Source organism: Erinaceus europaeus (genome assembly GCF_950295315.1).
Source record: "Erinaceus europaeus chromosome 6 unlocalized genomic scaffold, mEriEur2.1 SUPER_6_unloc_21, whole genome shotgun sequence".
Classification (NCBI taxonomy): Eukaryota; Metazoa; Chordata; class Mammalia; order Eulipotyphla; family Erinaceidae; genus Erinaceus; species Erinaceus europaeus.
Window position 1 is genome coordinate 478,616 of NW_026647127.1, and position 144,179 is coordinate 622,794.

At 45.4% G+C, this 144,179-nt stretch overlaps 1 protein-coding gene, 2 long non-coding RNA genes and 1 pseudogene across 4 annotated transcripts; all 4 read left to right on the forward strand.

The window, feature by feature from the left end:
* Positions 1-24,050: 24,050 nt before the first annotated feature.
* LOC132536148 (uncharacterized) lies at positions 24,051-88,232 on the forward strand. Of its 2 annotated transcripts, none has more exons than XR_009547818.1 (3): positions 24,051-24,154; positions 26,087-26,150; positions 88,203-88,232. It is a non-coding gene; the product is annotated as an uncharacterized LOC132536148 (long non-coding RNA). The 2 variants fall into 2 exon arrangements; XR_009547819.1 differs by lacking the exon at positions 88,203-88,232 and adding an exon at positions 33,146-33,234.
* Positions 59,314-65,293, forward strand: LOC132536149 (apomucin-like). Its single transcript, XM_060183789.1, has 3 exons — positions 59,314-59,651; positions 64,603-64,634; positions 64,722-65,293. Exons 1-3 carry the CDS (start codon positions 59,537-59,539, stop codon positions 64,872-64,874), a joined length of 300 nt encoding a protein of 99 aa, XP_060039772.1. The 5' UTR covers positions 59,314-59,536; the 3' UTR covers positions 64,875-65,293.
* On the forward strand, positions 71,600-76,221 carry LOC132536146 (uncharacterized). Its single transcript, XR_009547816.1, has 2 exons — positions 71,600-71,670; positions 76,064-76,221. It is a non-coding gene; the product is annotated as an uncharacterized LOC132536146 (long non-coding RNA).
* Positions 88,233-142,842: 54,610 nt separating the features above from the next.
* The window catches only part of LOC132536152 (tubulin alpha-1C chain-like), a 14,749-nt pseudogene continuing 13,412 nt past the window's right edge, over positions 142,843-144,179 (forward strand).

Genomic DNA, 144,179 nt, shown 5'->3' on the forward strand with positions numbered 1-144,179 from the left:
GCTGGCACACTGGTAAAGTACAGTCAGGTGGCCGTGATGTCATTCACTTCCCTTGTCTGTCAGAGACTCATTGGCACTTCACCTCTAAAAGGTTCAGGCAGATTGGCTTTAGCTGCAGTTTTGGAATTCAGCCTCTTGAGGGCACTCATCACCTACACAGGGAAGCAAAATGAACAAAACTCACTCAGTTTTTTTCTTCAAGTACTTACTTAGAAAGGAGATTCTTCTAACAGATCCATTCACATAATTTAATTGTGAATGATCAACTTATAACAGTGCATAATGTTGAATAAGAATCAGAAATTCAACATACATGTAGATTGATATTAACTGTCAGATGAAGGCAGTCCACAATATTTTGTAAAATGATTTTTTCTATGGATTATGCTTTTCAGAACTTTGGAATTATCCCATTGCATACTTTAGAAATGCGTGTGGATCTAAATTTACACAGCACTTTTTTGGTTTTTTTAATATTTATTTGTTTTCTCTTGTTTTGCCCTTGTTTTTTATTGTTGTTGTAGTTATTATTATTGTTGTTAATGATGTTGTTAGGACAGAGAGAATGTATAGAGGAGAGGAAGACAAAGAGGGGAGAAGAAAGATAGACACCTGCAGACCTGTTTCACCGCCTGTGAAGTGTCTCCAGCAGTGAGGAGCTGGGGCTTGAACTGGGATCCTTAGCCAGTCTTTGCGCTTTGTGCCACATGAGCTGAACCCACTGTGCTCTCACCTGACTCCCTACACCACACTTTTTATGTGTCCAGCATTAACTACCACAATAATAGTTTGAGTTTCCTTAGGACATTTGGGGTCAGTTCTCTTCCTTGTGTCCAGGGTTATAACCGCTGGGGCTTATTGCAGGCACAGGAATCCACTGCGGCTGGTTGCCATTTTTTTACCTTTTTTTTTTTTTTTTTACTAATTCCCTATTTTTTTTTTTTTTTTGGATAGGACAGAAAGAAATTCAGAAGAGAAAGGAAGGATATGTATATGTATATGTATATGTATATGTATATGTATATGTATATGTATATGTATATGTATATGTATATGTATATGTATATGTATATGTATATGTATATGTATATGTATATGTATATGTATATATAGAGAGAGACCTACAGACATGCTTCTCCACTTGTGAAGCCTCCTTGCTGCATGGATGAGCAGGACCTGGAAGGACCTTGACCATGTACTGTGTGTGCTTATCTGGGTGCACTACCACCAGCCCCATAATGAAGTGATTAAATGCACAGCTTTTTACCCTACAGCCTAGAGAAACACCAGTAAGTGCTCTCTTACATCTTAATATGTCATTCATATAGCCATTGAGTAATAACTTTGTCTCATACATTTGGGGCCAAGATTGGAACATGCATTTTTCTTTACATAGTTGTCTGCAAAGGAGATTCTGCAGATGAGAAAGACGGAAAGGATCCAGCAGGAGGCAGCCTTTTCTGGCCTCAAGTTTCAAGATTGAGCCCCAGGGGCTGGTCAGCTCCTGACAGCCAACTCCAGAGAATCTCCACAGGGGTGCTGGGTGGTGGCTCACCCCGATGAGAGCACATGTTTTCATGCCCAGGAACCTATAACAAGTTAGGACAGTAAATATCCAGGAGTCTGGAGTTGGGCTGTAGCGCAGCAGGTTAAGCACACGTGGCAGGAAGTACAAGGACTGGCATAAGAATTCTGGTTCAAGCCCCCGGCTGCCCATCTTGAAGTGACAGGGGAGTCACTTCACAATTGGTGAAGTAGGTCTGCAGGTGTCTGTCTTTGTCTTTCCCCTCTGTCTTCTTCTCTCTCCATTTCTTTCTGTCCTGTCCAACAACAAGGACATCAACAACAACAACAATAGTAACTACAACAATAAAAGAAGGGCAACAAAAGGGAATAAGTAAATATAAAAAAAATAAGACAGTAAATGTCCAGGAGCAGTGGCTTCCCTGTGGCTCTGGTTTTTACAGTTATGTGTGAGAAATAGTCAGATAGCTTGCTGGAAACAGTCTTTCAGGTACTGCCTTAGATAGCAATCCTAAACTCTTGGACATCTGATGTGATGTTCCCCCAAGTTTGAAGGTAGACAGTCTACAGGGCCTGATAGAAGGTTAAGGATGTGCTGGTGGCCTTCAACTTCTCTAGAACCAGAATGAAACAGCTTATGTCCTCCACCACTATGTTCTCAGGGAAGAAGGGGGTTTTCTGGATAGTAGCTACTGTACAGGAGCAGTTTGGGGCGGCCCTGTCCCCAGAGGCCATCACAGATTCAGGGGTGAGCTCAAGGCACTGAGGAGGAGTAGATTTGGCCAAGTTGGGACCATGGGCGTGTGGTATATGGTGGAGTGCTTGCAGCTAAGTTTCCATATCATTGATGGTGGTGATGATGTCACTGTTCTGGTCCACTGCCACCAAGAAACTGTGATGGATGGTGTCTGATGACAGATTGTACAAGGGCCGGGGATAACCCACCCTCTCCCAGCAAATAGACCTGTGACATAGCAGTGTGTGTAATGATGAGCTCAAGTGGCCACTCTGTGTGCTGAGAGGAGGTGGAGAGCCAGGAGGCCACCAGGCCCACTTTCTAGTTGAGAGCATTATAGAAGGAGAGAAGGAAGAAAGCCCAACCAGTCTTACGTCCAGGAGGCGAATGATGTACCTCACCATGGAAATACCTGTGCATGGGCTGATGTCTGAGTTTTTCCTTTGCTACTTTTAACAGAATTTAAGAATTCGAAGGTGGAATCCAGATATATTGTGTTATTCATCTTTCACAGGCAGAATGCCTGTAGAAAGAACGCCCTGTCCCTTGACATACAGTCCTACCTCCAAGGACACCTCTATGAACAAAGACAGAAAGCAGAGAGGGCACTGAGTCTTGTCTCATACTGTCTGTCAGGCTTCAGCCTTTTGAATGGACAGTATTTGTTGCAAGAATCACCAGGGGCCTAGCAGTGGTGCACCTGGAGCCCAGGCACTACCTGGCTTTAAGTCCCTGGACCCTAATCCTGGGTGGAGGGAGGGAGTGTAGAACACCTCCCTGTTGGGAACATGTGTGAGCCTGATAGAGCTTAGGGAGAACCACCCCCATCTTTGGATGGAGGTCTGAGAAGATAACCTCTTGGTAAATCTCTCTCAACCGAGGTGAGCATAAGGGGGGAAACTCAGACTTGGTTCTTTCCTTCTTGACTCTCAGGCCCACAGATACCCCAGTACTTCCCTCCATTAACTGCAGGCCACATGGCCACAGATTCACTCATTCAAAGTCACCTTCTGATTACAGAAGAACACATCTTATCACACACTTCATCACACACCTCAGACCCCAGACAAGAGAAATGCCAAACTATATGGCCTTTTGATATCCATCTTCTCTCTCTCTCACCCTACGGGTTTAACCCCTATGCTTCTCTCAAATACCTTTGGATAATTAAGTTGCTTGTGTTATGGAAAATAACTGTCTTGTATCTCATCAATTCCTGTCATACCAACCCCCTACCTTAGGGGCATGCTGACTGTTAAGAAACCTGTAATTGCTGTCATATTGCAACAATAATTACCTCCATTGCTTTTCTATTTAACTCATGTCAGTTTTGCTAATAAACGGACTCTAGGATTCTGGGACTCTAAGGACTCAGATTCTAGATTCACGCTAAGAGTCCCCTGGTGTCTTTTACTTCGTGTCACCCCTGTCGTGAGCGAGAAAGAACCAGCCTGTTACCTTTCCCCTGGAGAACACCCTGCCGGAGAAGGAGAGAGACACCCCGAAACCTCCCAAGTGGGTGAGCAGTGCTGCTGATGTCTGCCTTTATCCTTCTCTCCCCATCTCTGTATCTCTCTGGCGCAGCAAATTAGAAAAGGGAAAAATGACTGTGGAGAGCAATGGAGTCATCGTGCAGCCAAGAGCCCCAGCAATAACCCTGGTGGTAAAAAAAAAAAAAAGTCATAATAATAAATTATTTAATTAGACATTTTAGTCTGGTTATACTACAAAGCAAGCCAATACACTTTTTTCAACATATAATTATTGATGGGAGAGTATTAGAATGGTATGGATAAAATGTCTCCTAAGAAATTTAAAAATAATAGTAAAAAACATTCCTGTCTTCCTTAAGGGGAGGGAATGGGATATAGAGATCTGGTGTTGGAAATTGTGTGGAGTTGTACCCCTCCTATCCTATGGTTTTGTTAACATATCCTTTTTTAAATAAATAAATAAATAGAAATTAAAAAAATACTGGTCAAAAACATTCCTATCTTCTTTCAGCATAACCTGGCTCTGAGGCAGGTTGGGATGCTAAGACACTGTGGGATGAAATGGAGTTTCTTTCTAATGGGAATCCCAATTCTACCACCTCCCACTATCATAGTAGACTCCATGCCTAATCCAGACACTGACTGCATCACTTCCTGGATTGTCTGAGACACTAGAGAAATCTAAAAACATCCCCAATCCATCCATCAACACAGATACAGCATCACTGTAAACAATTTGAGTCTTCCTTTTAGGTCAGTCTTCCAGGATCTTCTCTGCTTTTTCTTGCCACTCTTGCCGAAATCAGTTCAGTCCATTTTCTCCTAGTAGGTCAACTGTGACAGCTCATCCTTGTTTCTGGACACAGAGGCCAACAGGCCAACAACTTTTGATCCCACAGACAGTTCTGTCCTAGTTAGTTTCTGGTTCAGAAATGTTCCTGTACAAGGAATGGCGACTGGAGCTTCAGAGGCATGTGGCCATTAGTCCCCCCTGGGCATTGCTGGGCTCCTGCCTCTCCTCCCATGGGTGTTAAGCCTGGATATTTTAGGATCCAGTGGGAGGCTGTCTGGGGCAGAGTTGTCCAGCAGCAGGGAAGTGACCATGTCCAGCAGGGCCTCGGGACAGAAGTGAAGCCTCAGCCAGGCCAGCTCAGCGCTGGTGAGAAGGGAGCCTAGTGTAGATGCTGCAGACAAGGCAGGCAGACAGGCTTCTCCCTGCCCTAGAGAGCCCACCTGGCTGTGTCCAGTTTGCAGATGTTGTGGTGCTCATTCATGCATTTGAAATGCTGTCTCCTAAGTATTTCTGCCTGTGACCATTGAGTTTAGTGAGCCTGCTGGAACCTGCGGGGACTGGCGTTTTTCCAGAGGTGACCCCAGGAATGCAGGACCTCAGTCTGCTAGGGGAAGAAGCTGCTCAGCTGTGTGGCAGATGGGCACTAACTGAGGTGTTGTGAAAAGTAGAAAGCTTAGTTCATGAGGAGAGAAGCTGCTGTCAGCAGGTTTCTTTTTGGCGACAGGAACACTGAGGTGGATGGTTGAGGACTGAGGTGGATTTGGGCAGTTGCGCAAGAACTATCCTTCAGAAGTCACAGGCAGCAGTTGCAGAGGTAGCACAACATGGAACTGGATGGTGTGAGAAGACGTTGAACATAGATATTTTAAGCACCTGAACAGAGGCTGTGGTATAAAAGCCAGCCATAACAGGATTCATTCAGAAATATTCAGAAGGTAATTTCAAAAGAATAGAGAGTGTGTTGGGCTGGGGAGATGGTACTAGCATTAAAGCTCCAAACATTCAGTCCCAAGATACATGAAGCCCTAAGTTTAATTCCCAATAAGCCATGGCTGATCAGTGCTCTGTTTGAAACAAAAACAACAAAAAAGCAAGCAAGCAAACAAAAACTAAATTAAATAATACTCTGTAGAGGTAGCCATGAGGGGGCTTTAAACAAAGTGAAATCAAATCTCCTACAGCTAATGGTTCTCTGTCACTACCAGTGCCGGCACCTGCCACCTCCTTGCAGCTCTTTGCCTGCATGATTTTCTCTCTTTAGATACTGGCCTACAAGTAGAGCTGCACAGAGGATATATAAACAGATCACCAGTGCCTCCTTTCAAAATACCCAGTTAATGTATTTGTTTCTCTAAACTGGTCGGTAGGCCTGCATCCATGAAAGCTAAATCGTAAAATCACGGGTTTCTTGTTTTTTACTCAAAGAGATAGAATAAAAATATTTTTGAGGCCTACAACCCCACAGAGTCTATTCTTCAAAGCTCTTTCTGGACTTTCTCAGATTGATTTACACTGATGGGACCTTGCTTGTGACTACTGGGGACATTCTAACCTTCCCTTCAGTTATCTTTTTGCCTTTCTGTCATCCCATTAACTCAGTCCTCCAAAGTTTTACAGAATACTTTCTCTAGAAGTCAGTTATAGTTGGAAAGGCTTCTTCTAAACCATGGAATCACCTTCTCCTATTCCCATATTTCAATTACCAGAAGCCAGGCTCTAAGGACTGCAGGGTAAGCTCTGCACCTTAGTGCTTATTTTGTTAATTCAATATTTATTTTTCTAGAGAAGGAAATTGAGAAGAAGGAGACAGAGATTCCCATATCCCTGCTTTAGAATCTGTGAAGCTTTCCCCCCTGCAGGCAAGGTCACGGGGCTTACTCCCTGGTATCCTTAGGCACTGTAGTGTATGTATTTGTATGTGGCAGCCGGGCCATGCAATGTATTGTTTAAATTTCATGGTGAAAGGGTGAGCAGCCCCACAGTCCTGGCACAGTAGTTAGTGCTCAGACTACCTCTGGGACTCTTAATCCTTTCTCACCTAGGCACATCCACAGTGTGGATTTGTAGTGCAGGCACTGAGCCCTAGAAGTTACCCTGGAAGCCAAAAAAAAAAATCTCTGCAGGGAGGCAATTTTCAAAATGTTTAATTTTTAAAAATTTCTTCACGTTCTTAATTTATTTAAAAAAGGAAATATTCACAAAATCATAGGATAAGAGGGGTACAACTCCACGCAATTCCTACCACCATGACTCCATATCCCATCCCCTCCCCTGCCAGCTTTCCTATTCCTTATCCCTCTGGGAGTATGGACCAAAGATCACTGTGGGATGCAGAAGGTGGAAGGTCTGTTTTCTGTAATTGCTTCCCTGCTGAACATGGGAGTTGAATGGTCGATCCAGATCCATACTCCCAGCCAGCTTCTCTCTTTCCCTATTAGGGTGGAGCTCTGGGGAAGCAGATATCCAGGACACATTGGTGGGGTTGTCTGTCCAGGGAAGTCTGGTCAGCATCATGCTGACATCTGGAACCTGGTGGCAGAAAAGAGAACTAACATACAAAGCCAAAGAAATTGTTGACAGTCATGGACCTAAAGGCTGGAATAGTGCAGATGAAGTGTTGGGGGGTACTCACTGCAGACTCTTGTGTACTTCTGCTTTCAGGTATATATTTTCCCTAGTTTATGGATACATGTGAAAGGCTGGAATAGTGCAGATGGCGTGTTGGGGAGGCGGGCCCTCCATTTTGGAGATAGCTAATAGGCATATTTTAGTAATATTTCAAAGGTTCTGTAGCTATACTAGTTTGTTTTTAATTTTTCCTCTGAGCCTGAAATCTGATATGCAAGTGGATCCCAGTATTGTCTGGGGAGGTGATGTCATGGCTGGAAAAGGGACAGAAAGCTGGATCAGGGAAGAGAGTAGTTCCCTAATATGGGAAAGGGGTATAAATATTGTTGACTGTAAACCCCATCAATTTGATATGGACTGGGGCCAATATTCAACTTAGGAGCCTATGTGAATTCTGCATCCCTGTAGATCTGAGCTCACATTCTGTGGTCACGAGTAGGAGCATTCCAAGCTGCCCCAATATCAGGACCGATCTTCCTTAGGTGTAGCATAGCTTATGTTGTCCATCCTCCAAAGGGAGGATAGAACATTCTCTACCATTGTTGATCCAAGGTGAGGACAAGGTCCAATGGGAGGCACACATAGGGTTGTTTTTGATAGAGATGACTGGTAACAATGGAGAGAGGGAATTATTTGATGTCTAGGCCCATCATGTCTGTTTGAGAATCTCAGGACTCCCCGAATAGGGCCCCAGCTGATGGGGTGGCCTGATAGTGACTAAAGAGTCATCATTAACGTAAGCCAGTCTCTTGCCCTTATTCAGGTTTGCAGTCCTTGCTTTGTTAAGGTTAGCTTTGGAGTGAGTAAGAGAACTGTAATAGGAAGGAGGTGAGGAGGGTATCTAAGTCTAATTAGATACTATTTCATTAGGAACTTTATACTGACTCACTGAAGACTGTTGTGTACTTATGCTTTCAGGTATATATTTTGCCCTAGTTTAAGGATGGTGTGAACATATGCTCTATCTCATGGGACCTGATCTATATCTAGGTTTTGGGACTTTGTTGGGAGTGAACCTCCTGGGATGGAATTAGAGAATACTATGGAAGGAAAGGTCTCACCCAAGTAATGAAGCTGAAGGTTGTCATTCCACACGTGAAGTCTCTTGACACAGTCTGAAGTGAAGCATGCTGAGGTGGTACTCGTTACATTGATTAGGTTGGGACTGGCAAATGCAATATTATCATTATTGTTGTTAGTAGTATTGTTGTTGGATAGGACAGCCAGAAATGGAGAAATGAGGGGAAGATAGAGGGGGAGAACAAGACAGACACCTGCAGACCTGTTTTACCATCTGTGAAGTGACCCCCTGTAGGGGCGCAAACCCAGATCCTTATGCTGGTCCTTGTACTTCAGGTCATGTACACTTAACTGGCTGTGCTGCTGCTCAGCACCCAGGATCCTTTCTTTATCCTTACTTCTTTTCATTGTAACTACGATGTGTCATGGTGTCTTCAGGTTTGGGTTTATCCTGTTTGGGACTCTCCTGGCCTCTGAAATCTTAATGTCCTTTCTGTTGTTGAGAGCTGGGAAGTTTTTCTCTCTTAATTCCTCTAGGATATTTTCTTCCCCTTCCTCTCTTTTTTCCTCTGGTAGGCCAATTATGAAGTGTTACTCTTTTTGAGATCATCCCATATGTCTCTGTTATTGTTTTCAGTGTCTCTCAATCTCTCTTTTAGCTCTTTTACATCCTTCTTATATTTCTCTAGCTCATCCTCTCTGTCTGGTAATTCTTTCTTCTGCTTCTGTTAATCTTCGTTCCCTTCCTTTACCTTCCTTCTTCAGCTCAGTAACTTGTTCTGCTAGTTGGCCTTTTAGCTCAGCTATGTCAGCTTTCAGTTCTCTAATTACCTTGAGGTAGCTGGTATTTTCCTTGAGGGTCTCCTTTGTTGTTTCCCTATTTCTGATTGTCCTTTCCTCCATAGTTGTCTTCATTTCTGTGATCATCAGGTCTATTAGTGTTTGCATACCTTTCTAATCTAGAATTACTTCTGATTTATCTGGACTCTGTTCTGGGGTCTTGTCCTGATTCATTGTGCTAACAGTTTTATTTGCTCTCAATTTTACCTTCTTTATTTTTTCATTGACGTGGTTTGTAGTTTTCTGTCCTATCATTCTTAAGTTGTTGTGTGTGTGAGTATAAGGGCACACTAGAGTCTTTTCTCAGATGAAGTCACAAACCCCAGAGTGTATAATAGCAGCTGAAGCAGAGATTGATGCAGTTCAATCAAAACCAGTTAGCCAGACAACACCACCACTGTAAAAACAACAACAGACATTATGAAAAGAAGAGAAATGAAAAATGGAAAGGCAAGAATAGACAATTACAAAAATAAGCCATCAACTATAAATTCTGAGATAGTGGGAAGGGAGAGTGAAGGAAGGGGAAAGAGGCACAGGGAGAGAGATAGAATCATAGAGAGAGTCCACTCCGCTACTGCTATAAGCTCACCCATCTCTGACTCGTTTCAGGAGTCAGATCCTGGCATCTGCTTTGAAGGATTCTGAGCAATGAGTCAATCCTATTTCTGAATTATGCCATTTACCAGAATAACCATAATAATTCTTTGTTGTGATAGAGATAGATGATAAATAGGTAGATTGATTGATAGATAGATAGATTGTTAGATAGATAGATAGATAGATAGATAGATAGATAGATAGATAGATAGATTACAGCACTAAAGCTTGCTTCAGTGAAGTGGGGGCAGGGTTCAAACCTGCATTAGACACATGGAAAAGCCAATGCACTATTCAAGTGAGCTATTTCACCTGCCTAGCAAAATCTTTGTTTCTTAGTCTTTTTAAAAGTTTTTTTTTAAATATTTATTTATGGGAGTTGGCAGTACTGCAGTGGGTTAATTGCATGTGGGACAAAGCACTAGGACCAGCATAAAGATATCGGTTTGAGCCCCTGGCTCCTCACCTGTAGGGGAGTCACTTCACAGGTGGTAAAGCAGGTCTGCAGGTGTCTTTCTCTCCCCATCTCTGTCTTCCCATCCTCTTTCCATTTCTCTCTGCCCTATCTAACAATGCTGGCGTCAATAACAACAATAATAAGTACACAAACAATAAAAAACAACAAGGGCAACAGAAGGGGAAATAAATAAAAATCTAAAAAAAAATATGTATTTACTTTCTTCTTTGTAGAGACAGAGAGAAATTGAAAATGAAAGGGGATATAGGGAGAGAAATATACCTGCTACACTGCTTCTCCTCTCATGAAACCTCCCCCCAGAGGTGGGGACCTGGGCCTTGAACCCAGGTCACTGTACATGGTAACCTGTGTGCTCAACTGGCTGCACCACCCACCATGCTCTGCTCCATATAATATTTAAATATCTTTGCTAGGGGCTGAGAGAGGTCGGATGCATACCTAGTAGGGTGCTCCTGGCCCAGATGAACCCTGGTACCACATAGGAGTACCATAGAACCAGGGGCTGGGCAGAGGTACACCCAGTAGAGTGTATGTTACCATGTGCAAGGACCCTAGTTCAAGCCCTCAGCCCCTACCTGCAGGGGTTAAAGCTTTAGGAGTGGTGAAGCAGTGCTATAGGTGTGTTTCTGTCTCTCCCCTCTCTATTTCTCCTTCCTTCTTAATTTCTCTCTGTGCTATTAAATCAAATACATTTATTAAAAAATGAGAGTCACAGCACCAAGGGGGAGTGCCTGTCTCTCTGAGTGAAATTGGGGGGACTACTTAGTAGTTCATGCAGAAGACTTTAGTGCTTGAGGCACCAGAGATTCCAGATTCAGTCTCCAACAGCATAAGCCAGAGTTAAGCAGTGGTCAGCTAAAGAAGGAAAAGTAAGGGAAGGGAAATACAGAAAAGGAGAGGAAGGAGAAGGAGAGATATATGGAGTATAGTGGTGCTTTTGTATGACCATTATGCTATCTCCTCAGTCTTTTTTTTTCAGTTTTTTTTTACCACTTATAGACCAAATTAGAAAAAACCACAAATCCACCCTCCAAATATAAACAATAATCGTACTCTGTCTCTCACAGTTTGTCTGTTCTTTCCTACTCCTATTTTTTTTAAAAAAAAAAAACTATTTTCTCTGTTGTTGTTATTGTTGTTGGATAGGACAGAGAGAAATGCATAGAGGAGGGGATGGCAGAGGGGGGGATAGAAAGATAGACAACTGTTAACCTGCTTCACTGCCTGTGAAGCGACCCCCCCTGCAGGTGGGGAGTTAGGGGATTGGACCAGGATCCTTATGCTGGTACTTGTGCTTTGTGCCATGTGTGCTTAACCCACTGTGCTACCGCTGACTCCCCAGATGTCTTTTCTTAACATAATGGCGTTACCACTATAATCGATTTTACTTTTTTTTCTTCTTAATATTGTGTTCAGGATCTTTGCCAGTTAATAACATCTAAACTTGGAGGCTGGGGAGCTAACTTAAAGTTTACATAGAAAGCTTTCATGCTTCAGGTTCCAAGGCTTCAGGTTTAATCCCCAGCTCTCCAGCATAAGTCTGAGCTGAGCAGTGCTGTGCTTTCACTCTGATACACACACACACACACACACACACACACACACACACACACACACACTTATTTATTAAGTATTTATTTTTTTACCAGAGCCTTGCTCAGCTCTGCATCATGGTGAGGCAGGAACCCTAGAGCTTCCAGTATGAGTCTCTTTCCATCAGCATTATGTTATTTAACCCTGCCCATTCTCACACTTTTTGTATCATTCCATTTCTCTAGCTTTCATTACTAAACATAACAATAAAATAAAATGTGATAAAGTAGTAAATAAATAAGTAGGGCTTGGGCAGAAGTGACTGCCTAGTTATCATCTTTCTGTCTTTATACCTATCTCTCATTAGTAAAGCTATTTAAGAAAGTAATGGAAAATAAAAATATTTTTCAAAGAAGCCCTTCGACTGGGAGAGCATTGACATCTTTCTCTCTCCCCATAACTAAATATAATAATACAATAAAATACAACTATTTAAAATAAAAGAGAGTGGGGGTAGAGAGCATAGTGGTTATGCAAAAATACTTTCATGCCTGAAGTTCCAAGGTCCCATTTTCAATCCCTAAGACTACCATAGTCCAGAGCTGATCAGTGTCCTGGTTAAGAAGAAGAAGAAGAAGAAGAAGAGGAGGAGGAGGAGGAGGAGGAGGAGGAGGAGGAGGAGGAAGAGGAAGGAGGAGGAGGAGGAAGGAGGAAGAGGAGGAGGAGAAGCAACATACCTTGTGTGACCCATATTTGAATGTGGTATAAAACTTTGTGAGTTCTTTAAATAAAATAAAATAAGAAGAACTTGTGCTTAGGAGTTCTGCTGAAGCCTGTCATACCTGTGGCTTTAAGAGCCCAGTTTCAGTTCCCCCGCACCCCTTGAGCTTGAGCTGACAGTGTTCTGGTGTTTCTCTGTATGTTTTTCTCCCTGGATCTGTGTCTGGAAAAGAAAGTGAAGAGAAATTTGGGAGAAATATGGGAGCCCTTTGGTTGGCTGTAAGGTGCATTCTGCTCTGTGACCACAAGGTGGCAACATAACATAGCAGGGCCCCTCCTGGGCTGGCCTTGCTCTCATTGCACTGCCCCTTGGTCTGGAATAGTTGTTACTTTGGGCAGGGTGTTTGCAGTCTGTTCCCAGGATCTGTTCCTGGGAGCTTCCTTCCCAGGAGCTAGAGAGAGGTAAAAGACGGTTCACTGGGCATGGCACCAGGTTTACGAGGCTGAGGCGCCAAGTTCCCTGTCCTGGTGAGGTGGCCACAGAGACAGAAGGGTCCTGGAGCTCTGCCTTTGCTCCCCCTGTGTTTGTGTCATGGGTGTATTCCCTTCCATTTCTTGCACTGCTCCAACCCCTTCCTGGAAAAATGATCTGAACACCTGTGCTGGGCTGCTGGGCTGTGAGGAACCTGCTGGAGTTCCCAGACTTCCCTGCACAAGGACCAGGGTTGGAGGCCTGGTGGTTCCCCACCTGCATGGGGAGGAGAGGTGAGGCAGGTCTGTGGGGGTCTCTTTCTCTCCACATCTCTATCTCTCCCCTTCCTCTCAATTTCTCAGTAGACTTTAAATTCAGAGAGAAAGAACAAATGGGATGTTGTTAGGTGGCAGGAGTGGGGTGAGCCATCAGCATCCCTGGGTTCCTAGTGTTGGAAATGATGTCCAATTAAAAATAGTTGTCAAGGCAAAAAAAAGGAATTGAAGCAAGGCATTTATTTATTCTTTTGCAAAAGGGCGTGCCACCCACAGTGGCCTACAGGCAGCAGCATGTCCCCCTCAGCCTTCTCCCATCTTTTATATCTGAAGCAGAACTGTCTCCCCACCCCTGGGCTGGGCTTCAGAGCTCACAATCTCTCCATTGTCTAAAGGAGGAAAGGAGGAAGGGAGTATGAGGGTCTCTGCTGGAGGATTGGGAGGCACTGCAGGGAGCTGACCTAAAGAATACAAAACTACTGGCCACAGGTGGTCACAGATAACAATTTATAAAAAGAATGTTTGTACTAAACAGTTGTTCTATTCGTGTTCTTTTGAAGAGAAGACCTAACCATCTCTCACAGTCGATTGACTTTTTCTCTGCATGTTCTTTCTTTGATAGCCACAGGAAGGCTCCCTTAACCTCCATGAAAATAAAGAGGGAAAAAATGTAGATGGGAAAGAGCTGCAGTTCAAGTCACAGCAATTCTGCTGATCCTCACATTCCTTAGAATAAAGCAGAAGTGTCTAAACTTCTAGTTCAAAAATGTATCAGAAGTACAAGACATAAAGTTTCTGAAATATGTTTCCCTAGTAGATAAATAACGACATAGTATTGCTTTAACGTTCCCTATTTCTACATGTCTCTATACATACAAATGCAGTTATTTCTCTACCTCTCTGCCCATTTGTGTACTACAAGAGAGAAATTGAGTAATGAACATCAAGGTAGGAAGCAAACTCTCACAAGAATATACTAAAAAGTTACGTGTCACACTGTTTATTTGGAGTTATTCATGAATTTAATCATAAAAGAGGACTGGAAAAAAAAGCAATGGATGGGACTTGGGTGGTATAGTGTAGTGGGTTAAGTACAGGTGGCATGAAGCATGAGGACCTGCGTAAGGATCCTGCTTTGACCACCACTGCCTGCCAGGTTCCCCACCTGCAGGGGAGTCCCTTCACAAGCTTTGAAGCAGGTCTGCAGGTGTGTATCTTTCTCTGCCACTCTCTGTCTTCCACTCATCTCTCATTTCTATCTTATCCAACAATGACAACATCAATAACAACAACAACTAGAACAAGGGCAATAAAAAGGGAAAAATAAATAAAAAGGGAAAATATAAAATAAACATAAATAAATTTTAAAAATTGAAGAAAAAAAAGAAAAAAGCACTTGATACCAGGTCTCACTATTAGATATTTTCACTATTAGGCCAGATTTCACTATTAAACATCCATGATCAATGTTGGTAAGTTTGCTTGATAACCCAGTGGACCAGAAGTCATTCTGCTTGTGTTCCTACATTAATGACTAGAAACAACACTATTCATTGTTTCCAGTAAAAAAAAGATTCATTTAATTCTACAGAACTTTCAAGAATGATTAATACCTATTCCCATAACTTCTTATTCAGTGATCTGTTATTGGCTATTTGCTTTCCTGTTTGGCTACTGTAAGCAGTGCAGCTGAGAACATGGGGCTCAGATACCTTTTTTTTTTAATGTGTTTGCCTCCAGGGTTATCTGTGGGGCTGGGTGCCTGCACTACAAATCCACTGCTCCTGGAGGACATTTTTCCAACTTTGATGCCATTGTTGCATTGCTGTTGTTGGAAAGGACAAAGAGAAATTGAGAGAGGAGGGGGAAGAGAGAGTGGAGAGAGAAAGACAGACACCAGCAGACCAGCTTCACCCCCAGTGAAGCGACCCCTCCCTGCATGTGTGGAGCAGGGGGCTTGGGGCTCAAGCCAGGATCCTTGTGCTGCCATGTGCAGTTAAGCTGCTGCAATACCACCTGGCCCCCAGGCTCAGATATCTTTGAGAACCAGTGCTTCCATGTCTTTGGATAGAAGCCTAGGGATGGTATTGCTGGATCTTAAGGCACTGCCCTTTTTGTTTGTTTGAGGACTCTCCCTGCAGCTTTCCAAAGGGGCTGCACCAGTTTGCATTCCCAACAGCAGTGTCACTTCTCAGGGCTCCCTTTGCCCACACCTTCCCAGACCCCAGATCTTAAAGGTATGTTGATGTATGAGCTGGGAGTCTCACTGTGATCCCAATCTGCATTGCCAATGTCCCTGTAATGGGTTGGCCAGTCAGCAGAATTGTTGTGCAAATGACTTGAAAGCCTGGGGCTCTGAGATCCCAAATCCTGTTTCAGCACCAGAATCAGCCAGAGCTGAGCAGGGAGTGAGCAGCTGAGAAAAAAAAAATCAAAGGCCCCTGTAACCTCTGAGGTCATGACCTTGGTGTCTTCCTGGCCCTTGACTTGGGCCAGTGCTGGTTGGGGACCTGGGTCTCCCCTTCACAGGAGCTCTTGGGGGAGCTGCTGGGCTTTGACACAAGACCTGCCCCTGCTTGCAGCAGCCCCTCAGTCTTCCCTGTGATGGTGGCCAGGAGGACACAGTCCAGGTCACCTGAGTGAAGTGACACTGCTTGGCCTTTATTGGGGATCCAAACACTGACTCACAGCCCCTCCATCCCACACAATTGTTAAAGAGATAATGGGGGGGGGCATCTGCCCCCATTCTGAAAGTGCCTCACGCCAATCTCAAAAATGAATTAAAAAGAGAGCATGATTATCCAAGTAAACTAAACTGTAGAGAAAACGAAACATGTTAGTGTACAAGAGAGGGAGAGGGAGAGGAATGAACTCACTCACTTTCTCCTTGATCACATGGTATTCCCCAGAAAGAGAGCAAGCCCCACAAGGTTCACCACTTTTAAAGCCAAAGGCCCCACCTACAGCTGTAACCACTCCCATTTCTGGGTGGTGCCTTCTCTCCCTCAACACCATGACTCATCCAGGAAAGACTCACCCCTGCTCTCTCTATGCCCTGAGCCTCTGCCTCCTGCTCCTGCTCCCACTCCTGCTCCTGCCTGATTTCATGGTTCCACATGGGTCTGCACTTCTGCTCTGAGAGGAGGCACCGGGACCCGGGTTGGAGACCACACCCCAAGTCCACCAGGAGTCACAGTGCACAGGGGGATCCCGTCCTGCTGGATGGTAAGAAGGGGTGCACTCAGTGATGTGGGTCTGAGACCTCAGCCACATGCCTATGACCGTGACGTCACTGCTTCCCACCTGGAGCTTCCAGAAGCTTCTTCAAAGGCGCTTCTGCTTACTGAGGGCAGGAGACCGGGTGTCTCCATAGGTTACAGAGACAGTGATTGGGATTGTGCCCTTATGTCAACTCTCCCATAAACCTGGAGGCCCCCATTAAGATGATGGCAAAAGGAAAACAGACAAACAGCAAAAGCTAGAAGGAAGGCAACAGTGAGGTGAACACTGAACATTTGAAAGTTCACGGAAATGTTTAGTGTGAGACGGCCTTTACTCTGTGCTTCATTTTGTCCCTCCAGGGCTGGGACTCCACACCTGCCCAACTCCACCATTCCTAGAGGCCGTTCTTTATCTTCTTCTTTTCCCATTTTTCATTCGATGGAGCACCCAGATGGATGGGGGAAACAGTGTCACACACTATAGAGCTCAGCTAAGATAATGTACAAGGACCCAGGTTTAAGCCTCCGGTCCTCACCCGGGGGGAAAGGAGGCTTCACAGAGCAGTTAAGCAGAGCATCAGGTGTCTCTCCCTTTCTATAATCTCTCTTTCCACTTTCAGTTTCTCTCTCTATTCAAAATAAAGAGAGAAGATGATCGCATGCAACACTGGTCACCTGCTCCTGAGTTCTTACCCCTTCAAGAGGGAACCAGGGACTTGAACCCAGGTCCTCTACTATGGTATCATGTGCTCTCTACCAGATGAGCTAGCACCTGAGCCATGGCTTTTGCCCTGAGCCCTCTCATCACACATGCCAGGGGTAGTGATGTGTGGATGAAGACACACACATACGCACACACAGAGCCCAAACCTTTTGATTCCTACTGAGTTAGCTTCTGATGTTGGAGTCCTACATGCCTTACCTATGAACATGACACAGCATAGCCAGGACTGAACACGTTAGGGAAATAACTGAACAGTCTGGGGCCTGGGATTCAGCATCCAAGATACACGCAGATGCACTTGCATTTTCCCAGCAGCTGTTAGAAGTTCTCTTCCGTCAGAATGAACTGCATATTAGAATTTAAACATACTTCTGAAGGAAGCTCAGAGTTACTATTATTGAGGTGAGGGAGCAGAGATTAGTGCAGAGCACAGCGTTCTTAGCACATCAGTGTGCAGAGATGAAGCCTGGCTGCAGGTGGGCACCATCTGAGGAGTTTTTAGACCATAGAGATTCTGTTCTGTCACAGGATGGACTTCCTCTGGGGGGCCGAGATCAGTGTTGAATAGCTCCAGGTGAAACTCCCTGTACTGCACATTTATTTGGAGGGACAGCCTCGGGGCTTCAGGGACATTGACATCAACTTAGAGAAGTAGGGTCAGTTAGTCCTGTGAGTGCCCACACACATCTGGTTTGGTAAGAGCATGCTCAGTGAATATGAAGATAAGATTAAGACAGAGCATTGCCTGTGGTGGTGGCCAGGCTGGTGAGGAAGCTGAGATGTGGAGATCGGCACCACAGTAACAGTGTGTGGATTGTTGTTCTGGGGTCCCTTCTGAGAAGCTCATGTTCTTTGGAAGCACATGTCAGGCTGTTCTGTAACTTAGAGTCTTTCCATTTTTCCTTTAAAAACAGAACCTGATGTGACTGACTTGAACCATGTCTAAATGAAGGAGTGGGGCTTGTCTCACTGACACTGTGGACATAAACATGTTCATGTCTGGGTCCAGGACGTAACACCAATTTTAGCTAAAAATATCAATGAGAAGTGTAATTTTCCCCCTCAGTTTTATATCGTTCCTGCAGTTATTCACAGTGGCATTTTAGATTAATTCAAAGTGTGTTTACATTTTGGTGACTGGAGATAGCTCATCTCTTAAGAGTGCATGCCTCCCATGTTTGAATCCCTGCATTTGAGCATCAGCACCATACATGGCCTCAGTCTCGTCATGGGTGGTGACAGGTGCTGTGATGATTCTGTCTCTCTTTCTCCAACTGCTCTCTCTCTCTCTCTCTAAAAAATTATTTTAAATATTATACAGTTGGGCATTAGGGCCATTCAATGGCACTGTGCAGGTGGCAGGGCCAGGATTATTCCCTGCAGTGATTAAAATAAATCAAGAGCCAGGGAGAGAGCATAATGGCTATGCAAATGACATTTATGTCAGAAGCTTCAGGGTCCCAGGTTCAAACCCTGCTACCACCATAAGCCAGATCTGAGCAGAGCTCTGAACAAAAAAAAGATATTAAATTCAAATAAGTCTCCTTTCAAATGAGCTCTTCCAAGGAGCCTTCCTTGTTTGTCCTCTCCACAGTGTCAGTCAGGTTTCATCTTTCACCTTTACTCCCTCACTTCCCTCTTTGTTTTTTTCTGGGTAATATTTCCAGGAGTCTAGAATCACATTGTGATTGGTAGTCTCTTCTGTTGAATTTCTGTCTTCCCCATTCAAAAGTTGGTTGCATGAGAATTGGGCCTTTTTTCTTTCTTTTCTTTTTTTTTTTAGTTCTTACTATAGGACACTATTTCATTTCCTCAGGAAAATAACTTAAATATGTAGGCCAATCTGAAGATGCAGATAAGAATTCATTAGTAGCCACTTGTGGTGGACGGTCATTAGCACCTAGGGGTCCGGGACCTGGAGAGTGTTGGAAACTTCCCCTGGAAGCTGCATGGACATGTCTGAAACATATAGTCTTGCAAACCAAGGTCTCATCCAAAACTGTGAATGATGCCTGGCAGAGGCATAATGTTGAGGTGGTTGTGTGTCTAGTGGTAAATAAAAGACAGGCGTCCATCAAGCTTCCTGAACAACTAGAAAAACCACAGCCCACATTTCTCCAGTTTAGGACCTATATAGACCCCATTTGGAAGCAACCCAAATGCCCTTTGACAGATGACTGGATAAAAAAGTTATGGGACGGGGGTCGGGCGGTGGCGCAGTGGGTTAAGCGCGGGTGGCGCAAAGCGCAGGAACCGGCGCAAGGATCCGAGTTCGAGCCCCCGGCTCCCCACCTGCAGGGGAGTCGCTTCACAGGCGGTGAAGCAGGTCTGCAGGTGTCTTTCTCTCCCCTTCTCTGTCTTCCCCTCCTCTCTCCATTTCTCTCTGTCCTATCCAACAACGAATTGCGTCAACAAGGGCAATAATAATAACCACAACGAAGCTACAACAAGGGCAACAAAAGGGGGAAAAAATGGCCTCCAGGAGCGGTGGATTCATGGTGCAGGCACCGAGCCCAGCAATAACCCTGGAGGAGGGGAAAAAAAAGTTATGGGACATATACTCAATGAAGTATCCCCTAGGAAAGTAAAGATGATGTTGTATCCTTTGGGATAAATAGGATTATGCTTGGTGGATAAGTAAAGAGGTAAGTGACAGCTACAGAATGGTTTTTGCCACTGGGTAGAAACAACTCAGCAACATAAATCTCAGGTCTGGTCTGTGGCACTGCATACACTTGTGTCATGTGTCATTCTATCTCTTGTCTCTCTCATCAATCAACAAATGGAGCTTTGAAGTAGGCTACCTGGTGATCTATTCCTCTCATCCTAAATAAATACTTGAAAGAAACTCTAAATAAATTTATTTATTTCATTCTTTTATGAAAAACCTATTGAAATCTTTTTTTCAATCATGTGTTCTTTTCTGTGAAGGCCTGAAATAATTTAGAAGGCCCAAATTAAAAAGTTCATCATTTCTACTAATGTATGAGGTTTAGTAATGTAGTATATACATTAAGTGTAACAAAGTATAAATATCAGAAATTCAGCAACAGAAAGGAACGCTCAGCATTCTCTGAATGGCATTTGTAAACCCAGAAGTGAAGAGTGCAGCCACACTTGAGCCTCAGCTCTGAGGGCAGGACCTTCCTGCCTGTGGTGTGGTGTTTCCAGGGTCAGTCAGCACACACAGTGCTCAGGCCCCTCTCCCCACCCTTGCTGAGCTGCCAGATGAGGACAGAGCTGCAGAAGCTCATGGGTTGGGCTAAGAGCAGAGGGGAGAATGACAGAGTGCTTCTCTCTGTCTCTCCGAGTTTGAAAGGAGCTTCAGGATCAAGCACTCAGTGCCTCTGCTTAGCCTGTGGGTGTCTGCCTACTTGCAAAGATCCAGGAGAGCCACCAGCAGAGACAAGAAGTCACTGGTTCTAGGCTGGCCCAGGAACAGCTTCGTGGTTACTTTCTCCTAAGACCTCCATCTTGGTTTTCCATGTGGTCGTGACTTTTACATTTAAAACATTTTCATCTACTTGTCTGTAAAGCCAATGGCTCAAGCATGAAGCTTTAGTCTTTGTTATTCTCTCTCGTTCTCTTCTGAACATTAAAAGGGAAAAACAAAAGAAAACACGGGTCATCTGGCACAGTGTAATCATGCACAGGAGGCCCACAGATAAAAAAAGGAAATATGGACATCAGTATTTTGTGGAGTTGAACTTATTTCTTCCCAGTTTCTTGCACTGCAGGTCTGTGCAGCAAAAACAAGAGTGGCATTCCTGTCTGGAGAGGGTGGAGAGAAAGAGAGTCAGACACCTATAGCACCGCGTCATAGCCCATGAAGCTTCTCCAGAGCAGGTGGAAGCAGGGAACGGAACCCAGGTCCTTGCTCTTGATAACATTTGTACTCTAATGGGTATACCACCTGCATGCTGTGCAGTTGGTTTACTAGGGAAACTACAGATATTTATGTTTATGGGAAACTGTAAAGGCATAGGAAGCAAAAGGAATTCTTAGTGGCTCTACAGCCTAAATATAGAAATAATGTTGCTTATTAAATTCCATAATGTTGATCAGGCTCTTCCTGATGTCAGTCATCATACTCCTTGTAAGGAAGTGAGTTTGAGGGCCAGGTGGCCATGTCCTGAAAAAGCACACACATTACAGTGCACAAGCACACAGGTTCAAGCCCCTGTTGAAGCTTCTGGAGTAGTGAAGCAGGCCTGCAAATGTCTCTGGCTCTCTCCTTCTCTGTATCCCCTCCTCTCTCAATTTATCTCTGTCTCTATCCCAATGATACATATTTTTTTAAAAAAAGGGAGTGATGTTTACTAACTGGAAATTCCTACAAGAATCAAAGAAATTTTCTAAAAGCAGGGGAGAGGCCCAAAGCCCTGTGTTCAAGGGAGATAGCACATGGCTCAGGGTGAGAGTTTCTACACGTAGTTTAGGGAGATATGAATGTGAACCCATCAGATGACTACAGTCTTGCAAAACATCATTCCTGGGGGCCAAGAGGTAGCACAGCAGGTTAAGCGCACATGGTAAGAAGTGTAAGGACCAGGTTAAGGATCCAGGTTCTAGTTGCAGGCTCCCCACCTGCAGGGACCACGCTTCACAGGCAGTGAAGCAGGTCTGCAGGTGTCTGTCTTTCTTTCTCTCCCCCTCTGTCTTCCCCTCCTCTCTCGATTTCTCTATGTCCTATCCAACAACAGCAACTATAACAACTACAACAATGGGAAAAATGGCCTCTAGGAACAATGGATTCATAGTGCAGGCACCAAGCCCCAGCAACAGCCCTTGGGGGAAAAATAAAAAGTTCCTCAGCATAAACAAATAACAGTTTCCCTCAGTTAATTGTCATCCTTACAAATGGTGTTTTCACAGGTCCCTGTCCCTTATGATTTACTGAGGTAACCTAGAAAAAAATGGTAAACGTAAAAGGATCATTCAGAATCCCCTCAGGTACTGTATCTGGACTCACCATTTCATGGTCTTTTCCCACCCTTAAGGAACCCTTCCATCTGGAGCAGATGACTTCAGAGACCCCAGGGCAGCAGGTCTGCAAGGCCAGGCAGTAGAGAAGGAGCCATCAGGGGAGAGGTGAGCCCCAGCCTTCCCAAAGTGCCTCCTCTGGGATGTCTCCCTTTCTGAAGCAGGATCATGACACAGGACCATTCGCATGTGGGGGGTGCGGGGGTTCAGGGAAGGTTACAGGCAGGGACCCAATTCTCATCCCAAGTCATTTCTAGAAAGGTATTTTATTTTGGGAATTGTTCTAGGTCAGTGTGGCCAACCCTTTTTCTGCCAGGGGTGACATGGATATTTAAGAGATAATTTACAGGCCCTACAATTATCAGCTTGAACATGAGCATTGGATGCTATGTGCTGACTTTGATTCCCAGATGAAATGACTCCCTGGGTCTCGTGTTGTCCACAGGCTAGAGGTGGCTTTTATTCCAGATGCCCAGATACTGTCCTCCATGGGATTCTCTGTAGGTGCATTGTTCTGTCATTAGAGCAGGACCTTTAGGGCCTGGGAAGAGGCCTTCCTCACCCCAGTGTGTGTCCAGTATCCTGGCCACCCTGGGAGCAGATGCACTGCCAGGCCTGTCAATCCATACTTGTAGTGGGGAACTCCCATGCACAGAGAGTATTGGGGGGGGGGTGAAATGGACTGAGCACAGCCTGGGCTGAAGTGGCCTTGACTCAGCTAGAATGTGGCTCTGACCTCACTCCACTGTCTTACTTCTCACATATTGACTGGATGTTGTCAGGACTATTTGTTTTTAATTCAACAGCTTCATATTCCCCCATGATTCCATGTTATGCTTCTAATATTCCTACTACAGAGAAAAAAAAAAGATTTGATAAGCTTTTGCATCAGTGGAAGGGCAAAAGGCTCTCTTAGATAAAGCACTACCTTGCTTTTGTATGACAAAGCCTCAAGCCTAGACCCTTCATGTTGAAAAAAGCTTTGGCACCATCTCTCTCTCTGTCTCTCTATTTGTCTGTCTCTTCGCCCCTCTGTTTTTCTGTCTCTATCTTGAGAAAAAAGATCTTACACCAAGAATGAAAATCGTGTAACGTACCTTTTATTAAGATGACTCTTACTTTATTAACATATAGTTCAGCTTTTTGTTCTTGTTGTTGTTGTCAATAATATTCTTACTTCACTGAAACCTGAGGAAACTGTACTTGAATCTTGCCTTAACAGATGATGAAGGATGAAGTTGCATTAAATTAACTTGTTTAATCATCTCCATTTGCCCTGCCCCCGCAAAAATAAAATAGACCATCTATTGTCATCAGTCACAGAAAATCAGAGTCTACACCAGGGCATGTCTATCTGTAATTAACAATACAGCTGAGCCTGACAGTCCTTCTCGGGATGAGACTCCTTTTCTGACTGTCTGTGTTCTGGAGTCACTATTGTAAGATTGCACAAAGGCTCTGTTCCATCAAGGAATAGAGCGTTCTTGCCGAAAGCCTTTGTAAGGGACTATATTTGGGTTCCATTTTAGAAGTCTTGGGTCTCAGGTAGGAAAACCAGGATGCGTGTATCAACTCATCTATAAACAAATATTCCCATGATGATGTAGGAGAATCCCCTGATGTATTAAATAGGAGTTTGCTGTCCCCTCCTGTCTGTCCTACTGAGCCTCAGTAGGAAGTGGACCTGCCCCAGGCCCCATATTTAGCTGTCCTCCATTCTCTCCAAGCCTCTACTGAGCAGACAGGAACCTCCTCCTCTGCTCCTCCCAGTGCTCAGTGTCTTGTTCACAGGTGTCCTTGCTGATGGGCGAGTCCCCTGGTTGGGATTCCATGGCATTACCAGGAACTCCCAGGCCCTGGGAACCCTGTTGGATGAGCAGAACTTCTCCCCTTGTATCAGCAAGAAGCCACCTGGCAGCAATCCCTGTTCATGCAGATGCGCGTGGCCCTGGTGATACTGCGGTGCCCGTCCATGCTGGCTTGGGTGCAGCTCAGTGTCCCCCATCCATGCGGGTCTGTAGTAGCCTGGGTGCCGCAGTGCACCACAGTACAGCGGGATGGCCCTGCATCGCCCCAGTTACATCTTCATTGCAGTGACTGGCCTCATAATATGTGTCAGTATCCCCTAGAGATGCCCGTTAGCCATATGCTGCTGAGCATTTCAGTGTATCTTTTCCCATTTGTTTTTATTTTTTTATATATATTTTCCCTTTGGTTGCCCTTTTTTATTGTTGTAGTTATTAGTATTGATGTCGTCATTGTTACACAGGACAGAGAGAAACAGAGGAGGGGAACAGACGGGGAAAGACACCTGGAGATCTGCTTCACCGCCTGTGAAGCGACTCCCCTACAGGCAGGGAGCTGGGGACTCGAACTGGGATCCTTCAGCAGGTCCTTGCATTTTGCGCCACATTGGTATAGATTGCGCTGCATCCTGCATGAATAAAGAGATACTGCATACAGCTCAACCATGAGTCACTTGTCATCTGTTACAAATCCAATGCTCCTGGAAGCTGTTTTTCACATTTCATTGCCCTTGTTGTTGTTGTTGTTGTTATTGTTATAGCTGTTGTTGTTGGATAAGAGAAGAGAATCTTAAAGAGGACAGGAAGCAGAAAGGGGGAGAGAAAGACACCTGCAGACCTGCTTCACTGTTTGTGAAGTGACCTCCCACATACTCAGGTTGTTGCTTTCGACGGGCTGGCTTCATGGGCAGGTAACAGATGACAAGGGACTCATGGTTGAGCTGTATGCAGTATCTCTTTATTCATGCAGGATGCAGCACAATCTATACCAAACTAAGCTAAACTAACACAACTACCAACTCACAACTCACTAAAACGAACAATGTTGTCTTTATATACTTTCCAAGTAGGGTGTAAACAAGATGTGACATACAGAGGGTGGAGAGAAAAGTGACTGGTGAAAATCAGGGTATGACAAGGAGAGGAGGCAGAGCAGGCAAGAATTCTACCACTGAACCACCAATGCCCTGGAGGGAGGGTGGTGCTTGTTAACAGAGGTTATATAAATAGAATGCAGTGTTAAGCAGGTGGTATTTAAACCAAATGAAACAGAAAAGGTTTTTAGAAGTAGAATTAGAAACATACCAACAACAGGTGAGGTTCTGGGGCCTCAAACTGGGATCTTTATGCCAGTCCTTGTGCTTTGAGCCATATGTGTTTTACCTACTGTGTACCACCAGCCCCCAGTATTTGCCTTTAATGACTTTGGTGTACCTTACAAATAATGAGACTATTTCTCATATAGACTCAGATTAATAATTTGATCAGTTTTTTCAGAAATGCATTTCTTTAGATCATGCTCAGAGCTATATTTATCTTTTAAAATATTTTTTATGAGATGCCTGATTTTATATATATGGAGACAGAGGCAAAGGCAAGGACAGAGAAACAGAGACGGCATACCTAGCACCCATCTGGCTGGAATGATTCCCTAAACTCTCTCCCCTCTCTCCAACCAAGGAGATGTCCTCATCCCTACTCCCTGCCTGTCCTGGGACCCTCTGCCTAGTAATTACCACCTCAGTTTTTTTCCTAGTTAACATGAATTCTAGATCATTTGAGACATGGTCTCTACTCTTGAAAGTTGCTCACACTTTCAAGGCATTTACTCCTCACCCCTACAATAAGGAGCACTTTGACTGCTATGTGGATACAATATATTTCCTTGCAAGAAAATATTTTAAACTATGATCCGTATTTAAACTTGATTTGCAAAGAGCTGAATTTGCTAGAATATATATCTCTCATTTACAAGGAAACAGTCACACTGCAAGAAGAAATACAAGTGTTGACATTAGTCTTTTAAACATATATTGTTCTTATGCATTCAGTTAAAGAGTTACTGAAATCAGCAATGTTTACTCTCCAACCATAGTGAAGTCTGTGGAGCTAAAAGAATTTATATTTTTAGTTGATTCATTCTTTGTGAACCTTAGGGAAGCTAAAGACAAGTTTTCTTCAAATAGATCTTGTGAAAGGTGGGTTGTAACTCCAGTTTGTTTGTTTTTTTTTTAATTCAAGGTTCCTGCACAGCATTAGATGTGTCTGACTTCTAAGGAAAATGAGACTCCAGACACATTGATGGGTAAGTGTCAAGATATTCTAAGTTAGGATGGTTAGATTTAAAATAGCAGTTCAAAACTCTCTCAATAGCTGCTGTTTAGTATTAAGCTTAATTGTCTTCACACATTTCATCCATCCTGACCAGCCCTTACTGTGGCACAAAAGTCAAACCTGACTTCCTAAAAGTTTTCTTTAATACACTGAAGAATATACCAATTTGTAAATCTTGGGAACAATATAGTTGTTGGGTCTTTCTATTCATTTTGTCATCACAGTGTAATTTGTTTTAGGTAAAATGCTTTATTAAAATAATGAAAATAGAAAACAGGCATTGTACAATATAAAGGCATCAATACCCCTGTCCCAAATTCACGTGTTCCCAGTGTCTTTTTCATCCCCTTTCCACATTTTCGGCTACATGTTCTCAGGAAAAAAAAAAAAAACCTCAGACCTGCACCTCTGCACCTCTAGCCATGCTTGATGGTTGTTAGCCAGAGAGGTGAAGTCTTCTCTCTATTTTTTTTCACCAAGAAGTGCTGTCTTGAAAAAATGTTTTGAGAGAGAGGCTGGGTGGTGGCACACCCTTTTGAGAGCACATGTTACAATGCTAAAGGACACAGGTTCAAGCCCCTCTTCCCCACCTACAGGGGGATAGCTTCATGAGTGGTGAAGCTGTGCTGCAGGTGTCTTCCTGCATATCACCCCTTTCCCTCTCAATTTTTGGCTGTCTTTATCCCATCAATAAATAAATAAAGATAATAAAAATTTAAAAAACATATATGTTGAGGGGGCTGGCGCTGTACCCTGTTAAGCACACATAGTAGTCAGCACAAGGACCTATGCAAGAATCAAGGTTTATCCCACTCCCCACCTCAGGGGGGTTGCTTCACAATAGTGGAAGCTGGTCTGCAGTTGTGTCCATCTTTCTCCCTCTCTCTCCACTAATTTTCTGTATTATCCAATAAAATTAAAAAATAGGCCGCCAGAAAATGTGGATTCTTATTAAGCCCAAGGAATAAATAACCCTGGAGGCAAAAAAAAAAAAAAAAACAGGAAAAGAAAAAAAATGTTAATCGATTTATTCATTTACTTCACTAATCATGTCTTTCTTTCTTGATGTTTAAAGAAATACAGATTACACTCTCTATTCTTCACAACTTTTTATTTTCAGTATGGGATTCCGCTAGTCTATTTATTTATTTATTCCTTTTGGTTGCCCTTGCTAGTATATTTCTTTACAAAAAAGGCCCTTGTATTTCTGAGACTCCTTTCAAATGAGGTCACACCTATGAGTCTACACAGAAGTATTTCTTGAACCCCGGTTCCATGGCAAAATGTCCTCAGCATTTGAACATAGCGAGAGGCTAGTGTCCAGGCTCAGGTGTACATGTGCTGAACGCCTGCACTTGGTGTTTCTCAGACTGAGTTCCCAGCCCTCTTAGTGATGTGCATTTACAGTCCAAGTTAAATTCTCAAGAAGATCAGAATGGAAAGAGACTTTCCTCTCTATACCTCAGAAATGAGCTCCATTTCCCAGACTGCGAGCTAGAGCACTGTCAGAGGACTGTGAGCTGCTTAGTGCAGCATCCTCAGTGCCCATCTGCCAGGAGCCATTTCTCTGCTTAATAGATGATAAGCTTTGAGACAATGGAATCCCTGGAGACAAGTGTTAATTCCCCCCTGGGCAGGCCATTTTCCCTCAGGTAAACCATTTATCAGTAATCAAGTGAGTCAACACACAGTTTGGTTTCTGCCATTTGTTGCAAGGAACATTCTGCTTTGAAGTTTGCTCCCCCTCCCCCTCCTCCAGCATTCCCTCTCCTTCCCTAAAGCCTTATAATGCCTGTGAACACAATCAAATTTTGCAGCTTGATCAGAAACCTGTCTTGCTGTCGTTCTTCGTGTCTTTTGTCCCTTTCATTGCAGGTTTTTTAGGTTCCTAGCCCCTGTTCACCGCCCTGCTGGTTGGGGCACCCATCCAGAATGATGTTCTGCAACTTTCTTTCCTTCTCCTCCTCCTCCTTTCTCTACTCTCTCTCTTTCTCTCATTAAGAAATGAACCGTCCCACCTACAAAGGAGTCACTTCACAGGTGGTGAAGCAGGTCTGCAGGTGTCTGTCCTTCTCTCCCCCTCTCTGTCTTCCCCTCCTCTCTCCATTTCTCTATCCTATCCAACAATGACAACATCAACAATAATAACTACTACAAGAATAAAAACAACAAGGGCAAGAAAAAGGAAATAAATAAATAAATAATTTAAAATGTCTTTAAGAAAACATTTTAGGAAAAAAAAAGAAAAAGAAATGTACCACATTTTTAAAACTCAAATCCACACCACAGCAAACTGTCTTTCTCTAATTTGGGAAGGGCAAGGGAAAGCAATCCTGAGCATGAAGTACTAGCCACTGTTTTTATGCACAGTTACTCCCTGTGTCAGCTCTGGCTTTGTACTTGGCTTCTGGGTTTTCAGTCCCCTGTGTTCTCTCTTTGGTGACTTCATGGGCTGGGAGGAGCAGTGGGATGGGAGCATAGAGCAAGGTGCCTGCTGTTCTTTTGTAGCCCTGACAAGGAGAAGGACACTCTAGGACTGGCACAGAGCTCCCACAGCAAAGTTCATTTTATTGTGTAGGAAGCCCCAGGTTCACACCCTAGGTGCACATCAGATCAGCTCAAACAGCACAGAGGGGAGACTCCATGATCAGTGGAGGCTTGCAGTGAGCCTGGATCTCTTATCTCAAAACCTCTGTCTCTCTCTCTCTTTCTCTGCCTCCAGGGCTATTGCTGGGGCTCTGTGCTCTGCACTATGAATCCACTGCTCGTAGAGGCTATTTTCCTCTTTTGTTGCCCTTGTTCTTTATTGTTATTATAATAGTTATTGTTATTGCTATCATTGTTGTTAGACAGGACAGAGAGAAATCTAGTGAGGAGAGGAAGAGAGAGAGGGCAGAGAAAGACATACACCTTCAGACCCGCTTCTCCACTTATGGGCCAGGGGCTTGAACCGGGATCCTTAGGCCAGTCCTAGAGCTTCACACCATGTGCACTTAACCTGCTGCACTAGCGCCTGGCCACCTTGTCTCTTTTTAAAGGATTCAAAAGAAAAGATCTTCTGGAATAGTGGGTCACAAGACATAGCAGTTAAGTAAATAATAAAAGAAAAGAAACATTTAAAGTCTCTTAGACTGACCTCATGTGTCAGTATAGTGAGCAGAGCAATTCCACACAATGTGTTGCAGTTATTTAATCACAGCAGCCATCAGTGTTCCTACCTTCATTTGTTTGACTCCTTAACAGATCTCTGTAAAGGAACAGTTTAGAAGGGCAATGCAAGTTTACAGGCAGTGGCATATCTGGTAGAGCGCACAGATTACAGTGCACAAGCATCCAGGTTCAAGTCCCTAGTCCCCACCTGCAACAGGGAACCTTGATGGACAGTGAAACAGAACTACAGGCTCCAGTCTATCTCTCTACCTCCCTATCTCTCCTCTCAATATCTCTTATCTTTATTCACAAGAAATAGTAAATCAAATCTTTTCTAAAGAAGGACACATTTAGTGTCAGAACTGACAAATAATCTGCCATAGATATAAAGCTCTCAATGGTATTGGGCATGGATGAGCAGGAGTGTTCTCAGGCAGGATCCTATCAGAAGTTACTAATGGGCCCAGGAGAAGAGCCCTCATACTGCACACTCGCCTGCTTTTTCTGTGCCAGATCCAAGTTCAAGCTTAATCCTCATCACATGATAGAAATAATTGTCAGTGTTGTGTTGCTGCTTTTCTCTCTCTCCCTCTCCCTCTCCCTATCTTTATCTTTCTCCCTCTCTCTCTGCTATCCTGTAACTCAGTGGAGCTGGTTACTGGCACCATGAATTCACTGGTCCTGTCAGTCATTTTCCTTTTTTTTTTTGTCTATTTTATTGAATAAAGATATATTGGATGGGAAAAAATAGAATAGAGAATGAGAGACACCTGCAGCGTGTTTCATCTCTAAGCATGTTGGGAACTTGGACTCAAACCCAGATCCTTGCACATGGTCATGTGCGTACTCAGCCTGGTGCCCCACCTCCCAGCCTCTTGTTGTTATTTTTGATCTATCTCCCTCCTCTACTGGAAGAAAGACAAACCCAGTGCAATGTCACCCCAGATATCACGTAATATAAAGTTCCTATTGCACCCTGTACCAAGGGATGTCTGCATTCTAAGCAAGGGAACCTGGGAAGCCTGCTCCCATGGATTCAGCAATTTCTATGCCTGGGCACCTGCTTTCTGTAGGGTTTCCCTGGCTGAGTGCAGTGATCCTCCCACAGACACAGTGGCTCCATCCTGAGGCCCAGTGGGAGGACCTAAGGCACCATGTGGGCACTAGCTTAAGGTGAGTTGGCCTGATTGGTACCATTCTTCAGCCTGAGTCTGCATGTTGACTGTTCTCGCTGTAGGGCATCAACAAGACTGTGGATAGGAAATGAGTGAGCTGCCAACTATTGAGCTGCTGAGCCGGAGACCACAATACTCCACTTCTGTCTCCATCATCGCAGAGCCCTGACATCTGGAGCAGACCTCTGAGGAGAACTCAGGTCAGTGTGTCCTCAGGCCCAGACACTGAGTAGGAACCAGCAGGGAGCACTGGTGAACCCCAGCCATTCTGCAAGTGTCCCCTCTGGGCCCATGACTGCCATCCTGATGTGGCTCCTGACATTGAAAGCCACCTGTAGGGGTGAAGGGGTGGTACAGGCAGGGACCAAGACCCACCCACAGTCCAACTTGGGGACATTCCTGTTGTGAAATCAGACCCAGCTCACTGCTAGGGAGGGTGTTTATTTTTCAGTGGCTGTAGGTAGATAGTGGCTCCTCCTCTTTGTCTCTGGAGCCTCTCTCACACAGGACTCTGTCTCTGTGCACTGTGTCTCTTACCAGACCAGAGTGCAAGAAAGTGAAATGTATACATATCATAAATCCTCGCATTTCCCCTTGTAAAGGGCCCAGGGATTTGTACTCAGTCTTCATGCTGGGGAACATGTACTCTCTGTTATCCCAGATTCACCCTGGTCCCTTTTGGAATTTCTGAAAGCAGCAAGGTGTTCATCACCTCCTGTTCGTGAAAGGCTCAGGCTGTAGCTAGAGGACCGACAAGTCCAGGCTCCCACAGTGGATTAAGTTCAGACATCAAAGAATATTAAGGGAGCCATTGTGTTAAAACCTTGGCTGTTCAATTTCAGTTGAGAAGTCACTATAAACAACCTGTCTGCATTGCCTGTCCTGACCAGTCTGAACACTTGCTAGAGTCTGCTGGTGACTGGTAACTTTGCAACAGTTACTCAACTCACACAAGGTAGCAAAGGGTATTGATGAGGTGCTTTCTGGTCATAAATACATGTGGCAGTATACAAATATATATATAGAGAGAGAGGAAGAGAGAGAGGGAGAGGGAGAGAGACATGAAGGAGGGAAGAGAAGGAAAGTATAAAAAAAACAAAAGAAATGAGAACTAAGGAACAATCTGGCCCATTTGATGTCAAAGAGAGGAATCTGACTGATCCCCACTAAAGAGAGACCAGGTGGCAGTGCTGGCCTTGTGATTGCAGACAGATAGACACTGTGTCACAGAGGGACTGTGGGCCCTTTCCCACATTGGAAGCCCAGAGCGGGCCAGTCAGAGTCAATGTTACATTAGAAGCATTTGAATGAAATGTTGGTGTCAGGTAAGTTGAGACAGCAATGCCTTCTAGCTGTGGGAAATACACATACACAGACACACACACACACACACGTGCGCGCGCACGAGCGCGCGCCCAACTTAGGCACACACAGAAAGGAAATAAGCAGAGGAATTAAAAAACTGCCATGCAAAAGGAGACAAATAGGTCTCCAAAGTGATGAGTGCACAGATGGGTCCAAATCCGGGAGCAATCCCGAAGGTTAACAGAGGGGAGTGTTTTAAATGCTTGTGGTCCATATACACAAGGGAAGTCTACTCACCCATTGAAGATGGAGAAATCATCCTCTTGCGTCCTGCTGTATGGAACTTCAGGTGGCCATGAGTAGTTCCATTTGTTGGAAGGAGAAAGATGAGTATTTGGCAATCTCACTTATAGATGGAACTTAAGAAATAAGGAAGAGGTTCAAGGCCCTGGCTCCCCACCTGCAGGGGAGTCTCTTCACAGTCAGTGAAGCAATTCTGCCAGTGTCTATCTTTCTCTCCCCCTCTCTGTCTTCCCCTCCTCTCTCCATTTCTCTCTGTTGTATCCCACAACAACATCAACATTAACTACAACAATAAAACAAAAAGGGCAACAAAAGGGAATAAACCAATAATTATATTTTTTAAATGCCCTTTCCCTTCATTTAAAAAAAATTAGCAAGAAAAAAGCCAGATACATGGCAGAATTTAGACTGGGCTTGGCCTGTTGCAACAAGACCAGGCCTTGTGCTGTAACAGGAAGAGGAAGAGTGGGTGCTGGAGATACCCACTCTGCCCAAGGGTGGCAGAAAGGCTAAGATGGCTGTGGAGTCAGTGTGCAGGTGACTGTCAGAGACGGGGAGAAATTGTGCCCACTTGATAACTACTATTTTTAAATCATTCTTTCCCAAGTAGAAAAAAAAAACTGAAAGGAATTTTGAAGATTAACAATAGGCTGTTTTGAGTTGAGGTAGATTCATAAACCAGTGTTTCAGAAATTGATATCTTCCCTTTTTCAAAATGTGTTGCAACACCTTATCTTCCACCAGAGTCCACTGAACTCCCTGCACCCCATCTGCAGACTCTGGGGACTAAGCACTAAACTCTAGTTTTCCACACAAAGAACTTCTACTGTCCTTAATTTAAACTAGATTTTATGGACAGATGTTACTTTCCTAATTCAGGTGGCTCACTTATGTATTGTTAGGATTAAACTGAAGTTATGTAGAATACAGTTTTTAGATCAGTATATAGTGCATAGTAATAGCCTCTCAGTCATTTATTTTTATTTCCCCAAATGTATTGTTCTTAATTTTACAAATACCTCATGTGTTTTAGATTTTGCCCATTTGGCTTTGGCTGGAATTCAATTACTCTGCCGGTCCTTGTCTCATCATCTAGTGGGTAACAACCTTTTCCAAAATGGGCCAGGGAGTGAGTTACTGTTGTTTCCTTTCTCTTAAAGTTAATAATACTGGGTGGGGGAGAGAGCATAATGGTTATGCAAACAGAATCTCATGCCTGAGGCTCCTAAGTCCCAGGTTCAATCCCCCATGCCACCATAAGCCAGAACTGAGCAGTGCTCAGTTTCTGTGTTTCTCTGTGTGTGTGTGTGTGTGTGTGTCTCTCTCTGCATTGCTCTCAAAAAATAAATAAAATTAATTTAAAAAAAAGATTAGAATACCATTCCAGGCACACATGAGAAAACTCCATTTATTCTGGACTATGAATGCCCTAACATAGTAAGGATTAATACTCTTCTGAAATCGCTTCTAGAAAGGTTTTGCAGTACATCTGGTGTCTCTGCTAGAATTATTTTATCTCCAAGAATTTAAAGTATTAACTTAGTGCTATTAGTCATAGGAAATATTCAAAGGCTGTAGCAATACAAAAACCATCCTTGATTAGGTAGCATCATGAATGAATCTCAGCTTGTAAGGAAGTGTGTATCTGTATATATACACATACACATAGTTGTATAAGAAGTTTTTGCTAAGGAACTCAGTGTTCTAAGAAACATTTAAGATTGTTTTATGTACTGCATAATCCTGAAGTGTGAGGGCTTTATTTACATTTATGGTTTTTCATTCCATCAGTGAATGTCCCTCTCTAGTTAAGTGGAATTGAACTGCATTTATACTTCAAGCATTATTAACCTTGTGGATCTAGGACCTCCTGTATGCTTGATTTCACCACTTCTAGGCTGCTTTTTTCATTCAGACAGAGGGACAAGAGAGGTGAAGAGAGACAGATGGTGTACTGACTACATTCAAACTTCTCCTGGTCCATTCTCTTCCCATGTAGGGCCAGGGCCCAATTCTGGGCAGCCTGCTCTACTTGTTGAACTATGTGTGTTAAAGGGTTCATTTTCCACATTATTTTAAACTGTTTTTCACAGGTAGCATTTGCAAAACAGTGTCTTGGAATGAGGATAGGTTGACTTTAGATGCCAGTTATAGGCATAGCTGCTCTTTACAAATTAGTGAAAATTCAGTTTTCTACATCATGGATATTACTTTTCTTTATTATAAATTCCCTTTTCTTTATTATTCCTCACTCCTTCTCTCTGTCTCTCTGTATTATTTGTTTGTTTGTTTGTTTTACCAGAGCACTGCTCAACTCTGGCTCATTTTATGATGGTATGAGCTGCTGAGCCTGGGACTTTGGAGTGTCAGGTGTGAGAGTATTTTTGCAGAACCAATGTGCTCTCTACACCTGCTGGAACAGTGACTTCTTTGTGTCAAATTATTCTCAAGAGAACATACCAGAGCATCATTCTGGCACATTCAGTGCTGGAACCAAATTCAGGATCCTCTGCTTGCAGGTCCTGCTTTCTGACTTCTGAGCTCCCTCCTGGGTCACAGTAATTCTGCTTTTAAAAACAACCAGAGCACCTCTGAGCTTTGCTTGTGGTCATGCCAGAGGTTCCACTGGGACTCCAGAGCCTCAGGCATGAAAACCTTTTGTATAACCACTATGATGCCTCCCAGTCGCTGCAGTTGTGTTTGCAAAATGGACTTGTAGCACCAAGGTTTGGTGCAGGGACCTGAAGGAGCAAGGAGCAGCCCTGAGTGCTGCCATGTAGCTGTTGTGAGCTGAAGCTGGGTTTGGAGGTTAGTTTACCATGTCAGGAAAGCTTCACGGAACTCATTGTGACACCTGTGCTTTTCCTCCCTTTATTATGCTTTCATCAAAGTCTAAGTGTTCTTTAAAGGAGGCTTGGTACTCTTCTCTTTTCAGACCCACTAGAATTCCTTTCGTCATGGTACTCTCAGCATCATGACTGCCATTGGTTTGAAGCTCATCAGTAACTCTTTAGAATCACTGTTGCTTGAATGTTGCTAACATTATGCTTGTTTACACTTGAATTGTGGCTTCTGGTGGGCAGAAGATGTGTGCTTTCTTTCCTCTCTCAGAGGAAAAAGTCGTGTCTGATACTACGCAGTTGTAAAATCACTAGTAGCCACAAACAACTTTTCATGCTTCTCTTTTCTGTTTTCATATTAGTATAAGTAGAGATTGCTCTGGCTCTGTGCATGTCTTTTTTCCTTCCCAAGGTATTTTCTGATTGAGTATGATATGTAGTTATTTTAACATTTGTATTAGGGATTTAGTAATGCTTTATAAGATTATAAGATGCACAGCCATGATGTGACACCAAACCTATTGCCAAAGTTCTGTACTGCTGTCCACAAGAGGAACAACCATAGTTTTCACAAAATCTTAGAAGTTAGATTGGCTGCTGCTGTTTCTTTCACTTTTTTCCAAGTTCATTTGTTTCAGTTTTCTATATTCCTTGTCCAAAATTACATGGTGCTATCTCTTTTTTTAAAATAGAAAATATTTTTCTATTAACTATATACCTGAAATTATTATTATTATTTATTATCACCAAGTTTATCAGTGGTGTGGTAGAATGAGTAATGGTCATTATTTTTCTGTTTTATGGGTTAGAACAGAGAGAAATTAAGAGGTGATTGGGAAGAAAAAAAGGAAGGGGACAGGTGTAGTGGGTTAAGAGCCCATGGTAGGAAGTTCATGGACCAGTTTAGGAATCTACGTTGGTGCCACCCACTCCCAACCTACAGAAGGGTCACTTTACATGGGGATGAAGCAGGTCTGCATGTGTCTGTGTTTCTCTCCCCCTCTCTGTCTTCTCCTCTCAATTTCTCTTTGTCCTGTCCAAAAACAATGACAGAAATAGCAATAATATTAACTACAACAAAGATAAACAACAAGGGCAACAAAAGGAAAAAATAGCCTCCAGGAACAGTGGATTTGTAGTACAGGCACTGAGCCCCATCAATTATCTTGGGGGGGCAATTAAATAAAAAGAGAAAAAAGAGAGAGATGGACTTTTAAACGTACTTCACCACTCATTAAACATTCTTCTTGCTGGTGGGTAGCAGGGGCTCAAACCCAGGTCCCTGTGTATGGTAAGGGCAGTGTCAGCTGTGTGCATCACCAGCCATGCCCCATTCTAACATAGTTATCTAGTTGTCTGTTTTAGGTTGGTTCCATATTTTGACTTACCGACTATATAGCTATATAAGCATAGCTGTGTGTCTTGAGATTAGCATACAATTTAATATTAGAAATTAAAGTGCATATATATGTTTTTAACAGACTATTTACTTATTATTGGACAGGGCAGAGAGAAATCTAGAGGGGTGGGGGAGATGGAGAAGGCGAGAGACAGAGAGGCACCTGCAGCCCCGCTTCACTGCTCTTGAAGATTTCCCCACCTCAGGCAGAGACCAGAGGCTTGCACCTGGGTCATTGTGCACTGTAACATATGCGCTCAACCAGGTGTGCCACTGCCTGCACCCTAAAAATATAAATATGTAATTTATATTTTTAATGAGAGAGAAAGAAAAAGAAAAAACAGAGTACTGCTCAGCTCCAAGTTATGGTGGAGCTGATAATTGAACCAGGGACTTCAGAGCCTCAGGCATGAAAGCCTGTGACATGCAGAACCATTATGCTGGCTCCCCAGCAGGGACAGTGAAAGATAAGGAAGTCAGATGAGTGACATGCCTGGAGACAATCTGAGTATTCAAGACTATGGGAAGTTCTTAAAAATTGAGAAAAGTGGGCAGTTTGTGTATCACCCAGTAGAGCACTTAACTTGCCATGTTGGTAACTTTGGTTCCAACCCCAGTCTCCACCCACGAGGCGGGGAGGGGGGAAAGTTTTAGAAATAGTAGAACAGTTGTGCACCTCGGTTCTTCATCTTTGTCTCTACATACATTCAAAATGAATAAATAAAGACAGCTGATTATGATGTTAGAGTCCTGTAGCTAATAAAAAAATGACATAAATGATATATAAATTATATATGAATAAAATAAATAAAATTAAATGAAGACAGCTGATAATGATGATAGAGTCCTATAGCTAATGAGCAGAAGCCATAGCATTAACAACAACAATGAAACATCAAGAAGAAAATGACACATTGGCCTCTAGAGGATTTCAAATATTATGAATAGGGTACAGAAAAAGTACAGGTAGTCAATAAATACATAAAAATATTACACTTGTTCATTTACTATCTAGGAGGTGCAAAAGAAACTCTAATGTTGATTGTATTTATAAGTAGCATAAAAATGTGCGTCACTATTGAAAAATATTAAAAAAAAACTCCCATACTCAGTGATTTGGGACCGAAATAATTGTTTCCATCTTTTTTAAAAGAAGATTTTTTAAGGTGCATTTAAAAAATTGTTATTTATTTTCCCTTTTGTTGCCTTTGTTGTGTTTATTTTTGTAGTTATTATTGTTGTTGTCCTTGTTAGATAGGTTAGAGAGAAATGGACAGAGAAGGGGAAGACAGAGAGGGGGACAGAAAGACACCTGCAGACTTGCTTCACCGCCTGTGAAGTGATTCCCCTGCAGGTGGGGAGCTGGGGTCTAGAACCCAGATCATTACGCCACTCCTTGCATTTCAGCCACATGCCCTTAACCCACTGCTCTACTACCCATCTCCCTGTTTCTATCTTTTTTATTGCCTTTCTGAGCTTTTTAACTTTTTATTTATTTATTCTTTTGTGCCCATGTTTAGTTGTAGTTGGTATTCTTGTTGATGTTGGATAGGACAGAGAGAAATGGAGAGAAGAGGGGAAGACAGAGATGAGGAGGGAGAGATAGACATCTGCAGACCTGCTTCACCACTTGTGAATAGACTCCACTGCACGTGGGGAGCTGGGATCCTTACACTCGTCCTTCTGCTTTGTGCCACCTGTGCTTTACCCACTGTGCTACCGCCTGACTCCCGACCTTAAACTTGTATAATTTTCAGGTGTGGTAGTAGTGTACACAGGTTTTCATTTTTTAACTATGATAAAAGCATATTATGACATTTTAGAAATTTTGTACTTTTTATTTTGGAAAATGTGCACTTGCTTGTTTATAAATGTCACTTCTCTTTGAAAGACCATTCATTGAATGTTATATTTTCTGAAGTTCTTAGTAGACAGTGTAGCACTAAATCATCCTAAAAAGAGAAAGGGCAGTCAGGTTGAACAGTGACCTTCATTTCCCCAGGAGGCCAGTTTTGACCTGTGACCTTCTGACGTGCACATGTTGCACAGATACCAGTGTCAGCATAATGAGTGGCTATTCCATGACCATTTGTCCCCACACTTGGCATCTGTCTGGGAAGTGCTGGGCTAAGGAGTAAAAGGCTAGTAGCTGAGGTCCTATGGTAGTAGAGGTGTCACCTTGAATTTTGCAGTGAAATGTGCTGATCACAGTTATAGCCATCCAGAAATCGGAAATGCGCCATCTTTAGTCTCTGCTACTATCTCCTCCTGGGCTGACAGCAGACTCAGCCATGTCCTTGCTCTGGCCCATGGAACATGGACAAATGGGAAGGAGGTAGAGACCTCAGTGGCTGTCTGGCTGTGGGAACTCTTCTTCCAGCATTGAAGAAGCTCAGTGCCACCCTGTAGAGGCTTGGGGAACAGGCAACACACAGAAAGTAGATCCAGTTGAGCTGTTAGCTGCCTGCGTAGACACATGGGACGTCAGCTAATGCAGAGCTGCCCAGAGGAGGCCACCAAGGTTTCATCTGAGCCCTGAGCAAAGAGAGGGGTCATATAAGGCACAGAGTCAGGGATTGATATTTATTATAGCAATACAATCAACAAGAAGATACATTAAAAGATTCTATAACTACATACATACAGTGAAAGGAATAAGAGAGAGATTTCTGTGAAAAGACTCTCAAACTAGGATGTAAGAAGGCATCAGGGAAGATGACTCAAATGAAATGAGCTGGATGTGGAATGTTGACATTTCTCTTTTTTTTTAATTTTTTTTTAAATTTTTTATTTAAGAAAGGATTAGTGAACAAAAGCATAAGGTAGGAGGGGTACAACTTCACACAATTCCCAACACCCAATCCCCATAACCCACACCCTCCCCTGATAGCTTTCCCATTCTCTATCCCTCTGGGAGCATGGACCCAGGGTCGTTGAGGGATGCAGAAGGTAGAAGGTCTGGCTTCTGTAATTGCTTCCCCGCTGAACATGGGCGTTGACTGGTCGGTCCATACCCCCAGTCTGCCTCTCTCTTTCCCTAGTAGGGTGTGACTCTGGGGAAGCTGAGCTCCAGGACACATTGGTGGGGTCTTCAATCCAGGGAAGCCTAGCCAGCATCCTGGTGGCATCTGGAACCTGGTGATTGAAAACAGAGTTAACATATGAAGCCAAACAATTTGTTGAGCAATCATGGATCCCAAGCTTGGAATAGTGGAGAGGAAGTGTTAGGGAGGTACTCACTGCAAACTCTAGTGTAGTCCTGCTTTCAGGTATATATTTTGCAGTAGTTTATGGATACGTGTGCACATAAGCTCTCTCTCACAGAAACTGGTGTATATCTAGGTTATGGGACTTTGTTAGAAAGTGAACTACCTGAGATGTAAATTGGTACAGCCTCTGTGGAGAGCAGTCTGGAAAACTCTCAGAAGGCTAGACATGGACCTTCCATATGACCCAATAATTCCTCTCCTGGGGTTATACCCCAAGGACTCCATAACACCCAACCAAAAAGAGGTGTGTACTCCTATGTTCATAGCAGCACAATTCATAATAGCTAAAACCTGGAAGCAACCCAGGTGCCCAAGAACAGATGAGTGGCTGAGAAAGCTGTGGTATATATACACAATGGAATACTATGCAGCTATCAAGAACAATGAACCCACCTTCTCTGACCCATCTTGGACAGAGCTAGAAGGAATTATGTTAAGTGAACTAAGTCAGAAAGATAAAGATGAGTATGGGATGATCCCACTCATCAATAGAAGCTGACTAAGAAGATCTGAAAGGGAAACTAAAAGCAGGACCTGATCAAATTGTAAGTAGGGCACCAAAGTAAAAACCCAGTGGTGAGGGGTAGGCATGTAGCTTCCTGGGCCAGTGGGGGGTGGGAGTGGGCGGGAGGGATGGGTCACAGTCCTTTGGTGGTGGGAATGGTGTTTATGTACACTCCTAGCAAAATGTAGACATATAAATCAGGAGCTAATTAATATGAGAGGGGGAAATCAATTGTATGTCTCAAAGTTTCTCAAAAGACAAACTGAATCTTTTTAATATATAGGCCATGTATTTGATATGCGGACTCTCTCAAAAGCCTAGACCAAGTAGATTAGAAGCTTCCAATAGCACAGCTATATACAAGATACTGGGTACTGTCCAGCAAACCATAACAAAGGGACTTTTCAAAGTTAACCCAATTAACAAATAATGTGATGATAATATTAACTATTGAGTGTCTTTTGGAACCCTAAGACAGCAGGAACCTCACATCTTCACTATAGAGCCCCTACTTCCCCCAGTCCTGGAACCCTTGGATAGGGCCCACTTTCCCGTATGCATCTCCCAATCCAAACCAAATAACATTGCATCCGCCGATCACAACCTAACCAAAGCAACGATTGCTACCTCAACATGCTTCACCTCAGAATGTATCCAGAGACTTCACGTGTGGAATGACAACCCTTCAGCCTCATTACTCGGGTGAGACATTTTTCATATTGACCCCACTAGACAAAAAGTTTAAAAGAACTGCCTAGTCAGAGGGCTTCATGTCTTCCACCAGGAAGTTTACACATAGATGCCAGGACTGAGAACTAAGTCAAAATCCTGCAAAGGATTAGGAAAATAATTGTTGTCAGTTGGATATCATAAACTGACAGGGAAAAGAAAGGGTCAGTTCTTCAAAGGGGAAGGCTGGCTGTAGGCATTCCAGCAGACACCCAGGTGGCCTCACTGATTGCAGAATTCCCAGGGGAGCCCCCAGCAAGGTGCTGAGAGGAGCCCTGAGCCCTTATCAGCTGAGCAGGGTGTAGACAGGGGGCTGTCTGGATCCTGCTCAGAGAGGCCTGAGATGGTCCATCCGTGAGCCTTTCTGTAGGGGTCACTCTCCTGGCTTGGAATTAGGAGGCTGTCTTCTTTTCATGCCTGAAATGAAACACAGAGAACTGTTTTAGTCAAATCAGAATCTCATATACTAGCTACCTCTTGATTCCTGAAGAAGTAAGCCAAAGAGTGAATTTCTCCAAGGATATAAATACATGAAGGGTCTAAGTGGTGCCCACCTGGTGAGCACACATGCCACAGTGAGCAAGGACATGGGTTCTCGCCCCAGTTCCCACCTTCAGGAGCTGAAAAGCAGAGCTGTAGGTGTCTCTCCCCCTCTGTCTCTCCCTCCTGTCTTAATTTCTGTGTCTAGCAATTAAGTAAATTGAATTATTATGAAAAGAATTAAATATATTAAAGCCTAGTCAGCTTATAGTAGAAACCTTTCCTCTCTATACAGCAAAAATCTGCAGCCTCCACCCAGACTGTGCTGCCACCAGGAGAATGAGTAAAGTCCTGCCATTGTTGGAATGTGATTCTCTTCTCCTGTTTTAATCAGCCAGAAAACCTTGTGTCTCACACAGACTAGTTGCTCGAATTAATCTCACATGGCCTAGGTTCATCCAGACTCATGGTGTAGATGAGGTGTGTCCAGGAGCCTGGTCACCTTTTAACCACTGGCATCAGTCAGGAAGGAGGCACCTACATCTAGCAGGAAGGGGACCAGGATGGAGGGCCTCACTTCTCCGTGTCTTCCTTGTTAAGCTCTTTGTCGTTGCCAGTACAAAGCACGGACATGATGCAGGAGAACTGAGTGCTGGTGGCCTTCTCTTTCTGGTGGAGCAGAGTGGCACAGTCCATGATGTCCTCCACTGCCAGGTTCACAGGGATGATGGGGTGGCTCAGGGCATAGTTGTAGAGTGACAGCTTGTGGGTGGCCCTGTCCCCACAACCCATCAAGTATTCAATTATGAGCTCAGAGGCAGTGAGGTCCAGCAAAGGTGGCCATGAGGGGCCCCCGTGCAGATAATTGAACACGGAGCTCTGCCTGATGCTTTCCACATCATGGAGGGTGGAGACAGTGTCATCCCTTTGGTCCACAGCCACCAAGATGCTCTTGTGGTGGCCTCTGTCAACAGAGATGCCCAGGGTCCTGGTAGAGTCACCCCCAGTGCAGAGACCTGTGAACATAGTAGTGGGATTAGCAATGGACAAAGGAGGGGCCCTAGGGAGCTTAGTCAGTGAGAGGATGAAGGACATAGAGAACCAAGGGGCAGAGGGTCTACTTCCTAACTGAAACCTTTGTAGAGGGACGGATGAAGAAAGCAAATCGAGTCTTTAGTGTAGGAGATGATTCCTGCATATCAGCAGGAAAATCTTTGAGGATTTGAGAAAGGAGACCTGGACTCCCTACTTTTTATTGATTTGAAGGTGTGTTAACTGGCCTTGTCTTTTTTTTTTTTTTTTGAGAAATAAGATGTTTCTAGAAACTTGGAAGTAGAATTTATGCTAGGTCACTATTCTGATGTATATTCTGGTCCCATTTCCCCACTGAGGCTGGTTTTCAGTGTCATGAGCTTGTTTTCAGGAGGGGAGAAATTTCCAGAGAGGTGGCACTTGCAGCAAAGTGTTCAATTTCCCTCTCCTTTGCTGGTCCTGACCTGGTATCTGGGCTTGAGGAGGAACTAACCTGGGGTGTCTTCAAATAGCTGCTCCAACAGGAAGGACTCCTGGCAGCTGGAATCCAAGCCAGAGACTTCCTGTTCCTTTGACTGGTCCTCAGTTACAGGCAGTGGAGCCATTCCATTGTCATGGTGGTATTCACCATCTGTATGGAGAGAAATCCAAGCATATGTTTAGGCTGAGGTGGTTGGGATGAGCCCATCATGACCACAGGATTTAGCTGGAGTATGGCAAGGAAGCAGTGTCTTCCGGGGAGACATGCATGGCTTTCTCTGGGGCTACTGGGTCCTTGCCAATCCTGCCCCCCACTCCCTCCTTGAGATTGATTTTCAGTGTCATGAGCTTGTTTCATGAAGGAGATATGACATGGCAGGAGGCATATGCAGGAACCTAGCAGGTCCCCTCTCCCCTGCTGGTCTCCACATTCGAGGCTGCAGGAGTCATGTGCTTCTAATGGAAGCCCCTCCGTGGCTGGCATTTGGCCCACTTCGTGTTCATTCAGATGTTTGCCACCTACATGGAGAGAAACTGAATCTAGGTCCAGGATGACCATGAAGAGACTCACCTCACTGTAGAAGATGACAGAAGGGCCTTCTTTGGACCATCTGTGCAAAGATACATACATTCCTATGCCTAGAATGCAATGAATTCCTCATGAGGAAGACCTCTATAGAGCAGCCCTGTCTGCCACAGAGAAGTAAAGAAGCAAGGGCTGTCATTAGAGCCTGTTACAGAGCAGTGAGTTGGTCAGTGTCTGCTGAATGCATGGAGGCCTATTGCCTGCACTTTTCCCTGTCAGAAGGTATTGAAGCTAAGCTGGAAACCATTTTCCCTGAGCCTTTGCAGTTAATGTCTCACTCCAGTCAGCCTCTTTGTAGATTGCCCTGACACTCACCTGCAGGTGGCTCTGTGGTTTCTTCCATCCTGGAACTCACAGACCCCTGATCAGGTTCCTCAAACTCCTGGGAGAGAAAGAAGTCAGGGTCACAATAAGCCTATGGAGTGAGCAGTGGAACAACATATTTCCCAGCAGCTCTGTTTCCCTAGAGAGAGATAGAGCCCTGTGTCCAGTAACAAAGCTACTTGACCCCTGGGAGTGACTGTGGTTTTGAGTCAACACTGTAGATTTTAGTGAATCCTTGGATTTTCAGTGCATGTTTAGAAGTGTGTTGACAAGGATATGTGGATTTCTTCCTGCTTGCTTTCTAGACTCGGTATATACACACAGGTAACTCCCAGCTGATTAAATACTTTTTAATTTAAAATGTCAACTATCTAATCAAATGCTTTGAACTGCCCCCTCCACGTGAGAAGCATTGGCTGGTGTATGAAGAAGCAGGAAAATGGCATCAATGCTGCAGAGTGAAGGCCAACCCTGATATGATGCAGTTTTCAAATTATGCAAAAGAAGAAATAAAAAAAAGAGGGTTAGGCAGTTGTGCTGCTAGTTCGGCACACACCTTACCAAGTTCAGAATCCGATTGGGTGCCACTGACCTGCCAGAAAGCCTTATTGACATACTAAGCTGTTAATGAAGATGAGAAATTAAGGAGGAATTGGTTTGTGACAGATCATTAAAAATGATCCCATCCAAATGCAATAAAGAATTGTAAAAAGAGCACACAGTATCCAAGGGACATGCAGACAGAATCCATAGGTGTAGTATATCTGTAAGTGGGATCTCATGAGAATAACATAGTGGGACCTCTTAGCATAATGATTTTGCAAAGAGACTGTCATGCCTGAGGCTCCAAAGTCCCTGGTTCAATCCCCCAGACCACTATAAGCCATAAGTCAAAGCTGATCAGTGTTCTGGAAAAAAGAAAGAGAGAAAGGAAGAAAGAACCCTCCTCAGGGCCAGGCAAGGCAGTATACCTAATTAAGCACACACATTACCATGGACAAGGACCCACATTCAACACTTAGGCCCCACCTGTAAGGGGAATACTTCATGAGTAGTTAAGCAGTGCTCTAGGTGACTCTGTGTCTTTCCTTTTCTATCTCCCCATCCCACTCAATTTCTTTCTGTATTTATCAATAGTAAAACAAACAAAAGAACTCCAAGGGAAGAAGATGGTGTCCATACCTGAAAATGGGGAAAGATTTAAGATGGGAAAGAAAAAATATCCAAGGTCACATGACTGAAAGATTCTAACTTAATGAAAGAAGTACATTTACAAATTGGAGATGATGAGCATGGAACTCTACCCCTATAGTTGTATAAGCTTATTAACCAGTATTCAGTCACTACTGAAATTGTGGGTAAGAGAGTGTCTTAGTTCCCCATAGTAAATATCTTAGCTATTGTACTGCAATTCCAGAAAACAAATGATACTCAATGTACTTTCTTTTGCCACTGGGCTTGGTGGCTGCATCATGACTCCACAGCTCCTGGCTGTCATTGTCTTCTTTTTTCATATTATTTGATAAAGGGGAAGCAGAAGGGGGAGAAAGGGGCATAGACGTAGAGAGACACCTGCAGTACTGCCTCACCACTCATGAACCTCCCCCTGCCACAAGTAGGACTTGAACCCAGTAGAACACAAGTAGACTTGAACCCAGGTCATCTTGCATGGTAACATGTGCACTCTACCAGATACACCACTGCCTGGTCCCTCCTAGCTTTCTTTTGATCCAGTAGCATAAAGAAAACTGAGCTTGTTATTTTCTCTTTAATTAGTAGAGTCACCCATTCCAGGGGGAAATAATCCACAGGGAGCAATGCAAACCACTCTGTATATGCAAGAGAATGTTGCATACAGTTTCGACTCCCTTTTTTTGTGTCTATAGAGATGTCTGTAAGTAGGAAAACACATCTTTCTGGATTATAAGTGTTGGATTCTTCCGTCATCTCTAGAGCACTTTCTATGTAAAGCAGGAACATGGGATGTGAGTTCTAGTGTTAGAAACACTCACACAGTTGCCTTCTGCCTCCTCTAGGATGGTGTCCAGGTAGTCGAGAACGGCAGTGTAAATTTTTCTAATGGATTCCACAGTGACCCAAAAGAGAGAAGGAAAAATGATCTGTTAAACTATTTTCAAATGAACTTGTGTTTGGCTAATCATTTCAGCATTTTTCAATGCTTTTTCAACATAGCAACTTTTTGAAGATATATGCAAGATCTAATGAGAGAAACAGTATGCAAATGTATTTCCAGAGAATGAGACAGATCCAAGAAAACATGTCTATGGTGTCAGGTCTCTGAGACCAGGGCTGCAGATCCCATCCTCCTGGCAGCTTTCCTGCCTGGAGTCCAGGCCAGAACCTCCCTGGGCTGTAGGGCTGGCAGGTATATTTCCTTTGAGAACCAGCCCATGAAGAAATCTGCCCTTAAGTCAGGGCCATTTAATACATGGTGCAGGGTGATGTTAGCTCCCATCACAGCATGGAGAGAAGGGGGAAAAGAGGGAGGGGCATTGACTGCTAGGGCTCTGCATTCTGAGAACTTTAAGATTTGAAATACATGAAATAAGGACATACTCATAAAGCTTGTTGTACCATTGCTCCATCTTCTCAACTGACCTGAAATCAAAGAGAAGGGGAGAAAAAAAGTTAAAATGCACAAAATTCAAACAAACATATTATAATGCCGGCCAATATAAACAGCATCATTGATTGTTATCGGTGGGACTGTGTGATCCAGGAGGCCTGTCCTGGTCACTGGGTGCTGAGGGGCCCTGCTCTTTAACAGTTTGCTGGGATGACGAGGAAATCTAAATGGAGGAGAAATTGGGTTTGGGATCAGTTGGTGGTGCGGATGGTTAACTGCACATGCTACCATGCACAAGGACCTGGTTTCAATCCCTGGGTCCCTACTTGCAGAGATCTTAGCAGCTACATGTGTTTGCCTGAATCAGAGCCATTGGAGGACAGTGGAGAGCACAGAGCTGTCCTTGTGGGGGTCAGAGCACACGTGGCTAATAGAACCCCAGATGGAGCTGTGCTCCCCCTAAGAGTCATGAGGAGACAGGCAGGGCCTGGCTGCAGTCTTACTGAAAAGAGACCACGAAGCTGCGCTCAGCCCAGCCAAGGACCAGTGATGTGTGGGCTCTCGCGGCTTTCTTCATGCTGGTTCCACCCTCATGTCCATCAGGGGCACCAAGTACTTGATTCTGAAGTGACTCTTGTACCTGGAGAGGGAATAGAGCACAGCACTGTAAGCTTCTATCCCAGCGATCTGTGAGCATCTGGGTTTCTCCTAAGGAGATGGTGGGTGTGTTTCTTGCTTTTAGTCATTTTTTATTGGGGGATTAATGCTGTATAGTCAACAGTAACTATAATAGTTTGTACATATATAATATTTCTCAGTTTTCCCTGAGAGTTCCCCATAATAATACAACCCCCACTAGGTCCTCTGCCATCCTTTTCCAGGACCTGTATTCCCCTCCCCACTCCTCCACCCCAGAGTTTTTTACTTTGGTGCATTACACCAACTTCAGGTTGAGCAGGTACATACTTTGTGTTGGAGATGAGCAAAACCTTGGAATATAAGATCAGTTGCCTTTTCTGCCACCTCCGACCCTTCTGGAATTTGCCAGAGCCGAAGAACTGGATATGGCCATGAGGCAACACTAGGTTATTCTCTTCTGGACTACCCTCCTCCACAGAAGAGCTGCAACACAGCAGACCCACAAGGCAGTTTGTCACTGGCAGGTGGAACACAGGGGCTCCTGCTGATGTCAGCACTCACAGAGCATTACAGAGGAGTCTAGTTCCCCAGAAAGGCTCAGCAACCCAATTCAGGAGTCTTGAGCTAGACAGAGCTCCTGTGACAGTTGAGGTCACTCAGGGCTTGGTGGTAATGGAGGGAAGCTTAAAGGACAGGGCACAGGGCCTGTCATTTCAGTGTCGGGACAAGGAAGTAGCAGAGTCTCAGGACCTGGTAGAAAGGAGACACTGAGAGGGAGTGAGGGGGAGTGAGGGTATAGGGGCCCTGGTGCTTGGTGCTGGGAGAGGACCTGAGTGGGGGTGAGAGTATTGTGCAGACACCCCATGTCAACAAATCACACTGTAGTGAATTAACACTGACCCCAAAATATAAGGATAAAAAAATGTAAGGGGACACTAAGAGGTCAAAGGAGAGAGGATGAGAAATGTTTCAAAGAACCAATTCAGGGACACAGGGCCAAGGCCTGAAGGCAGCACAGTGTCTAGAGTGTTGTGGAGCATAATCAACCCCAAGTATCATTTGCAGTTTTTGCCTCAGTGACTCTGCCTCTCTCCCTACCCATTCCTCTCCCCCTTTTCATTTCTCTCTGCTTCTTTTTTCTTATTTTTTGTTCTCTCTCTATTCCTTTCCAATAAAAATAATTTTAAACAGATCTATGTGTGACCTATAGGGGTCAGATTGCATAGATCCAAGAGTGTGAAGAAGTCATTCCATTGTGGTCTCAGGTTAACATACACACTTAGATAACAGGATTCTGGAAAACTGACTCTAATCTTCTTTAAGTCAGTCATCACTTTGGGGTTGAGGGGGGCAGGAATCCCATGATCAGCCGAGAATAAACCAAACATTCAAATGTTTCTCAACTCAAGGAAGTACTAAGCTATTCCTTGGCTGTGCCCATAGTAAGCCCACAGGACTCAGATGCTAACAGTTCAAGCCTGCTCTCTGTCATCAGCAGAAGGGAATCTCATGAGCACAATTAACTGTTGATAACTATGGCTGAAGCTGAGTATTCTGTTCGTGGGCATCACACAGAGCACGTCCTGGGACCACCCTCCTCCTCCTCTGCTGGTCACACAGGCCATGTGAACAGACTATACCTTAAGCAGGGCAGCCAGCCCAGACACCCTGAAAGCCTTGAAGACTTTCTGATAGACACAGACATCCTCTACTCTTCACTCCTTGATGTGAAAGAGAAAGCTGGGCACAGCACTGTGCGCACTGTTCAGCTCAGTCTCCGAGACTGAAGATTCCGCTGTAGCCAAGGAACCTGGGCTGTGATGTCAGTGGTCAAAGGTCAGTGTCATAACTGAGAGTTGACTGAGTTACCCTCTGAAGCCAGTTGCACCTACAGCTTTGAGTCTTTTAATCTTTTTCTTTAGAGATGACTATAGACTTCCAGGCTGTTATTGGAAATAATAGAGATTGCACAAGCCTTGCCCCTATTTCGTGCAGTGGTCATCGTCATCTAATTATATAATTCTAAACAGTAAATATCACTGTAGGATATCCACATGGATGCTGTCACAGACACACTATTTCCAGGAGCATAAGTGTGTGTGTGTGTGTCTGTGTGTACATACACAAAGGCAATGTTATCCTCATAAAACCATTTTTGAAAGAATGAATCCATTGGCAAATGAGTTGTGGACATTCTTTGATGACCTGTGTGCTGAGAGGAGGTGGAGAGCCAGGAGGCCACCTGGCCCACTTTCTAGTTGAGAGCATTATAGAAGGAGAGAAGGAAGAAAGCCCAACCAGTCTTAAGTCCAGGAGGAGAATGATGTATGTCACCATGGAAATGTTTCCTTTACATACAGTCCTACATCAAGGATGCCTCTATGAGCAAAGACAGAAAGCAGAGAGGGCACTGAGTCTTGTCACATACTGTCTGTCAGACTTCTGCCTTTTAATGGACAGTATTTGTTTTAAGAGTCACCAGGGGCCTGGCAGTGGTGCACCTGGTAGCGCACACAAGGAGCCAGGGGCAGGACCTTGTTTTAAGTCCCTGGACCCTATTCCTGGGTGGGGAAGGGAGTGGAGAACACCTCCCAAGTGGTGGAGCAGTGCTGCTGATGTCTGCCTTTATCCTTCTCTCCCCATGTCTATATCTCTCTGGCGTGGCAAATTAGAAAAGGAAAAAGTGACTGCGGAGAGCAATGGAATCATAGTGCAAGCATGAGCCCCAGCAATAACACTGGTGGTTAAAAAATAAAAAAGTCAGAATAATAAAATTATTTAACTAGACATCCTAGTCTGGTCATACTACATAGCAAGCTAATACAGTTTCTCAATATATAATTATTGATGGGAGAGTATTAGAATGGTATGGAGAAAATGCCTACTAAGAAATTAAAAAAAAAAGAAACTGGTCAAAAACATCCCTGTCGGGAGTCGGGCGGTGGCGCAGTGGGTTAAGTGCAGGTGGCGCAAAGCGCAGGGACCGGCGTACGGATCCCGGTTCGAGCCCCCGGCTCCCCACCTGCAGGGGAGTCGCTTCACAGGCGGTGAAGCAGGTCGGCAGGTGTCTATCTTTCTCTCCCCTTCTCTGTCTTCCCCTCCTCTCTCCATTTCTCTCTGTCCTATCCAACAACAAATTGCGTCAACAAGGGCAATAATAATAGCTACAACAAGGGCAACAAAAGGGGGAAAAAATAAATGGCCTCCAGGAGCGGTGGATTCATGCTGCAGGCACCGAGCCCAGCAATAACCCTGGAGGAGGGAAAAAAATCCCTGTCTTCTTTCAAAATAACCTGATTCTGAAGCAGGTATTCATGGTTAGGCACTGTGGGATGAAACAGAGAGTTTCTTTCAAATGAGAATTTGAATCCTACCTCATCCCAGTCTCAGAATAGAGTCCATGCCTAATACATACACTTACTGCATCACTTCCTGGATTGCCTGAGACAATAGAGAAATCTAAAAACATCCCCGATCCATCCAGCAACATATCCAGCATCATTGTACATAGTTTGAGTCTTCTTTTAAGGTCAGTCTTCCAGCATTTTCTCTCCTTTTTCTTACCACTCTCTTTTTCCTTCCCTCAGGCTCTCAGTCTTCCTCAATGTATTCTAAGATAGTAATAATATAAGTGAATGAAAACAGATGTACAAAAATTTACAGATCTACTTATATCCCTCTATATAACACACTTGTGCTTGTACCGCATGAACAATCTCTATACATTTAGAAATAAGTAATATTATAAGTCATTATCAAGACAATATATTAGATTCACTAAAACGGGTTATTTCAGTTTTTCTAGGAAGGAAAGGTATCTCAGGTATGTTATCTTTTTGTTTATCTGGTACTATTATTTAAATTCTAGACACCGCTTTTTTTGTGTGTGCATTAAGTATCTGAGTGTCAAAGGAACTGAAAGGACTAGTTTATACCCCTTTGCCTTCATTATTTCTTTCTTCTCTTTCCTTTCAAAGAAATATTTTCCTTTAAGCAAAATGTACTCTTGGTTATCACAAATATAGTAATGAGAAAATGAATACATAGTATCTGGACAGAAAAGTCAAGATTTTTATGCATGGTGTGTGTGTGTGTGTGTGTGTGTGTGTGTGGTGTAATAGAGAGAGGGAGAGAAACATGGAGAAGGCCTGTGAGTTTCCTGAGTCATAATCAGCTCTAATAATGATGCCTGATGACCCTGTCCCCAGAGAGGTTGCAAACCTGGCTCTAGACTAGCCAACTTGGATTCATGTCTTGCTGTCCTGGTGTCAGACCAGTTCCTCTATAGGCCTCCAGCTTTATAAAGGCAAAGCCCTTCACAGAGATTGAACCCATTCTTCCAGGCCCTGGCAAATATGAAGAGGGCTGCACCCTAGTGTTTGAATTAAAACACCAGCCTTAATCCTGTTTCCCAAATCCAGAGGCCGGAATCTCATAGTAGGTCTTCTGTGGTGGCTCACCCTTGCTTCTGAACACTGAGACCAACAGGCCAACAACTTTCAATCCCACAGACAGTTCTGTCCTAGTTAGTTTCTGGCTCAGATATGTTCCTTGTAGAAGGAATGGTAACTGGAGCTTCAGAGGCATGTGGCCATCAGTCCCCCTGGGCATTGCTGGGCTCCTACCTCTCCTCCCATGGGTGTTATGCCTGGACATTTCAGGACCCAGTGGGAGGCTGTCTGAGAACAGAGTTGTCCAGCAGCAGGGAAGGAGAGGAAAGAGCAGAACATGCTCAGTGTGGCCATGTCTGAGGTTTCTCAAGTGGTCCTTGTTACAGTGCACACAGGCAGAGACATCATGAGCAGTGAGGCTGCAGCTCTGTGGGCTGCATCAAGGGTGCCATCACGGCCACCCATCCCGGAGCCCAGCCCCTCCCTGGGCCATGTCCCCCATGACAGTAGAGTTGTGCTGTAGGTCTGTGGATTGAACTAGAGTGAGGTTGCTGAGGAACACTATTAATAATCAAGATAACTGAAGTTGAGGTGGGTGGAGGAGGAAAGGAGCCTTTTATTTATGCTTGAACCAGGGTCTCAGGTCTTTCTCATAAGTCTGGCACAAGACAAAGGGGCGGTACAGCCTTATATCAGGGCACAGGCTGGAGAACAAAAGGAGTCATCCCAGAAGCAGAGGCTGCAAGGTTAAGGGGTGGGACTTGGACCCACTGCTCAAGGTCTGTTTGCCTTAGTTATTATTATCTTTCAGCAGAGCTGTGCCTGGGAAAGAAAGTTTAGCCTCCACAAGAGAGAACCCACTGGTGGTGGGGGAGGGTGTCTAGTTGGGCAGGAGTTAGTGGGGTTATTGAAGCCTCTTCTTAGCAAACATTCAGTCTGTGTCCCCATCCCCACACCCATAGATAAACCACTAGAGTGCTCACACAGTCTTAGAAATAGGTTTACAGTTTGTTTTTTTCCCCACACATTTAGACTCAATATCCCATGTATGAGTGAAACCATTCTGTAGTTGTCCTTACTCCTAACTTGCTTCACTGAGCATCATCTTCTCCAGTTTCAGCCACTTTATCCCAAGGGACACAAGGATATCCTTTTTGATTACTGCATGATACTCTTTTTTTAATCTAGGCATCTGTCAAAAGGACATTTTGGTTGTTTCCAGGTCTTTGCTATTGTGACTAAAGCAGCTGTGAACATGGGGGTGCACATATCCCTCTGAACCAGTGCTTTTCTGTCTTTGGGGTATATACCTAAGAGTGGAATTGCTGTGTCATGTGGTATTTCCTTTTTTATTTGTTTAAGGATTCTCCATACTTAGTTCACCCGTTTGCATCCCACAGGCAGTGCAGTAGAGTTCCCCTCTCTCCACATCCTCTCTAACACTTACCTTCTGTTGTTTTACTTATGGAGTCCATATCAAAGGTGTGATGGGGTATCTCAAAGTGGTTTTGATTTGCACATTTCTGATGATGAGTGAACTGGAGCATTTCTGCCTATGTCTGTGGGCCAGGGGTATCTCTAGAGAGTCATCTACTTGTACATTCTGACCACATTTTATTGTGTTCTTTTTGTTGAGTTTTCATCTCACCTTTCTCAATTTCTCTCTATATATATCAAAAATAAAACAAAAATGACCACTAGTAGGGCAACAAAATTGAAAATAAATAAGTAAATATAATTTTTTTAAAATAAGACCACTAGCAGCTGTGGATTCGTCATTCATGCAGTTACCAAGTCCTAGTGGTAATCCTGGTGTTAAAATAAATAAATGCCTTTAGAGAAAATCCTGGAGTCCTTGCACTTAAACATCATTATTCCTACTATGCAGGAAGAGCGCACCTAATAAAATTCAGGGCACTGGGTGGAGATGGGCCCTTCTCCATGTGAGGGTAATGGAGAACTGCAGCCCCTGTCCCTGTCCTGCCCCTTGGGCTCAGAGCAGATTCGCCACTGCCCTTGGCGTGGGTCACACTCCCAGCTCATGCTCATCCTCACCCAGAGACAACTTTTCCCTCAATCCACAGCCCGCAGTGACCATGTTCAGCAGGGCCTCGAGACAGAAGTGCATCCTTAGCCAGGCCAGCTCAGCGCTGGGGAGAAGCAAGCCCAGAGAAGATGCTGCAGACAAGGTAGGCAGACAGGCTTCTCCCTGCCTGGTAGAGACAACCTGGCTTTGTCCAGTTTGCAGATGTGGTGGTGCTCATTCATGCACTTGAAATGCTGTCTCCTAAGTATTCGTTCCAGTGACTGGCGAGGTCAGTGAACCTGCCAGAACCCTGCAGGGACTGTTGTTTTCCCAGATTTGACCCCATGAAAGCAGGACCTTAGTCTGCTAGGGGAGGAAACCGCTCAGCCGTGTGGCAGATGTGCACTGAGGTGTTGTGAAAAGTAGAAAGCTTACACCTTGAGGAGAGAAGCTGCTGGCAGTGGGTTCCTTTTTGGCGACAAGAACACTGAGGTGGATGGTTGAGGACTGAGGTGGATTTGGGCATTTGGGCAAGAGCTATCCCTCAGAAGTCATAGGCAGCAAATGCAGAGGCAGCAAGGCATGCTACTGGATGGTGTGAGAAGAGACAACTGACATCCTGAGGACAGTGTGAAGGGGTCAGCTGAAAGGGGGTTAGGGTGGGGTTGTCCTTGTGCCTTGGCAGTAACTCAGCAAGAAGAGCCTCAGGCTTGCCTTTGTGACACTGAACATGGATGTGTGAGGTCTTCTAATCCAGCACTGCTTGTGTGAGAGATGAGTTGCTTTGCCAGAGGATGTCTTTCTCCTTAAGTAAGTGCTTAAAACTGGAAAACAGAGTTTTTTTTAAATGAACTGTAATTCAGGGAGCCTATGGCCATTGGAAGGTGTGTAAGATAAGAAGGATGTTGTAGCTGTGAATCTCAATGTTATGTGTATTTTTCTCCCTTTTAAAATGATTTAATTATGAAGGTCAAGTCCATTGGATAAGAGGGGTACAATTCCACACACAATTCCCAACACCAGATATCTCCAAACTACCCCCTCTCTTGGAAGTTTTCCTATTCTTTATTCCTCTTGGAGTATGGGCCCAGGATCATTTTGGGGTGCAGAAGGTGGAACGTCTGGCTTCTGTAATTGCTTCATGGGCATTGACAGGTGGATCCATACTCCCAGCCTGTCTCTCTCTTTCCCTGGTGGAACAGGGATATGGGGATTTGGGGCTCCAGGACACATTGGTAGAGTTGTCTGCCCAGGGAAGTGAGGTTGGCATCATGGTGTGTGTATTTTTTTTAATGAAATGATACATATAGTAGTGCCTGTGGATAGTAAGTTGTATCTTTACACCTCCATGTGGATGGGTTTAGCACTGTATCAGATCACTCTGAGTGTTGAACCTAGTTATTTTAAGCATCTAAACAGAGGCTGTGGTAGAAAAGCCAACCATAACAGGATTCATTCAGAAATATCCAGAAGATAATTGCAAAAGAATAGAGAGTGTGTCAGGCTGGAGAGAGAGATGGAACTAGAATTAAAGCTCCAGACTTTCAGTCCCAAGATACATAAGGCACTTAATTCCATGGTGAATGGGTGAACAGCCCCACAGCCCTGGCACAGTAGTTAGTGCTCAGACTACCTCTGGGCCTCTTACTCCTTTCTCACCAAGGCACATCCACAGTGGGGATTTGTGGTGCAGGCACTGAATCCCAGCAGTAAACGTGTCATTTATGACAAAGAGATGATACAGACACATGGGAAAGCTCCTTGTCCCTAAACACAGATTCCCTCCCCCATTTTATTTAATAGGAGTGAGAAAAATTGAGAGGTTAGGGGATATAGAAAGGGAGAAAGATTGACACCTGTAGACCTGCCTTGCCACTTGTGAAGCATTCCCCCCTGCAGGTGGAGAGTGGGGGCTAGAAACTGGATTCTTTAATTTAGTTTAATTAATTTATTTATTCCCTTTTGTTGCCCTTGTTGTTTTATTGTTGTAGTTATTATTGTTGTCATTCTTGTTGGATAGGACAGAGAGAAATGGAGAGAGGAGGGGAAGACAGAGGGGGAGAGAGAGAGATACCTGCAGACCTGTTTTACTGCCTTGAAGTGACTCCCCTGAAGGTAGGGAACTGGGGGCTTGAACTGGAATCCTTATGCAGGTCCTTGGGCTTTGCACCACCTGCGTTTAACCCACTGTGCTACAGCCTGACTGCCAGGACATTGATTCTTGCGTGGGCCTTGTGCTTAGTAATATGTGCGCTAAACTAGGTGCATCACCACCAAATCCTGACTTTTTTTTTTATTGTCAACTTAATACTTATTTACAAAATTGTATGATAATAGGGGTATAATTCCATACTGTTTCAACCACCAGAGGTCTGTGTCCCATTCCCTGCATTGAAAACTGCAGTCTCCCAAAGTTACCGATATGGGCTGATTCTACTACTTACCATCTGCCTGTCTGTCTGTCTATCTAAGATCTATCTTTATCTATGTATATATATTTTTCTCCATTATTTTTGTGGTCCTACCTTCACTTCCTTTCTAGGTCAGCCCTACACCTATTACCACTTAGAAGGTCTCTCCTTGTCACACCCTGATCTTCCACCGGTCACTTTTCGCTCCACCCTCTCTATGTCATATCCTGTTTCCACCCTACTTGGAGAGTATATAAACAGCTGCTCTTCTGATTAAAGACACTTGGAAATTGTTTTCCGGCTCTGAGAGTTCCAGAGTGTATCTCCTGCGAAGTTAGTGTGGCAAGAGTTCCTGATCCCTCTCCCACGCAGCAGCCTAGATCGGCTCCAGTTGAGATCTCTCCAAGTCAGAGAGCAATAGCTCCGGAAGAAGTACCCTCAGGCTATCTCGGCAGGTGTTGGTCGGTCAGTCTCTACCCCTGGACTGTTCTAGTAGAGTAGGGCTCTGGAGAGGTGAAGTTCTGGGAAGCATTGGTGAGATCATCTTCCCAGGGAAGTCAGGATGGAATCACAGTAGCACCTGCAATTTGGTGGCTGAAAGGCAGTAAGATGGAAAACAGGACAAAATGTTTAGTTAACAGGAACCATAAAGAAAGTATAATGCAGATGAAAGTACAGAGCTTAGGATAGAAGGGAGCTAGGAAGTCTATTTTAGGAGTGTTCCTAGGAACTTATGTCTTAGTAATCTTTGCTTGAGCTTATTAGCTAACATGGAGGTGGACTAACAATATTGTCTGAAAAGATGGTGTCAGAGTTGAGAGTAGTACTAGAAATCAGGATTAGGGAAGAGAGTTGCTTGCAAATTTAACAAAAAATATATAAATGCAATTAACTGTTTACCTCAGTGAGCTAACCTGGGGCTCATATCTATTCATGTTTAGCACTAGAGCCTCTGCAACCTCCAAGTCCCTGTCAGGCTTAGCTCACAGTTGATTATCACATCTGAGAACATTCTAGGATACACTCACTTCAGAATCAGTCTTCTTTGAGTGGCAGAATAGGATAATCCAGCCTCCCGTTGGAGAGTAGTTCATAGTGAAGGTATGGTCCTTAGAAGCCCACAGAAGGGCTTATGATGTTGTTCCAAATAGATATGACCAGTGATAATAGAGAGAGGTCTAGGGGAGAATCTATGGGGTATTCAAGGATTCCCTGTCTAGGACTCCAGGTGATGATAACATGGCCTAATGGTGGCCAAAAAGGTCATAGATAAGTGAGCTAGTCTCTTGCCCTTAATTGTAGTCCCTTTATCTGATAAGATTAGACTTTCTCCCCATGTTGAGTGTAATTTGTTGTATCCAAACCAGTATTGGATTTATAGAATAGGGCCTCATGTTGGGGAGGAAATAGACCTAGGATTTTAGTGAGGTCTTAGTTAGCCTCAAGTTTTTCTTCAGTTACTTGATTAATGATTTTTTTAATACCAGAGCAGTGCTCAGTTTTGGCTTATGGTGGTATGGGGGGTTGATCTTTGGTCATTAGAGTCTGATTACGTAACCATTATGCTATCTCCCCCTCGTTTTTTAGTGATTCTAATAATGGTTGTCATAGGGACAGTACTTGTCCTTTACTTGATGTGTAATTTTTGCCTGTATATCTCTTGGCCAGTTGTATAGTGTCTCTTCTAAAATTAACCTAAGGGTAACAATAATGCTGATGCTCTGTCAGAAGAGATTTAAAAAGATGGAAGACTATATCGTACTTAAATTCTTTTTGAGTTATTTGATACTCAACTACATAAAGTGATTGAGAGAAGTGAAGTAAGGGGTAGGAGAGGATGGTGTATAAGCCTAAATAATAAATATGTGATTGGAGAATTTATGATGACTTCTTTAGGACATTCTACTAGAATACCAGGCTTATGCTATCTAAGTCTAATCATAAAGGGCTATTTATTAAGCACTTTTACTTTGAGGTATATAATTGTCCCTTGCTTATACTAGGTACATGTAGGCCCTTGCCTGTATTTAATATCTGTAATTTTGTTAGAATATGTGCCATCTGGAAACGAACTAGGTAGTCCCATGCAAACACAGACTTTCAAAGTTTTACTTTGCTTATTAAATGCAAGAAGCAATGGCTACTACTCAGATGGAGAACCTTAGTCATATGCCAGGACCCTGAGTTCCCACCCATACAAATAGCTAGCCTGAGGAAGTCTGGAGGGATGTTCCCAGATACCTCGAGATGGGAGACTATCCAGTGTATCACTGATCAGAACTCCAGCAAAGATTTTATGGATAAAACCACATGTAAAGGAACAAGAAGATCAAAGATGTTTTTAGTTGAACATACATCAGGAACAATTGTCAAGGTACAAATTACTTTCAAGGTAGGAGAGACACCAAGAATGTGTTGGCCTTACTTATGATAGTCATCTCTTACTATGCACTTTTTTGATGCTCCAAGAAATATTTGTTTATTCTTAGGTCATTTTCTGCACAAACCCCAAAGCCCTCATGGAAGGAGTCAAACATCAGAGTTACAGATAGTTAATATTTTTTTAAAAAAATTTAAAAATGCATTTATTTATTAATAGTGAATTTTCCTTCCTTTTATTTTATTTCTTTAATGTAATTTTTACCAGAGCATTATTCAGCTCTTGCTTACAGTGGGGCGGGGGATTGAACTTGGGTCATTGGAGCCTCAGGCATGAGAGTGATTGCATAACCATTATTCTATCTACCCTTTGCCCTTTTAATCTTTATTTATTGGGTAGAGACAACCAGAAGTCAAGAGGGAAGGGGGTGATAGAGAGGGAGAGAGACATAGAGACACCTGCAGCACTGCTTCACCACTCCCAAAGCTCTCCCCCTGCAGGTGGGGACTGGGGGCTCAAACTGGGTCCTTGCACATTGTAATACATGTGCCCAACCAGGTGCACCACCACCTGGCCTCGTGACAAAGAAAAGAAAGCTTCATGGAACTCATTTTGACACCTGTGTCAGTACCCCCAGCCATTGGTACTGACCAGGAGTGGGAATATTACCTGCTCAGAGGATTCCAATGCATTGACATCATTGTTTCTTAACCAGGAGGAACAGGGGCTCCCACAGCACCCATTCCACCAACTGAGAAAGAGACCACAGGCACAGAAGAGGGCACCACAGCAGGACAGTCCAATCAGGGCTCTAGGACCACTTGACCAGGCTCTCCAGGCAGTGCCAGTGGCTCCACTGTGTCTGGATCATCTGTGGCAGGGCAACACACCAAGGCTCCATCATCCCAGGGCTCTGGCACCACTGGACCAGCACCTAATGACTCTGGAAAAACAGGGCCACCTGCAGAAAGCTCTGGGACCTCAGGCAAGCCTCAGTAAGGATGTCAGTCCACAAGCTCATCTGTCCATCGACCTGGCACCTCTCAACCAGCTGCAGTGCAGACTAGAACCACTGGGCTATCTGTCATGGAGGCAGGAACCACAGGGTAATCCGTTCAAGACTCCAGGACCACCCGGCCTGGCTCAGCAGGCAGTAGCAGTGGATCCACTGGGGCTGGAACAGCAGGAGCAGGGCGCCAGACCACGGCTCCATCATCCCAGGGCTCTGGCACCACTGGACCATCTTCTGTTGTCTCTCAGACTTCAAGCCAGTCTAAGGAAGGATCTGAATCCACAGGCTCATCTGTCATAGGATCTGATTCCACTTCAACCTCCTTGGTGTACCCATGGGCACCACTGGATTCTCTTCTACCCTGCTGGGCACTACTGCTTCCTCGGTGGGCATTGTCACAACCACAAGAGTTTTTCCTCAGGGATCCTCTGCTGACACAGCTCCAGCAGGTAAGCCTACACACAGTATATACAAACGTCTTTTTTTCCTTTACATTCTCTCTTAGGTATTTTCAGGCCATTTTGAGCTGTTAATGGCTTCCTGAGTCTTCTTAAAATAATGAAGCTTTCATATTCTAAGTCAGGTCATCATATATTCATCATTTATACATCATGTTCTGTTTAGTCTATTTTTTAATTTCATTATTAGAAACAGAAAGAAATTGAGATGGGAGAGGGCCATAGAGGAGAGAGACAGACACCTGCAGTTCTACTTCACCACTCCTGAAGCTTCCCTACTGCAGGTATGGACTAAAGGTTTGAACCTGGGTCTTGGAGCACTGTAATATGTGTGCTCAACCAGGTGCACCACGACCTGGCTCATCAGGTTCTGGTCTTTTAATTTATCAATGTATTATTTAGAATTGTGCTAGTTGTTCTTATTTAAACCAACATTACAATGAAATTATTTTAAATGCTTGCAGATAATTCATCTACATAACAAGTTTATTTTTACCCTAACCCTTGTGATACATGCTCTTTAGTTTCCCCCCTCTTTCAAGTGGAATTCTCGAGAAATAATATTTTTAGGTTTAATGAGGACTGAAGCTTAGGCTGTCTAGTCTCCAGTCCTGTTCTCAGCCCCTACCCTCCTCACTCCAGTGGCTATAGGAACAATCTGTGTATAGCACATACATCCAACCACACTCTGCCTCTGGAACTTGCAGTGCAAAAGCAATGATTATTAAATGTGACTCAGTTATTCTTCCATAAGTAGAATGTACTATCCACTCTGTTTTATGCTTAATAATAATAAGATGTAGCACAGACCTCACTTAGTAGCTTGGTTCACTGTGTTATCAATACTGCAGGCTTTATTTCCCCTTTTCATTTGTGATTAAATGTGGTTACAATCTATTAAGATTACAGTATGTAGGTCCATGACATACTCCTTATCACTGGTTTTTTTTTTTTTCACCTATTTCAAACAATTAATCACTTCTGGCCTTTCCACTGCTACTCAGTGATGGTGGAGTATAGCCAAGTTTGTTACCTACATGAGTGTAGATTTGTCACACATAAACTCAACCAAGAATTAGAAATTTCAAGCTTTTTAAAAAATATATTTATATTTTTATTCCCTTTTATTGCCCTTGTTGTTTTATTGTTGTATTTTTTATTGATGTAATTATTGTTGGATAGGACAGAGAGAAATGGGGAGAGGAGGGGAAGACAGAGAGGGGGGGAGAGAGACACCTGCAGACCTGCTTCACTGCTTGTGAAGTGACTCCCATGCAGATGGGGAACCGGGACTGGAACTGGGATCCTTACGCTGGACCTTGCACTTGGCGTCACGTGTCCTTAACCCACTGTGCTACTGCCCAACTCCTAAAATTTCAAGCTTTATTCAGGAAAATTGAGAACAGACATTTTAGAGTACATGTGTGGAGAGAAAGAGAGAGAGAGAGAAAGAAAGAGAGAGAGAGATCGAGAAATGAGTGTGGGAGTAAGTTACTGATACATTGAGGGCCCCATGTTAGCAGAGCTAGAAAGGGCCTGTAACAGAGCCTTATCAACTCCCAAGCCCCGCCTCCTCCCTCTTTCTAAGCCATGCCCATACCTGTTGCCACTCCCATTTCCTGTGCATTCTTTACTTTTTTTTAACAATTTTATTTATTCATTTATTTTCCCTTTTGTTGTCCTTGTTTTTTATTGTTGTAGTTACTATTGTTGTTGATATCATCGTTGTTAGGACAGAGAGAAATGGAGAGAGGATGGGAAGACAGAGGGGGAGGGAAAGATAGACTCCTGCAGACCTGCTTCACCACCTGGGAAGGGACTCCCCAGCAGGTGGGGAGCTGGGGGCTGGAACAGGGATCCTGACACTAATCCTTGAGCTTTGTACCACCTGTGCTTAACCTGCTGCACTACTGCCAGACTCCCCCATTCTTTCCTTTCTTCCCCACTGGCTTGGGAAACATGTTCTGGCAGTGGTGCTCCAGGGAGTGTCTATACTCCCCAGGTTCTCCCTATCCATTCTCTGACCTGAGCAGCTCTAAGGGGCAGCACACCTGAAGACACAAAGTCTGTTAATGCCCCTCCCAGAAAGTGAGAGTATCAAGGATGTAACACGGGAAGCCTCTCCTTAAAACAGGGCTGTGGTCCAGGAGTGGGCGTGGTGGGTGGAGCATCTCACCTGTGGACCTGAGGTCCTAGTTTATTCCTGCCATCTCTAGTGCTACAGGGATACTGTGCCCTCTGTGTCTGTCCCTTGAGGTCCCCTTCATTAATACATATGTCACTGTAACCACAGGACTGTCATTTATACTTAAGACTCAGTTACCATTGCTATTAGAGCTACTTCTGACCTCTGTATACTCCAGGAATCTGACCTGTGGATGCTAGGATAGAGAGTCAGTATTCAGGGGCTGGGTGATGGTGCCTGTGGTAGAGTGCATATGTTGCTATGAACAAGGACCCCACCTGCAGGGGAAGCTTCACGAGTGGTGAAGCAGGTCTGCAGGTGACTCTTGGTCTGTCTCACTCTCTATCTCCCTATCTCTCTCAATTTCTCCTTATCTATCTGATAGCAGAGGAAATATATATATATATTATATTTATATAATATATATATATATATATATATGTCCTACAGCAAGGGCAACAAAAGGAAATAAATAATTTTTTTAATTTCGGAAAAAAAGGTGTAAAAAAAGAAAAAGTGGACAGGGGTAGATGGCATAATGGTTATACCAAGAGACTCATGCTTGAGGCTCACAGGTCCCAGGTTCAATCCCCCACAACACCATCAGCCAGAGCTGAGCAGGGTTATCTATAGTCCTATGTTTTCTAGTCAGACAAAAGAAGTGGGTTTCATGACTTGAGTGAAAATACAGCTTAACTACTGCTTCATGAAATCAGATGCTATCGACAAAAATCTTGAAAAAAAATCTCAGTGATATATATATATATATATATATTTTTTTTTTTTTTCCTCCTCCAGGGTTATTTCTGGGCTCGGTGCCTGCACCATGAATCCACCGCTCCTGGAGGCCATTTTTTTTTTCCGCCTTTTGTTGCCCTTGTTGTAGCTTCGTTGTGGTTATTATTATTGCCCTTGTTGATGCAATTTGTTGTTGGATAGGACAGAGAGAAATGGAGAGAGGAGGGGAAGACAGAGAAGGGGAGAGAAAGATAGACACCTGCAGACCTGCTTCACCGCCTGTGAAGCGACTCCCCTGCAGGTGGGGAGCCGGGGGCTCGAACCGGGATCCTTACACCGGTCCCTGCGCATTGCGCCACATGCGCTTAACCTGCTGTGCCACCACCCGACCCCCAGTGATATTTTTAAAACTACGTAACTTATCCCCCCCCCCTTTTTAAGCCCTGAATTGTAGCAAAACACATTTGTATGGTCAGAATTTAGTTAGAAAAGACAGACACCTGCAGCCCTGCTTTACCATTCGCAAAGCTTTTCCCTGCAGGTGGAGACCAGGGCCTTGAACCCAGGTCCTTGCGCACAGTAGTGTGTGTGCTTAACCAGGTGGACCACTGCCTGGCCCCCTAAAGAGGACAGTTTCAACATAAGTGTTTAAAATTCACTGCTTGCCCAGAATTTGAAAACTGAGAAAGCCCTTGGAACTGATCCTTAAGAAGTCTTGGGTGACCTATAGGTTTACAGAGGCAGAATTTGGATTGTAAAACAGTAAAAAGTGGTAGCTAGAAGATCTAGTGACCACTCCCAGAAGCAACCAAGAATTACCCTTTACTTAAAATTATAGAATAAGACATGGGGGCCAGGCAGTGGTGCGCCTGGTTAAACACACATTACAGTGCACAATGATCTGGCTCCAAGCCCCTGGTCCCCACCTGCAGGGGGGAAGCTTCACAAGTGGTGAGGCAGGGCTGCAGGTGTCTCTCTGTCTCTGTCTCTCTCTATCTCCCTCCCTCTCCCTTCTCATTTTTTCTCTGTCCAATAGTAAATAAATAAATAAAGTGGAAAAAAAGGAAGTATAAAAATAAGACATGAGGGGCCAGGTGTTGGTGCACCTGGTTAAGCACACACATTATAATTTACATGGATCTGGTCCCCACCTGCATGGGGAAAGCTTTGCCAGTGCTGCAGGTGCCTCTCTATCTCTCTCTCCCTTTTTATCTCTCCCTCCCCTCAATTTCTCTGTCTCTATTCAATAATAAAAATATTTTTAAAACTGATTTTTAAAAAGATAAAGGAAAATAATAAAGGGGCCTGGGCAGTAGTACACCTGGTTAAATGCACATAGTACTAAGTATAAGAACCCAGTGAAGGATCTGGGATTGAACCCCTGGCTCCCCACTTGCAGGGGGAAGCTTCACAAGCAGTGAGGCAGGTCTGCTGGTCTCTTCCTCTCCTCTCAGTCTCTCTGTTCTTTTTTTTTATTTTTTATTTATTTAAGAAAGGAGACATTAACAAAACCATAGAATAAGAGGGGTACAATTCCCATAACCTAATCTCCACATCCCACCCCCTCCCCTGATAGCCTTCCCACTCTCTATCTCTCTGGGAGTATGGATCCAGGGTCCTTGTGGGTTGCAGAGGGTGGAAGGTCTGGTTTCTGTAATTGCTTCCCCGCTGAACATGGGCCTTGACATGGGTTGATCCATACTCCCAGTCTCTCTGTTCTATCAAATAAAAATGGCCACTAGGAGCAGTGGATTTGTAGTGCAGGCAGAGAGCCCTAGCAATAACCCTGGAGGTAAAAATAAAAAGAAAATTAATTAAAATAAGACATGTGCTCATGCATGCTGACTAGGATGGTTTCTTCCTGGTAGATGGGTGTCATTTATGCACCTGTGGGAGCACATACTCAGGGACTCTGAAAGCCAAGGCCATTGGCCACTATCGCTGCCTGATCATTATCCACAAATAACCTGTTGCATGTTGCCAGATGTAACCTCCATTTTATTAACTTCATATTAACAGTGTGCCGTGGTCCACTGGGAGAAGAAAAAGTGGTGAGTATCCCATTTCTCTTTGCTTGAGTCCACACTTGCTGTCACCCCTCACTTGAATAACATGTGTCCACCTGACATGACCCATAGCCTGGAGACACATGGACGGCCAACTGCCACCAGTGCACCTGCATGGCTGCCAGGTCTGTGGACTGCAGACCCCGGGAGTGCCCCGCCCCACCCACATGTGGAGCCGGAGAGAAGGTGGTCACCTTCTCATCTAGTGATACATACCTGCTGTGACATTGGACACTATGGTGAGTCATACCAGCATGTTTAAAAAAATATTAATAAAAACTTCAGAGGGTCATATAGCATAATGGTTCAGCAAAAAGACTTATTCCTGAGGCTCCTAGATCCCAGGTTCAAAACCCCACACCAACATAAGCCAGAACTGAACAGTTCTCTGGTAAAACAGAAAAAGGAGGGGGCTGGTGGTGACACACTTGGTTGAGCGCACATGTTACAAGGTGCAAGGATGTGGTTCAAGTCCCCATCCCCCACCTGCAGGGGGAAAGCTTTGTGTCTCTGTCTCTTTCCCTCTCTACCTCTCCTTACCCTCTCGACTTCTAGCTGCCTCTATCCAATAAATAAAAGTAATAAAAAATTAGAAATATTAAACCAGCATGTTTGAACTGAAGGGCCTAGTTTACTTTTGCATACCTAGGAGATATTTATTGAGCTACTTGTACGCAGTGCTTATGTGACGTTTACCATCCTAAGAGATGCTAATAGATGCTCTGTTTACTGGGCTCAAGACCCTGTTCCCACCTGCGCAAGTGGTGGAGCTGTGCTGCTGGTGTCTCTTTCTCTCTCCCTCTCTTCTTCTGTGGCTCACCTCAAAGGGCACCAGTAGGGTTGGTCACTAAGTACCGGGCATGGAGGTTCTGAGCCAGTGTCCCAAAAAGACATGCTTTATGACATTCAGATCTGTGAGCTGGAAATCTGTGGTTGTGACTAGAGGAAATAGGTGGCCCAATTCTCAGAGATCAGAGAAGAAAACCCAGAGAGACCAGAACCTCATGTTATGTAAATAACAACACAACATCTTCAGGATTGGATTCTGACAACTGATTTGTCATCTTGGAAATTTGTTTCATGTTTTTTTTTTGCAGTTAAAATCAGATTCCTTTATTGTATCAAAGTATAATCTGAGTTTTACAAAGTATTTTCCATATATATTTTTTTTTCTTTCATCCCATTTTTTTTTTACCAGAGCACTGCTCAGTTCTGGATGATACTGCTGCAGGAGATTTAACCTGGTACTTTAGTGTCTCAGACATGAGAGTCTCTTTACATAACCATTAAGCCATCTACCCCACCTGTATTTTACATTTCTTAGAGGAGAAATACAATTTAACATGTTGTATAAAGGTAATATAATCTTCTAATTAATTAATTAATATTGAAAGCATATAGTTGTGAGGGAAAACATTTAATTTTTTAAGGACCACTATCAAGCAATCCTAAAAAACAGATGATTCTCAAGTTAATACCACTATAGTTTAACTCTTGATACTATCAAAACATCTAAAAGGTATGTGGTGGAGCTGGGAAGACAGTTAAGTGGTTTTGCTAAAAGACTTTCACTCCTGAGGCTCCAAAGTTCCAGGTTCAGTTCCCAGCAGCAATATCAGCCAGAACTAAACAGTATTCTAGTAATCAACAAACAAATTAAATGAAAAATAATAGCATATAAAGAAAAAAAAAGAGTGGGTGTCGGGCGGTAGCGCAGTGGGTTAAGCACACATGGCCTAAAGTGCAAGGACTGGCAGAAGGATTCCTGTTCCAGCCTCCGGCTCCCCACCTATAGGAGAGTCGCTTCACAGGCGGTGAAGCAGGTCTGCAGGTGTCTCTCTTTCTGTCCCCCTCTCTGTCTTCCCTCCTCCATTTCTCTCTGTCCTATCCAACAATGACGAGATCATCAACAACAACAATAATAACTACATCAACAGTAAAACAAGGACAAAAATGGGAAAATCAATAATAAAAAATAAAAATGGAAAATGGAAAAAATAGCCACCAGGAGCAGTGGATATGTAGTGCCAGCACCCAGCCTGGAGGCAAAAAAAAATTTTTTTAACTGTGAAAAAAAAAAACATTAAGAATGGGGAGTCGGGCAGTAGCACAGTGAGTGAAGCAGAAGCGGAGCAAAACCCAAGGACCAGCTTAAGGATCCTGGTTTGTGCCCCCAGCTCCCCACCTGCAGGGGAGTCGCTCCACAGGCAATGAAGCAGATCTGTAGGTGTCTATCTTTCTCTCCCCCTCTCTGTCTTCCCCTCCTCTCTCCCTTTCTCTCTGTCCTATCCAACAACTATGACATCAATAACAACAACAATAATAATAACAACAAAAAACAAGGGCAGCAAAAGAGAATACATAAATAAATATTTTAAAAAATTAAAAATATAACCCCTTGGATTTTAAATTGACAACTTATTTATCACACTGAAATTATCATCTACCCTTCCTAGTTTTTAGTTTCCAAAGGTGATCTGACTGGAGAATAGATGAGTTTGTTTTTTTATAAAATCTTTTATATATATATATTTATTTTCCATTTGTTGCCCTTTTTTGTAGTTATTTGTTGTTATTGATGTCATTGTTGTTGGATAGGACAGAGAGAAATGGAGAGAGGAGGGAAAGACAGAGTGAGGAGAGAAAGAGAGACACCTGCTGAACCTGCTTCACTGCCTGTGAAGCATCCCCACTACAGGTGGGGAACCACGGGCTCCAACTTGGATCCTTATGCCACACTTGTGCTTTGCGCTGCCTGTGTTTAACCCACTGTGTAACAGCTAGACTCTCTGCTTTTTTTTTTTAACATAAACCTATGGTGATGTTTAGAAACTATGGAAACAGTAGGAGGTGGCTTGCAACACTGCATAGAACTTGCTGGCAGGAAACTTGATCCTAGATGCCATGTATGCCATAGTGATGACCTGCTTCTTACTCTCACTAATAAATATAGAAGTGCATCTACTGAAAAAGAAAATGTTTTACCTCAAGTCATTTATATGAAAAAAAAGTTCAGATAAATAAATGTCAGTTTATTAGTCATCTTATGGTTTGAGACCCAGAAATAAATACAACTTTGATTTTCAAACAAAAATGAATAATAGGGGTCAGGTGCTGGTTCACCCAGTGAAGTGCATAGTACTGTGTGCAAGGACCCGGGTTTGAGCCCCTGCTCTGTGGCTCTGCTCCCCACTTGCAGGGGGGAAGCTTCACAAGCAGTGAAGCAGGTCTGCAGGTATCTCTCTGTCTCTCTCCCTCTCTGTCTCTCCCTCCTCTCTCTATTTCTCTCTGTCCTATTAAATAAAAAATAGAAAAGAAAAAGCAAACAAACAAAAAATTATGAAGCACTCTGGGGAGCTTGAAAGGGCACACAAGGAAGAAGATAATTTGTGGATCTTGCCTTTTGTTCTCATCTGATGAGCCAGTTATTCTGTGCCATGTTACCCTTATTATTTGTTATCCTTAAATTTAGACCGTGGTGGCCAGGTGGTGGAGTGCCTGGTTGAGTGCTCACATTATAGTGCATAGGGACCCGGTTCAAGCTCCCAGTCCCCACCTTCAGGGGGAAAGCTTTGTGAGTGGTGAAGCAGTCTGTAGGTGTCTCTGTCTCTCTGCCTCTCTATCTCCCCCTCCCTTCTCAGTTTCTGTGTCTCTATCCAATAATAACAACAACAACAGTTCAGAGTGTGGTGGTGACTGGCTGCCTGCTTACCATAAAATAACTTTCCTTGAAACCCTGGTATAGTAGAGTAACATTGTGATAAAAATAAAGATAATAATAGAAAATTAATTTACATGATAGAAGTCTACATCAAATTGGCATTTGAAATAAGAAAGCTCTTTTTTGAGGTCCCCTGTTACGGAGCACATGAGTGGAAACAAACTGCTTCTGGAAAGCCTTGTTTTCAGTAGCTTAACTTTTTCCTTTCCTTAATTTCCTTTTCTTTTTAAACTATCTCTGTGCATTGTTGTGTGTTTAACCAAGTATACCACTGCCTGACTCCCCCCTTTTTTCTCTTGGCTTTTCTTTCTTTGTTTATTTTTCCTTTCTTTCTTTCTTTCTTTCTTGCTTTTGGGCTTATCACCAGGTTTCAGGGCCAGCACTATGATTCCACTGGTCCTGGCAGCCATATATTTATTGATTCATTTATTTATTTATTTTGGCTAAGACAGAGAAACTGAGAGGGGAGGGGGTATATAGAGAGGGATAGAGACCTGTTTCTCTGCTTGTGAAGTGTCTCTCTGCAGGTGAGGAGCCAGGGCCTCCAACCAAGATCCTTGCATGGGTCTTTGTGCTTTTATACTATGTGCACTAAACCCAGTGCACCCCCACCTACCCCACCCTCCCATTTGCATTCCTTTATAGGTGAGAGGAAATACAAAATAAGAGGCAAAATCTTCACCCAGCACTTTGTATAGGCCAGAAGAAGCTCTGCAAATGTCCCCCCTCAACTTAGAGGGAGAGGGGAGTTTCTCTGCATGTGATGCCTCTTTTTTTTTTTAAATTATCTATGTCTGGATTGACTGATTGATTAGATAGAAACAGAGAAATTGATAAGGGAGCATATAGAAAGGGAAAGAGATGGAGACACCTATAGCTACATTTCACCACTTGTGAAGTTTTCCCTCTGCTGGTGGGGGTCCAGGGGCTTGAACCCAGGTCCTTGTGCACTATGATGTATGCACTTAACCAGGTGAACCACCACCTGCCCCCGTTTTTTTGCTTTTAAAGAAGCTCCCACTGATTTTTTTTTGTATACAACTCTCTATATATGCTATTCTCTTTTAAAGTTTTATTTATAAAAAGGAAACATTGACAAAGCCATAGGATAAGAGGGGTACAGTTCCCACCACCAGAACTCCACATGCCATCCCCTCCCAATGGCTTTCCTATTCTTTATCCCTCTGGGAGTATGGACTCAGGGACATTATGGTGTGCAGAATATAGGTCTGGATTCCGTAACTGCTTACATGCTGAATATGGTTGTTTACAAGTGGATCCATACTCTCAGCCTGTCTTTCTCTTTCTCTAGTGGGGCAGAGCTCTGGGGAAGTGGGCTCCAGGACACATTGGTGGAGTCGTCTGTCCAGGGAAGTCCAGTAGGCATCTTGGTAGCATCTGAAACCTGGTGGCTGAAAGAAGAGCCAAACAAATTGTTGACCAATCATGAACCTAAAGGCTGGAATATTGCAGATGAAGATTTGGGTTCTCCATTTTGAAGATAGCTAGTAGGCCCATTTTAGTTCTATTCCAAAGGGTTATATATTCCAGTGGGGTATTATATTCCTACTGCTTTGTCCTCCTCTCAGGCAGTCTCATCATGCAGGTAGCAAGGGTGGGTCTGGGAAAAGCCTTATTTCTTTTTCTGGCTCTGAGATTTTGAACTTTACATCCTGTCTCTAGATTTTATTCAAACTTAATTCTGTCTCGAAACCCTAACACCATCAACACAAAATGAGTTGAGTTAGATTCTTAAAATTTATTTTGGATTTGAGTCCCCACCACACCTGCAGAGGAAAAGCTTTGTGAATGGTGAAGCAGTGCTGCAGGTCTCTCTCTCTCTCTCTCTTCTCCCTCTTTACTTCCCCTTTCCCTTTTGATTTCTGCTGTTACTATCCAATAAATAAAGATAATAAAATATTTTAAAATTATTTTTTAATTTTTAAAATATTTATTGTCCCTTTTGTTGTCCTTGTTATTTTATTGTTGTAGTTATTATTGTTCTTATTGATGTCCTTGTACTTGGATAGGACAGAGAGAAATGGAGAGAGGAGGAGAAAACAGAGAGGGGGAGAGAAAGACACCTGCAGACCTGCTTCACTGCCTGGGAAGCAAACCCTCTGCAGTTTGAGAGCCAGTGTACTTAACCCACTGTGCTACCTCCTGACTTTGCTTAGATTATTTTTAAGGAATTTGTATTTACAATTAAATTTTGATTTGATAGAACAAGGCAATTCATACAAGGAAGGGAGATAATGGAGAGAGAGAAAGACACGTACAGCTCTGCTTGCTTGTCAAGCTTAACCCCACCCCCTAGCAGGTAGGCACTGGGGCCTTGAACCTGGGTCATTAGTCATGGTTATGTGCATGCTCAACTGAGGTCACCACCACCTGTGCCTATTTTAAAATTATTAAACAATTTTTTAAGAATCCCCTCAACTCATCATCTGCACTATTCCAGCTTAGGTCCATGATTGGTCAATGATTTGTTTGGCTTTGAGTATTAACTCTTTTCAACCACCAGGTTCCAGGTGCTAGCATGATGCTGACCAGACTTCCCAGGACAGACAACACCACCAGTGTGTCCTGGAGCTCTGCTTCCCCAGAGCCCTTCCCCACTAGGGAAAGATAGAGACAAGCTGGTAGTATGGATCAACCAGTCAACGGTCATGTTCAGCGAGGAAGCAATTGCAGAGGCCAGACCTTCCATCTTCTGCATCCCACAATGACCTTGGGTCCATACTCCCAGGGTTAAAGAATAAGAAAGCTATCAGGGGAGGGATGGGATACAGAGTCTGGTGGTGGGAATCGTGTGGAGTTGTACCCCTGTGCTTTACTCAATGTTTCCTTTTTATAAATAAAAAAATTTAAAAAGGGAGTTCAGAGGTAGTGCAGCGGGTTTAGCGCAAGTGGTACAGCATAAGGATCCTGGTTCCAGCCCCCAGCTCCCCACCTGCAGGGGTCTGGCTTCACAGTCAGTGAAGCAGGTCTGCAAGTGTCTTTCTCTCCTGGTCTTCCCTTCTTCTCTTCTTCCCTTGGTCCCAGCTGCGTCCAGCGCAGCGTCATGGAGCCCAGCGGCCTGCGCCCTAATGCCTCCTTGCCCCCACGCTGCATTGCATTGCATCGCACCCATAGGCCCCAGCGCTGGGGCTCGACCCCGTGCCCTGAGCACCTGGCCACGACTGTGCGGAGGCCCCCCGCGTGGAAGTACTGCTGAGGACTAGGGACAGTGCTGTGCCGGACAGCCTCGGCCAGGTCCATCTTGCTGGAGCCCATCTACTGGGATTCCTCCAATGCCAAGTAAGTGGCCCCAGGGGCCCTGTGCCCTCAATGGCTTGGGTATTGTGCCTGCCTGGGAAGGTGCTGGGTGGGGGGAGGGGCGAAGTCAGGGTGCAGCCGCTGAGGGGCCAGAGTCCCCGGGACCCTGTCCCCAGGCAGGGACACCCTAGAAGGGTGGCTGTGCACCCCCAGATCCAGCTGCTTTTGGCTTCTGGGAGCAGGAGCGCAGGGACCCCGCCAGAGAGTCTGGGAGGCTGGCCTTCCCTTTCCTTCCTGCCGGGAGAGGGGTGCTTGGGTCCCTGGGCTTCCCCAGCATGTCCATGCCAGCAGCTCCCAGCACCCCGAGGGTGAGGACCCTCCTGCGCAGGAGGATTCCGGACAGTGTGCCTCCCGCCCACCCCAACCGCCCGGGCAGGAGGGGACCCAGGAACCCACCAGCCTGCTGTGGCTTCAGGAGCGGCCAAGCCCAGAGAACTTTCCGTGCGCCCCCCCACCCGAAATGTGTGCCGGCTGTCCTTCCTCTCAGTGTGGTCCACGATGAGGTCCTCTGGGAAGATGGTTTGGCCTGGGGCAACATGGCGAGCCAAGCTCCCAGACTAGGGTGAAGGCTGGGGCTCGGGGTGTGGGTCCAGGTTGGGGATCTCCTGGCATTTCTAGAAGTGGAGTGTTTTCTCTGCCTCTGTCTCTCTCGGAAGAGACATGCATTTCAGAGAAGTGCCCCAGGCCTGCTGGCTTTAACCTATGTGGAGCTGTGCTGGGCTGTGAATTGAGTCTGGGCTGAGGGTCTGGCACTTTGCAACCTGCTGGTCCAGGGAGGCCACTCTCAGTGCCCCCCCGACCCCCCCCACCCCTTCCGGAAGGTTTGGGCCTGGCTGGGCTCCATGTGCGGTGGGGGTGGACGGGGGGCGCCTGGGGCTCTTGTGTCTGCTGGGACAGTCCTGGGGGGACTGCAGTCCGCCTGTGCACAATGAGATGGCCAGTGCGCTGGCAGGTGGGAGCTGCACTAGGAGCTGGGCAGAGCCAGGCAGGAGCCAATCTTGGAGCTGGGTAGGAACCGGGCAGAAACCGCGGTTTTAAAACAAAGGAAGTTAAAAAGGAATATAAAATGTTACTTATTAATACAAAAAAGAGAAGCAGAGCATGACTATGGCACATGCAATGCTGTGGACTGAATTCAGGACTTAATGCCGACAGATCCATTGCCGTAGCCATTCTGCAATTCTAGAGTATAAATAGGTTATTTTATTTTTTGTTGTTGTTGTTACCAAGGTCTCATTGTCTCCCTTTCTTTTTTTTTATTTTCTATTCTTTTCCACTCTTTCTTTATTTTTATTTATTTTTCCTTTCTGTTGCCCTTGTTGCTTAACATTGTTGTGGTTATTAATGTCATTGTTGTTGGATAGGACAGAGAGAAATGGAGAGAGGAAGGGAAGACATAGAGGGGGAGAGAAAGACAGACACCTGCAGACCTGCTTCACCACCTGTGAAGGGACTCCAGGGCAGGTAGGGAGCCAGGGACTCGAACCAGGATCTTTCCGCTAGTCCTTGAACTTTGCGCCATGTGTGCTTAACCAGCTGTGCCACTGCCCAACTCCAACTGTCTCCATCTCTTAACACTTTTTAAATAAGATGATAATATAGTACTAGCTGCAGATGATATAAAATTTAAGATTATAATATAGTACTGGCTGCAGATTGGCTTTTTTGAAAAAAATCATGGTAATATTGTTCTCTTAACTGTACATCTTTTAAGTAATACAAAGACTTTTTAAAAATTTTTCTCAAATATTGTGCCTGGGGATCAATCCCACCCAGAACCTTGCACCTGCATGGGACAGCTAGAAGCCTCCCCGCCAGTCTCCATTCTGTATCCTTTAAGAGAGGGAGACGGGAGTCGGGCTGTAGCGCAGCGGGTTAAGCGCAGGTGGCGCAAAGCACAAGGACCGGCATAAGGATCCCGGTTCGAACCCCGGCTCCCCACCTGCAGGGGAGTCGCTTCACAGGTGGTGAAGCAGGTCTGCAGGTGTCTATCTTTCTCTCCTCCTCTCTGTCTTCCCCTCCTCTCTCCATTTCTCTTGTCCTATCCAACAACGACAACAACAATAATAACTACAACAATAAAACAACAAGGGCAACAAAAGGGAATAAATAAATAAAATAAATATTAAAAAAAAAGAGAGGGAGACATGCAAAGCACTGCTCCTCTATGCACGGAGTCCCTCCCATTGCCTGCCTGTGCTGTGTACTTGCAGTGTCGAGGATCAGACCCCCAGCCACATGCTATATAAAGCATGTGCTTTACCCCCTGAGCTGCCTTCAGATCCTGAGTTTGATCCCTGGCATTGCATGTACCAGAATGATGCTCTCATTCTCTCTCATGAATAAAAAGTTATGTTATGTTATATTATGTTTTTAAGAAACGTATGTTATGTTGTGTTTTCTGTTTAAGAAACAGACAACCTGCACCTATATTTAGGCTGGTAACTGGACTCAACAGTAGTCCACGCCTACTTAAAATCCAGAATCAACAAATTTAGAACCAAGGCAAAGGAGAGAACAGTTATACAATCTTTTTTTTGAAGACACTGAGTAGCTTCTTTTCATTGGTCTACATGTACTACAGAAGGGGGTAGAGGGGCACAGAAGCAGCACTCTAGCATATGCAGTGCTTGGGATTGGACTCAGGAACTACAATTTAGAAGCTCTGAGTTCTTCCATTGTGCAACTTACCCATCTTCAGAGATAGTTTTCCTTTGTTTTGTTCTAAAGACCTTATTTATTCATTAAGGAGAGAGATACGAGCAGGAAGGATCACTGGGGATTGAACTTGGGACCTCATGTCTGAGAATCCTGTACTTTATCCACTCTACCTCCTCCTCCCAGAACACTGATAATTTGGCTTTTATTGGAATTTGAACTACTGAAGAAACACTCTTGGGGTCCAGTTGGTAGCACAGCAGGTTAGAAGCACATGGCATGAAGCGCACGGATGGGTATTGGGATCCCGGTTTGAGCTCCCCACCTGCAGGAATGTCACTTCAGAAGAGGTGAAGCAGGCCTACAAGTGTGTATATCTTTCTCTCCCTGTCTCTGTCTTCCCCTCCTCTCTCCATTTCTCTGAACTATCCAACAACAATAACAACAATGATAAACAACAAGGGCAACAAAAGGGAAAAAATAGCCTTCAGGAGAAGTGGATTCATAGTGTAGGCACTGCGCTCAGCAATAACCCTGGAGACAAAAAAAATAGATTCTGCCCTGTGTGTGTCCTGCACTGGCAGCTCTTTTCTTGACATATTGGTTGTGTATGCATGTAGCTATGTCAAGTATAAACATCTTAAGGGCATACACAATAGAATGATCTCACTCTTAGTCTGTAAACTGCTCTATATCAGACTTGTTATCTCCATTTTAGTGATTATATCAGATTCTCTGTTTACTTTTCAAATTCTGACCTTATGCCAATGATGTAGGCATAATTCAGGGCTATCAAATAAGACAGGCTTACTTTTAGCTGAAAGGGCCCTGTTGACCACTATCTGAGTTTACCCTGATGTGGCCAAAACACTGAGGAAGCTGGAAACAGAACTACAAAGATGACAAAGAATTTCTAACATAACTGCTTTTAGTACATAGCTGCCAGTAAGAAAGAAATGGATCGCATAAGTGATCAGGCATTATAAGTTTCAGCCCCAACAAGCTGGCTCTTCCCTGAGACAGGTGCATTCTTATGAAGAATATTGTTTGCATTATCTATTTATTTATTGTGCTGAGCTGAGGAATTAACCAAGGGCCTTACACATGTACAATACTACAGTGCACTCCACCCACCTTATTATTTTCCACTCTGTATCCTGATTGAATAAATACAGAGATAAATAGAGAAGGAAAAACAATGGGAAAACACGAGGATATCACTCCTCCAGCCCGAGAGCCCCTTGGTGCTCCTAGAAGTTTAGATCTTCCCACCAACTGCCTACTAGCCTATTCTTTATACTCACTTACCTATCTACATACTTCTGTGTGGCTTAGGGGGTCTCACACCTGTATGATCTCACCACTCAGCAACCCTCTCCTAGTCAATTTTCTTATTCTGTTGATTCTTGGGGGGCACAGAGGGAAAAGCCGAAAGATTAAAGAGACCACAGTACCACTCTACCATCCATGGAGCTCCTCCCTTGTCCCCAGTGCTCCTCATAGCACTGTGGGATCACTCTATTTATATTAAAAGCCAGTACACTGAGAGTCCCACTTTAGTGACTCTGCTATATTGGGTAACCACATTAATAGCAATCCTTTTTTGATATGAACTCATGTCTTTAAAGAAGCAAAATAAGTATACACTTAACTCTCTTCTTGATTTCTCCTTTACTCCCAGCAATTGTATTTGTGTCATAATTCTCTTTTATTCTAGGATTTTTTATGTGGGGAGAAGTGCCTGGATCAACCAATTCAGAAGCTGCTCCAATCAGCAGATGAAGAAGCCATTACTGCATTTTTGGAAGAAAACTTTAAATCTCCCAAATGAATGATGACTCATTATTGACATTATGGTAACGTTTATGTTATCTATCCAATATGTGAAATGGATCTTTTTTAAGAAGCAGACCGAGGGATCAGGGAAATGGCTCGGCACCTCATATTCAGGAACAATCCTCTGGAACCTTGTTCTGGTTTCTCTCTTAAAGCAAAATAAATCTAAAAAGTAAAAAAGAATAGATTGGCACATGGAAATACTCTGCTATTTATTTTGCTTTTTTTTTTAGAGGGAGGGAGTTTGTTTGTTTGTTTTGGAGGTAGTTTTGGTCAAAGCATGCTCTCTATACTGAGCTCTGTTCCAGGACCAGAATTGTCTTGTGATGTTATGGAAATCTTTGAAAGCTTTTGAAACATAACTTAAAATACACAGCCATCAGGGTTATCACTTGGATCTCAGTGTCTATATGACTCCACTGCTCCCAGCACTTTTTGTTGTTGTTTGTTTTCTTTCTTTCTGATAGAGGGTGAGAGAGAGAGTGAAATAGAAAGTAAGAGAGTAGTAGCACTGCTCTAGAAGCTTCCACCCTGCAGGCACTCATATGGTGGCTGAAGTTTCAAACCTGGCTCCTTACTTTTGGTAACCTGGATGCTCACTGGATGAGTCACCTACCAGCTCAGAGTTCTTCACCACAAGAAGCTGGAATACGCATTATTTTCAAATCCACACGGCACATCCTCCAGGATAGACCACATGTTAGGCTACAAAGACAGTATCAACAAATTAAAGAGCACTAAAATCATCCCAAGCATCTTCTCAGACCACAGTGGAGTAAAGCTAACACTCAACAACAAACATAAAATTACTAAAAGTCACAAAATTTATAAACTCAACAACATACTGCTGAATAACCACCCAGTCAAAGAGGAACTCAAGCAAGAAATTCAAATGTTTCTAGAAACAAATGAAAATGAAGACACAGGCTACCAAGATATTTGGTATACAACTAAAGCAGTACTTAGAGGGAAACTCATAACTATACTAGTACTCATTACAGAACAAGAAAAAGCTCAAGTAAAGGACTACACTGCACGCCTTAAAGACTTAGAAGAAGAACAAAGGAACCCTAAGGCATCCAGAGGGACCGAAATGGCAAAAATTAGAGCTGAACTAAACAACATGGAAAATAAGAGAACCATACAAAAGATCAATGAAGCCAAATGTTGGTTCTTTGAAAAATTAAACAAAATTGTCAAACCCTTAGACTCACTAGAAAAAGGGAGATGGGCTTGAAGACAGAAAAGATATAGAATTGTAAATGATAGAGGAGATAGCACAACAGACACCACAGAAATCAAAAAAATTAAGCGAACCTTCTACAAACTACATGCCACTAGCTTAAGAATTTGGAAGCTTCTGTACAGCCAAAGAAACTATCACCCCTCACAGAATCGGAGATCTTCACATGCCATACATCAGGCAAGAGACTAATCAGTAAAATATACAAAGAGCTCAGCAAACTTAGCACCAAAAAAGCAAGTGACCCCATCCAAAAATGGGCAGAGGATATGAACAAAACATTCACATCAGAGGAGATCCAAAAGGCTAACAAACATGAAAAACTTCTCCAGGTCGCTGATTGTCAGAGAAATGCAAATCAAGACAACACTGAGATACCACCTCACTCCTGTGAGAATGGCATACATCAAAAAGGACAGCAGCTACAAATGCTGGAGAGGCTGTGGAGACAGAGGAACCATTCTGCACTGCTGGTGGGAATGTAAATTGGTCCAGCCTCTGTGTAGACCAGTCTGGAGAACTCTCACAAGCTAGACATGGACCTTCCATAAGACCCAGTAATTCCTCTTCTGGGGATATACTCCAAGGACTCCATAACACCCAACCAAAAATATATGTGTAAACCTATGTTAATAGCAGCACAATTCGTAATAGCTAAAACCTGGAAGCAACCCAGGTGCCCAGCACCTGAGAAAGCTGTGGTATATATACACAATGGAATACTATGCAGCTACTAAGAACAATGTATTTATACACAATGGAATACTATGCAGCTACTAAGAACAATGAACCCAACTTCTCTGACCCATCTTGGATGGAGCTAGAAGGACTTAAGTGAACTAAGTCAGAAAGATAAAGATGAGTAGGGGATGATCCCACTCATCAACAGAAGTTGAGAAAGAAGAACAGAAAGGGAAACTAAAAGCAGGATCTGACTAAATCTAGGGTAGGGCACCAAAGTAAAAACCCTGTAGTGAGAGGGAGGGTGGACATTCGGCTTCCTGGGGGGTCTGGGGTGGATGGGGGTGGGAGGGAACACAGTCTTTTGGTGGTGAGAATGGTGTCTATGTACATCCCTATTAAATGGTAGTCATATAAATCATTAACTAATATGAGAGGGGAAAAATTGATTGTATGTCTTAAACTTTTTAAAACACAGACTGAGTCTTTATAATACATAGGCTGAGTGTTTGATATGTTGACTCTCTCAAAAGCTAGATGAGGGAGAACAGAAGCAACCTGTGGCACAGCTTTATACAAGATGTTGGTTATTGTACAGCAAATCCTAACAAAGGGACTTTTCAAAGTTAACCCAATGACCAAACAATGTGATGATAACAATAACTATCCATTGTCTTCTTGAACCCTAAGACAGCAGGAACCTCACATTTCCACTATAGAGCCTATATTCCCCCAGTTTTGGAACCCTAGGGTGGGGCGCACTTTCCTGCATGCTTTTCTCAATTCATATCAAATAATATTGCATCCACCGATCACAACCTAACCAACGCAGCGAGTGCCACCTCAGCATGCTTCACTTCATACTGTGTTCAGAGACTTCAGGTGTGAAATGAAAACCCTTCAGCTTCATTACTTGGGTGTGACCGTTCCTTTCATAGTATTCTCTAATTCCTTTCCAGGTGGTTCACTTCCTAACAAAGTCCCAAAACCTAGATATAGACCAGGTCCTCTGAGATAGAGAATATGTTCACACGTATCTATAAACCAGTGCAAAATATATACCTGAAAGCAAAAGTACACAATAGTCTGCAGTGAGTACCCCCCAACTATTCATCTGCACTGTTCCAGCCTTTAGGTCCATGATTGTTCAACAATTTGTTTGGCTTTATATGTTAACTCTCTTTTCAGCCACCAGGTTCCAGATGCCAGCAGGATGCCTACCAGACTTCCCTGGACAGACGAGCCCACTAGTGTGTCCTGGATCTCTGCTTCCCCAGAGACCCACCCCACTAGGGAAAGAGAGAGGCAGGCTGGGAGTATGGATCGACCAGTCAATGCCCATGTTCTGCAGGGAGCAAATCCAGAAGCCAGATCTTCCACCCTCTACAACCCACTATTACCTTGGGTCCATACTCCCAGAGGGAAAAAGAATAGAAAGGGTATCAGGGGAGGGGATGAGATATAGAGATCTGGTGGTGGGAGTTGTGTGGAGTTGTACCCCTTCTATCCTACAGTTTTGTTAATGTCTCCTTTTTAAGATAAATAAATCTGGAAGAAGGGCAGAGGGTAGATAGCATAATGGTTATACAGCCTCTCATACCTGAGGCTTTGAAGTCCCAGGTTCAATCCCCCACATCACCATAAGCCAGAGCTGAACAGTGCTCTGGTGAAAAAATGAATAAATAAAAATAAAAAGAGAATCTGTAAGAAATGGAAAATTCCTAGAAACATACACACTTCCAAAACTGAACTAGGAAGCACTATAAACCTACATGCACCAATCACAGACAAAGAAATGAAAACAGTTATTAAGATCTTCCCAACAACAAAAGTCCAGGACCAGATGGCTTTATAAATGAATTCTACAAAACCTTCAGGAAATAGTTAATACCTATACTTTTTATTTATTTATTTTTCCTTTTTTGTTGCCCTTGTTGTTTAACGTTGTGGTTATTAATATCGTTGTTGTTGGATAGGACAGAGAGAAATGGAGAGAGGAGAGGAAGACAGAGAGGAGGAGAGAAAGACAGACACCTGCAGACCTGCTTCACCGCTTGTGAAGCGACTCCCCTGCAGGTGGAGAGCCGGGGGCTCAAACTGGGATCCTTATGCAGGTCCTGGCAATTTGCGCCATGTGCGCTTAACCCGCTGCGCCACCACCTGACTCCCATATCTATACTTTTAAAGCTCTTCCAAAAGATTGAAGAAACAGGAACACATCCTTCCACCTTCTGTGAATACAACATCACCCTGCTCCAAAAGTAGACACGGACACAACCAAAAAAGGAAAGCTCAAGACCAATATCTCTGATGAACATAGATGCTAAATCATTGAACAAGATCCTAGTCAACCTGATACAGCAGTATAACAAAATGATTGTTCATCACAACCAAGTGGGATTTACTCCTGGAATGCAAGCCTAGTTCAATATGTATAAGTCAATCAACAGCATTCACCACATCAATGAAAGCAAAAACAAAAATCACATGATTATCAGTAGATGGAGAGAAAGCCTTTGACAAAATCCAACACCCATTCATGCTCAAAACTCTACAAAAAATGGGAATAGACGGGATATTTGTCAAGATAGTGGAATTCATATATAGCAAACCTACAGCCAACATCATACTCAATGGACAGAAACTGAAAACATTCCCCTTCAGGTCAGGGACTAGACAGGGCTGCCCATTATCACCATAACTGTTCAACATAGTATTGGAAGTTCTCTCCACAGCAATAAGGCATGAGAAAGGAATCAAAGAAAGGGAAGAAATGCCAAAGGTTCACCACTTTTATAGCCAAAGGCCCCACCTACAGCTATAAACACTGCCATTTCTGGGTGGTGCCTTCTCTCCCTCAACACCATGACTCATCCAGGAAAGACTCACCCCTGCTCTCTCTATGCCCTGAGCCTCTGCCTCCTGCTCCTGCTCCCACTCCAGCTCCTGCCTGATTTCCTGGGTCCACATGGGTCTGCACTTCTGCTCTCAGAGGAGGCAACAGGACCCAGGGTTTGGAGACCACACCCCGAGTCCACCAGGAGTCACAGTGCACAGGGGGATCTCAGTCCTGCTGGAGAGACATAGGGAACGCTCAGTGGGTCTTAGACTTCAGCCACATGGCCATGTCCTTGACGTCACTGCTTCCCACCTGGAGCTTCCAGAAGCTTCTTCAAAGGCGCTTCTGCTGTCTGACGGCAGAAGACCCGAGTGTCTCCAGAGGTTAAGAGACAGCGGTTGGGATTGTGCCCATATATCGACTCTGTCCCATAAACCCAGAGGCCCCCCTTAAGATGATGGCAAAAGGAAAACAGACAAACAGCAAAAGACGGAAGGCAACAGTGAGGGGAACACTGAACCTTTGAAAGTTCACTGAAATGTTTCGCGTGAGAAGGCCTTTACTCTGTGCTTCATTTTGTCCCACCAGATCTGGGACTCCACACCTGCCCAACTCCACCATTCCTAGAGGTCGTTCTTTATCTTCTTTTTCCAATTTTTCTTTTGATGGAGCACCCAGATGGGTGGGGGAGACAGTGGCACACACTATAGAGCACAGCTGCTATAATGTACAAGGACCCAGGTTCAAGTCCTGTGCCCTCAACCCTGGGGAGAGGAGGCTTCACAGAGCAGTTAAGCAGAGCAGCAGGTGTCTCTCTCCCTTTCTGTATATCTATCTTTCCTCTTTCATTTTCCCTATTAAAAATAAACACAATCACATGCAGCACTGTTCATCTGCTCCTGAGGTCTTGCCCCTTGAGGAGGGGACCACCAGGGACTTGAACCCAGGTCCCCTACCAAGTGAGCCAGCACCTAAGCCCTGGCCTTTGCCCTGAGCCCTCTCATCGCACATGCCAGGGGCAGTGATGTGGACATGGACACAAACACAGAGCCCAAACCATTTAATTCTTAATTGTTATTTAATTCTTACTTAATTCTTATTTAATTGTTAACTTATGACTTTGGAGTCCTACAGGCCTTGCACAACTATGAACATGACACAGCATAGCCAGGACTGAACATGTTAAGAAAATAACTCAACAGTCTGGGTCTTGGGATTCAGCATGCAGATAAATGTAGATGCACTTGCATTTTCCCACCAGTTGTTAGAAGTTCTCTTCCATTGGAATGAACTGCATATTGGAATTTAAACATACTTCTGAAGGAAGCTCAGTGAGTTACTATTATTGAAGTGAGGAAGCACAGTTTCATTCAGAGCATAGCGTTCTTAGCACATCAGTGTGCAGACATGAAGCCTGGCTGCAGGTGGGCACCTACTGAGGAGTTTTTAGACCCCAGAGATTCTGTTCTGTCACAGGATGATGGTCCTCCTCTGGGGGCCTGATCTCAGTGCTGAATAGCTCCAGGTGAAACTCCCTGTGCTGCACATTTGGAGGGACAGCCTCGGGGCTCCAGGGACATTGACATCAACTTTGAGAAGCAGCCTTGGTTAGTCCTGTGAGTGACCACACACGTCTGGATTGGCAAGAGCATGCTCAGAGAATATGAAGATAAGATTAAGACAGAGTGTTGCCAGTGGTGGTGGCCAGGCTGGTGAGGAAGCCTAGGTGCAGAGATCGGCACCACAGTAACAGTGTGTGGAGTGTTGTTCTGGGGACCCTTCTGAGCAGCTCATGTTCTTTGGAAGCACATGTCAGGCTGTTCTGTAACTTAGAGTCTTTCCATTTTTCCTTTAAAAACAGAAACTGATGTGACTTACTGTGACCCATATCTAAATGAAGGAATGGAGGCTTGTCTCACTGACACTGTGGACATAAACATGTTGATGTCAGGGAGTCTGTTGGTAGCACAGGTGGTCATGTGCTGGTGGTGCAAAGCACAAGGACCGGAGTGTAGGGATCCCGGTTCAAACCCGACTCCCCTCTTGCAGTGGAGTCCCTTCACAAGCAGTGAAGCCCGTCTGCAGGTTTCTATGTTTCTCTCCCACTCTCTGTCTTCCCCTCCTCTCTCCATTTCTCTTGTCCTATCCAACAACGGCCACATCAGTAAGAACAATAGTAATAGCTGAAACAAAGAAACAAACAAAACAAGGGCAACAAAAGCGAATAAATAAATAAAATATTTTAGCAATGTTGATGTCTGGGAACAGGTCTTATAATAATTTTAGCTAAAAATGCCAGTGAGAATTGTAGACCCTCCCCCAAGTTTATATTGCTCCTGCAGTTATTCACAGTGGCATTTTATATGAATTCAAAGTGTGTTTACTACATTTTGGTGACTGGAGACAGCTCATATGTTAGAGTGCATGCCTCCCATGTTTGAGTCCCTGCATTGGAGAATCAGCACCATACATGGCCTCAGTCCCTTCATGGGTGGTGACAGGTGCTGTGATGACTCTGTCTCTATTTCTCCAACTGCACTCTCTCTCTCTCTGAAAATTTATTTTAAATATTATACAGTTGGGCATTAGGGCCACTCAGTAGCACTGTACAGATGGCAGGGCCAGGATTAGTCCCTGCAGTGATTAAAATAAATCAAGAGCCAGGGAGAGAGTGTTGTTGAGGTGGTCTGGTGTCGGGCTGCACCGCAAAGAAGAGAGTGGACGCCCAGAGCAAAGGGGTACACAAATCTTTATTATAGGATGGGGGGGTTTGGTTCAGACCACGTGGAGCCAGCCGGCAATGGCCGACCACGGGGGCGGGGGGGAGAGCAGGGAGCAAGACCTCAGACAGGGAGAGCTGAGAGCCCAGAGAGAGAGGGGGGGTGAGGGGGCTTTTTATTGGGCGACAACCAGAGGTGATGTGTAGGGCCAGGATTGGTTGAAGGGGGCAATGCTAGGGTTTTGCGCTGCGTGACGTGTAGGGCCAGGATTGGTTGAAGGGGGCAATGCTAGGGTTTTGCATGGCGTAGTAAAACCTGGGGGTGGAGACTGCATCAGAATAACTCCTCAGCAACAAGAGAGCATAATGGTTTTGCAAATGACATTTATGTCAGAGGCTCCAGGGTCCCAGGTTCAAACCCTGCTACCACCATAAGCCAGATCTGAGCAGAGCTCTGAAAAAAAAAAGAAATTAAATTCAAATAAGTCTCCTTTCAAATGAGCTCTTCCAAGGAGCCTTCCTTGTTTTTCCTCTCCACAGTGTCAGTCAGGTTTCATGTTCCACCTTTACTCCCTCACTTCCCTCTTTGTTTTTTTCTGGGTGATATTTCCAGGAGTCTAGAATCACACTGTGATTGGTGGTCTCTTCTGTTGAATTTCTGTCTTCCCCATTCAAAAGTTGGTTGCATGAGAATTGGGCCTTTTTTTTCCCCTCACTATAGGACACTATTTCATTTCTTCAGGAAAATAACTTAAATATGTAGGCCAATCTGTAGATGCAGATAAGAATTCACTAGTAGCCACTTGTGGTGGAAGGTCATTAGCACCTTGGGGTCCAGAACCTGGACAGGGTTGGAAACTTCCCCTGGAAGCTGCATGGACATGTCTGAAACATACAGTCTTGCAAACCAAGGTCTCATCCAAAACTGTTAATGATGCCTGACAGAGGCAGAATGTTGAGGTGGTTGTGTGTCTAGTGGTAAATAAAAGACAGTTGTCTATCTAGCTTCCTGAACAACTAGGAAAACCACAGCCCACAGTTCTCAAGTTTAGGAACTATATAGCCCCCATTTAGAAACAGCCCAAATGCCCTTTGACAGATGACTGGATAAAAAAGTTATGGGACATATACTCAATGAAGTATCACTTGGAAAATAAAAAAGATGATATTGTGTCCATTGGGATAAAATGGATTATACTTAGTGGATGAGTAAGGAGGTAAGGGACAGCTACAGAATGGTTTCACTCACATTCAGAATGTAGAGAATTAAACACACAAATGTGAAAAAAAAGATGTGCAGCTTTATCTAAGAATGTGGGAGAACTATAATGGTTACCAGGGGGTGAGGTGGGGACACAGATGTTTGGTAATGGGAGCAGTGAGAAACTGTACTCCTAAATGAGGGGGGAAAAAAGAAAGGAGGAAAGAGGAAGACAGAGACAGAAGGATACAGAAAAATGAGGAATGTTATACAGGTACTAACAACTGAATTTATTGCCATTAATCCCCCAATTAAAAAAAGAGATGAAGGAGGAATTCAGTAAAACATTTTTGAAATTTGAAAGTAGTGATAGAGGTGGAAAAAAAAGCTTAGGTGAGTTTAAAGGTATCATGAGCAGATAAATATATATGTCTGACTCTGTCCTTGTGAACATCCTGACCATGATACTATAATCTAGGCAAGTACTACCACTGGGTCAGTAGAACTAAAAGTCCTTTCTTACACCTGCATGTGAGGCTGCTGTCATCTCACAAGCGAAGTACTGGTTTTTAAAGATCAACAGCGGGGGGCACTGCTGGCCCCAGGAGGCTGTTCTGCAGTGTGTCAGTGATGTCAAGAGCCTTAGACTGTGACATCACAGCACAGCTCCAGTGGCCAAGGCTACTGCAGAATCTTCAGACTTGAGGAGGAAGTTGGCAGTACTCGGGGTATTGTACTCTTACTTTACTTCAAAGTCAAGGAGTAAGAGTGAAGGATGTCTGCTTCCACCCAAAAGCCCTCCAGGCTTTCAGGGTGTCTTGGCTGGCTCTCCTGCTTGAGGTAGACTCTCCCTGTGCTGGGTGTGGTTGTCAGAGGAGCAGGGCAGTGATGGGAAGTGCTCTGGTTCATTCCCTCTGAAACATGGGAACGGACTCTGCTGGTCTTCAGCTCTGGTTTCATGAAGAGAGAGTCCTGTTCCTGGCACTCAGTCCTGCGGAATATGAGAAAGCAGGTTAGACCTTCTTAGGCAGACACTTCTCAGGGCCCATGGGAGGGTTTTCTGTATAAATAATGAAATGAGTAAAATAATCTGCTGTGTTTGTCAAGAACTTTCATGTTCTATTGAATTGAGTTGTCATAGCTGTTAAGACTGGACAGTCCTATTGAAGTCCACCCATAGTTCAGTATTATTTAGCTACTTCCTTGCAGTTAACAGATATTTGGATCTTTTAGTGTTATTTTCTGATTCTGATAATTTTCCCCAAAGTGTAATAATTGCTTTAGACAAGATTGGAGTCAGTTTTCCAGATTCCTATTACCTAAATTTTTAGACTCATCTGCAGCCACATTGCCCTCACCTCTCCACAGCTCTACATGCCATTTAATGTAACCTCTGCTAGTTCCAAGAGAACCTTCTTATTGTGTTGAAGATTTTTTTATTTCTCTCTCCCTTTGTCTATTTGCTTGTTTTCTTCCTCGCAGCTCTGAGCGGCCTAGCTGCTTCCTCTAGCCCTCCCGTCTGGATTGTCTGGCGAGGCCCAGTGTCCTGACTTCAAACTGCTCCCTTATCCATCAGTCCCTGAGCGACCTCATCTCTCACAGGGGCTCTCTATAACCCAGGGACTCCTGACTGGAAGTCTGGGTTTCTGTTTGGCAGATTAAAATAAATGACTAGCCTGTCATGTCACTGAGGATGTTAAGCATACAAACCTGCTATTTGAGCCCTTAGTGGCTGTGGTTGATGTGTTCCAGGCGGTCTTCTGAGGACTCAGCCACTTCTGAAGGAGAGGATGCTTGGGAGAGGCCCTGTGGCAGGCTGCTGCTGGCCACCACAGCCAAGGTCAAAAGGGGCCGCAGGAGGCAGGCGAGACAGCTGCACCTATACTCCAACGTCTTGCTCATCTCTAGCTCAAAGTCTGTAGATGCTCCATTTCCACGTATGACCTGGGGGTGGGACAGTGCAGGCCATTTGAGCCAAAGCAGCACTGAATGCTGCCTCATGGTGCCACCTCCTGGGCTGGTTGGCTATAGTGGTTATGTTTTGCATGTGCAAGGCCCCAGCAGTGCAAAAAAAATGTACATACATGGGGGGGAGGGAGAAGGAGAGTGACTCTGTGACTGGAGAAGTTTCTGGCACTGGGTAGAAACAACTCAGCATAAATATCAGATCTGGTCTGTGGCACTGCATATGCTTGTGTCATGTATTGTTCTCTCTGTCTCGCTCATCAGTCACCAAATGGATTTTTAAATTAGGCTACCTGGTGATCTTTTCCTCTCATCCTAAATCAATACTTGAAAAAAACTGGAAATGAATTTTTTTCATTCCTTTATGAAAAGGAATTGATTTTTTTTCCAATTGTGTTCTTTTGTATGAAGTCCTAAAATAAACTAGTAGGTCTGAAGTAAAAAGTGCATCACTTCTATTAATTTATGAGTTTTAATTATATACTATATACAATTAAATGTAACAAAATATAAGTTTCAGAATTTCAGCAACAGGAAAGGACACTTATTGTTCACTGAGTGGCATCTGTAAACACTGAAGTACAGAGTGCGGCCACACTGGAGCCTCAGCTCTGAGGGCTGGCTGCTTCCTGCCTTTGGTGAGATGTCTCCAGGATCAGTCAGCACACACAGTGCTCAGGCCCTTCTCCCCACTCTTGCTGAGCTGCCAGATGAGGACAGAGCTGCAGGAGCAGGTCTTCATGGGCTCGGCTGAGAGTACAGGGCAGAGTGAGGTCTTGCTGTCTCTCCAGGTTTGAAAGTGTTAGAGGCAGTAACTCTAAAATAGTTATAGTTGCTTTTTAAGTTTGAGTTTTAAGAATAGTTTAAATATAGTTGCTTTTTGCCTTCCTGACCAGTGAGGTGGAAAATTCCTTGCCCTTTTCCCCTCGACAGAACCTGAGAGGCCATCAATTATTTTGACAGACCCTGCAGCAAGCAGGACTCCTCATGACCTCTGCAACAGAATACTGTTACCAGACAGTTAAAAATGGCCTGACAAATGATGGCCCTATAGATTGCAAACAGATGGTCGGTGGTCCCAACAAAGAACTAAAGAATGTGGTGACCCCCACTTTGGCAATGACCTATTGGTCTGGTGTGATGTTTAGAAATAGCCCATGCTTTGCTCTGAATGGATCAGGCTTTTTGTTAAGTTTGAAATCATTGGATATAGGCAGATAAGGTGATGTGTTCACCCTCCCTGAGTGTAGTCTGAATTCCTATAAATTGTATGGTTTGAGCTTTGTTCAGGGTCGAGCTTGGTAGACTAACACCAGTCACCATCTCGGCCCGGATTGCAATTCATGAATAAACATCTTTTGCTTCCTTGCAGTGGATGGTGGTTTGATTTCACTCGCTAACAGAAAGCAACTTCACGATCAAGCACTCGGTACCCCTGCGTAGCCTGTGGGTGTCTGCCTACCTGGAGAGGTCCAGGAGAGCCACCAGCAGAGACCGGAGGTCACTCATTGTAGGCTGGTCCAGGAAAAGCTTCGTGGTCACTTTCTCTTAAGACCTCCATCTTGGTTTTCCATGTGGTCATGACTTTTACATCTAAAACATTTTCATCTGGTTGTTTGTAAAGCCAATTGCTCAAGCATGAAGTCTTTATTTTTCTCTCTCATTCTCTTCTGAACATTAAAAGGGAAAAACAAAAGAAAGCATGGGTCATCTGGGACAGTGTAATCATGCCTGAGAGGGCCAGCAGACAAAGAAAGAAAATATGGACATCAGTATTTTGTGGAGTTGGATTTATTTCTTCCCAATTTCTTGCACTGCAGGTCTGTTCAGCAAAAGCAAGAGTGGCATTCCTGTCTGGAGAGGTATTTTTGCCAGTACTTATTTTCTATCTTTCAAGTGTAATGAAATAATGCAGATATCTGTACAGCAGTGTGGCCCTCTCTCCTGCCCTGCCCCATGGTGGTGAGTTCTGGTTTAGAGCCACCTGCCACTCAGGCAGGTGTTGGTCCCTCCTTCACATATGTATCATACTCCATTATTGATTTCTGAGGGACTTGTGGTCAGCACTCTTTATTTTCCCTTCCATACAACTTGTGATTGGAGACAACAGCTATTTTCAAAGGTGAATTGAAATTCCATAAACTGCAGACACTTATCATGGTGAGATGGGAAATTTTACCCATGTGAGATCAACTAGACCATAAACCATCACCCTTAATCCTGCACCCACACACACACTGTTGTTGAGTGAATCAATAGGCCCAGGTTTCCCCTTTGCATGATTCTCAAAACAAGTTTCCTTCCCTCCTTCCCCAGAGCCCTGGGCCATGGGTTCTCAGTCAGAAGTTGAGAGAAGTTGCAGATCTGGAGCTCCAGCCTCACAGACCATGTCATACTTTCCAGGGCTGCTCTCACTTGCCTGAACTAAAACTCCTTACTTTCCTGAGATTTAGACTTGACTTCATAAGAATGTTCATCCACTTTGAAAAGTAGCACAGGATATTAAACATAGTAGCAACAAATACTGACTTGGGGGAAAAACAGACTAATAGCTCATCCTTTCTCCTTTCTTTTGGGTCCCTGTTGGATTTGATTAGCTGCATCTTTCTTGCTGACAGGGACCAGCCTGGAATGACTCCCCAGGACACCCTCCCTGCCCTGTACAGAGGGAGGATGGGGCATGCGGAAGATTTTTTTTTAAATTTCTTTATTGGGGAATTAATGTTCTACATTCAATAGTAAATACAATAGTTTGTACATGCATAACATTTCCCAGTGTTCCATATAACAATTCAACCCCCACTAGGTCCTCTGTCATCCTTCTTGGATTCTCTCCACCCACCCAACCCAGAGTCTTTTATTTTGGTGCAATATGCCAATCCCAGTTCAGGTGCTACCTGTGTTTTCCTTTCTGATCTTGTTCAACTTCTGCCTGACAGTGAGATCATACCATATTCATCCTTTTGTTTCTGACTTATTTCACTTAACATGAATTTTTCAAGGTCCATCCAAGATCGCAAGATTGGCTGAAAATGGTAAAGTCACCATTTTTTATAACTGATATATATATATACATATATATATATATATATATATATATATATATATATATATATATATATATATAATAATTTCTCAGCCACTCATCTGTTGTTGGAAACCTGGGTTGCTTCCAGGTTTTGGCTATTACAAATTGTGCTGCCAAGAACATATGTGTACACAGAGCTTGTTGGATGGGTGTATTGGGTTCCTTAGGATATAACCCCATGAGAGGAATTATAGGATCATAGGGTAGGTCCATTTCTAGCTTTCTGAGAATTCTCCAGACTGTTCTCCACAGTTGGACCAATTGACATTCCCACCAGCAGTTTAGGAGGGTTCCTTTGACCCCACAGTCTCTCCAGCATTTGCTGCTGTTGCCTTTTCAGATGTATGACATTCTTAGAGGAGTGAAGTGATATCTCATTGTTGTCTTTACTTGCATTTCTCTGACAATCAGAGACTTGGAACATTTTTTTTTTCATGTGTTTATAGACCTTTTGGATCTCTTCTTTGGTGAATATTCTGTCCATGTCCTCCCCCCATTTTTGTAAGGGGTTATTTTTTTCTTGTTGAGATTTGGAAGTTCTTTATATATTTTGGTTATTAGCCTCTTGTCTGAGGTATGGCATGTAAAGATCTTCTCCCATTCTGTCAGGGGTCTCTTGGTTTGGGTAGTGGTTTCTTTAGCTGTGCAGAAGCTTTTTAATTTGATGTAGTCCCATAAGTTTATACTTGCCTTAGTCTTCTTTTTAATTGGATTCGTTTCATTGAAGATGTCTTTAAAATTTATGTAGAAAGGGGTTCTGCCAATATTTTCCTCTAAGTATCTGATAGTTTCTGATCTAACATCCAAGTCCTTTATCCACTTGGAATTCACTTTTGTATTTGGTGAAATATAGTGATTCCGTTTCATTCTTCTGCATGTTTCAACCCATTTTTTTCCAACACCATTTGTTGAAGAGACTTTGCTTTCCCCATTTAATAGTCTGGGCACCTTTGTCAAACATTAATTGTCCATAGGTGAGGGGGCTTACTTCTGGGCTCTCAATTCTATTCCACTGGTCAGTGTGTCTGTTCATGTTCCAGTACCTAGCAGTTTTTATGACAAGGGCCCTATAATACAATTTGAGATCAGGGAGTGTGATGCCTCCGGTTCTGTTCTTTTTTCTCAAGATTGTTTTGGCAATTATAGGTCTTTTCTGGCTCCAGATAAACATTTGTAGCATTTGTTCTATTCTCCTAAAAATGTGTTTGGGATCTTGATAGGAATAGCATTAAGGTTGTATATGGCTGTGGGTAGTATATTCATTTTAATGGTATTAATTCTTCCAACCCATGAGCATGGAATATCTTTCTACTTCTTTGTGTCTTTTTCAATTTCCTTGAGTAGTGACTCATAATTTTCAGTACACAAGTCTTTTACTTTTTTCTTTTTTATTTCAGAAAGGATTAATTAACAAAACCATAGGGTAGGAGAGGTACAACTCCACACAATTACCACCACCCAATCTCCATAACCCACCCCCTCCCCTGATAACTTTCCCATTCTCTATCCCTCTGGGAGCATGGACCCAGGGTCATTGTGGGTTGCAGAAGGTAGAAGGTCTGGCTTCTGGAATTGCTTCCCCCGCTGAACATGGGCGTTGACTGGTCGGTCCATACTCCATGTCTGCCTCTCTCTTTCCCTAGTAGGGTGGGTCTCTGGGGAATTGGAGCTCCAGGACACATTGGTGGGGTCTTCAGTCCAGGGAAGCCTGTCTGGCATCCTGATGACATCTGGAACCTGGTGACTGAAATGAGAGTTAACATACAAAGCCAAACAAATTGTTGAGCAATCATGGACCCAAAGCTTGGAATAGTGGAGAGGAAGTGTTAGGGGGATACTCACTGCAAACTCTAGTGTACTTCTGCTTTCAGGTATATATTTTGCAGTAGTTTATGGATACATGTGAACATAGGCTCTCTTTCACAGAAACTGGTGTATATCTAGGTTTTGGGACTTTGTTAGAAAGTGAACCACCTGAGTGGAATTAGAGTATACTATGAAAGGAATTAGAGTATACTACGAAAGGAAAGGTCTCACCCGAGTAATGAAGCTGAAAGGTTGTCATTCCACACGTGAAGTCTCTGGACACAGTCTGAAGTGAAGCATGTTGAGGTGGCAATCGTTGTGTTGGTTAGGTTGAGATTGGCAGATGCAATATTATTTGATATGGATTGGGAGAGGCATACATTAAAGTGGGCCCTATCCAAGGGTTCAAGGACTGGGGGAAGTAGAGGCTCTATAGTGGAGCTGTGAGGTTCTTGCTGTCTTAGGGTTCAAAAAGACAATGGATAGTTAATGTTATCATCACATTATTTGGTAATTGGGTTAACTTTGAAAATTCCTTTTGTTAGGGTTTGCTGTACAGTACCCAGTATCTTGTATATAGCTGTGCTATTGGTTGCTTCTTATCTACTTGGTCTAGGCTTTTGAGAGAGTCCACATATCAAATACACAGCCTATATATCCACCTGACTTTTATGGCTGGAAGGGTGGTTTCAAGCCAGCTGTAGTGGGACCCAGTTTCAATCAAGCATAGAGGGGCCAGGACCCGAGTTCAAGCCTCAAGGAGGTGAGACACGGATTCAAGACTCATGGGAAGAGGGTGCCCCTCAAGCGACCCAAGAGCTGCTATGGGTCCCAAAGGCAAGTCACAGGAGTCAGGGACTGCTGGCTTTACTATACTCCTTTCGCATTAGCAGTAAAACCTATGGCCAGTGTGGGAATTGAGCTAGAGTTAGTAATTAAAAGATAAGTCCCTCAGAGGGACTCACTCAGGGCTGCTGGCTCTGGCTGCTGCAGCTGCTATCCAGTGGGTGGGTGCAGGTATCTGGTCCTGTCAGTCCCTGATTCTTCTGAGGACCTGAGTGCCTCCAGCTCCACCCACTCTCCAGTCCAGCCCTCTCCCCCTCCGCAAGGATGCCCCCTTTTCCCCTTGCCCCCTGTCCCCCAGCTCCCCAACAGTCATCTACTGTGTGCCTCCCTGCGCTCCTTTCCTGCCAGCCTGCTGCTGCCCTCCAGCCCTGGGGACCCTGGGCCAGCCCAGCTGCCATCTCACCATCCAGCAAGGGGACCAGCCCTAACCCCCTGCCACCACACCCACACACACACAACTCTGCACCTATTTAGGGGCTCCCCTGCCTGCAGCCTGCCCCCCAAACAGTCTCCTTCTGCCCCTCAACCCCCTTCAAACCCCTGCCATGGCCCCACACACACACCTGGGCATGAGCAGCCCACACATGCACCTCTCTCCCCTCCCCCTCCACTCCATTTGCACTAAGGATGGGAAGAATCTTTTCCTCTGGGTGTCCCAGAGGGAGTTGGGTCTGGCCAATGTCCTGGGGAGCCGGAACTGTAAACAAAAAATCTACATTGTAACATTTGGGCCTCAGGCCACCCAGTCCCAAGTGCTCTGTGCAAGCCTAGGACTGGCGAAAACACCCCACTCTGAACACAAGGTCTGGCTGGGGCAGTGGCTCCTCCTGTGGACTCAGAGACAGGCAGACAGAGTTTTCAGGTTCAAAACCTGTACTTCCCAGAAGCTGGTCCTTCAGTAAGGGTAAAAAAAAAAAAAAAAATACAACCGCTTTTATTTATTTATTTTTTTTTTTTTAATTAGTGCTGCCTGCCTGATTCTCAGTGAAACAAGGGAAAAAATCTTTTTGGGAGGGAGCAGGACCAAGATGCAGGCAGGTGGACTCCGTGGAGGGTGGATGGGTAGGTGCCCCATGCCCTGGCTCCAGAGCCCCAGCTGCTGTTCCAGGCGCTCTCTGATTCCAGAGATCCCCCTGTGGCTTCTCATGACACTATTTCGAGGACTGATCCTCAGGATAATGAGGATTCAAAAAATAGACAGGTCATATTGCTGTCAAAAGGAAATCCAGGGAGGTTGGGCAGTATCTCAGAGGGTTAAGTGGTGGTGGCAGGAAACAAGGGAGCAGGAGGAAGAATCCAGGGAATGGCCCCCAGACCCCCACCTGCAGGACAGTCTCTTTACAGCAAGTGAAGCAGATCTTTAGGGGGTCTATCTTTCTCTCCCCTTCTGCCTTTCCCCTCCCCTCTCCCTTTCTCTCTGTCGTATGCAAGGACAGTAACAACAACAACAATAAGAAGAAGAACCACAACAATGATCTAGCAACAAGGGCAGCAAAAGGAGAATAAATGGTCTGCAGGAGCAGTTGATTCCTGGTACAGGCACCGAGCACTGGCAATAACCCTGGAAGCAATAAATAAATAAATATATATATATATACATAGAGAAAATATACAGGTAATATACATGTATACATGTGTCCTTGTATCCACTTTGTAAATAAATATACATGCACGTTTTGTTTATCTAGTGAAGCAGACCTGCAGGGGTCTACCTTTCTCTCCCCCCTCTGCCTTTCCACTCCTCTCTCCCTTTCTCTCTGTCCTATGCAAGGATAGTAACAATAACAACAAAAATAATAATAACCACAACAAAGATCAGGCAACAAGGGCAGCCAAAGGGGAAAAAGTGGTCTGCAGGAGCAGTGGATTCCTGGTGCAGGCCCCTAGCCCTGACAATAACCCTGGAGGCAATAAATGGATAAATACATAAATAAATAAATAAACAGATAAAGAATACATAAGTAAAAAATACAGGTAATATACATGTATACATTTCTCTGTGTTTCTCCTGAGTAAAATGTCAGTGTTTTATTTATTTAGTGAAGCAGATCTTCAGGGGGCCTATCTTTCTCTCCCCCATCTCTCTTTCCCCTCCTCTCTACATTTTTCTCTGTCCTCCACAAGGACAGTAACCATCACAACAACAACAACAACAATAATAATGTTAATAACCACAATAATCAAGCAACAAGGACAGCAAAAAGGGGAAAAATGGAACATAGGAGCAGTGGATTCAAGGTGCTGGCACTGAGCTGTGGCAATAACCCCTTGTGGCAATAAATAAATAAATAGTACAGGTAATATACATGAATATGTCGGAGTGTGTGTATCCACTGTGTAAATGTAAAAGCACTTTTATTTATTTATTTATATTTTATTTATTTCTTACCTAGCCAAGAAAATTTCTTTTCATTGCTAAAACAACTGTCACATTATGGGTAGCAGGTGGTGCCTCACCTGGTTAAACACTCATGTTACACTGTAGGAGGACCCGAGTTCAAGACCCTGGTCCCCACCTGCAGGGGGAAATCTTTACAAGTGGTGCAGAAGTGCTGCACGTGTCTCTCTGGTTCTCAAAATCTCTAACCCTCCCTTCCCTCTCGATTCCTGACTGTCCATTCCAAAAAATAAATCAAGATAATAGAAAGCAAAGAAACAAAAGAAGAAGAAGAAGAGAAAATGAAATATCCCAACATTTCAAGGGGCTGCTTTGGACAATGCTTTCCTTATTAAGATCGTCACAGCATACCATATCCAGAAAGCCCAAAGACACCGTGTTTTTTGTTGACCCAGTTTATTTTATTGATTTATTCATTTATTTATTGAGCAGTTAATGTTTTACATTCGACAGCAGACTAGGGCTCTGATGCCAAAGGTCTCAAGTACCCCTAGATGGCTCTCTGCCTCTACCAAACCAATCAATCAATCCGTGCATCGTTTCATCCATCCATCCATCCATCCATCTATCCATCCATCTATCCATCCATCCATCCATCCAACTATCCATCCACCAATCAACCAAGCTAAGTACAAAAGGAGATATAACCTTGAATGATAGACAGTCAAGCCTGCACAGATACATTCCCAAGTGGCCAGTTTGGCTGAATAGGGCAGAGGAGCTGATCCAGGGAATGAGGTGGGGGGTGAGGGTGTGGGTGGGGTGAGCAGGTGAGCCTGTGAGCTGGGTCACATCAGGTGAACGGAGGGGTTGGTGCGGGCAGCGGTTACAGGAGAAATGTCAGAAGCGATCAAGCTGGAGAGCAGGGTACCCAGAAGAGAGGACAGACAAGAGGAGAGGAGACGAGATGAGAGGAGGGGAGAGGAGAGGAGAGGAGAGGAGAGGAACTGAGAAACCCACCTGGACAGAGGTAGCATACAGGCATCCAGCAAGGCAGGCAGGCATCCAGGCAGCTGTGGCCTGGGCACCCTGGCTCCCTGGTGCACTTCCTCCTTTGCTCCCTTGGCTGACAGCCCCGAGGTCTGTCATCGGTCAGCGCTGTCCTCCAGTCCTTCCGTCCCTCTGTGCCAGGGCCCAGGAGTCTGGGCGCTGCCGCCTGAACCTAGTGACAGGGCAGTTGGTCTGCCCAGTGTCAGTGCGCGTGCGCAAGAATCCTGGGGGGGGGCATCAAAGAGGACTGGAGAGGTTGCTAGGTCAGGAGGACCCCGCCCATCCACCAATCAACCAAGCTAAGTACAAAAGGAGATATAACCTTGAATGATAAAGACAGTCAAGCCTGCACAGATACGTTGCCAACTGGGCAGTTTGGCTGAAGAGGGCAGAGGAGCTGATCCAGGGAATGTGGTGGGGTGTGTGGGTGTGGGTGGGGTGAGCAGGTGAGCCTGTGAGCTGGGTCACATCAGGGACGCGCAGGGGGGGTGTGGGCAGCTGTCACAGGTTAAATGTCAAAAGCGCTCAAGCTGGTGATCAGGGCACCCGGAAGTGAGGAGAGAAAAGAGGAGAGGAGCGGACAGGAGAGGAGAGGAGAGGAGAGGACAGGAGAGGACAGGAGAGGAACTGAGAAACCCACCTGGACAGAGGTAGCATACCGGCATCCAGCAAGGCAGGCAGACATGTAGGTAGCTGTAGCCCGGGCTCCCTGGCTCCTGGGCGCACCTCCTCTTTTGCTCTCTTGGCTGCCAGCCCCAAGGTCCGTCGTCGGTCAGCGCTGTCCTCCCGTTCTTCCTTCCCTCTGTGCCAGGGCCCAGGGGTCTGGTTGCTGCCGCCTGACATAGTGGCAGGACAGTTGGGCTGCCCAGTGCCAGTGCACATGCGCACAGAATCCTGGGGGGGGGGGACATCACAGAGGGCTCCAGAGGTTGCTAGGCCACAAGAACCCCGCCCACCCAGTTGACCCCTAGGGAGGCAGTGGTGGTGGCAGCAGCCATGACACCCACCCTGAACTTGATCTAAGGGGTGGTGGCCAGCCACCAGAGCCAGAGCCCCAGGCCAAAGCCAGCGCAGGTGGGCAGGGCTCTGAGGCCAGGGGCACGGTGGGGGCGTGTCCGGGGGCGGGGCCGGCATCTGACAGCCCAGGGCTGGGGTCCAAGGGACGCCAGGCCCCTGTCCAAGCAAGTGCACTGACACACAGACAGACTGACTGACTGACAGCCCCCAACCCACAGACACCCCCCAGGGCCCTGGGAGCCCTGAGCTGCCCCGGATCTGGCAGGCAGCCACCTGGACACAGGCCTCCATAGTGGAGGCCCCTGTAGACCCCCCTTGCCTGCTGACAGCAGCCCTCCTCCCCTCCCTCCACCCCTCCTGCTCCCCTTCATCATCCTCAGAGGGACTCACTCAGGGCCCTTGGCCTAGGCAAGCCAGGGCTGCTGCTCTGGCTGCTGCAGCTGCTATCCAGTGGGTGGGTGCAGGTATCTGGCCCTGTCAGTTCCTGATTCTTGGGACCTGCCTGCCTCCAGCTCCACCCACTCTCCAGTCCAGCCGCCTCCCCCTCCTCCGCAAGGATGCCCCCTTTTCCCCTTGCCCCCTGTTCCCCAGCTCCTCAACTGTCATCTACTGTTTGCCTCCTTTCCTGCCAGCCTGTTGCTGCCCTCCAGCCCTGGGGGCCCTGGGGCAGCCCAGCTGCCATCTTCACCATCCTGCAGGGGACCTGCCCTAACACCCTGCCACCACAGGCACACACAGCCCTGCACCTATTCAGGGGCTCCCCTGCCTGCAGCCTGCCCCCCAAACAGTCTCCTTCTGCCCCTCAACCCCCTTCTAACCCCTGTCAGGGCCCCTCACACACACCTGGGCATGAGTATCCCACACATGCACATCTCTCCCCTCCCACTCCACTCCATTTGCACTAAGGATGGGAAGAGTCTTTTTCTCTGGGTATCCCCAGAGGAGTTGGGTCTGTCCAATGTCCTGGGGAGCCGGAACTGCAAACAATCTACAATGTAACATTTGGATCTCAGGCAACCCAATCCCAAGTGCGCTGTGCAAGCCTAGGACTGGCGAAAACACCCCACTCTGAGCACAAGGACTGCCTGGGGCAGTGGCTCCTCCAGTGGACTCAGAGACAGGCAGAGGCAGACAGCGTTTTCAGTTTCAAAACCTGTACTCCCAGAAGCTGGTCCATCAGTAGGGTAAAAAAAAAAAAAAAAAGGCTTTTTTTATCCCCACTGCCTGACTCTCCTGTGTGATGCCTGTTTCTCAGTGAAACAAGGGAAAAAATCTTTTTGGGAGGGAGCAGGACCAAGATGCAGGCAGGTGGACTCTGTGGAGGGTGGATGGGTAGATGGACCATGCCCTGGAACTAGAGCCCAAGCTGCTGTTCCAGGCGCTCTCAGATTCCATAGATCCCCCTGTGGCTTCTCATGAGACTATTACCAAGACTGATCCTCAGGATATTGAGGATTCAGAAAATAGACAGGTCATATTGCTGTAAAAGGAAATCCAAGGAGGTTGGGCGGAATGTCAGAGGGTTAAGAGGTGGTGGAGGAAACGAGGGGAAAGGCAGAAGGATCTGCGGTATGGCCCCCAGACCCCCACCTGCAGGGGAGTAGCTTTACTGGGGGTGAAGCAGATCTTCAGGGGCTCTATCTTTCACTTCCCAGTAGACTTTCACCTCCCCTATCCCTTTCTCTCTGTCCTATGCAAGGACAGTAACAACAACAACAATAATAAGAAGAAGCACAACAATGATCAGGCAACAAGGGCAGGAAAAGGAGAATAAATGGTCTGCAGGAGCAGTGGATTCCAGGTATATGTATCGAGCACTGGCAGTGACCCTGGAAGCAATATATATATATATATATATATATATATATATATATATATAAACTCATAGAGAAAATATACAAGTAATATACATGTATACATGTGTCGGTGTATCCACTTTGTAAATAAATGTACATGCACTTTTGTTTATCTAGTGAAGCAGACCTGCAGGGGTCTACCTTTCTCTCACCCTTCTGTGTTTCCACTCCTCTCTCCCTTTCTCTCTGTCCTATGCAAGAACAGTAACAGCAACAACAACGATAATAATAGCCACAACAAAGTTCAGGCAACAAGGGCAGTCAAAGGGGAAAACATGGTCTGCAGGAGCAGTGGGTTCGTGGTGCAGGCCCCTAGCCCTGACAATAACCCTGGAGGCAATCAACCAGTCAATCAATCAATCAATAGATAAAGAATACATAAATAAAAAATGCAGGTATTATACATGTATATGTGTCTCTGTGTTTCTACTGAGTCAAATGAAAATGTGCTTTATTTATTTAGTGAAGCAGATCTTCAGGGGGCCTATCTTTCACTCCCCCATCTCTCTTTAACCTCCTCTTTCGATTTTTCTCTGTTCTCCGCAAGAACAGTAACTATCACAACAACAATAATAATATTATTAATAACCACAATATTCAAGCCACAAAGGCAGCAAAAGGGGAAAAAATGGAACATAGGAGCAGTGGATTAGTGGTACTGGCACTGCGCTATGGCAATAACCCCTTGTGGCAATAAATAAATAAATAAATAAATAATACAAGTAATATACAAGAATATGTCCCAGTGTGTGTTTCCACTGTGTAAACGTAAAAGCACTTTTATTTACTTATTTATATTTTATTTATTTCTTACCTAGCCAAGAGAATTTCTTTTCATTGCTAAAAAAAATGTCACATTAAGCTTAGCAGGTGGTGCCTCACCTGGTTAAGCACTCATGTTAAACTGTAGGAGGACCTGGGTTCAAGACCCTGGTTCCGACCTGCAGTGGGAAATCTTTACAAGTGGTGCAGATGTGCTGCAGGTATCTCTCTGGCTCTCAAAATCTCTATCCCTCCTTGTCTCTCAATTCTTGACTGTCCATTCCAAAAAATAATTCAAGATAACAGAAAGCAAAGAAAAAAAAAAGAGGTAGAAGAAGAAGAAGAAGAAGAAGAAGAAGAAGAAGAAGAAGAAGAAGGCAACATGAAATATCCCAATATTTCAAGGGGCTGCTCAGAACAATGCTTTCCTTATTATGATCCTCACAGCATACCATATTCAGAAAGGGAAAAGACACAGCGTTTTTTTTTAACCCAGTTTATTAAATACATTTATTCATTTATTTATTGAGGTGTTAATGTTTTACATTCGACAGAAGACTAGGGCTCTTATGCCAGAGGTCTCAAGTACCCCTAGATGGCTCTCTGCCTCTACAAAACCAATCAATTCAACCTGTGCATCACTCGATCCTTCCATCTATCCATCCTTCCATCCATCCATCCATCCATCCATCCATCCATCCATCCATCCAACTATCCATCGACAATCAACCAAGCTAAGTACAAAAGGAGATATAACCTTGAATGATAAAGACAGTCAAGCCTGCACAGATACGTTGCCAACTGGGCAGTTTGGCTGAATAAGGCAGAGGAGCTGATCAGGGAATGTGGTGGGGCGTGTGGGTGTGGGTGGGGTGAGCAGGTGAGCCTGTGAGCTGGGTCACGTCAGGGACGTGCAGGGGGGGTGTGGGCAGCTGTCACAGGTGAAATGTCAAAAGCGCTCGAGCTGGTGATCAGGGCACCCGGAATTGAGGAGAGAAAAGAGGAGAGGAACGGACAGGAGAGGAGAGGAGAGGAGAGGAGAGGAGAGGAGAGGACAGGAGAGGACAGGAGAGGACAGGAGAGGACAGGAGAGGAACTGAGAAACCCACCTGGACAGAGGTAGCATACCGGCATCCAGCAAGGCAGGCAGGCATGTAGGTAGCTGTAGCCCGGGCTCCATGGCTCCTGGGCGCACCTCCTCCTTTGCTCTCTTGGCTGCCAGCCCCGAGGTCCGTCGTCGGTCAGCGCTGTCCTCCCGTTCTTCAGTCACTCTGTGCCAGGGCCCAGGGGTCTGGTTGCTGCCGCCTGACATAGTGGCATGACAGTGGGGCTGCCCAGTGCCAGTGCGCATGCGCACAGAATCCTGGGCGGGGACATCACAGAGGGCTAGAGAGGTTGCTAGGCCACGAGGACCCCGCCCACCCAGTTGACCCCTAGGGAGGCAGTGGTGGTGGCAGCAGCCATGACACCCACCCTGAACTTGATCTGACGGGTGGTGGCCAGCCACCAGAGGCAGAGCCCCAGGCAAAAGCCAGAGCAGGTGGGCAGGGCTCTGATGTTAGGGGCATGGTGGGGGCAAGTGCGGGGGCGGGGCCGGCATCTGACAGCCCAGGGCTGGGTTCCAAGCGCTGCCAAGCCCCTGTCCAAGCAAGTGCACTGACACTCAGACAGACTGACTGACTGACAGCCCCCAACCCACAGACACCCCCCAGGGCCCTGGGAGCCCTGAGCTGCCCCGGATCTGGCGGGCAGCCACCTGGACACAGGCCTCCATAGTGGAGGCCCCTGTAGACCCCGTTGCCTGCTGACAGCGGCCCTCCTCCCCCTCCCTCTACCCCTCCCCCTCCCCTTCCTCATCCTCAGAGGGACTCACTCAGAGCCCTTGGCCTAGGCAAGCCAGGGATGCTGCTCTGTCTGCTGCAGCTGCTATCCAGTGGGTGGGTGCAGGTATCTGGCCCTGTCAGTTCCTGATTCTTGGGACCTGCCTGCCTCCAGCTCCACCCACTCTCCAGTCCAGCCCCCTCCCCCTCCTCCGCAAGAATGCCCCCTTTTCCCCTTGCCCCCTGTCCCCCAGCTCCCCAACTGTCATCTACTGTTTGCCTCCTTTCCTGCCAGCCTGCTGCTGCCCTCCAGCCCTGGGGGCCCTGTGGCAGCCCAGCTGCCATCTTCACCATCCTGCAGGGGGACCTGCCCTAAAGCCCTGCCACCACAGGCACACACAGCCATGCACCTAATCACGGGCTACCCTCCCTGCAGCCTGCCCCCCAAACAGTCTCGTTATGCCCCTCAACCCCCTTCTAACTCCTGTCAGGGCCCCTCACACACAACTGGGCATGAGTATCCCACACATACACATCGCACCCCTCCCCCTCCACTCCATTTGCACTAAGGATGGGAAGAGTCATTTTCTCTTGGTTTACCCAGAAGAGTTGGGTCTGTCCAATGTCATGGGGAGCCGGAACTGCAAACAATCTACAATGTAACATTTGGATGTCAGGCAACCCAATCCCAAGTGCGCTGTGCAAGCCTAGGACTGGCGAAAACACCCCACAACACCCCACAAGGTCTGCCTGGGGCAGTGGCTCCTCCAGTGGGCTCAGATACAGGCAGAGACAGACAGCGTTTTCAGGTTCAAAACCTGTACTTCCCAGAATCCGGTCCATCAGAAGGGTAAAAAAAAAAAAAAAAAGGCTTTTTTTTTTTTTTTCCCCCACTGCCTGACTCTCCTGTGTGATGCCTGTTTCTCAGTGAAACAAGGGAAAAAAATCTTTTAGGGAGGGAGCAATACCAAGATGCAGGCAGGTGGACTCTGTGGAGGGTGGATGGGTAGATGGACCTATGCCCTGGCTCTAGAGCCCCAGCTGCTGTTCCAGGCGCTCTCAGATTCCAGAGATCCCCCCTGTGGCTTCTCATGAGACTATTTCCAAGACTGATCCTCAGGATATTGAGGATTCAAAAAATAGACAGGTCATATTGCTGTAAAAAGGAAATCCAGGGAGGTTGGGCGGAATGTCAGAGGGTTAAGAGGTGGTGGAGGAAATGAGGGGACAGGCAGAAGGATCTGTGGTATGGCCCCCAGACCCCCACCTGCAAGGGAGTAGCTTTACAGAGGGTGAAGCAGATCTTCAGGGGCTCTATCTTTCACTTCCCCCTCTGACTTTACCCTCCCCTATCCCTTTTCTCTGTCCTATGCAAGGACAGTAACAACAACAACAACAATAAGAAGAAGAAGCACAACAATGATCAAGCAACAAGGGCAGCAAAGGGAGAATAAATGGTCTGCAGTAGCAGTGGATTCCAGGTATATGTATTGAGCAACAGCAGTGACCCTGGAAGCAATAAGTAAATAAATAAATAAATAAATACATAAATACATATATATATATATATATATATATATATATATATGAAAACTCATAGAGAAAATATACAGGGAATATACATGTATACATGTGTCGGTGTATCCACTTTGTAAATAAATGTACATGCACTTTTGTTTATCTAGTGAAGCAGACCTACAGGGGTCTACCTTTCTCTCACCCTTCTGTGTTTCCACTCCTCTCTCCCTTTCTCTCTCCTATGCAAGGACAGTAACAGCAACAACAACGATAATAATAACCACAACAAAGTTCAGGTAACAAGGGCAGCCAAAGGGGAAAACATGGTCTGCAGGAGCATTGGGTTCGTGGTGCAGGACCCTAGCCCTGACAATAACCCTGGAGGCAATCAATCAGTGAATCAATCAATCAATAGATAAAGAATACATAAATTAAAAATGCAGGTATTATACATGTATACGTGTCACTGTGTTTCTACTGAGTCAAATGAAAATGTGCTTTATTTATTTAGTGAAGCAGATCTTCAGGGGGCCTATCTTTCACTCCCCCATCTCTCTTTAACCTCCTCTTTCCATTTTTCTCTGTTCTTCGCAAGGACAGTAACTATCACAACAACAATAATTCTATTATTAATAGCCACAATATTCAAGCCACAAGGGCAGCAAAAGGGGAAAAAATGGAACATAGGAGCAGTGGATTAGTGGTACTGGCACTGCGCTATGGCAATAACCCCTTGTGGCAATAAATAAATAAATAAATAAATAAATACAAGTAATATACAAGAATATGTCCCAGTGTGTGTTTCCACTGTGTAAACGTAAAAGCACTTTTATTTACTTATTTATATTTTATTTATTTCTTACCTAGCCAAGAGAATTTCTTTTCATTGCTAAAAAAATGTCACATTAAGCTTAGCAGGTGGTGCCTCACCTGGTTAAGCAGTCATGTTAAACTGTAGGAGGACCTGGGTTCAAGACCCTGGTTCCGAACTGCAGTGGGAAATCTTTACAAGTGGTGCAGATGTGCTGCAGGTATCTCTCTGGTTCTCAAAATCTCTATCCCTCCCTTGTCTATCAATTCTTGACTGTCCATTCCAAAAAATAAATCAAGATCATAGAAAGCAAAGAAAAGAAGAAGAAGTAGAAGAAGAAGAAGAAGAAGAAGTAGAAGAAGAAGAAGGCAAAATGAAATATCCCAATATTTTAAGGGGCTGCTCAGAACAATGCTTTCCTTATTATGATCCTCACAGCATACCATATTCAGAAAGGGAAAAGACACCGCGTTTTTTTAACCCAGTTTATTAAATACATTTATTCATTTATTTATTGAGGTGTTAATGTTTTACATTCAACAGAAGACTAGGGCTCTTATGCCAGAGGTCTCAAGTACCCCTAGATGGCTCTCTGCCTCTACAAAAACAATCAATTCAACCCATGCATCACTCGATCCTTCCATTCATCCATCCATCCTTCCATCCATCCATCCATCCATCCATCCATCCATCCATCCATCCAACTATCCATCGACAATCAACCAAGCTAAGTACAAAAGGAGATATAACCTTGAATGATAAAGACAGTCAAGCCTGCACAGATACGTTGCCAACTGGGCAGTTTGGCTGAATAAGGCAGAGGAGCTGATCAGGGAATGTGGTGGGGCGTGTGGGTGTGGGTGGGGTGAGCAGGTGAGCCTGTGAGCTGGGTCACGTCAGGGACGTGCAGGGGGGGTGTGGGCAGCTGTCACAGGTTAAATGTCAAAAGCGCTCAAGCTGGTGATCAGGGCACCCGGAATTGAGGAGAGAAAAGAGGAGAGGAACGGACAGGAGAGGAGAGGAGAGGAGAGGAGAGGAGAGGACAGGAGAGGACAGGAGAGGACAGGAGAGGACAGGAGAGGACAGGAGAGGACAGGAGAGGAACTGAGAAACCCACCTGGACAGAGGTAGCATACCGGCATCCAGCAAGGCAGGCAGGCATGTAGGTAGCTGTAGCCCGGGCTCCATGGCTCCTGGGCGCACCTCCTCCTTTGCTCTCTTGGCTGCCAGCCCCGAGGTCCGTCGTCGGTCAGCGCTGTCCTCCCGTTCTTCAGTCCCTCTGTGCCAGGGCCCAGGGGTCTGGTTGCTGCCGCCTGACATAGTGGCATGACAGTGGGGCTGCCCAGTGCCAGTGCGCATGCGCACAGAATCCTGGGCGGGGACATCACAGAGGGCTAGAGAGGTTGCTAGGCCACGAGGACCCCGCCCACCCAGTTGACCCCTAGGGAGGCAGTGGTGGTGGCAGCAGCCATGACACCCACCCTGAACTTGATCTGACGGGTGGTGGCCAGCCACCAGAGGCAGAGCCCCAGGCAAAAGCCAGAGCAGGTGGGCAGGGCTCTGATGTTAGGGGCATGGTGGGGGCAAGTGCGGGGGCGGGGCCGGCATCTGACAGCCCAGGGCTGGGTTCCAAGCGCTGCCAAGCCCCTGTCCAAGCAAGTGCACTGACACTCAGACAGACTGACTGACTGACAGCCCCCAACCCACAGACACCCCCCAGGGCCCTGGGAGCCCTGAGCTGCCCCGGATCTGGCGGGCAGCCACCTGGACACAGGCCTCCATAGTGGAGGCCCCTGTAGACCCCGTTGCCTGCTGACAGCGGCCCTCCTCCCCCTCCCTCTACCCCTCCCCCTCCCCTTCCTCATCCTCAGAGGGACTCACTCAGAGCCCTTGGCCTAGGCAAGCCAGGGATGCTGCTCTGTCTGCTGCAGCTGCTATCCAGTGGGTGGGTGCAGGTATCTGGCCCTGTCAGTTCCTGATTCTTGGGACCTGCCTGCCTCCAGCTCCACCCACTCTCCAGTCCAGCCCCCTCCCCCTCCTCCGCAAGAATGCCCCCTTTTCCCCTTGCCCCCTGTCCCCCAGCTCCCCAACTGTCATCTACTGTTTGCCTCCTTTCCTGCCAGCCTGCTGCTGCCCTCCAGCCCTGGGGGCCCTGTGGCAGCCCAGCTGCCATCTTCACCATCCTGCAGGGGGACCTGCCCTAAAGCCCTGCCACCACAGGCACACACAGCCATGCACCTAATCACGGGCTACCCTCCCTGCAGCCTGCCCCCCAAACAGTCTCGTTATGCCCCTCAACCCCCTTCTAACTCCTGTCAGGGCCCCTCACACACAACTGGGCATGAGTATCCCACACATACACATCGCACCCCTCCCCCTCCACTCCATTTGCACTAAGGATGGGAAGAGTCATTTTCTCTTGGTATACCCAGAAGAGTTGGGTCTGTCCAATGTCATGGGGAGCCGGAACTGCAAACAATCTACAATGTAACATTTGGATGTCAGGCAACCCAATCCCAAGTGCGCTGTGCAAGCCTAGGACTGGCGAAAACACCCCACAACACCCCACAAGGTCTGCCTGGGGCAGTGGCTCCTCCAGTGGGCTCAGATACAGGCAGAGACAGACAGCGTTTTCAGGTTCAAAACCTGTACTTCCCAGAATCTGGTCCATCAGAAGGGTAAAAAAAAAAAAAAAAAGGCTTTTTTTTTTTTTTTCCCCACTGCCTGACTCTCCTGTGTGATGCCTGTTTCTCAGTGAAACAAGGGAAAAAAATCTTTTAGGGAGGGAGCAATACCAAGATGCAGGCAGGTGGACTCTGTGGAGGGTGGATGGGTAGATGGACCTATGCCCTGGCTCTAGAGCCCCAGCTGCTGTTCCAGGCGCTCTCAGATTCCAGAGATCCCCCCTGTGGCTTCTCATGAGACTATTTCCAAGACTGATCCTCAGGATATTGAGGATTCAAAAAATAGACAGGTCATATTGCTGTAAAAAGGAAATCCAGGGAGGTTGGGCGGAATGTCAGAGGGTTAAGAGGTGGTGGAGGAAATGAGGGGACAGGCAGAAGGATCTGTGGTATGGCCCCCAGACCCCCACCTGCAAGGGAGTAGCTTTACAGAGGGTGAAGCAGATCTTCAGGGGCTCTATCTTTCACTTCCCCCTCTGACTTTACCCTCCCCTATCCCTTTTCTCTGTCCTATGCAAGGACAGTAACAACAACAACAACAATAAGAAGAAGAAGCACAACAATGATCAAGCAACAAGGGCAGCAAAGGGAGAATAAATGGTCTGCAGTAGCAGTGGATTCCAGGTATATGTATTGAGCAACAGCAGTGACCCTGGAAGCAATAAGTAAATAAATAAATAAATAAATACATAAATACATATATATATATATATATATATATATGAAAACTCATAGAGAAAATATACAGGGAATATACATGTATACATGTGTCGGTGTATCCACTTTGTAAATAAATGTACATGCACTTTTGTTTATCTAGTGAAGCAGACCTACAGGGGTCTACCTTTCTCTCACCCTTCTGTGTTTCCACTCCTCTCTCCCTTTCTCTCTCCTATGCAAGGACAGTAACAGCAACAACAACGATAATAATAACCACAACAAAGTTCAGGTAACAAGGGCAGCCAAAGGGGAAAACATGGTCTGCAGGAGCATTGGGTTCGTGGTGCAGGACCCTAGCCCTGACAATAACCCTGGAGGCAATCAATCAGTGAATCAATCAATCAATAGATAAAGAATACATAAATAAAAAATGCAGGTATTATACATGTATACGTGTCACTGTGTTTCTACTGAGTCAAATGAAAATGTGCTTTATTTATTTAGTGAAGCAGATCTTCAGGGGGCCTATCTTTCACTCCCCCATCTCTCTTTAACCTCCTCTTTCCATTTTTCTCTGTTCTTCGCAAGGACAGTAACTATCACAACAACAATAATTCTATTATTAATAGCCACAATATTCAAGCCACAAGGGCAGCAAAAGGGGAAAAAATGGAACATAGGAGCAGTGGATTAGTGGTACTGGCACTGCGCTATGGCAATAACCCCTTGTGGCAATAAATAAATAAATAAATAAATAAATACAAGTAATATACAAGAATATGTCCCAGTGTGTGTTTCCACTGTGTAAACGTAAAAGCACTTTTATTTACTTATTTATATTTTATTTATTTCTTACCTAGCCAAGAGAATTTCTTTTCATTGCTAAAAAAATGTCACATTAAGCTTAGCAGGTGGTGCCTCACCTGGTTAAGCAGTCATGTTAAACTGTAGGAGGACCTGGGTTCAAGACCCTGGTTCCGAACTGCAGTGGGAAATCTTTACAAGTGGTGCAGATGTGCTGCAGGTATCTCTCTGGTTCTCAAAATCTCTATCCCTCCCTTGTCTATCAATTCTTGACTGTCCATTCCAAAAAATAAATCAAGATCATAGAAAGCAAAGAAAAGAAGAAGAAGTAGAAGAAGAAGAAGAAGAAGAAGTAGAAGAAGAAGAAGGCAAAATGAAATATCCCAATATTTCAAGGGGCTGCTCAGAACAATGCTTTCCTTATTATGATCCTCACAGCATACCATATTCAGAAAGGGAAAAGACACCGCGTTTTTTTTAACCCAGTTTATTAAATACATTTATTCATTTATTTATTGAGGTGTTAATGTTTTACCTTCGACAGAAGACTAGGGCTCTTATGCCAGAGGTCTCAAGTACCCCTAGATGGCTCTCTGCCTCTACAAAAACAATCAATTCAACCCATGCATCACTCGATCCTTCCATTCATCCATCCATCCTTCCATCCATCCATCCATCCATCCATCCATCCATCCATCCATCCATCCAACTATCCATCGACAATCAACCAAGCTAAGTACAAAAGGAGATATAACCTTGAATGATAAAGACAGTCAAGCCTGCACAGATACGTTGCCAACTGGGCAGTTTGGCTGAATAAGGCAGAGGAGCTGATCAGGGAATGTGGTGGGGCGTGTGGGTGTGGGTGGGGTGAGCAGGTGAGCCTGTGAGCTGGGTCACGTCAGGGACGTGCAGGGGGGGTGTGGGCAGCTGTCACAGGTTAAATGTCAAAAGCGCTCAAGCTGGTGATCAGGGCACCCGGAATTGAGGAGAGAAAAGAGGAGAGGAACGGACAGGAGAGGAGAGGAGAGGAGAGGAGAGGAGAGGAGAGGACAGGAGAGGACAGGAGAGGACAGGAGAGGACAGGAGAGGACAGGAGAGGACAGGAGAGGAACTGAGAAACCCACCTGGACAGAGGTAGCATACCGGCATCCAGCAAGGCAGGCAGGCATGTAGGTAGCTGTAGCCCGGGCTCCATGGCTCCTGGGCGCACCTCCTCCTTTGCTCTCTTGGCTGCCAGCCCCGAGGTCCGTCGTCGGTCAGCGCTGTCCTCCCGTTCTTCAGTCCCTCTGTGCCAGGGCCCAGGGGTCTGGTTGCTGCCGCCTGACATAGTGGCATGACAGTGGGGCTGCCCAGTGCCAGTGCGCATGCGCACAGAATCCTGGGCGGGGACATCACAGAGGGCTAGAGAGGTTGCTAGGCCACGAGGACCCCGCCCACCCAGTTGACCCCTAGGGAGGCAGTGGTGGTGGCAGCAGCCATGACACCCACCCTGAACTTGATCTGATGGGTGGTGGCCAGCCACCAGAGGCAGAGCCCCAGGCAAAAGCCAGAGCAGGTGGGCAGGGCTCTGATGTTAGGGGCATGGTGGGGGCAAGTGCGGGGGCGGGGCCGGCATCTGACAGCCCAGGGCTGGGTTCCAAGCGCTGCCAAGCCCCTGTCCAAGCAAGTGCACTGACACTCAGACAGACTGACTGACTGACAGCCCCCAACCCACAGACACCCCCCAGGGCCCTGGGAGCCCTGAGCTGCCCCGGATCTGGCGGGCAGCCACCTGGACACAGGCCTCCATAGTGGAGGCCCCTGTAGACCCCGTTGCCTGCTGACAGCGGCCCTCCTCCCCCTCCCTCTACCCCTCCCCCTCCCCTTCCTCATCCTCAGAGGGACTCACTCAGAGCCCTTGGCCTAGGCAAGCCAGGGATGCTGCTCTGTCTGCTGCAGCTGCTATCCAGTGGGTGGGTGCAGGTATCTGGCCCTGTCAGTTCCTGATTCTTGGGACCTGCCTGCCTCCAGCTCCACCCACTCTCCAGTCCAGCCCCCTCCCCCTCCTCTGCAAGAATGCCCCCTTTTCCCCTTGCCCCCTGTCCCCCAGCTCCCCAACTGTCATCTACTGTTTGCCTCCTTTCCTGCCAGCCTGCTGCTGCCCTCCAGCCCTGGGGGCCCTGTGGCAGCCCAGCTGCCATCTTCACCATCCTGCAGGGGGACCTGCCCTAAAGCCCTGCCACCACAGGCACACACAGCCATGCACCTAATCACGGGCTACCCTCCCTGCAGCCTGCCCCCCAAACAGTCTCGTTATGCCCCTCAACCCCCTTCTAACTCCTGTCAGGGCCCCTCACACACAACTGGGCATGAGTATCCCACACATACACATCGCAACCCTCCCCCTCCACTCCATTTGCACTAAGGATGGGAAGAGTCATTTTCTCTTGGTATACCCAGAAGAGTTGGGTCTGTCCAATGTCATGGGGAGCCGGAACTGCAAACAATCTACAATGTAACATTTGGATGTCAGGCAACCCAATCCCAAGTGCGCTGTGCAAGCCTAGGACTGGCGAAAACACCCCACAACACCCCACAAGGTCTGCCTGGGGCAGTGGCTCCTCCAGTGGGCTCAGATACAGGCAGAGACAGACAGCGTTTTCAGGTTCAAAACCTGTACTTCCCAGAATCTGGTCCATCAGAAGGGTAAAAAAAAAAAAAAAAGGCTTTTTTTTTTTTTTCCCCACTGCCTGACTCTCCTGTGTGATGCCTGTTTCTCAGTGAAACAAGGGAAAAAAATCTTTTAGGGAGGGAGCAATACCAAGATGCAGGCAGGTGGACTCTGTGGAGGGTGGATGGGTAGATGGACCTATGCCCTGGCTCTAGAGCCCCAGCTGCTGTTCCAGGCGCTCTCAGATTCCAGAGATCCCCCCTGTGGCTTCTCATGAGACTATTTCCAAGACTGATCCTCAGGATATTGAGGATTCAAAAAATAGACAGGTCATATTGCTGTAAAAAGGAAATCCAGGGAGGTTGGGCGGAATGTCAGAGGGTTAAGAGGTGGTGGAGGAAACGAGGGGACAGGCAGAAGGATCTGTGGTATGGCCCCCAGACCCCCACCTGCAAGGGAGTAGCTTTACAGAGGGTGAAGCAGATCTTCAGGGGCTCTATCTTTCACTTCCCCCTCTGACTTTACCCTCCCCTATCCCTTTTCTCTGTCCTGTGCAAGGACAGTAACAACAACAACAACAATAAGAAGAAGAAGCACAACAATGATCAAGCAACAAGGGCAGCAAAGGGAGAATAAAAGGTCTGCAGTAGCAGTGGATTCCAGGTATATGTATTGAGCAACAGCAGTGACCCTGGAAGCAATAAATAAATAAATATATATATATATATATATATATATATATATATATATATATATGAAAACTCATAGAGAAACTATACAGGGAATATACATGTATACATGTGTCGGTGTATCCACTTTGTAAATAAATGTACATGCACTTTTGTTTATCTAGTGAAGCAGACCTACAGGGGTCTACCTTTCTCTCACCCTTCTGTGTTTCCACTCCTCTCTCCCTTTCTCTCTCCTATGCAAGGACAGTAACAGCAACAACAACGATAATAATAACCACAACAAAGTTCAGGTAACAAGGGCAGCCAAAGGGGAAAACATGGTCTGCAGGAGCATTGGGTTCGTGGTGCAGGACCCTAGCCCTGACAATAACCCTGGAGGCAATCAATCAGTGAATCAATCAATCAATAGATAAAGAATACATAAATAAAAAATGCAGGTATTATACATGTATACGTGTCACTGTGTTTCTACTGAGTCAAATGAAAATGAGCTTTATTTATTTAGTGAAGCAGATCTTCAGGGGGCCTATCTTTCACTCCCCCATCTCTCTTTAACCTCCTCTTTCCATTTTTCTCTGTTCTTCGCAAGGACAGTAACTACCACAACAACAATAATTCTATTATTAATAGCCACAATATTCAAGCCACAAGGGCAGCAAAAGGGGAAAAAATGGAACATAGGAGCAGTGGATTAGTGGTACTGGCACTGCGCTATGGCAATAACCGCTTGTCACAATAAATAAATAAATAAATAAATAAATAAATAAATACAAGTAATATACAAGAATATGTCCCAGTGTGTGTTTCCACTGTGTAAACGTAAAAGAACTTTTATTTACTTATTTATATTTTATTTATTTCTTACCTAGCCAAGAGAATTTCTTTTCATTGCTAAAAAAATGTCACATTAAGCTTAGCAGGTGGTGCCTCACCTGGTTAAGCAGTCATGTTAAACTGTAGGGGGACTTGGGTTCAAGACCCTGGTTCCGACCTGCAGTGGGAAATCTTTACAAGTGGTGCAGATGTGCTGCAGGTATCTCTCTGGTTCTCAAAATCTCTATCCCTCCCTTGTCTCTCAATTCTTGACTGTCCATTCCAAAAAATAAATCAAGATAATAGAAAGCAAAAAAAAAAAAAAAAAGATGAAGAAGAAGAAGAAGAAGGCAAAATGAAATATCCCAATATTTCAAGGGGCTGCTCAGAACAATGCTTTCCTTATTATGATCCTCACAGCATACCATATTCAGAAAGGGAAAAGACACCGCATTTTTTTAACCCAGTTTATTAAATACATTTATTCATTTATTTATTGAGGTGTTAATGTTTTACATTCGACAGAAGACTAGGGCTCTTATGCGAGAGGTCTCAAGTACCCCAGGATGGCTCTCTGCCTCTACACAACCAATTGATCAACCCGTGCATCACTCCATCCTTCCATCCATCCATCCTTCCTTCCATCCATCCATCCATCCTTCCATCCATTCATCCATCCATCCAACTATCCATTGACAATCAACCAAGCTAAGTACAAAAGGAGATATAATCTTGAATGATAAAGACAGTCAAACCTGCACAGATATGTTGCCAACTGGGCAGTTTGGCTGAATAGGGCAGAGGAGCTGATCCAGGGAATGTGGTGGGGCGTGTGGGTGTGGGTGGGGTGAGCAGGGGAGCCTGTGAGCTGGGTCACGTCAGGGACGCGGTGGGGTGGTGCAGGCAGCTGTCACAGGTGAAATGTCAAAAGCGCTCGAGCTGGTGATCAGGGCACCCGGAAGTGAGGAGAGAAAAGAGGAGCAGAGCAGACAGGAGAGGAGAGGAGAGGAGAGGAGAGTACAGGAGAGGACAGGAGAGTACAGCAGAGGACAGGAGAGGAACTGAGAAACCCACCTGGACAGAGGTAGCATACCGGCATCCAGCAAGGCAGGCAGTCATGTAGGTAGCTGTAGCCCGGGCTCCCTGGCTCCTGGGCGCACCTCCTCCTTTGCTCTCTTAGCTGCCAGCCCCGAGGTCCGTCGTCGGTCAGCGCTGTCCTCCCATTCTTCCGTCCCTCTGTGCCAGGGCCCAGAGGTCTGGTTGCTGCCGCCTGACATAGTGGCAGGGCAGTTGGGCTGCCCAGTGCCAGTGTGCATGTGCACAGAATCCTGGGAGGGGGACATCACAGAGGGCTGCAGAGGTTGCTAGGCCAGGAGGACTTGCCCACCCAGTTGACCCCGAGGGAGGCAGTGGTGGTGGCAGCAGCAATGACACCCACCCTGAACTTGATCTGAGGAGTGGTGGCCAGCCACCAGAGCCAGAGCCCCAGGCCAAAGCCAGCCCAGGTGGGCAGGGCTCTGAGGCAAGGGGCACGGTGGGGGCGTGTCCGGGGGCGGGGCCGGCATCTGACAGCCCAGGACTGGGGTCCAAGGGCCGCAAGGGCCCTGTCCAAGTAAGTGCACTGACACACAGACAGACTGACTGACTGACAGCCCTCAACCCACAGACACCTCCCAGGGCCCTGGGAGCCCTGAGCTGCCCCGGATCTGGCGGGCAGCCACCTGGACACAGGCCTCCATAGTGGAGGCCCCTGTAGAGCCCGATGTCTGCTGACAGTGGCCCTCCTCCCCCTCCCTCTACCCCTCCCCCTTCCCTTCCTCATCCTCAGAGGGCCTCACTCAGGGCCCTTGCCTAGGCAAGCCAGGGCTGCTGCTCTGTCTGCTGCAGCTGCTATCCAGTGGGTGGGTGCAGGTATCTGGCCCTGTCAGTTCCTGATTCTTGGGACCTGCCTGCCTCCAGCTCCACCCACTCTCCAGTCCAGCCCCCTCCCCCTCCTCCGCAAGGATGCCCCCTTTACCCCTTGCCCCGTGTCCCCCAGCTCCCCAACTGTCATCTACTGTTTGCCTCCTTTCCTGCCAACCTGCTGCTGCCCTCCAGCCCTGGGGGCCCTGGGGCAGCCCAGCTGCCATCTTCACCATCCTGCAGGGGGACCTGCCCTAACGCCCTGCCACCACAGGCACACACAGCCCTGCACCTATTCAGGGGCTCCCCTGCCTGCAGCCTGCCCCCCAAACAGTCTCCTTCTGCCCCTCAACCCCCTTCTAACCCCTGTCAGGGCCCCTCACACACACCTGGGCATGAGTATCCCACACATGCACATCTCTCCCCTCCCCCTCCACTCCATTTGCACTAAGGATGGGAAGAGTCTTTTTCTCTGGGTATCCCAAGAGGATTTGGGTCTGTCCAATGTCCTGGGGAGCCGGAACTGCAAACAATCTACAATGTAACATTTGGATCTCAGGCAACCCAATCTCAAGTGCGCTGTGCAAGCCTAGGACTGGCGAAAACACCCCACAACACCCCACAAGGTCTGCCTGCGGCAGTGGCTTCTCCAGTGGACTCGGAGACAGGCAGAGGCAGACAGCGTTTTCAGGTTCAAAACCTGTACTTCCCAGAAGCTGGTCCATCATTAGGGTAAAAAAAAAAAAAAAGGCTTTTTTTTTCCCACTGCCTAACTCTCCTGTGTGATGCCTGTTTCTCAGTGAAACAAGGCAAAAAGCTATTTGGGAGGGAGCAGGACCAAAATGCAGGCAGGTGGACTCCGTGGAGGGTGGATGGGTAGATGGACCATGCTCTGGCTCTAGAGCCCCAGCTGCTCTTCCAGGCGCTCTCTGATTCCAGAGATCCCCCTGTGGCTTCTCATGAGACTATTTCCAAGACTGATCCTCAGGATATTGAGGATTCAAAAAATAGACAGGTCATATTGCTGTAAAAAGGAAATCCAGGGAGGTTGGGCAGAATGTCCGAGGGTTAAGAGGTGGTGGAGGAAAGGAGGGGACAGGCAGAAGGATCTGCGGTATGGCCCCCAGACCTCCACCTGCAGGGGAGTAGCTTTACAGGGGTGAAGCAGATCTTCAGGGGCTCTTTCTCTTCCCCCTCTGACTTTCCCCTCCCCTATCCCTTTCTCTCTGTCCTATGTAACGACATTAACAACAAGAACAATAAGAAGAAGCACAACAATGATCAAGCAACAAGGGCAGCAAAAGGAGAATAAATGGTCTGCAGGAACAGTGGATTCCAGGTTATGTATAGAGTACCGGCAGTGACCCTGGATGCAATAAATAAATACATATACATATATATATATATATATATATATATATATATATATATATATATATAAACTCATAGAGAAAATATACAGGTAATATACATGTATACATGTGTTGGTGTATCCACTTTGTAAATAAATGTACATGCACTTTTGTTTATCTAGTGAAGCAGACCTGCAGGGGTCTACCTTTCTCTCACCCTTCTGTGTTTCCACTCCTCTCTCCCTTTCTCTCTGTTCTATGTAAGGACAGTAACAGCAACAACAACGATAATAATAACCACAACAAAGTTCAGGTAACAAGGGCAGCCAAAGGGGAAAACATGGTCTGCAGGAGCAGTGGGTTCGTGGTGCAGGCCCCTAGCCCTGACAATAACCCTGGAGGCAATCATTCAGTTAATCAATCAATCAATAGATAAAGAATACATAAATAAAAAATGCAGGTATTATACATGTATACGTGTCTCTGTGTTACTACTGAGTCAAATGAAAATGTGCTTTATTTATTTAGTGATGCAGATCTTCAGGGGGCCTATCTTTCTCTCCCCCATCTCTCTTTAACCTCCTCTTTCCATTTTTCTCTGTTCTCTGCAAGGACAGTAACTATCACAACAACAATAATAATATTATTAATAACCACAATATTCAAGCCACAAGGGCAGCAAAAGGGGAAATATGGAACATAGTTGCAGTGGATTAGTCGTACTGGCACTGCGCTATGGCAATAACCCCTTGTGGCAATTAATAAATAAATAAATAAATAATACAATTAATATACAAGAATATGTCCTAGTGTGTGTTTCCACTGTGTAAACGTAAAAGCACTTTTATTTACTTATTTATATTTTATTTATTTCTTACCTAGCCAAGAGAATTTCTTTTCATTGCTAAAAAAATGTCACATTAAGCTTAGCAGGTGGTGCCTCACCTGGTTAAGCACTCATGTTAAACTGTAGGAGGACCTGGGTTCAAGACCCTGGTTGCAACCTGCAGTGGGAAATCTTTACAAGTGGTGCAGATGTGCTGCAGGTATCTCTCTGGTTCTCAAAATCTCTATCTCTCCCTTGTCTCTCAATTCTTGACTGTCCATTCCAAAAAATAAATCAAGATAATAGAAAGCAAAGAAAAAAAAGAAGATGAAGAAGAAGAAGAAGAAGGCAAAATGAAATATCCCAATATTTCAAGGGGCTGCTCAGAACAATCCTTTCTTATTATGATCCTTACAGCATACCATATTCAGAAAGGGAAAAGACACCGCGTTTTTTTTTAACCCAGTTTATTAAATACATTTATTCATTTATTTATTGAGGTGTTAATGTTTATTGAGGTGTTAATGTTTTACATTCGACAGAAGACTAGGGCCCTTATGCCAGAGGTCTCAAGTACCCCTAAATGGCTCTCTGCCTCTACAAAACCAATCGATCAACCCGTGTATCACTCGATCCTTCCATCCATCCATCCATCCTTCCATCCATCCATCCATCCATCCATCCATCCATCCATCCATCCATCCAACTATCCATCGACAATCAACCAAGCTAAGTACAAAAGGAGATATAACCTTGAATGATAAAGACAGTCAAGCCTGCACAGATACGTTGCCAACTGGGCAGTTTGGCTGAATAGGGCAGAGGAGCTGATCCAGGGAATGTGGTGGTGCGTGTGGGTGTGGGTGGGGTGAGCAGGGGAGCCTGTGAGCTGGGTCACGTCATGGACGCGAAGGGGGGTGTGGGCAGCTGTCACAAGTGAAATTTAAAAGCGCTCGAGCTGGTGATCAGGGCACCATGAAGAGAGGAGAGAAAAGATGAGAGGAGCGGACAGGAGAGGAGAGGACAGGAGAGGAGAGGAGAGAACAGGAGAGGACAGGAGAGGAAATGAGAAACCCACCTGTACAGAGGTAGCATACAGGCATCCAGCAAGGCAGGCAGGAATGCAGGCAGTGGTGGCCCGGGCTCCCTGGCTCCCTGGTGTACCTCCTCCTTTGCTCCCTTGGCTGCCAGCCCCGAGGTCTGTCGTCGGTCAGCGCTGTCCTCCAGTCCTTCATTCCCTCTGTGCCAGGGCCCTGGCCGCCTGACCTAGTGGCAGGGCAGTTGGGCTGCCCAGTGTCAGTGCGCCTGAGCACAGAATCCTGTTCTGGGGATAATAACCACAACAAAGTTCAGTCAACAAGTGCAGCCAAAGGGGAAAAAGTGGTCTGCAGGAGCAGTGGATTCCTGGTGCGGGCCCCTAGCCCTGACAATAACCCTGGAGGCAATAAATGGATAAATACATAAATACATAAATAAATAAACAAACAGATAAAGAATACATAAATAAAAAATGCAGGTAATATACATGTATACGTTTCTCTGTGTTTCTACTGAGTAAAATGTCAGCGCTTTATTTATTTAGTGAAGCAGATATTCAGGGGGCCTAGCTTTCTCTCCCCCATCTCTCTTTCCCCTCCTCTCTACATTTTTCTCTCTCCTCTGCAAGGACAGTAACCATCACAACAACAACAACAACAATAATAATGTTAATAACCACAATAATCAAGCAACAAGGGCAGCAAAAAGGGGAAATAAAGGAACATAGGAGCAGTGGATTCGAGGTGCTGGAACTGAGCTGTGGCAATAACCCCTTGTGGCAATAAATAAATAAATAAATAGTACACGTAATATACATGAATATGTTGGAGTGTGTGTATCCACTGTGTAACTGTAAAAGCACTTTTATTTATTTATTTATATTTTATTTATTTCTTACCTAGCCAAGAGAATTTCTTTTCATTGCAAAAAAAAAAGTCACATTAAGGGTAGCAGGTGGTGCCTCACCTGGTTAAACACTCATGTTACACTGTAGGAGGACCTGGGTTCAAGACCCTGGTTCTGACCTGCAGTGGGAAATCTTTACAAGTGGTGCAGAAGTGCTGCACGTGTCTCTCTGGTTCTCAAAATCTCTATCCCTCCCTTCCCTCTCGATTCCTGACTGTCCATTCCAAAAAATAAATCAAGATAATAGAAAGCAAAGAAACAAAAAGAAGAAGAAGAAAAAGAAGAAGAAGAAGAACAAGAAGAAGAAGAAGAAGGCAAAATGAATTATCCCAACATTTCAAGGGGCTGCTCCGGACAATGCTTTCCTTATTAAGATCCTTACAGCATACCATATTCAGAAAGCTTGAAGACACCGTGTTTTTTGTTGACCCAGTTTATTTTATTGATTTATTAATTTTTTATTGAGCAGTTAATGTTTTACATTCGACAGCAGACTAGGGCTCTGATGCCAGAGGTCTCAAGTACCCCTAGATGGCTCTCTGCCTCTACCAAACCAATCAATCAACCCGTGCATCCTTCCATCCATCCATCCATCTATCCATCCATCCTTCCATCCAGCTATCCATCCACCAATCAACCAAGCTAAGTACAAACGGAGATATAACCTTGAATGATAAAGACAGTCAAGCCTACACAGATACATTCCCAAGTGGCCAGTTTAGCTGAACAGGGCAGAGGAGCTCATCCAGGGAATGTGGTGGGGGGTGTGGGTGTGGGTGGGGTGAGCAGCTGAGCTTGTGAGCTGGGTCACATCAGGTGCTCAGAGGGGGAGGTGAGGGCAGCTTTTACAGGCAAAATGTCAGAAGCGATCAAGCTGGTGAGCAGGGTACCCGGAAGAGAGGAGAGACGAGATGAGAGGAGAGGAGAGGAGAGGAGAGGAGAGGAGAGGAGAGGAACTGAGAAACCCACCTGGACAGAGGTAGCATACAGGCATCCAGCAAGGCAGGCAGGCATGCAGGCAGCTGTGACCAGGGCTCCCTGGCTCCCTGGTGTACCTCCTCCTTTGCTCCCTTGGCTGTCAGCCCCGAGGTCTGTCGTCGGTCAGCGCTGTCCTCCAGTCCTTCCGTCCCTCTGTGCCAGGGCCCTGGCAGCCTGACCTTGTGGCAGGGCAGTTGGGCTGCCCAGTGTCATTGCGCCTGTGCACAGAATCCTGGGGGGGGGACATCACAGAGGGCTGGAGAGGTTGCTAGGTCACGAGGACCCCGCCCATCCAGTTGACCCCTAGGGAGGGGTCATGACACCCACCCTGAACTTGATCTGAGGGGTGGTGGCCAGCCACCAAAGTCAGAGCCCCAGGCCAAAGCCAGTGCAGGTGGGCAGGGCTCTGGGGTAAGGGGAGCGGTGGGGGTGTGTCCAGGGGCGGGGCCAGCATCTGACAGCCAAGGGCTGGGGGCCAAGGGCCTCCAAGGCCCTGTCCAAGCAAGTGCACTGACACACAGACATACTAACTGACTGAGTGCCCCCACCCCACAGACAGCCCCCCAGGGCCCTGGGAGCCCTGAGCTGCCCCGAGCTGCCCCGGGTTTGGCGGGTGGCCACCTTGACACAGGCCTCCATAGTGGATGCCCCTGTAGACCCCATTGCCTGCTGACTGCGGCCCTCAGCCCTATTCCCCTCCCCTTCCTCATCCTCAGAGGGACTCACTCAGGGCCCTTGGCCTAGGCAAGCCAGGGCTGCTGGCTCTGGCTGCTGCAGCTGCTATCCAGTGGGTGGCTGCAGGTATCTGGTCCTGTCAGTCCCTGATTCTTGGGACCTGCCTGCCTCCAGCTCCACCCACTCTCCAGTCCAGCCCCCTCCCCCTCCTCCGCAAGGATGCCCCCTTTTCCCCTTGCCCCCTGACCCCCAGCTCCCCAACAGTCATCTACTGTGTGCCTCCCTGCGCTCCTTTCCTGCCAGCCTGCTGCTGCCCTCCAGCCCTGGGGACCCTAGGCCAGCCCAGCTGCCATCTCACCATCCAGCAAGGGGAAATGCCCTAACCCCCTGCCACCACACCCACACACACAACTCTGCACCTATTTAGGAGCTCCCCTGCTTGCGGCCTGCCCCCCAAACAGTCTCCTTCTGCCCCTCAACCCCCTTCCAACCCCTGCCATGGCCCCACACACACACCTGGGCATGAGCAGCCCACACATGCACCTCTCTCCCCTCCCCCTCAACTCCATTTGCACTAAGGATGGGAAGAATCTTTTCCTCTGGGTGTCCCAGAGGGAGTTGGGTCTGTCCAATGTGCTGGGGAGCCAGAACTGAAAACAAACCATCTACATTGTAACATTTGGGCCTCAGGCCACCCAGTCCCAAGTGCTCTGTGCAAGCCTAGGACTGGCGAAAACACCCCACTCTGAACACAAGGTCTGGCTGGGGCAGTGGCTCCTCCTGTGGACTCAGAGACAGGCAGACAGAGTTTTCAGATTCAAAACCTGTACTTCCCAGAAGGTGGTCCTTCAGTAAGGGTAAAAAAAAAAAAAAACTTTTCTTTCTTTATTATTTTTTTTATTAGCACTGCCTGACTCTCCTGTGTGATGCCTGATTCTCAGTGAAACAAGGGAAAAATCTTTTTGGGAGGGAGCAGGACCAAGATGAAGGCAGGTGGACTCCCTGGAGGGTGGATGGGTAGAGGCCCCATGCCCTGGCTCCAGAGCCCCAGCTGCTGTTCCAGGCACTTTCTGATTCCAGAGATCCCCCTGTGTCTTCTCATGACACTATTTCCAGGACTGATCCTCAGGATAATGAGAATTCAAAAATAGACAGGTCATATTGCTGTCAAAAGGAAATCCAGGGAGGTTGGGCGGTATCTCAGAGGGTTAAGTGGTAGTGGCACTAAACAAGGGGACAGGTGGAAGAATCCGGGGAATGGTTACCAGACCCCCACCTGCAGGGGAAATCTGCACCTGGTTAAACACTCATGTTACATTGTAGGACCTGGGTTCAAGACCCTGGTCCCCACCTGCAGGGGGAAATCTTTACAAGTGGTGCAGAAGTGCTGCACGTGTCTCTCTGGTTCTCAAAATCTCTACCCCTCCCTTCCCTCTCGATTCCTGACTGTCCATTCCAAAAAATAAATCAAGATAATAGAAAGCAAAGAAACAAAAAGAAGAAGAAGAAGAAGAAGAAGAAGAAGAAGAAGAAGAAGAAGAAGAAGAAGAAGAAGAAGAAGAAGAAGTAGAAGAAGAAGGGTAAATGAAATATCCCAACATTTCAAGAGACTGCTCCGGACAATGCTTTCCTTATTATGATCCTCACAGCATACCATATCCAGAAAGCGCAAAGACACCGTGTTTTTTGTTGACCCAGTTTATTTTACTGATTTATTAATTTATTTATTGAGCAGTTAATGTTTCACATTCGACAGCAGACTAGGGCTCTGATGCCAGAGGTCTCAAGTACCCCTGGATGGCTCTCTGCCTCTACCAAACCAATCAATCAACCCGTGCATCGTTCCATCCATCCATCCATTTATCCATCCTTCCATCCAACTATCCATCCACCAATCAACCAAGCTAAGTACAAAAGGAGATATAACCTTGAATGATAAAGACAGTCAAGCCTGCACAGATACATTCCCAAGTGGCCAGTTTGGCTGAATAGGGCAGAGGAGCTCATCCAGGGAATGTGGTGGGGGGGTGTGGGTGTGGGTGGGGTGAGCAGCTGAGCCTGTGAGCTGGGTCACATCAGGTGCTCGGAGGGGGAGGTGCGGGCAGCTGTTACAGGCGAAATGTCAGAAGCGATCAAGCTGGTGAGCAGGGTACCCGGAAGAGAGGAGAGACAATAGGAGAGGAGAGGAGAGGAGAGGAGAGGAGAGGAGAGGAGAGGAGAGGAGAGGAGAGGAGAGGAGAGGAACTGAGAAACCCACCTGGACAGAGGTAGCATACAGGCATCCAGCAAGGCAGGCAGGCATGCAGGCAGCTGTGACCAGGGCTCCCTGGCTCCCTGGTGTACCTCCTCCTTTGCTCCCTTGGCTGCCAGCCCCGAGGTCTGTCATTGGTCAGCGCTGTCCTCCAGTCCTTCCGTCTCTCTGTGCCAGGGCCCAGGCCGCCTGACCTAGTGGCAGGGCAGTTGGGCTGCCCAGTGTCAGTGAACCTGTGCACAGAATCCTGGGGGGGGACATCACAGAGGGCTGGAGAGGTTGCTAGGTAACGAGGACCCCGCCCATCCAGTTGACCCCTAGGGAGGCGGCGGCCATGACACCCACCCTGAACTTGATCTGAGGGATGGTGGCCAGCCACCAGAGCCAGAGCCCCAGGCCAAAGCCAGTGCAGGTGGGCAGAGCTTGGGGGTAAGGGGTGCGGTGGGGGTGTGTCATGGGGCGGGGCGGCATCTGACAGCCAAGGGCTGGGGGCCAAGGGCCTCCAAGCCCCTGTCCAAGCAAGTGTGCTGACACATGGACACACTGACTGACTGGCAGCCCCTGCCCCACAGACACCCCCAGGGCCCTGGGAGCCCTGAGATGCCCCGAGCTGCCCCGGGTTTGGCGGGCGGCCACCTTGACACAGGCCTCCATTGTGGATGCCCCTGTCAACCCATTGCCTTCTGACAGTGGTCCTCCACCCCATCCCCCTCCCCTTCCTCATCCTCAGAGGGACTCACTCAGGGCCCTTGGCCTAGGCAAGTCAGGGCTGCTGGCTCTGGCTGCTGCAGCTGCTATCCAGTGGTTGGGTGCAGGTATCTGGTCCTGTCATTCCCTGATTCTTGGGACCTGCCTGCCTCAAGTCCACCCACTCTCCAGTCCAGACCCCTCCCCCTCTGCAAGGATGCCCCCTTTTACCCTTGCCCCCTGTCCCCCTGCTCCCCAACTGTCATCTACTGTGTGCCTTCTCTGAGCTTCTTTCCTGCCAGCCTGCTGCTGCCCTCTGTCCCTGGGGTCCCTGGGCCAGCCCAGCTACCTTCTCACCATCCAGCAGGGACACCTGCCCTAACCCCCTTCCACCACACCCACACACAGCACTGCACCTATTCAGGGGCTCCCCTCCCTGCAGCCTGCGCCCCAAACTGTCTCCTGCCCGTCAACCCCCTTCCTACCCCTTCCATGGACCCACACACACACCTGGGCATGAGCAGCCCACACATGCACTCGCTCCCCTCCCCCTCCACTCCATTTGCACTAAGGATGGGAAGAGTCTTTTTCTCTTGGTGTCCCAGAGGGAGTTGGGTCTGTTCAATGTCCTGGGGTGCCAGAACTGCAAACAAACAATCTACAATGTAACATTTGCGTCTCAGGCCACCCAATTCCAAGTGCGCTGTGCAAGCCTAGGACTGGCAAAAACTCCCCACTCTGAGCACAAGGTCTGGCTGGGCAGTGGCTCCTCCAGTGGACTCAGAGACAGGCAGAGGCAGATAACGTTTTCAGGTTCAAAACCTGTACTTCCCAGAAGCTGGTCATTAACTAGGGTAAAAAGAAAAAAAAAAACTTTTTTTTATGCCTTCCTGGCTATCCTGTCTGATTCCTGTTACTCAGTGAAAAAAGGAGAAAAATCTTTTTTTGGAGGGTAGAGGTCCAAAATGCAGACAGGTGGAGTCCGTGGAGGGTGGATGGATAGGTGCCCCATGCCCTGGCTCCAGAATCCCAGCTGCTGTTCCAGGAGCTCTGTCATACCAGAGATCACCCTGTATCATGTCATGTAACTTTTTTCAGGACTGATCCTCAGGATAATGAGGATTCAAGAGCAGGTAGGTTATATTGCAGCAAAAAAAGTAAATCCAGGGAGGTTGGGCAGTATGTCAGAGGGTTAAACTCTTGTGGCCCATAACCAGGGGACAGGTGGAAGAATGAGAGGTCTGCCCCCAGATCCCCATATGCAGGGGAGTTGCTCTACAGAGGGTGAAGCAGATCTTTAGGGGGGATAATTTTCTCACCCACTCTGTGTTTCCCCTCCTCTCTCCTTTTCCCTCTTTCCTATGCAAGGACAGTAATGACAAGAACAACAATAATTATAATAACCATAACAATGATCAAGCAACAAGGGCAGCAAAAGGGGAACAAATGGTCTGCAGGAGCAGTAGATTCCTGGTGAAGTCACCAAGCACTGGCCATAATCCGGGAGGCAATACATAAAGAAAGAAAGTAAGAAAGAAATAATGAAAGAAAGACAAACTGATAGAGAAAAAAATACAGGTAATATACCTGTATATGTGTGTCGGTGTTTCCACTTAGTACATGTAAATGCACATTTATTTATCTAGTGAAGTAGATCTGTAGGGGTCTACCTTTCTCTATCCCCTATGTCTTTCCACTCCTCTCTCCCTTTCTCTCTGTCCTATCCAACAACAGTAACAATAACAACAACTGTAAAAAATAACAAGAACAAAGTTCAGGCAACAAGGGCAGCAAAAGGGAAAAAGTGGGATGCAGGAACAGTGGTTTCGTTGTGAAGGCACCAGCCATGACAATAACCCTGGAAGCAATAAATGGATACATAAAAATGAATTAAATAAACCAATAAAGACTACATGAATAAAAAATACAGGTAATATACATGTATACTACATGCCTTTGTGATTCTACTTAGTAAAATGTAAATGTACTTTATTTATGTAGTGAAGCAGATCTTCACTGTCTTTCTCTCCCCCATCTCTCTTTCCCCTCCTCTCTCCATTTTTCTCTGTTCTCCACAAGGACAGTAACAATCACAACAAAAACAATAATAAAAATAAAAATAATAATAACCACAGTAATCAAGCAACAAGGTCAGCAAAAGGGGAAAAAGTTCTGCAGGAGCAGTGGATTCCTGGTGTAGGCACTGAGCTGTGGCAATAACCCCTAGACGCATTCAATCAATAAATGAATAAATAATACAGGTAATATACATGTATATGTCCCTGTGTGTTTCCACTGAGTAAATGTAAATGCACTTTTATTCATTTATTCATTTATTTATTTATTACCTATCCAAGAAAATTTCTTTTCATTGCTAAAAAATGCCACATTAAGGGTACCAGGTGGTTCCTCACCTGGTAAAGCACTCATATTATAGTGCACGAGGACCTGGTTTCAAGACCCTGGTCCCCACCTGCAGAGGGAAATCTTTACAAGTGGTGCAGAAGTGCTGCCGGTGTCTCTCTGTTTCTCAAACTCTCTATCCCTCCCTTCCCTCTCAATTACTGACTATTTATTCCAATCACTAAATCAAGATAATTGAAAGTAAAAAAAAAGAATAGAAAATGAAATATCCCAACATTTAAAGGTGCTGCTCAGGACAGTGCTTTCCTTGTTAAGATCTTCACAGCATATCATATCAAGAAAGGGCAAAGACACCATGTTTTTTTAACCTAGTTTATTTAATTTATTTATTCATTTATTTATTGAGGTGTTAATGTTTTACATTCGACAGCAGACTAGGACTCTGATGCCAGAGGTCTCAAGTACCCCTAGATGGCTCTCTGCCTCTACAAAACCAATTGAACAACCCGTGCATCATTCCATCCATCCATGGGTTGCATTGGATCGACCTTCTTGTGGTGCATCCCGTGAGTACCCATTTATTGGGGAAACTGATGATCCTTCCTAGCCGACTGAATCCACATGGATCCCAGTCACTTTCAAAGCCAGCAACAAGCAGACATCAGGCTCAACCTGAAGCTGTTGACTGGCTATGGAAGAAGGGCAAATGCTAGAAGAAGAATTCCATCCATCCATCAATCCATCCATCCATCCACCCATCCATCTATCCATCCTTTCTTCCTTCCATCCATCCATCCATCCATCCAACTATCCATCCACCAATCAACCAAGCTAAGTACAAAAGGAGATATAACCTTGAATGATGAAGACAATCAAGCCTGCACAGGTAGGTTGCAAAGTAGCCAGTTCAGCTGAATAGGGCTGAGGGGCTGATCCAGGGAATGTGTTGGGGGGTGTGGGTGTGGTTTGGGTGAGCCTGTGAGCCTGTGAGCTGGGTCACATCTGGGGCAGGGAGGGTGTTAAGGGGATGCGGTAGGCTGTCACTGGAGAACTGTCACAAGTGCTGGAGCTCGTGAGCAGGGCACCAGGAATAGAGGACAAGAGGAGAGAAGCAAAGAGGAGAGGAGAGGCGAGGAGAGGAGAGGAGAGGAGAGGAGAGGAGAGGAGAGGAGAGGAGAGGAGAGGAGAGGAACTGATAAACCCACCTGGACAGAGGCAGCATACAGGCATCCAGGAAGGTAGGCAGGCATGAGGAAACTGTGGCCTGGTCTCCCTGGCTCCTGGCTTCACCTCCTCCTTTCCTCTCTTTGCTGTCAGTGCCAAAGTCCATCATCAGTCAGCGTTGTCCTTCAGTCTTTCCGTCCCTCTGTGCTATGGCACTGGAGTCTGTGCACTGCCGCTTGACCTAGTGGCTGGGCAGTTGGTCTGCCCAGTGTCAGTGCACCTAAGCACAGAATTCTCGGGGGGGGGCATCAAAGAGGGCTCCCGTGGTTGCTAGGCCATGGGACCCTGCCCATCCAGTTGACCCCTTGGGAGGCCATGACCCCCACCCCGAACTTGACCTGAGGGGTAGTGGCCAGCCACCAGAGCCAGAGCCCCAGGCCAAAGCCAGAACAGGTGGGTAGGGCCCAGGGGCTATGGACAGAGTGTCTCGTGTCCAGGGGTGGGGCTGGCGTCTGATATCCCAGGGCTGGGGGCCAATGGCCGTCAGGTCCCTGTCCAACCATGTGCACTGATTGACAGACTGACTGACAGCCCCCGCCCCAAAGACACCCCCGTTGTCCCTGGGTGCCCTGAGCTGCCCCGGGTTTTGTGGGTGGCTGCCTTGACTCAGGCCTCCATAGTGGAGGCCCCTGTGTACCCTGTTGCCTGCTGACCATGGCCCTCCTCCCCTTCCTCTTCCTCCTCTTCCTTCTTCTCTGAAGGGACTCACATGAGGCCCTTGGCCTAGAAATCCAGAGTTGCTGATCAGATTGCTGCAGCTGCTATCCAGTGGATGGGTGCAGGTATCTGGACCTGTCAGTCCCTGATTCTTAGGATCTGCCTGACTCCAGCTCCACCCACTCTCCACTCCAGCCCCCTCTACAAGGATCCCCTTTCCCTTTACCCCCTGTTCCCCAGCTACCCAACTGTCATCTACTTTGTGTCTCCCTGTACTACTTTCCTACCAGCCTACTGCTGCCATCTACCCCTGGGGGCCCTGGGACAGCCCAGCTGTCATCTCACCATCCACAAGGGGGACCAGCCCTAACTGCCCACCACCACCCCCACACAGCCCTGCACACACTCAGGGGCTCCCCTGCCTGCAGCCTGCCCCCCAGACAGTCTCCTCTGCCCTTCACCCCCTTTCCTTCTCTGCCATGTCTCCCCACACACAACTGGGTATGAGCATCCCACACATGCCCCTCCCCCCCACACACACTCCATTTGCTCTGAGGATGTGAAGATTCTTTTTTCTCTTGGTGTAGGGGAAGGAGTTGAGTCTTTTCAATATCCTGTTGAGCACAGACTGCAAACAAACAATAAACAATGTAACATTTGGATATCAGGCCCTCCCAATCTACAGTGTGCTATGCAGGCCTATGACTGGCAAAAACACCCTACTCTGAGAACAAGGTCTGCCTGGGGTAGTGGCTCCTCCTGTGGACTCAGAGACAGACGATTTTCAGGTTCAGAACCTATATTTCCCAGAAGCTGTTCATTCACTACTGTTAAAAAAGAAAAAGTGTTTTTTCCCTGTCTTGCTCTTTTGTTTGATGCCTGTTTCTCAGTGAAAAAAGGGATTGAAAAAATTTTTGGTGAGTGATATTAATAATAATAATCACAACGATGATCAATCAAGAAGGGCAGCAATTGGGGAAAATGGTCTACAAGAGAAGTTGATTCCTGGTGCAGGCTCTTAGCCCTGACTATAATAAGCTTGATATATCTTAGGGAGAACTTCTCCCATCCTTGGATGGAGGTCTGAGAACATACTCGCTCGTCTCTAAACTGAGGTGAGAGAATGGGAAAAACCATCTCTCAGACTAAGTTCTTCCATTCTTGACTCTCAAGCACACAGAAACCTCAAACTGCAGGCCATATGGCCGCATACTTTAAGATTCATTCACTCAGAGTTTACACATTCCACCTCACCTTTTGATCACAAATAAAAAGCACATCTTGTCACCCACTCCTAGCTCCGGACAAGTGAGAAGCCCCCAAGATCTCATTTCCTGTAGCCCTTTTGATGTCTTCTCTATCTCACCCCTATTCTTCTCACAAATGCCTTTGCATAATTAAATGCCTGCAACAGGAGACTAATCATATTGATCTTTATGTATCAAATCTTGTCATACCAACCCCTGCCACAGGGGCATGCTGACCTTTAAGAAACCTGTGAATTCTGACATATGTGAAAACTGTTCTTTGTCTAGCCTTCTATATCAACCCAACCTTCCCTTCAATAAACGAGTGTGTTCATAGCAGAATCCTCCCCGAGTTTCTTTCTTTTCATGTAGTCTCTTGAACTGGTGATGGAAATTCGGTAGTTTACCTTTCTAGCTGAGAGACCACCCACGCGAGCTCCAACATGGGTGTTTCCACTGAATAAATGTTAATGCACTTTTATTTATTTAGTGAAGCAGATCTGTAGGTGTCTATCTTTATTTCCCTCCTCTGTATTTTCCCTCCCACCTTTCTTTCTGTCCTATGTAAAGACTGTGACAGCAATACTAATAATAACCACAAGAAAGATCAGGCAACAAAGGCAGCAAAAGTGGAAAAAGTGGTCTGCAGGAGTAGTTTATTTGTGGTGCAGGCACCTAGCCCTGACAATTATCCTGGAGGCTATAAGTTAATATATATAAACAAATAAATAAACACATTAAAATACAGGTAATATACATGTATACGTGCCTGTGTTTTTCCACTGAGTAAATGTAAATGCACTTTTATTTATTTAGTGAAACAGATCTGCAGGGGTCTATCTTTCTCTCCCCATCTCTCCCCTCCTCACTCCATTTCTCTCTGACTAAGCAATGACAGTTACAATAACTATAACAATAATAATCACAATGATCAAACAACAAGGGCAGAAAAATCGGGGAAATGGTCTGCAGGAGCAGTGGATTTGTGGTGCAAGCATGTACCCCTGGCAATAACCCTGGAGCAATAAATAAATAAATAATACAGGTAATATAAATGTATACATGCTTGTGTGTTTCCACTGAGTAAATGTAAATGCATGTTTATTCATTTATTTTTTCTTTCACACCTAGCCAAGAGAATTTCTTTTCATTGTTAAAGAAGTGTTGATGCTGAGGAATTATACTGATGCAGTCTCTGCCCCCAGGTTTTACCACGCCCCGCGAAATCCTAGCAGTGCCCCCTTCAACCAATCCTGCCCCCACATGTCACCCCTGGTTATTGCCCAATAAAAGCTCTCTCACTCCCCCCCTGCTCTCTCTGGGCTCTCTCTCTCTCCTCCTGTGGTGAGATAGTGGCTCTCTCTCTCTCACTCCTGCCCTGTGGTGAGATAGTGGGGACGACCATTGTCGGCTGACTCCATGTAGCCTGAGCCACTCCCCCCTCCGATCCAATAATAAAGATTTGTGTACCCACTTGCTCTGGACCTCCTCTCTCTCTCTTCTCCGCGGCGCAGCCTGACACCTGGCCCTAACCGACAAAGTGTCACATTCAGGGGACTAAGCGGTGCCGCACTGTTTAAGCACTCATGTTACAGTGCACAAGGACCTGGGTTCAAGACCCTGGTCCCCACCTGCAGGGGGAAATCTTTACAAGTGGTGCAGAAGTGCTGCAGGTATCTCTCTGTCTCTCAACCTCTCTATCCCTCCCTTTCCTCTCGATTTCTGACTGTTGTTACAGCTTTAGAACACATTCGTAGGAGTAAGAGATTTTTTGGATTATTGATAGCATCTGTAATTGCCATTACAATTGCTGCTATGACTTCAACTGCTGTTGTAGCATTGTCCCAATCTGTTCAAACAGCACATCAGATGAACGAATACTTTCACAACATGACCTCTGAGATTTTAGCCCAAATGACAATTGATCAGGAAATCCTGAAGAGTCTTGACACCCTTGAGGCTGCAGTCTCCTGGCTTGGAGAACACCAGCAGGCATTGTGGATTCACAATAAATTAATGTGTGACACAGAATATCAGTCTATGTGAATTACTCAAGTACCTTTCAATTACTCACAGTCTTGGGAAGATGTTCAGAAGCTCATTTATGGGGCCTTCAAGGACCATCTTGGATGAGATATAAATGATCTAAATAAACAGCTAAAATCACAACTGGGCAGACTCAAGTCTGAAGCTAGGAATATGACACTCAGCAGTTTAGATGATCTGGCATATTGGTTAAACTCCAAAAACTGGTGTACTGGACTCAATCTCCAAGTGCTGTTCGGAGCAGGTCTACTACTCTTTCTGCTTTTTAAAAATAATTTTACAATTCTTCTGCAAACTCCTCACAAGAACACAACGAGCTGAAGCATGCATTGCAGCAGTCCAACACCCTGGATATGCCAGGATTGCCACCCAGGAGCCTCTGTAAGTCTTTGTTGGCGACGTCTCTGTAAGTCTATGTTCTGAGCTTCCTTGAGTGTTGGACTTAAAGAGATATTAGAACACAGGTCTTCAGGCTAAGAGGGCCTTATCTGACACCCAGTTATTGTGTCCACACTCTGTGGGGTGAAGGCAGAGCTTTCAGTGGTAACTCTAGAGTCACTGAAGATTTGCTTATTTCTCATATGCTCATACACACTGTACATCTTGTCTATGTCTATCATCAGAAGTGGGGAATTGTTGTGACCCCAACAGGAGTTTGGGACTATTATCATACAAGTGATGACATCAGCCTGAGGAGGATACATAGAGGGGAATGCATAAAAGGAGGGGTTCAGAGCAGCACACTCCCTTGGCTGGGTCACATTCACCACAGCATGTTTCTGTTGGTTTGGATTTCAGATTAGTCCTCACACATGGTGATCTTGGGTGGTTTGATTGCAGAATTTAGACTTTGCCTGTTCTTTTAACTAGAACCACTTCTTCATGATTATTGTGACTTTCTAAATACATCCCTTATTGGTTTAAACTTAAATGGCTCCATGTGTTCTTGCAATACCCAGTCCCCACCTTTAGGGGGAAAGCTTCATGAGTATTGAAGTAGGGCTGCAGGTGTCTCTCTTTCTCTCTAGCTCCCTTATACCCTCTCAGTTTCTGTGTGTATCCAATAAATAAATACAGAAAAAAGGAGTAAGAGAATGAAAATAAAATGCCTGGGCCAAGAAGAAAACTCAGCTGGTAGCATTTTTGGCTTGCATAAACAAGTTGCAAGTTTAATCCCTGATGCCACCTGAACTGAACTGGTGTTTTCACTGGTCTCTCCCTTTGTCTCCTGTGATAATATCTTTCTCCTCCTCTCTTATGTGTAATAGATGAAATACAGTATTTTTTTAAAAAAGGGAACAAAATATGTGATTGTGTGTCCCAGTGAAAGAGGGTAGGTAGAGAGATACTCAGCATAGTAAAATGTGAAAGGTTACCCTGAGATGCACAGCCCCTCAGCATATCTCCTCCTGACTGGGCTTCAGACAAGAAGTTGTATTCATTACTACTCTACAATCAAAAATATAATATTGTGTCCTTTGAGACAAAATGAATGGAACTGGAGATGATTAACTACACATAGCAAAATAAGTAAAAGACAAAAGACAATTACTGATGGTTTCACTGATGTGGGATTTAGAGGTTGGATGCACATGAACTTGGAAAAGAAGACGGAGAAGGGGGAGAAGGTGAAGAAGAAGGAGAAGAAGAATCAAGGAAACCATTTCTAAGATTTGTGAAAACTGTGGTGGATCTCTTTGGGAGGTGAGAGGGTAGGCGTATAGAACTTTGGTGGTAGGCATGGTGAAGAACTACACACTGTAATTATAAAATCTTGTAACATACTATTAATAACAAATTTTTAAAAAGTTGTATTCATAGGAAGAAAACCCTCAGGGGTCTACTTATTGGGTTGTCTAGGTGCCTTATAGGTAAATAGAATTATTAAACACACATTGCTATAAATGGAGATTTCAACTTGGTGACAGAATCTACCTTCTAGAAAATGAAATACATAGTTGTAAAATGTATTAATTCTATTTCTATCCTAAAGTGGTAGGAGGAGGCCACCAAGGGAATGGTTACTAATCATAGGAAGGATGAGTAAATGCTTGGTGTGAGATGACACGGCTCTAGTATATGTAGTAGAAATGCAGAGGAAATAGAACCTACTCAGCTGTTTCAAATAGCCACTGTATGGAAACAGTCCCAAAGCATATCTTCTGGATATATAAAACAAATCATAACAGGCCAAATGATATTTCAGTGAAAATAAAATAGGAAACTTCAGAAGTGAAAGCCAATCTTCTCTTTTGATCTCCCAGAATGGAAAGCCCTATGAAAAGGGAAGTGATACTGAACCCTTCTTTAAATACAATAAGAGAACTATGAAAAATGTTGTAAGATTGGCTGGAGAAAGATCACTGGGTGGGACATGTGCCTTGCCAATCATGTGACCCAGGTTTGAGTCTCTGTACCACATGGAATGTTCCATGGTATCAGAGAAAGCTCCAAGTCTAAGTCCCTTTTTCTGGCTGCCTATCTATCTGAAAAAGTAGCCCCCCCAAAAAAATGGGTGGTGAATCCACACATATATGAGTGCAAGTGGTGCACCTCCTAACAAAGTCACACAGAACACATGTGCACATGTACCCATAAATTAAGGGAAATATACACATTAAAGCAAAAGGGCACAATAGTATGCAATGACCTAAAACAGCAAGGAAATAAAAAGACCTAAAGAAAAAGACACTGTAAAATGATACTTATATACTTTCCCCATATTTGGGAGTTACTCTCTGCCCAGTTCCAGCTTTCTAGTCCTATTTCTGACTCTGACACCATCGTTCCAGATAATACCTTTGGTTCACCTGCATGTTAGCTATCAGGCTCAGGCAAAAATTAGTAGAAGTTCACTTCCTGACAAAGTCCCAAAACCTAGATATAGGCCAGGTCCCTTAACATAGATCATATGTTCACATGTATCCATAAATTAGGGCAAAATATATATCTGAAAGCAGCAATACACAATAGTCTGTAGTGAGTCAGTATCAAGTTCATAATGAAATAGCATCCACCTGGACATAGATAACCTCCTCACTTACTTCCTATTACAATTATCTCACTCACTCCAAAGTTAACCTTAGCAAAGTAAGGACTGCAAAATCTGAATAAGGGCAAGAGACTGGAATACTCTAACAATGACTCTTAAAGTCACTATTAGGCCATTTCACCAGCTGGGACCCTAATCGGGGAATCCTGAGATTCCCAAACAGACCTGATGGGCCTAGAACTTGAATAAATCCCTCTCTCCATTGATACCAGTCATTTCTATCAGGAAAAACAAAATATACCCCCTTTTGTGCCCCCATAGGACCTTGCCCTCAACTTGGATCAACAATGATACAGAAAGCTCCATCCTCAGAACGGAGGATGGGCAACATACTCTATGCTACACCTGAGGAAGATTGGTCAGTACTGGGGCAGCATGGAATGTTCCTACTCATGACAACATAATGTGAGCTCAGATTTACAGGGATGCAGAGGTCCCATTGGCACCTAAGCTGAATACGGACCCCAGACCAAATCAATGAGGTTCACAGTCAACAATATTTATACACCTTTCCCAATTTAGGGAGGTACTCTCTTCCCTGATCCAGATTTTTGTTCCTTTTCCAGCCATGACATCATCTCCCCAGACAATAACTTGGATCCACCTGCAGATTTCAGGCTAAGGGAAAAAAAGGAAAACTAGTATAGCCACAGGCCCTTTGGAATATAACTAAAATATGCCTACTAGCTATCTACAAAATGGAGGACCCCCCCACTCTTCGTCTACACAATTGCAGCCTTTAGGTCCATGATTGTTCAAAATTTTGTTTGGCTTTGTATACTAGCTCTCTTTTCAGCCACCAGGTTGCAGATGATAGCATGATGCCAACTAGACTTCCCTGGAGAGATGACCCCACCAATGTGTCCTGGAGCTCTGCTTCCCCAGAGCCCCATGCTACTAGGGAAAGAGAGAGGCAGGCTGGGAGTATGGATCAAACAGTCAAAGCTAATGTTCAGTGAGGAAGCAATTACAGAAGCCAAGCCTCCCACCTTCTGCATTCCACAATGACCTTGGGTCAATACTCCCAGAGGTTTAAGAATAGGAAAGCTGGGAGTCCAGAGGCAGTGCAGTAGATTAAGCACACATGGTGTGCAAAGCCAAGGACCCACATAAGGTTCCCAGTTAAGCCCCCGGCTCCCCACCTGCAGGGGAGTCGCTTCACAAGCGGTGAAGCAGGTCTGCAGGTGTATATCTTTCTCCCCCTCTGTCTTCCTCTCCTCTCTCCATTTCTCTCTGTCCTATCCAACAACAATGATAACAATAACAACAGCAACAATCACTACAGCAATAAAATAGCAAGGGCAAGAAAAGGAAATAAATAAATAAATATTAAAAAAGAATAGGAAAGCTATCAAAGGAGGGGATGGAATACGGAGGTCTTGAGGTGGGAATTGTGTGGAGTTGTACCCCTCATATCCTATGGTTTTGTCAATGTTTCCTTTTTATAAATAAAAATATAAATAAAAGAATAATATGATTCTCAGCCTTTTATGGTATAAAGGATATTTATTTTGTTTATTTTGTCATTACAGAAGCTTTCACTTCCCAGGCCAGCTTTCTAAAATGGAGAGAGAGAGACATCACAGCTCTCAAGTTTTCCCTGGTGGCATATTCAGGTCCTGTACTGGGGACTCTACCCTGGGTGTTCTGTATGACCAAGAGGGACTCTCCCTTGTTAACTAATCAACCAATGTGGAAGATTTTAGCAGGGCCAGTGAAACAGCTCACTTGGACAGTAGACTGCTGTGCCACATCTGGAACCCAGGTTTGAGCCCAGCCCCCACTACAGTGCTTCAGCCATTGTGCCACCTTCTGGGTCACCATGCTAGAATTTTTTAAATATTGCCTAGTTTTCCCTGAGATTTCACAATTCTGTTAGGTTCAGGGGACTCTGCCTAAATTACAATTGGAGATTAACTAATTTTATCACACTGCAAGAGGTGAATAGAGTTATGTATGAAAGAATATCCCATATTCCCAGACATTCCAAGGAAGAAGAAGCAGTGAGGCTCTCCACCTCAGTGAAGTCATTTTGCTGTCACTGAGGAGATTTCCTCTAAGGATTGAAGTCAACACCCATGTTCAGAGGGGAAGCAATTATAGAAGCCAGACCTTCCACCTTCTGCATCCCACAATGGCCTTGGGTCCACACTTCCTGAGGGATAAAGAATAGGAAAGCTCTCAGGAGAGGGGATGGGATATGGAGAGCTGGTGGTGAGAATTGTGTTGAGTTATACCCCATCATATCCTGTGGCCTTGTTGATATTTTGTATTTTATAAATAAATTAATAACAATAAAATGCAAAAAAGGAATTAAATGCTGCCAATATCTACATGATAATCTGGGCAGCCAATATTGATAGAGTTATTAAGGACTGTTTTCTCACAAAAGAAAATAACACATCAACTAGAGGACAGTATCCTATTATTTTGTGTGTATAAGGAATAAAAAGAGGGAAAGACATTTAAAGCAAAACACAGATTTTTCCCAAAGTTTATCATCAAGCAGGTGGTTGAACTTAACCTTAAGGAGACAGATATAGCTGTTCTTCTGAGGTCTTGAAAGTAGGACAAATTCTCCTTTTCCTTTTATTATTAGTAGTAGCCTTGCCTTAAGACAATAAATTCAATAAGTTGTTTTGCTAGATTATCACTTCCTATGATGTAAGGCGAGTAATAAGCTAACACAGGACTCAAGTAAAAGTGGAACTTTAGGCATTTACTCTTCTTTTTTGTAGTTTAAAGAAAATTACTTCAAATCTCAGGATCTTATTTCACATACTTGCATAATAAACATCTTTCTTAAAATTAAATTTTGAAAAATATCTCCAAAGCACTACTGGAGTAGATAATTCTGTTTTTATGTTGTTATAAAAGCACAAAATATGCTTATACTGCTATTGTTTGTAACATGCAATTTTCAACTGGACACAAATGAATTCTTCAAAGTCACTGGCATCCTAACTTAAAAAATAGAAATTAGGGTCAGTGAAATAACTCACTTGGATAGATTGTGGCTTTGCCATGTTTGCAACCCAGGTTTGAGCCCAATGTCTACCACAATGAAGGAAGCTTGTGCTGAGTGTGGTCTCTTTCAGAATCTGTGTGTCTGAAAAAAAGAAGAAAAAAAAAGATGCATAATGTCCAGTTTTATCTGAATTATTTTCTATTTACTAATGTCCTGACAGCAATTTCAAGCCCAAAGCTCCCTGGACATAAGTAGATGCATAACACTCTTTCCCTAAAGCATTGTTAATTGCAATAAAAGGTCCAAGTATTGTTTTATTTACCAAATGTATCACTGATTCTTTGGAAGCTTTGTCTGACTGAAGCATGGTTTCAAATTTGCTCGAATGAAAATAAAAATTGGACCTAGCCAGGCTACCCTCCCCCTACTCATATAGTGCATGGGTGAGGCTCCCATCTCCTTTGGAGGTGGAGGGGCATTAAAAAACAGGTTGTAAAGTTTAAAAAATTATTTTTGAGAGGTGCACCAGAGCACCACCTGTCTCTGTCTTATAGTAGTGCCAAGAATTGAACTAAAATAAGTGCTGGGGAGAGAGCATAACGGACAGCATAAAGGCTTTCATGTCTGAGGCTCCAAGGTCCCATGTTCAATCTTCAGCACCAACATATGCCAGAGCTGAGCAGTAAAAATAAAGTTAATAAAAGTGGCACGGTGGATAAAGCACTGGACTCTCAAGCATGAGGTCCCAAGTTCAATCTCCAGCAGCACATGTACCAGAGTGATGTCTAGTTCTTTCTCTCTTCCTATCTTTCTCATAAGTAAATAAAATTTATTTTAAAAATTCAATCAAATATAAAAGTATATATATATTACTATGTTAGCATGAAGATGCAGAGAATGTAAAATAACTAAAAGAAAGCCTGCTTCTGAAGAAACTTTTGGGGAAGGTCTGAATAGCATCAGTGAGCATCTTGAACGCCTCAAGAAAGGGCAGCACCACCATCCCCACTGTGTGGTCTTCAGTTTTAGCTTAATTTCTCTGAGTCCTGGTTTCCCCTTCTGTAAAGTGGAGATAACAAACGAGGCTTGTCTTATGGGGAAAGTGTTATTTCTATAGTGTATAAAGCCAACTCTTCTGCTTAGTGAGTAACCAGAAATGGTAGCTGATGTGCAAGAATCTGGGCTCAAGCTCCTGCTCCACATCTGCTTCATGATCAATGAAGCAAGTCTGTCGGTGTCTATCCTTCGCTCTCCCTGTTTCCTTCTTCCATCTCAATTTCTCTCTGTCTTATCTAATAAAACAGAAAGGAATGAAGAATGGAGGAAAATGGTTGCTAAGCCCCAGTAATAAACTTTGTGGCAATTACAAAATCAATCAATAAAAAGAAGCTACCATGACAAACTGGAAGAATCTGCTTTGGCCTCAACAGGAAAGAAACCATTGTGCTGGGGAAACAGCTCACTTGGATAGTCTGCTGCTTTTCTGTGCACAACCCCAAGTTCAAGCCCAGCCCCCACCACAATGAAGCTTTGGTGTGGGTGTTTTCATTGTCTTTGTATCTAAGCCCCCCCCCAAACAAATTTAAAAGATTGTTAGGAACAAAAACATTATTTAAAAATGAAAGGAAATGAGCCAGGTGGTGGCACAAGAGGTAGCCAGAGAGAATATACACATTACAGCATGCAAGGACATGGGTTCAATCCCCAGGCCCCCAGTGGTGGGGAAGCAGGGAGAAGCTTTACCAGCAGTAATGGTGTACTGCAGATGTTTCTCTCACTTATCTCTCTCCCTATCTTCCCCTTTCCTCCCAATTTTTGTCTTTATAAAAAAATAATTATGTGGGTTATGTGCATGTGGCAAAAAGAGCAAGGACCAGAGTAAGGATCCCAGTTTGAGCCCCCAGCTCCCCACCTGCAGGGGAGCTGCTTCACGGTGGTGAAGCAGGTCTGCAGGTGTTTATTGTTTACTTCTCCTCTCTGTCTTCCCCTCTTTTTGCCATTTCTCTCTGTCCTGTCCAACAACAATGGAATCAGTAACAATGACAATAAAAGCAACAACAATAAAAGCAGCAAGGACAACAAAAAGGAAAGTAAATATTTAAAATTAATTATTTATAATAATAAGATAGAGAGAAATATAGTAAAGTGAATAAATAAAAACAATCAAGGGGGCAGGGCGGTGGCATACCCTGTTAAGCTCACTTAGTACTAAGCACAAGGATTCGCACGAGGATCCCAGTTGAAGCCCTGATCACCCCACCTGCAGAGTAGGGGGTTGCTTCCCAAGTGGTGAAGCAGGTCTGCAGGTGTCTTTCTCTCTCCTCCTCTATATTCCTCTCCATTCTAATTTCTCTCTGTCCTATCAAAAATAAAAATAAAATGGTCACAGCAGGAGCAGTGTATCACACTGCAAGCACCAAGTCCCAGTAATAACCATGGAGGAAAAGAAAAGAGGAGAGGAGAGGAGGTTGTGAAGAGAAGAGGGAAGGGGGGAGGAGGGGAAAGGGAGAAGAGAAGATGGGAGAGGAGGTAAGGGGAGGGGATGAGAGGGGAGCAGAAAGGGAAGGAGGGGAGTGAAGGGGAGGAGAGGAAAGGGATTAGGAGGGGAGAGGATGGCAAAGGAAGGGAGGGAGGGGAAAGGAAAGGAGGGGAGGGAGGGGAGAGAAAAGGAGAGGAGAAAAAAGAAGGGAAAAAGGAGAAAAGCAATCAAACATAAGAGTTGTGCTTAGGGCCATATGATGGTATTTAAGAGCTTTGAGGTGAGCAGACACCTGTGGCCCAGCAGTTAGGCTGTAAAGGCCAGTAGTTCTGGGCAGGAACTCTAGTCCGGACCTTCTAGGGGGTACTGTGTCAGGGGTGGCTAGCAGCCACACAGGTCCCACTCATTGAGGTCAGTGCAGATGCCCTCTAATCTCTTTCCTTTCATCCTGTGTATCCTCAGGCCCACGTGTCTCCTCTTCCTAGTTCTCCTGGACCCTTTGAATAGTTTAGCAGGGATCAGCCAAAGCTCCAGCTCTCTGCACTTATGGTCAGATGAGGAAGACTATATAAGACCAGTGAAGGGCAGGGCTACTCTGTTGCATCTATTCCCAGATTCCGTGGCAGCTTGTCTGTGGGAGAACATCACCTGCCTTCTCCAGAGCTACTGAGACCTATAAAGTCCTAGTCATGGTAAATATGAAGGGGCTTGGGGATGGGGTGGCTCCAGGGCCCCTGGGGTGGCAGGACTTCAGCTGCACTTTGAGCTGCATCAAGACTGTCACCTTGTCTGGTCTGGCAAGACAAGTTCACCTGGGTGCCTCCTCCTGGGCCTTAGGAGATCCCAGCAAGAAGGACCCCTCCCATGGCTTACTGCCACTAACGACTTACTTACAGAAACTAAAGATCCTCCCCCTCCCTTCTGCCATAGTGACTTACTTTCCCACTGTCCTGAGGGACTCTTGGAACACCTCCTATGCTTCCACAGGAGATGCTAATACTTCTGGCATGCTCTAGCCAGCACCCCTGTGAGTTCTGTGGCAGGGGGTGGTGGTGGCTCTCTCCACTGAGTCACTTGTATCTAGAGCTTGGGGACAACTTCGTTTGCATCAAGTGGACTCCTCCTATGAAGGGTATTAACTGTTGCCTTGTCTAGTCTTCATTTCAACTTTCTGTGACTTGTCTGTATATGAAGCATTCTATTTACGCCAGGTTTTAAAAAGACAATTGCGTGAAAGGGTGGATTCCTATAAAACCGCAGAGTAGACCAGGACTGACAACCTCTTGGGTTTTAAAGAAGCATGAAATTATATACAACTTGAGTATTTTTGATATAACTTACCAGAGGTATTGGAAACAACTATCTTTGAGTTTGTCTCCTTAAATAAGCCATGCTTTAAAACAATTGTTTGTCAAATATTACAACAGTATCTATTATTATTTTTAATGGGTGATTTAATAGTGGGCTTACAAATATCTAGTGAAGAACAATTAACAGTGATTAGCTGATCTGTTGCTCCTTCAGAGACGAGCACACAGTTACAAAAATATTTCTCACTGTAATAACGTACTTGAGTGCTTTTCACCAAAAGATACTAGATGGAGCAAGTTAGGGAGTACTGAAACCTTTAAAAGGGCAGAAGAGCAGAAACAGCAGACCTAATGAGGCCTACCGGTTAAATTAAAACTTTCTTTTTTTAATTATTTTTTTTCTCCAGGGATATTTCTGGGGCTCACTCAGTGCCTGTACCATGAATCCACCACTCCTGGAGGCCATTTTTTCCCTTGTTGTTGCCCTTGTTGTAGCCTCATTGTGGTTATTGTTATTGTTGATGCAATTAGTTATTGGATAGGACAGAGAAAAATGGGGAGAGGAGGGGAAGACAGAAGGGGAGAAAAAGATAGATACCTGCAGACTTGCTTCTCTGCCTGTGAAGCAACTTTCCTACATGTGGGGTGCCTGGGGCTTGAACCAGATCCTTATGCTGGCCCTTATGCTGTGCGCCACATGCACTTAACCACTGTGCTACCGTCTGACCCCCTTCATTTGCTTTTGATGAGAAAGCTGCTGCTTTTAAATCAGATCTATACTGACTCTACCTTATGACACTTACCTGCCTAAAGTCTGGAGGGGGGGCACAGGAGAGCAGAGCTGTAGTCACATGGCTTTGCAGGAGGCAGTTTAGACTGCAGCAGATAAAAGAAAGTTGGGAACCACAGAAAGCTCTTCTTCAATCAAAGAAGCCCTTAGTCGCAATGACAGGATATATTCAGGTGTTTTTTTTTTTTTAATATTTATTTATTTCCTTTTGTTGCACTTGTTTTATTGTGGTTGCTATTGATGGATAAGACAGAGAGAAACAAGGAAAGCAGGCGGAGACTGAGGGGGAGAGAAAGACAGACACCTGCAGACCTGCTTCAGCTCTTGTGAAGTGACTCCCCTGCAGGTGGGGAGCCAGCAGCTCCAACCTTACACTGGTCCTTGCACTTCGTGCCATGTGCATTTAACCCATTGCACTATCACCTTTGACTACCCTTTTCAGGTATTTTATAACCCTGGCCTTGGTTGGGGACAGCCATAAACAGATCTCCAATTGTCTCCAGTTTCCTGGAGCTGTGAAATAGTTAGTCTAGTTAAAATTGAGCATGATATAGTAGTGGGATATTCCTACTCATGGGTTCACTAGAACAGCCCCACTACCACACACACACACACACACACACACACACACACACACACACACACAAATACAGTCTGAATGGGAAAGGAAGAGCACACCAGTGACAGTGAGTTTGCCGACTTGGTCAGAGTAACATGACTGTTTTATGGGAGTGGATGTGGAAAGAAGGATCAAAAGTCAAAGGCTGTGATAACTAGAGACTTGTCTCAGGTTATGGAAACAGGCCCTTAGAAAGCTTAGCTAGAGGGAGTTGGGAGGTAGTGCTGCAGGTTAAGCACAAGTGGATGCAAGAACTGACATCAAGATCCTGGTTTGAGCCTACTGGCCCCCCACCTGCAGGGGAATTGCTTCACAAGAGGTGAAGCAGGTCTGCAGGTGTCTGTCTTACTCTCCCCCTCTAAGTCTTCCCCTCCTCTCTCCATTTCTCTGTCCTATCCAACAATGACATCAAGAACAACAATAACTGCAACAATAAAAACAAGGGCAACAAAAAGGAAAATAAATATTTTAAAAATTAATTATATATAATAAGATAAAGATAAACGTATGAAAGTGAATAAAGAAAAACAATCAAGGGGGCAGGGTGGTGGCATACCATGTTAAGCTCATACAGTACTAAGTGCAAGGATTCACACAAGCATCCTGGTTGGAGCCCCCATCTCCCCTCCTGTGTGGGGGGCTTGCTTCACAAGCAGTGAAGCAGGTCTGCAGGTGTCTTTTCATCTCCCCCTCTATATTCCTCTCCCTTCTAATTTATCTCTGTTATATAAAAAAATGAAAAAATGGCCACAGCAGGAGCAGTGGATCATAGTGCAAGCACAGAGTCCCAGTGATAACCTTAGAGAAAAATAAAAGAGAGGATAGGACAGGAGAGGAGGGGAGGGGTGTACAAGGGAGAGAAGGGGAGAGGAGAAAAAAGAAGGGAGAAAAAAAAGGAGAAAACCAATCAAACAGATGAATGTTCTTAGGGCCATATGATGGTATTTAAGAGCCTTGAGGTGAGAAGTCACCTGTGGCCCAGCAGGTAGGCTGTGAAGGCCAAAAGTGCTGGGCAGGAACTCTAGGCCGCGCCTTCTAGGAAGTTCTGTGGCAGGGGTGGCTAGCAGCCACACAGGTCCCAGTCACCATGACAGGAGTAGCCTTGAGGGGAGCAGCAGGGGAGATGACTGTGGTTGCAGCTGCCCTTACCTGGCACCTGAGCTCCCTAGACTTTGCCTACCTGCCACCGCAGCCCCCACTCACTGAAGTCAGTGAAGATGCTCCTCTAGGCTCTTCTCTTTCATCCTGCCCATCCTCAGGCCCACGTGTCTCCTCTTCCTAGTTCTCCTGGCCCCTTTAAAGAGTTTGGCTCCAGCTCTCTGCACTTATGGTAGATGAGGAAGACTATATAAGGCCAGTGAGGGGCAGGGCTACTCTGTTGCATCTATTCCTAGATTCCGTGCAGCTTGTCTGTGGGAGAACATCACCTGCCTTCTCCAGAGCTACTGAGACCTATAAAGTCCTAGTCATGGTAAATATGAAGGGGCTGGGGCAGGGGTTGGCTCCAGGGCCCCTGGGGTGGCAGGACTTCAGCTGCACTTTGAGCTGCATCAAGGCTGTCATCTTATCTGGTCTGGCAAGACAAGTTCACCTGAGTGTCTCCTCCTGGGCCTCAGGAGATCCCAGCAAGAAGGACCCCTCCCATGGCTTACTGCCACTAAGGACTTACTTACAGAAACTAAGGATCCTCCCCCTCCTGCCATAGTGACTTACTTTCCCACTGTCCTGAGGGACTCTTGGAACACCTCCTATGCTTCCACAGGAGATGCTAATACTTCTGGCATGCTCTAGCCAGCATCCCTGTGAGTTCTGTGGCAGGGGGTGGTGGTGGCTCTCTCTGCTGAGTCACCTGTATCTAGAGCTTGGGGAGAACTTCAGTTGCATCAAGTGGACTCCTCCTATGAAGGGTATTAACTGTTGCCTTGTCTAATCTTCATTTAAACTTTCAGTGACTTGTCTGGGTCTGAAGCCTTCTATTTAAGCCAGGTTTTAAAAAAGACAAGTGCATGAAAGGATGAATCCTGGTCCAGCTCCCCACCTGTGGGGGAGTCGCTTCACAGGCAGTGAAGCAGGTCTGCAGGTGCCTGTCTTTCTTTCCCTCTCTGTCTTCCCCTTCTCTCTCCATTTCTCTCTGTCCTATCCAACAACAATGACATCAATAACAACAGTAACTACAAAAAATATTGTTTTTGTCATTTTTACTACCAGAATTATTGCTTGGGCTAGATGTCTATATGAGAAAGTCATAATTTTCATTAGTCATTAAAAAAACCTTATATATCAAGATTATTTAAATATATATATATTAGAGACAGAGAAACAGGATGTGAAATAGGAAGATAGAGAGAGATAGAGAGTCACTTATAGGACTGCTTCTAAAGCTTTCCCGTTGAAGGCAGGGACCCTGGTCCTTGAACTATGTAACACGTGCACTTTACTGACTGAGCCACTGCATGGTATTTTATTTTATTTTATTTTACTTTATTTTTAATTATAATAGTGACAAAGATAAATAAGGAGAGAGAGAGTCTTGCAACCTATCCCACTGAAAATTCCTACATGCAGATGGAGATTTGGAAGTTGAAGGAGGGTCCTTGAACCTAGTAACTTGTATGCTTTACCAGTCTTTCTACCATGTGAACCCAAGTCATTTTGTTTAATTGACTTTTCTAAACCAGCTGTCTTTCTATTGCTAAGTTCAGATGGCTATCAGTTTTTACAAATTGCAAAATCCCTTTATTTATTTTCCTTTTGTCTCTA

What these genes read in the sequence shown, in the direction of transcription:
- LOC132536149 (XM_060183789.1), top strand. Translation starts at nt 59,537, where the DNA reads ATGGGCACCACTGGATTCTCTTCTACCCTGCTGGGCACTACTGCTTCC. An exon ending in TGCTGACACAGCTCCAGCAG is followed by an intron (nt 59,652 to 64,602) that starts GTAAGCCTACAC and finishes TCATATTAACAG; the next exon opens with TGTGCCGTGGTCCACTGGGA. An exon ending in CACTGGGAGAAGAAAAAGTG is followed by an intron (nt 64,635 to 64,721) that starts GTGAGTATCCCA and finishes CATGACCCATAG; the next exon opens with CCTGGAGACACATGGACGGC.